The sequence below is a fragment of the Nerophis ophidion genome, linkage group LG17 (genome assembly GCF_033978795.1).
Source record: "Nerophis ophidion isolate RoL-2023_Sa linkage group LG17, RoL_Noph_v1.0, whole genome shotgun sequence".
Classification (NCBI taxonomy): Eukaryota; Metazoa; Chordata; class Actinopteri; order Syngnathiformes; family Syngnathidae; genus Nerophis; species Nerophis ophidion.
In genome coordinates, this window is record NC_084627.1 from 44,247,040 (window position 1) to 44,391,218 (window position 144,179).

Genomic DNA, 144,179 nt, shown 5'->3' on the forward strand with positions numbered 1-144,179 from the left:
ATCGATTAGCATAGCATGTTAGCATCGATTAGCTGGCAGTCACGCCGCGACCAAATATGTCTGATTAGCACATAAGTCAACATCAACAAAACTCACCTTTGTGATTTCGTTGACTTTATGGTTGCAAATGCATCTGCAGGTTATCCATACATCTCTGTGCCATGTCTGTCATCGCCGGTAAAATGTGGAACCACTTTGGTATATTCAATGGGGGTCTGGCGGCAGACACTTTGGCATCTTCGGGCCAGTGGTGCAACTTGAATCCCTCACTGTTAGTGTTGTTACACCCTCCGACAACACACCGACGAGGCATGATGTCTCCAAGGTTCCAAAAAATAGTCGAAAAAACGGAAAATAACAGAACTGAGACCCAATGTTTATAATGTGTTGAAAATGAAAATGGCGGCTGCATTACCTTGGCGACGTCACATTCTGGCGTCATCCCCTCCAGAGCGATAAACAGAAAGGCTTTAATTAGCCAAAATTCACCCATTTAGAGTTTGGAAATCGGTTAAAAAATATCTGGTCTTTTTTCTGCACCATCAAGGTATATATTGACGCTTACATACCTTTAATAATTTGGTTTTGACAAAAAAAACAACAACATTATAAAATGGTATGTATGGGTTTAAATAATCATGTATCATGTCATTATTTAGATAAATACGATTATAAATATGTCACATTTGTCAGGTAGTGTTGGTGACGAACCCCAAGATGCAGAGCTGGCAGGCTTGATACAGGAAAACATGGTTTTAATGTCCGAAAAAAATGCAGGGAAAACACGAACTGGGGAACCAGGTATACCTACAGCAATGTTAATATTTGCTTACATGTCCCTTGGCAAGTTTCACTGCAAATAAGGCGCTTTTGGTAGCCATCCACAAGCTTCTGGTTGTGTTTTTGACCACTCCTCCTGACAAAACTGGTGCAATTCAGCTAAATGTGTTGGTTTTCCGACATGGACTTGTTTCTTCAGCATTGTCCGCACGTTTAAGTCAGGACTTAGGGAAGGCCATTCTAAAACCTTCATTCTGCCCTGATTTAGCCATTCCTTTACCACTTTTGACGTGTGTTTGGGGTCATTGTCCTGTTGGAACACCCAACTGCGCCCAAACCCATGCTAAGCTCCGTTTATTTTCTAGCTCCCATGCTAGCTCTTTTAGTTTGTTATCCGCCCACGTGCACATTTTTTGTTGTACCCCTTTGGTTTGTTCTTGTAGTATTTTTATTGAATCATGTTTTCTCACTCCATGCCTGCCTCCATCTCTGCATCTTGGGATTCGTCTACGACTTACTCTGACACCTTTACCACTTTTGACGTGTGTTTGGGGTCATTGTCCTGTTGGAACACCCAACTGCGCCCAAGACCCAACCTCCGGGCTGATGGTTTTAGCTTGTCCTGAAGAATTTGGAAGTAATCCTCTTTTTCCATTGTTTAGTTTAGTTTAGTTTATTAAGGATCCCCATTAGTCTACACCGCAGTGGGGACTATTCTTCCTGGGGTCCAGGCAAAAAACATCACACAACCACAAAACGAAAGATTAAAATGCAGTACAACATGATCCAATAATAAATTGTCATAATACAAAAATAGCAAAAAACAAAGAACCCAAAAAATACTAATAACTTTTGTTACATAATAATTTTCATACCAAAGATAAATATAGCAATATAAAAATAGATATACTGTAGAAATGTTTGCAAAACCAAAACAAAGAACCAATGGCCTAAAATATACACATTAGTGTACCAAAGACAAACAATAAGTGACGAAAAAAGTATCATCCATCCATTTTCTGCTGTTTATCCCATAATTAACAAAATACTCAATAGTCAATAAAAACAGTCATGACATTAGGTACAATCTAGACAAGGAGTGTCAAACTCAAATACAGAGTGGGCCAAAATTTGAAACTGAACAAAGCCGCGGGCCAAGGTTGAACAAAGTAACCTTTTAATAGGGACCCAAACAAGTTTTGCATTGAATATTGAACAAGCAAGGCTTATATAACTTTATAGTGACATGCAAAATCCAGTTTCAAATAATAACAGAAATAATTGAAAAATATCAATGGCATATCAAAAAAAAAATTATAGTAAAAATGTAATGCCTCTTTTCTATTTGCAGCCTTCTGAGGTAAAGATCAAAATAAACTTTTTCAACAGGCTAATAATACATTTGAAAATTAAATAATAATTAATGGATCAAACATTCAAGCTTTGAAGTAGCAAAAGAAACGTTAATTATTGCTCAGTTTAATACACTGATTTGCTTTAACACAAGCAATGCGTTTATAACTTAATAGTGCAAAATCAACTTTCAAAAAACAAACGAAAAAATATCAAATGGCATATTAAAGAAAATTTAAATTAAAAAATGAATGCCTCTTTTCTATTTGCAGCCTTTTGAGGTAAATATCAACATTACCTTTTTCCACAGGCTAATTCATTTGAAAATAAAATTGTTGTTTTGTTGGTAGCGGGTGGTGTATTTTGTAGTGTCCCGGAAGAGTTAGCGCTGCAAGGGGTTCTGGGTATTTGTTCTGTTGTGTTACGGTGTGGATGTTCTCCCGAAATGTGTTTGTCATTCTTGTTTGGTGTGGGTTCACAGTGTGGCGCATATTTGTAACAATGTTAAAGTTGTTTATACGGCCACCCTCAGTGTGACCTGTATGGCTGTTGACCAAGTATGCCTTGCATTCACTTGTGTGTGTGAAAAGCCGCATATATTACGTAACTCGGCCGGCACGCTGTTTGTAAGGAGGAAAAGCGGAAGTGATGACTGGTTGTAGAGGACGCTAAAGGCAGTGCCTTTAAGGCACGCCCCCAATATTGTTGTCTGGGTGGAAATCAGGAGAAATTCAGGAGAATGCTTGATCGGGAGAATTTCAAGAGGGCCACTGAAAAAACGGGCGTCTCCCGGGAAAATTGGGAGGGTTGGGAAGTATGAGTATTAGCGATGAATGCGCTGTATAATTAATTTGACACTCCCTCAAGGGCCAAATGAAATTACACGGCGGGCCAAATTTGGCCCGGGGACCAGAGTTTGACACCCATGATCTAGACTAATCTCTTTACGCAATACTTCTCCTTTTAGTCTATTCTTAAAGCCCACTATGCTGGTGATTGATAGCAGATATTGTGGAAGTCTATTCCAGTAAGTGATTGCTCGATACACTACAGTCTTTTTCAAAACATCACTTTTGGGTTTAAGACGGGTGAGAGCACCTCTTAGGGCTAGCCTGGTACCGTAGTTGTGACTGTTACTGGCAAGCAACATCTGAGAATACAGATATGAAGGTTTATGGTATGTATAGATATTTTTTAAAAATAGAATCAAACTACACGCTAGTCTTTCACCAACTTTCATCCATGACAATTCATGACGTCCCATTTACTCTCTGTAAAGCACCAGTTCCATTGGCAGCAAAACAGGCCCAGAGCATAATACTACCACCACCATGCTTGGCGGTAGGTGTGGTGTTCCTGCTATTAAAGGGGAACATTATCACAATTTCAAAAGGGTTAAAAACAACAAAAATCAGTTCCCAGTGGCTTGTTGTATTTTTTGAAGTTTTTTTCAAAATTTTACACCTCCCGTAACATCCCTAAATAAAACTTTAAAGTGCCTTATTTTCTCTGTCTTCGAAACCACTATCCATTTCCCTGTGACGTCATACATGGCTGCCAATACAAACAACATGGCGGTTACCACAGCAAGATATAGCGACATTAGCTCGGATTCAGACTCGGATTTCAGCGGCTCAAGCGATTCAACAGCTTACGCATGTATTGAAACAGATGGTCGGAGGTATGAAGGCAGATAGCGAAAAAGAAATTGAAGAACAAATTGAAGCTATTGAGCGAATAGCTATTGACGCTATTCGGCCATAGCGTGGGTGTACCTAATGAAGTGGCCCATAGCATGGCTGCCTTATTAGCATCGCCGGTAAAATGTGCGGACCAAACGATCAGGACTTTCGCATCTTGTGACACTGGAGCAACTTAAATCCGCCGATTGGTAAGTGTTTGTTTCGCATTAAATATGGGTCTCTAGTTTCAAATGTACATACAGCTAGCGTAAATAGCATGTTAGCATCGATTAGCATAGCATGTTAGCATCGATTAGCTGGCAGTCATTCCGTGACCAAATATGTCTGATTAGGACATAAGTCAACAACATCAACAAAACTCACCTTTGTGATTTTGTTGACTTAATCGTTGCAAATGCATCTGCAGATTATCCATACATCTCTGTGCCATGTCTGTCTTAGCATCGCCGGTCAAATGTGGAGACACTTTGGTACATTTAATGGGGGTCTGGCGGCAGACACTTTTTCATCTTCGGGCCGGTGGTGCAACTTGAATCCCTCCCTGTTAGTGTTGTTACACCCTCCGACAACACACCGACGAGGCATGATGTCTCCAAGGATCGAAAAAATAGTCGAAAAAACGGAAAATAACAGAGCTGAGACCCGGTGTTTGTAATGTGAAAATGAAAATGGCGGGTGTGTTACCTTGGTGACGTCACGTTCTGACTTCATCACTAAAAGACCGATAAACAGAAAGGCGTTTAATTTGCCAAAATTCACCCGTTTAGAGTTCGGAAATCGGTTAAAAAAATACATGGTCTTTTTTCTGCAACATTAAGGTATATATTGACGCTTGCATAGGTTTGGTGATAATGTTCCCCTTTAAAGGCCTTACCTTTTCTCCTCCAAACATATTGCTAGATATTGTGGTCAAACAGCTCTATTTTTGCTCACATTTTCAGTAGAGCCATAATAAATTCATAAAAGAAGCAAACTTCATGAATATTTTTAGTGAGCAACAAATATGTGCTCCAATCCCTACATAAAAAAAAAATAAGAGTTGTAGAAATGATTGGAAATTCAAGACAGCCATGACATGATGTTCTGTACAAGTGTATGTAAACCGTTTGCCTGTCTAGAACCGGGCCGGGCCGCAGCACAGCGGTTGGGAATCATTACAATAACACAATTGCAGTAACAAGGGTTGACATCCGAAGCAGAACGGATGAAAAGCAAATGAAGTGCCATTCCTTTCTTAAAATAAGTCAGGCCATACGTGCTCCGAGCAACAGGTGGACACTTCCTGCCCTCGGCCTACGTCCATCACATTATAAATACATCCTTCCATGTTTTGTAACGCAATATTGTCTCTCTCTCCTTCTAGTAGTTGGACGCCCTAAAGCAGGGGTGGCCACACTTTTTCTGCAGGCCGGCTACTTTCCAATGGACCAAGTGGAGGTCACCTACCTCATTCATATATATCATTTATATTCATGTATTTATGAAAGAGAGGTTTTTTTTAACAAGTTAAAGGTGTTTAATGATAACAGATTCCTTTGGGGCGGCATAGTTTGGTTGGTAGAGTGGCCGTGCCAGCAACTTGAGGGTTGCAGGTTCGATTCCCGCTTCTGCCATCCTAGTCACTGCCGTTGTGTCCTTGGGCAAGACACTTTACCCACGGCATGCTAATCGATGCTAACATGCTATTTAGGCTAGCTGTATGTACATATTGCATCGTTATGCCACATTTGTAGCTATATTTGCATCCAGCCTGTCCCTTCACCCACATTTAATGCCAAACAAACACTTACCAATCGACGGATTTAAGTTGCTCCAGTGTCAAGAGATGCGAAAGTCACAGAGATGGCAAGAATGTCTGGATATCCTGCGACACTCAAAGCAGATGCATTCACAACGTGTTGTCGGAGGGTGTAACAACACTAACAGGGAGGGATTCAAGTTGCACCACCGGCCCGAAGATGCGAAAGTGGCGAGAAATTGGACGAAATTTGTTCAAAATACGAGGGTGTGGGGAAAGCCGACGAAATGGTCAGTCGTTTGATCCGCACACTTTATCCACGAAAGCTATGCTACTACAGAGATGGCAAGATTGTGTGGATATCCTGCGACACTCAAAGTAGATGCATTTCCAGCGATAAAGTCAAAGAAATCTGCCGCCAGACCCCCATTGAATGTGCCGGAGTGTCTGCACATTTTACCGGCGATGCTGAGGCAGACATGGCACAGAGATGTATGGCTAACCCGCAGATGCATTTCCAACGATAAAGTCAAAAAAATCACAAAGGTTAGTTTTGTTGATGTTACTGACTTATGTGCTAATCAGACATATTTGGTCACGGCATGACTGCCAGCTAATTGATGCTAACATGCTATTTAGGCTAGCTGTATGCACATTTGTAGCTGTATTTTGCATTCAGCGTTTCCTTCCACACACATTCAATGCCAAACAAACACTTACCAATCGACAGATTTAAGTTGATCCAGTGTCAAGAGATGCGAAAGTCCCTCATTTGGTTTTTACCGGCGATCCTACGACAGAGATGGCACAGAGATGGCAAGAATGTCTGGATAGCCTGCGACACTCAAAGCAGATGCATTCACAACGATAAAGTCAACGAAATCACAAAGGTTAGTTTTGTTGATGTTATTGACTTATGTGCTAATCAGACATATTTGGTCATGGCATGACTGCCACAAAATCGATGCTAACATGCTATTTAGGGTAGCTGTATGCACATTTGTAACTGTATTTTGCATCCAGCGTTTCCTTTCAGCCACATTTAATGCCAAACAAACACTTACCAATCGACGGATTTGAGTTGCTCCAGTGTAAAGAGGGCGAAAGTCCCTTGTTTGGTTTTTACCGGCGATCCTACGACATAGATGGCACAGAGATGGCAAGAATGTCTGGATAGCCTGCGACACCCAAAGCAGATGCATTCACAACGATAAAGTCAACAAAATCACAAAGGTTAGTTTTGTTGATGTTATTGACTTATGTGCTAATCAGACATATTTGGTCATGGCATGACTGCCACAAAATCGATGCTAACATGCTATTTAGGCTAGCTGTATGCACATTTGTAGCTGTATTTTGCATCCAGCGTTTCCTTCCACCCACATTTAATGCCAAACAAACACTTACCAATCGACGGATTTGAGTTGCTCCAGTGTCAAGAGATGCGAAAGTCCCTTGTTTGGTTTTTACCGGCGATCCTACAACAGAGATGGCACAGAGATGGCAAGAATGTCTGGATATCCTGCAACACCCAAAGCAGATGCATTCACAACGATAAAGTCAACCAAATCACAAAGGTTAGTTTTGTTGATGTTATTGACTTATGTGCTAATCAGACATATTTGGTCACGGCATGACTGCCAGCTAATTGATGCTAACATGCTATTTAGGCTAGCTGTATGCACATTTGTAGCTGTATTTTGCATTCAGCGTTTCCTTCCACACACATTCAATGCCAAACAAACACTTACCAATCGACAGATTTAAGTTGATCCAGTGTCAAGAGATGCGAAAGTCCCTCGTTTGGTTTTTACCGGCGATCCTACGACAGAGATGGCACAGAGATGGCAAGAATGTCTGGATAGCCTGCGACACTCAAAGCAGATGCATTCACAACGATAAAGTCAACGAAATCACAAAGGTTAGTTTTGTTGATGTTATTGACTTATGTGCTAATCAGACATATTTGGTCATGGCATGACTGCCACAAAATCGATGCTAACATGCTATTTAGGGTAGCTGTATGCACATTTGTAACTGTATTTTGCATCCAGCGTTTCCTTTCAGCCACATTTAATGCCAAACAAACACTTACCAATCGACGGATTTGAGTTGCTCCAGTGTAAAGAGGGCGAAAGTCCCTTGTTTGGTTTTTACCGGCGATCCTACGACATAGATGGCACAGAGATGGCAAGAATGTCTGGATAGCCTGCGACACCCAAAGCAGATGCATTCACAACGATAAAGTCAACGAAATCACAAAGGTTAGTTTTGTTGATGTTATTGACTTATGTGCTAATCAGACATATTTGGTCATGGCATGACTGCCACAAAATCGATGCTAACATGCTATTTAGGCTAGCTGTATGCACATTTGTAGCTGTATTTTGCATCCAGCGTTTCCTTCCACCCACATTTAATGCCAAACAAACACTTACCAATCGACGGATTTGAGTTGCTCCAGTGTCAAGAGATGCGAAAGTCCCTTGTTTGGTTTTTACCGGCGATCCTACAACAGAGATGGCACAGAGATGGCAAGAATGTCTGGATATCCTACAACACCCAAAGCAGATGCATTCACAACGATAAAGTCAACCAAATCACAAAGGTTAGTTTTGTTGATGTTATTGACTTATGTGCTAATCAGACATATTTGGTCATGGCATGACTGCCAGCTAATTGATGCTAACATGCTATTTAGGCTAGCTGTATGCACATTTGTAGCTGTATTTTGCATTCAGCGTTTCCTTCCACACACATTCAATGTCAAACAAACACTTACCAATCGACAGATTTAAATTGATCCAGTGTCAAGAGATGCGAAAGTCCCTCGTTTGGTTTTTACCGGCGATCCTACGACATAGATGGCACAGAGATGGCAAGAATGTCTGGATAGCCTGCGACACTCAAAGCAGATGCATTCACAACGAAAAAGTCAACGAAATCACAAAGGTTAGTTTTGTTGATGTTATTGACTTATGTGCTAATCAGACATATTATGGTCACGGCATGACTGCCAGCTAATCGATGCTATCATGCTATTTAGGCTAGCTGTATGCACATTTGTAGCTGTATTAATGCCAAACAAACACTTACCAATCGACCGATTAAAGTTGATCCTGTGTCACAAGATGCGAAACTTCCGATCGTTGGTCAGCACATTTTACCGGTGATGCTAAGGCAGACATGGCCGAATAGCGTCATTAGCTATTCGCTCAATAGCTTTAGTTTCTTCTTCAATTTCGTTTTCGCTGTCTGCCTCCATACTCCAACTATTCACTTCAATACATGCGCAATGTGTTGAATCGCTTAAGCCGCTGAAATCCGAGTCTGAATCCGAGCTAATGTCGCTATATCTTGCTGTGCTATCCACCGTTTGTTTGTATTGGAGTCGCTATGTGACGTCACAGGGAAATGGACAGTCGCTTCGCAGATAGCGAAAATCTGGCACTTTAAAGCTTCTTTTAGGGATATTCCGGGACGGGTAAAATTTAGAAAAAAACTTTGAAAAATAAAATAAGCCACTGGGAACTGATTTGTATTGGTTTTAACCCTTCTGAAATTGTGCTAATGTTCTCCTTTAAGATATCATGCCATGATTTTACCCGTCCGGCCCAGGTGGGAATACATGTTCCTCCATGAGTTTCACACCCCTGCTGTACGCCAACGGTACTTATTCAAAAACCAAATAATGAAAACCGAGCCACCGCTGTATTTTCAGATTATTTTCAATATTTGCTTGACAGTATCACAGTTTTATGTCATGATTATTTTCTGACTGCTGCTGATAAACACTGACCGACTCTGCAGCATTGGGGGATTTGGATCTTTGAGCGTGGCCGAGTGACTACATGAGAGCCTGACTAGCAGCTGCTGATGTCACTCACACACACACACACACACACACACACACACACACACACACACACACACACACACACACTGAGCGAGTGGTCAGTGTTGAGCATGGCTCCCTCTGACCAAACAGGCCGAGTGTATTTAATGGAAGCTATGGGAGAATAAATTGCATTTTTTTTTAATTCTAAGGTCTGGAGGGCTCATTTTGGAGCCACCATGAAGACTTTCAGACCCATTTTAGTCTTGAACACCCTCTTTCTTTTAGTCTTGGTCACCTTGAGTAACGGGATACAGAGAGGTAAGTGGAACCTCCGTACGCCGAATGCTTTTAAAATGACTTTTACATGTAACTATTTAGAGACAAAGAAGGGTGCTGACATGTTGCTTTGACCCCTTTTACCTGTAACAAGTACACAACTCTAACAAAGGGAAATTACGTACAACAAACCCCGTTTCAATATGAGTTGGGAAATTGTGTTGGATGTAAATATAAACGGAATACAATGATTTGCAAATCCTTTTCAAGCCATATTCAGTTGCATATGCTACAAAGACAACATATTTGATGTTCAAACTGATAATAATCATTAACTTTACAATTTGACGCCAGCAACACGTGACAAAGAAGTTGGGAAAGGTGGCAATAAATACTGATAAAGTTGAGGAATGCTCATCAAACACTTATTTGGAACATCCCACAGGTGTGCAGGTTAATTGGGAACAGGTGGGTGCCATGATTGGGTATAAAAGCAGCTTGCATGAAATGCTAAGTAATTCACAAACAAGGATGGGGCGAGGGTCAACAATTTGCAAGCAAATTGTCGAACAGTTTTAGAACAACATTTCTCAACGAGCTATTGCAAGGGATTTAGGGATTTTACCATCTACGGTTCAGAGAATCTGGGGAAATCACTGCACGTAAGCGATGATATTACAGACGTTTGATCCCTAAGGCGGCACTGCATCAAAAACCGACATCGGTGTGTAAAGGATATCACCACATGGGCTCAGGAACACTTCATAAAACCACTGTCAGTAACTACAGTTGGTTGCTACATCTGTAAGTACAAGTTAAAACTCTGCTATGCTGGGCCTGAGCTCATCTAAGATGGACTGATGCAACGTGGGAAAGTGTTCTGTGGTCTGACGAGTCCACATTTCAAATTATATTTGGAAACTGCGGACGTGGTGTCCTTCGGAACAAAGAGGAAATTAACCATCCAGGTTGTTATAGGTGCAAAGTTCAAAAGCCAGCATCTGTGATGGTATGGGGGTGTATTAGTGCCCAAGGCATGGGTAACTTACACATCTGTGAAGGCACCATTAATGCTGAATGGTCCATACAGGTTTTGGACCAACATATGTTGTCATCCAAGCAACGTTATTATGGACGCCCCTGCTTATTTCAGCAAAACAATGCCAAGCCACGTGTTACAAAAGCGTGGCTTTGTAGTAAAAGAGTGCGGGTACTTTCCTGGCCGGCCTGCAGTCCAGACATGTCTCCCATCGAAAATGTGTGGCGCATAATGAAGCGTAAAAGACCTCGAACTGTAGAACAACTTAAGCTGTACATCAAGCAAGAATGGTAAAGAATTCCACTTTCAAAGCTTCAAAAATTAGTTTCCTCAGTTCCCAAACGTTTATTGAGTGTTGTTAAAAAAAAAAAGCTGATGTAACACAGTGGTGAACATGCCCTTTCCCAACTACTTTGGCACGTGTTGCAGCCATGAAATTCTAAATTAATTATTATTTGCAAAAATAAATAAAGTTTATGAGTTTGAACATCAAATATCTTGTCTTTGTAGTGCATTCAACTGAATATGGGTTGAAAAGGATTTGCAAATCATTGTTTTCCGTTTATATTTACATCTAACACAATTTCCCAACTCATATGGAAAGGGGGTTTGTAGAAGTACTATGTTTTCCCACCAGTTTTGTGGTATAAAGGCACTACGGCATATAGCGTGTGTAGACCATGTAACCCTGAGATCACCCTTACCTTCACCACAAGGACAAGAGAGGTGTTTATGGACCGACACAGTCTGATGAAGTCATAAAAACATGAGAGGTAGAAGATTGTTCGGGTTCCGTTACATACCACAACTTACCAGTTCTTAAGTCCGGTGCTGCGTTCGAGAGACATCCGTAGGAAAAGGACAATCAGAAGTGTGAGCACTAGAACGGGGTGTAGTACGCACAAAAGGGGCCAATTTTTTTAATGTATTTTTATTTTCTACTCGTCTTAATCTTTTGGTATGTGTTTTTCACTTTTCCCAACTTATCTTTCAACACCTAAGCAGGGACGAGGGTTGCAAATCAGCCTGTGGCTAGAAGTCTTATGGACTGTACTTTGACGTGGGTTACCAACAGGTAGCAATGTTTCATCGTACTGTCCCTGTCAAATAAATACCAACAATAAATTTAAAAAAATAATATTTTGTTTTATTCAGTGTTTTTCTACCTTTTTTGAGCAAAGGCACATTTTTTGCGTTGAAAAAATGCAGAGGCACACCACCAGCAGAAATCATTCAAAACGAAACTCTGTCACAATTGTTGACTATGAATTTAAAGTATAACGAATCATGCATCACTTTAGCTCTTGTCTCAAAGTAGGTGTACTGTCACCACCTATCACATCAATCAATCAATCAATGTTTTTTTATATAGCCCTAAATCACAAATGTCTCAAAGGACTGTACAAATCATTACGACTACGACATCCTCGGAAGAACCCACATAAGGGCAAGGAAAACTCACACCCAGTGGGACGCCAGTGACAATGATGACTATGAAAACCTTGGAGAGGACCTCAAATGTGGGCAACCCCCCGCTCTAGGGGACCGAAAGCAATGGATGTTGAGCGGGTCTAACATGATACTGTGAAAGTTCAATCCATAGTGGCTCCAACACAGCCGCGAGAGTTCAGTTCAAAGCGGATCCAAGACAGCAGCGAGAGTCCCGTCCACAGGAAACCATCCCAAGCGGAGGCGGATCAGCAGCGTAGAGATGTCCCCAAGCGATACACAGGCGAGCGGTCCATCCTGGGTCCCGACGAGCGGTCCATTCTGGGTCTCGACCCTGGACAGCCAGTACTTCATCCATGGCCATCGGACCGGACCCCCTCCACAAGGGAGGTGGGGACAGAGGAGAAAAAGAAAAGAAGCGGCAGATCAACTGGTCTAAAAAGGAGGTCTATTTAAAGGCTAGAGTATACAAATGAGTTTTAAGGTGAGACTTAAATGCTTCTACTGAGGTGGCATCTCGAACTGTTACCGGGAGGGCATTCCAGAGTACTGGAGCCCCAATAGAAAAACACGCTCTATAGCCCGCAGACTTTTTTTGGGCTTTAGGAATCACTAATAAGCCGGAGTCCTTTGAACGCAGATTTCTTGCCGGGACATATGGTACAATATAATCGGCAAGATAGGATGGAGCTAGACCGTGTAGTATTTTATACGTAAGTAGTAAAACCTTAAAGTCACATCTTAAGTGCACAGGAAGCCAGTGCAGGTGAGCCAGTACAGGCGTAATGTGATCAAACTTTCTTGTTCTTGTCAAAAGTCTAGCAGCCGCATTTTGTACCAACTGTAATCTTTTAATGCTAGATATGGGGAGACCCGAAAATAATACGTTACAGTAATCGAGACGAGACGTAACAAACGCATGGATAATGATCTCAGCGTCTTCAGTGGACAAAATGCAGCGAATTTTAGCGATATTACGGAGATGAAAGAAGGCCGTTTTAGTAACGCTTTTAATGTGTGACTCAAAGGAGAGAGTTGGGTCGAAGATAATACCCAGATTCTTTACCGAGTCACCTTGTTTCATTATTTGGTTGTCAAATGTTACAGTTGTATTATTAAATAGAGGTCGGTGTCTAGCAGGACCGATAATCAGCATTTTTGTTTTTTTTTGGCGTTAAGTTGCAAAACATCACACTTTGACTTATTTTCACTATTTTGCTGTTTTCTTGTGTGTAGTCTTTTACGTTTGTACTTCTTGTCTTGCGCTCCTATTTTGGTGGCTTTTTCTCTTTTTTTTGGTATTTTCTTGTATCAGTTTCATATCTTCCTTTTGAGCGATATTTCCCGGATCTATCGTATTTTTCGGAGTATAAATCGCTCCGGAATATAAGTCGCACCTGCCGAAAATGCATAATAAATAAGAAAAAAAACATATATAAGTCGCATTTTTGGGGGAAATTTCTTTGATAAAACCCAACACTAAGAACAGACATTTGAAAGACAATTTAAAATAAATAAAGAATAGTGAACAACAGGCTGAATAATTGTACGTTGTATGACGCATAAATAACCAACTGAGAAGGTGCCTGGTATGTTAGCGTAACATATTATGGTAAGTGTCACGGTTATTTCTTGACGAACCCCAAGATACAGAGAGGCAGGAATGGAGTGAGGAAACATGATTTTAATATAAATACTAAGACAAAACCAAACAAAGGGGTTCAAACCGAAAGCGCGCACGTGGGCGGATAAAAAACAAAAGGCCTTTAGCATAGAAGCTAACAAGAAACAAAAAGGAACTTTAGCATGGAAGCTAGAGGATAACAAACAGAAAAACTGGAAATAGCTATGGCTAACAAAAACAGCTTACCGCTACGACGACCAGGACAAGATGTAGCACGACAGGTAATAGCTGAAATCAAAACAACACGACAAGAACGACATGTGGCAACGACAATACAAATGACAATACAAGGATCCAGCCACTGACACAAGACAAACGAAGTACAAATACTGATTGGCAACGGGTGTGGCCAGATGCCATTCAGTCGCAACTGAAGGAGAACACAGCACTCAGGGAACAAGACAGGAAGCTGACAAAATAAGAGCATTTGGCAGGAACTAAGGACAAGAAATATTAAACACAGGAAACAGACAAATGCAGTGGAAAAAACTAAAACATAGACAAACTGTCAGGGGCAAGCCTGACAGTAAGAGTCATTCAAACAACTATAACATATAGAAAATGCTATACCTTTACCAAACAATATGTCACTCCTAATAGCTAAATCCCATGAAATCTTATACGTCTAGTCCAGGGGTGCCCATTACGTCGATCGCGAGCTACCAGTCGACCGCGGGGGGTGTGTCAGTCGATCTCCAGCCAGGCTTTTAAAAAAAATAGACCTAAAAATTAGTGATCATCAATCTTCACCAAGACGTCACTTAAATGACATTCACGGTACCGGAGGGTCTTGTGAGATGACGCTGGCTGCTGCAAGATCATTATTATGAAAATATGACCGAGAGGAAGGCGAGAAACTCTCGCGCCGTACCTTCCGTCAAAACTCTAAAGGCCGACTGCACATTTCCTATCTTCACAATAAAAGCCCTGCTTCATGCTGCTTGCGCTAACTAAATACAGAGTCTCGGAAAACTGGCGTGCACAAGCGATCCCTCAGAAAGCTGGCGTGCACATCACTTGTGCACGCCAGCTTTCCGAGACTCTTATTTTGTTAGCGCAGGCAGCATGAAGCAGGGCCTTTATTGTGAAGATAGGAAATGTGCAGTCGGCCTTTAGAGTTTTGACGGATGGGACGGCGCGAAAGTCTGTTGAAATAAAAAGTGTTTCTCGCCTTCATTTTTTCATAATAATGAACTGGCAGCAGCCAGCGTCATCTCACAAGACCCTCGGGTGCCGTGAATGTCAATCAAGCAAGCTACGGAATTTGCCGCCAATGTTTTTCTTGTAAAGAGTATGGAAGCTGGATGAATTAGATGCCAAAAACCAACCACTTTCATGTGGTATTGTACAGAAAGGACAACTTTTTTTCTCCTCCATTTGAAAATGTGGGCGTTATCATCATTACTGTCTGATTCCAATCAATGCAAGTCATCAGAATCAGGTAATATACCAACTTATATTCTTGTCTTTGTGAAAGAAAGACATCTATATGTGTTACACATGCTTGTATTATCATTAAACACATTTAACTTATTTACAAAAATGTCTCTTTCATAAATACATAAATATAAATGATATATATAAATGAGGTAGATCCCCTTGAGTTGGTCATTTGAAAAGTAGCTCGCCTGCAGAAAAAGTGTGGGCACCCCTGGTCTAGTCTCTTACGTGAATAATGTTATTTGATATTTTACGGTAATGTGTTAATAATTTCACAACAGAAAATAACATTCAAACAATACAAAAAAATTTGCTTTCTGACTGCATAAATGCCAGTAATTGTTCCAATGCAGACTAAAGCCAGATGTTGTGTTTCTGTCTTTTTGATTCCTATCATATGAGTATAATATTGTGCCCTTTTTCAGCAAGAAACCATGACTTCTGTTTTGCATTTGCACTCAATCTAAAACATGGACACATTACTGAGTTTTTGGTTGAATCGTCCGCAATTACATGGAGTTGTGTACTATCCGGAAAGTTCTGCAAAAGTCATGATGTTTCTTTGCAAGACGCTGGTAATTGTGAGCGCTGGCTCGCTTTGCCGTAGTTTTGCGGCGAGACAAAGAAACCGGCCTTGTTTTTATTTGTTCTTCTCTGAACAGCGTTGGCTTCATTTGCTGTTTCATTTGAAAAGATTGCGTGCAAACATGTGCGCCGAGTTTCTTGCCGCTTTGAATTTGTATTTCCTGACACGATGCTAATCCTTTGCATGTTTGTGAGAAATGAGCAAGCGGTACTCATGGCTGACATCTGTTCTTCCGCCGAAAGAACAACAAATCTACTTTGTGCTGCATGAAAGCATCAAAGAGATGGGAACACAATTACAGCTAATAATGGGAAAAAAGGTATGGAAAAATCCCAGAGGCATAAAGTGCAAATTACCAAAACCAAAAAGAAAACAACAAAGTAGAGAATAATCTATATATATATATATATATGTATTACACAAAAAAATAACATGCCAGATACCGATTGAAAAAATAAGTGTAACATGATGGAAATATTAAAGGAGTCGTATGTAATAATTTCATGTCAAGTCATCATTAATGGCCCTGATATGTCAAAAGGCATTAAAAAATCATCTTCTTTTCCAATACCTCTAAAACTGATAACAATAGTAGGATTTGCTCATTTCAAAATTAGATTTACAGCCCTGAAATATTGTTATATTTAGGGTTAGGGTTGAGGTTAGGGTTAGTGTTAGAAATCGAAAGTTCGGGTTAGGTTGCCAGTATACACCGCCATCTTGGTCTGGCTACTGCCACTGGTAAAGTTACTAAACATGTCAGACCTTAGTCTATCCAAATCAGGGGTCACCAATGTGGTGCCCGCGTAAGGACCAGATGAGTCGCCCGCTGGTCTGTTCTAAAAATAGCTCAAATAGCAGCACTTACCAGTGAGGTGCCTCTATTTTTTAAATGTTATTTATTTACAAGCAAGCTGGTCTCGCGTTGCTTGACATTTTTAATTCTAAGAGAGACAAAACTCAAATAAAATATGAAAATCCAAGAAAACATTTCAAAGACTTGGTCTTCACTTGTTTAAATAAATTAATTAATTTTTTTACTTTTCTTCCTATAAATTTCAGAAAGACAATTTTAGAGAAAAAATACAACCTTAAAAATGATTTTAGGATTTTTAAACACATAAACCTTTTTACCTTTTAAATTCCTTCCTCTTCTTTCCAGACAATTTAAATCAATGTTCAAGTATTTTTTTTTTATTGTAAAGAATAATAAATAATTTTTTATTTAATTCTTCATTTTAGCTTCTGTTTTTTCGACAAAGAATATTTGTGAAATATTGTGAAATTCCTTCAAACTTATTATGATTAAATTAAAAAAAAACTATTCTGGCATATCTGGATAATCTGTAGAATCAAATTTAAATCTTATTTCAAAATCTTTTGAATTTCTTTTGAAATTTGTGTTCTGGAAAATCTGGAAGAAATAATGATTTGTCCTTGTTAGAAATATAGTTTAGTCCAATTTGTTATATATTCTAACAAAGTGCAGATTGGATTTTAACCTATTTAAAACATGTCTTGCAACAAGCAAGATGGTATATATATATATATATATATATATATATATATATATATATATATATATATATATATATATATATATATATTAGGGCTGGGCAACGATTAAAATTTTTAATCGAAGTTAATCGCACTTTTTCTCCGATTAATCGCGATTAACTGCATTGTATACGCAAAGCCCAATAATGAATTCAAAAGTAGTGTGTAGTGCACCTTTATTGGAATATTCTCCCTCATGAACAAAAGCGCCAAAACATTTGTTGTGCAAACACAATTTAAATTAGTCCTTGTTAAACAGTAGCAGTTAAATAGTATATTTTATGAAAATCAACTCAAAACATGTAAATACAAACATTTAAGCTTATTGCCACTGCCAGGGTATTTAAGTTATCCTGTTTGTTATGGAAAATAAATATAATCTACATACAAATCTCTGAGCCACAATCATAACATCTGAACAGGGAATTTCTGAGGTAACAGCAGAAACATTTTTTTTTTATCAGGGATCTTATGTTTAAAAAACCTATATTATAGGTAGTGGGCTGTTTTAGGCAATTTTTGATCAAATTATCCGTAGTAGCAATATTAATAATGTTGTGTTTATTATGCGTAGTGTACTTAAAATAATTATGACCATATCTAGGAATTGATATGATGGGAATTTTCCGATTGTTTGCTTGGTGCTTTGATAAACTGAAGGCATCATATACATGGTACTATATTGTGATGTTATGAGCCAGGGAATAAAAGAACTACCCTACCCAGCATGCAACAGGAGTGACGAGCATGCGCGGTAGCCCGGTATAGGTTGTGTGTCGCCATGACGGCAACTTTTATGTTGTGATATGCACGCTCTGAAAGTAAACGTTAAGCACTCAGCCAACACTCCTCGTCTGCATGATTGATAAATAGACAGACAACACATATACTCCGCTGCTTCACAAGCCGCTGGATGTAGCCGGCAAAGTATTCCCATGCTAGCTAGCCGGTCTAGCAAGCACGCGTCATTCAGTCCAAAACGGCCCGATCTATCCACATTCAGAATTGTCTGGCGGTCGTAAGAGATCCCGGAGTGACCACGCTGTAAGCCAGCCATGAAATTTGCAGGATTGTCCGGTATTTTTGACAAATGTTCCATCTTTACCAAGAGCCCCTCCACGCCGAAGCCCGTCCGGGCGCCGCCATCTTTATAAGAAAAGGCGTTAACAAAATAAAAGCATGTAAACAACATACGCAAATGCGCGATAAAATAATTGTCGGCGTTAATAGATTGATGAGTTAACTCGTAATTAACGCATTAATTTGCCCACCCCTAATATATATATATATATATATATATATAAATATATATAAAATATATATATAAAAAAAATCTCCTGATGATTGAGGGAACCCCTCATGAAACAGATCTGTAGAGATGAAGTAGTCTTGTGATTTTTTCCCACACCTACATATTGCGCTCTACCACGGTATCGAGCAATATTCTCTGGATAATCCAATCAAGACATATATATATATATATATATATATATATATATATATATATATATATATATATATATATATATATATATATATATATATATATATATATATATATATATATATATATATATATATATATATATATATATATATATATATATATATATATATATTGGTGCAAATGTTATTTGGTTTGGTTTGGACTAAGAGAACAATTAAAGGCTCAGGAATTGTGTAGTTGATTTTCCTATTAGAGCATAAACTAATCGTTTACTATAGTAAACATTTTGACAATTGTTCACATATAAAAAAAATATATAACTGCCTTGTTTTTAATTATCCGTAAGCTATGATCATTAAGTATAGTGAAGAGGTTCTTTTGGGCTCCTGATTATAAACAAGGTTTGTTCATTAACTTATCAGATCCAATTTTTTCGTTCAGGCTTTTATACACAAGCCTTGTTTATATAATCATAAAAAAACATGAAGAAATTAAGCAATCTTGAAAAAATAAGTTTTTAAATTGAACTTCTCAAGTAAATGATCTTTCATTGATAGTAGCTGAGATAGATTCCAACACCACCCGCGACCTTGAAAGGGATACGTGGTTGAAAATGGATGGAAGTTATTCAATTTTTTTTAGACGTTCCTGTATGTAAAGATGTGCTATAATTTCTCTCTCACCTAATAATTACTGGAAAATTACAAAATCTTATTTTGGATAAATAACAACATGGAATGGATACATGGTATCGAACAAAAATTGCCTTGTGGAAAACATCCCTCTTGGTGGCAGTGTTGGAGAAGTTAACAACTCACTTTTAACCGATTTTAAATGTTTCCTTTCTAGCGCCTCGTATTATTACATTATTGGAGACAGTGGACGTGCTGCTGGATCACAACGCAACCTTCATCTGTGAGGTAGAATCCCAACCCTCTGCAGACATCACATGGACCAAGAATAACCAACAAATCATGTAAGTCATCCTCCGGTCTAAAGCCTCGACATCAGGGCTGGCCAAAGTGCGGCCTGAGGGCAGTTTTCAGCATCATTGGCATGATTAAGGAATAAAACCCCTTATAAATTAGTTATGTTTTTTAGATATTACACTAGTTTGCTTTGTCATCCATAATACAAAGCAAAGAGGTTTTGTTCAGACCATACTTGCCAATTAATGTATATATATATACACATCAATCAATCAATCAATTATTGATATAGCCCCAAATCACAAATGTCTCAAAGGACTGCACAAATCATTACGACTACGACATCCTCGGAAGAACCCACAAAAGGGCAAGGAAAACTCACACCCAGTGGGCAGGGAGAATTCACATCCAGTGGGACGCCAGTGACAATGCTGACTATGAGAAACCTTGGAGAGGACCTCAAATGTGGGCAACACCCCCCCCTCTAGGGGACCGAAAGCAATGGATGTCGAGCGGGTCTAACATGATACTGTGAAAGTTCAATCCATAGTGGGTCCAACACAGCCGCGAGAGTTCAGTTCAAGCGGATCCAAGACAGCAGCGAGAGTCCCGTCCACAGGAAACCATCTCAAGCGGAGGCGGATCAGCAGCGTAGAGATGTCCCCAACCGATACACAGGCGAGCGGTCCATCCCGGGTCCCGACGAGCGGTCCATCCTGTGTCTCGACTTTGGACAGCCAGTACTTCATCCATGGTAATCGGACCGGACCCCATATATATATATATATATATATATATATATATATATATGTATGAAATACTTCACTTTCAGTGAATTCTAGCCATTTATCTATATAAATAAAATAAATAGTTGAATTTCAGACGGCACCTATCAAATATACAGTAATAAAAACACAGTTGTTCTACTAACTGTACTGTGCTTGCTGGGTACTAAAAAACAACAACAACACTTACCTTTCACTATTTGAGTAGCGTCACTTACGAGTTTCCAGAAGATGGCGCCAGTATGTGCTTTACCCTGCCGTCTCTCGCTGTCAGCTGTGTTCGTTCGTCTCCTCTCCCCCGCCACCTGCGGGCCGTGTGTCGGACCGGACCTGGATTAGCTGCGCCCCAGGTTCGGTCTTGTGAACGCAAGATCTTTGACAAACAAAACCGTTTTTCCTGAAGGATTTCTTCAGGACTTGACTTCCTCTGTGTGACGGAAACATAGCTGAGAGCCGGTGAGTCCGCCCCTCTTAATGAACTTCTGCCTCCGGAGTGTTCCTACTTTAATTCTCCGCGGTCGTCCGGTCGAAAAGGAGGAGGATTAGCAGTCGTTTTTAAAAATGACTTTAAATGCCGTCAGGTCCGCCTGCAATCCTCCTTTTTAAAGCTTCGAACTGTGCATGTTTGAGCTGGAGGGGGCGTGGCTTCCACCTCCAGCTGAATTTCGGGACATTTTCGAGAAAAAATTTCTTCCGGGAGGTTTTCGGGAGAGGCGCTGAATTTTGGGAGTCTCCCGGAAAATCCTGGAGGGTTGGCAAGTATGGTTCAGACAGCTTAGCATATAATGACCTACATCGTATTGATTTTAAAACAAAGTGACCACTGCATCTTTAAAATTTTCTGTAGGCAGCCCTAAGTTAAAAAACAAAAAATGGAGACGCATGATCTGCATAATCTTTACTAGCCTACCTTCCTGATCTGCATAATGTTTACTAGCCTACCTTTACCATATTTTTCGGACCACAGGGCGCACCAGATTATAAGGCGCAGTGCCGATGATTGGGTCTAGTCAGGTCTATTTTCATACAAAAAGCTCACCGGATTTTAAGTAAAAGACTTCCTTGTAGTCAACATCAGTGGTCCCCAACCTTTTTGTATCCGCGGACCGGTCAACGCTTAATATTTTGTCCCGCGGCCCGGGGGTAGGGGGTGTCCTTTTTTTTTCTTTTTTTCTTCTTTGGCATGAAAAAGGGACGTTTTTGTCATGAAAAAGGGAGTTTTTTGTGGTTGGTGCACTATTTGTAAGTGTATATTGTGTTTTTTATGTTTGATTTAATAAAAAAAAAAAAAAAAAAAAAAAAAAATATATATATATATATATATAAAAAATTTCTTCTGCGGCCCGGTACCAATCGGGCCACGGCCCGGTACCAGTCGGGCCACGGCCCGGTGGTTGGGGACCACTGGTCTACATAACATGTAATGGTGTTTTTTTGCTCAAAATGTTGCATAGATCAATCAATCAATCAATCAATCAATCAATCAATCAATCAATCAATCAATGTTTATTTATATAGCCCTAAATCACAAATGTCTCAAAGGACTGCACAAATCATTACGACTACGACATCCTCGGAAGAACCCACAAAAGGGCAAGGAAAACTCACACCCAGTGGGCAAGGAGAATTCACACCCAGTGGGACGCCAGTGACAATGCTGACTATGAGAAACCTTGGAGAGGACCTCAAATGTGGGCAACCCCCCCCCTCTAGGGGACCGAAAGCAATGGATGTCAAGCGGGTCTAACATGATACTGTGAAAGTTCAATCCATAGATGATGTTTTACAGATCACTAGTGCGACAACGCGACTGTGAAAAACCGTCCAATCGGAACTCTCTAATAACTAAAGTTCCGTGGGCGAATTATGTAAACCTAGTACAGTTTTAGCCCTTTGATAGCTAGTCTACTGACTGATATAAGTAAGAACTTCACACGACTTTATATTAGAAATGCCAACAACAAAAGAAGAAGCTTGTTGACTACGGCAGTGGTTCTCAACCTTTTTTCAGTGATGTACCCCCTGTGAACATTTTTTAAATTCAAGTACCCCCTAATCAGAGCAAAGCATTTTCGGTCGGAAAAAAAAGAGATAAAGAAGTAAAATACAGCACTATGTCATCAGTTTCTGATTCATTAAATTGTATAACAGTGCAAAATGTTGCTCATTTGTAGTGGTCTTTCTTGACCTATTTGGAAAAAAAGATATAAAAATAACTAAAAACTTGTTGAAAAATAAACAAGTGATTCCATCCATCATCCATCATCTTCCGCTTATCCGAGGTCGGGTCGCGGGGGCAACAGCCTAAGCAGGGAAACCCAGACTTCCCTCTCCCCAGCCACTTCGTCTAGCTCTTCCCGGGGGATCCCGAGGCGTTCCCAGGCCAGCCGGGAGACATAGTCTTCCCAACGTGTCCTGGGTCTTCCCCGTGGCCTCCTACCGGTTGGACGTGCCCTAAACACCTCCCTAGGGAGGCGTTCGGGTGGCATCCTGACCAGATGCCCGAACCACCTCATCTGGCTCCTCTCGATGTGGAGGAGCAGCGGCTTTACTTTGAGTTCCTCCCGGATGGCAGAGCTTCTCACCCTATCTCTAAGGGAGAGCCCCGCCACCCGGCGGAGGAAACTCATTTCGGCCGCTTGTACCCGTGATCTTATCCTTTCGGTCATGACCCAAAGCTCATGACCATAGGTGAGGATGGGAACGTAGATCGACCGGTAAATTGAGAGCTTTGCCTTCCGGCTCAGCTCCTTCTTCACCACAACGGATCGGTACAACGTCCGCATTACTGAGGACGCCGCACCGATCCGCCTGTCGATCTCACGATCCACTCTTCCCTCACTCGTGAACAAGACTCCTAGGTACTTGAACTCCTCCACTTGGGGCAGGGTCTCCTCCCCAACCCGGAGATGGCACTCCACCCTTTTCCGGGCGAGAACCATGGACTCGGATTTGGAGGTGCTGATTCTCATTCCGGTCGCTTCACACTCGGCTGCGAACCGATCCAGCGAGAGCTGAAGATCCCGGTCAGATGAAGCCATCAGGACCACATCATCTGCAAAAAGCAGAGACCTAATCCTGCGGTTACCAAACCGGAACCCCTCAACGCCTTGACTGCGCCTAGAAATTCTGTCCATAAAAGTTATGAACAGAATCGGTGACAAAGGACAGCCTTGGCGGAGTCCAACCCTCACTGGAAATGTGTTCGACTTACTGCCGGCAATGCGAACCAAGCTCTGGCACTCATCGTACAGGGAACGGACCGCCACAATAAGACAGTCCGATACCCCATACTCTCTGAGCACTCCCCACAGGACTTCCCGAGGGACACGGTCGAATGCCTTCTCCAAGTCCACAAAGCACATGTAGACTGGTTGGGCAAACTCCCATGCACCCTCAAGAACCCTGCCGAGAGTATAGAGCTGGTCCACAGTTCCACGACCAGGACGAAAACCACACTGTTCCTCCTGAATCCGAGGTTCGACTATCCGACGTAGCCTCCTCTCCAGTACACCTGAATAAACCTTACCGGGAAGGCTGAGGAGTGTGATCCCACGATAGTTGGAACACACCCTCCGGTCCCCCTTCTTAAAGAGAGGAACCACCACCCCGGTCTGCCAATCCAGAGGTACCGCCCCCGATGTCCACGCGATGCTGCAAAGTCTTGTCAACCAAGACAGCCCCACAGCATCCAGAGCCTTAAGGAACTCCGGGCGGATCTCGTCCACCCCTGGGGCCTTGCCACCGAGGAGCTTTTTAACTACCTCAGCGACCTCAGCCCCAGAAATAGGAGAGTCCACCACAGATTCCCCAGGCACTGCTTCCTCATAGGAAGACGTGTTGGTGGGATTGAGGAGGTCTTCGAAGTATTCCTTCCACCTATCCACAACATCCGCAGTCGAGGTCAGCAGAACACCATCCGCACCATACACGGTGTTGATAGTGCACTGCTTCCCCTTCCTGAGGCGGCGGACGGTGGTCCAGAATCGCTTCGAAGCCGTCCGGAAGTCGTTTTCCATGGCTTCCCCGAACTCTTCCCATGTCCGAGTTTTTGCCTCCGCGACCGCTGAAGCTGCACACCGCTTGGCCTGTCGGTACCTGTCCACTGCCTCCGGAGTCCTATGAGCCAAAAGGACCCGATAGGACTCCTTCTTCAGCTTGACGGCATCCCTCACCGCTGGTGTCCACCAAGGGGTTTTAGGATTGCCGCCCCGACAGGCACCAACTACCTTGCGGCCACAGCTCCGATCTGCCGCCTCGACAATAGAGGTGCGGAACATGGTCCACTCGGACTCAATGTCCAGCACCTCCCTCGTGACATGTTCAAAGTTCTTCCGGAGGTGGGAATTGAAACTTTGTCTGACAGGAGACTCTGCCAGACGTTCCCAGCAGACCCTCACAATGCGTTTGGGCCTCCCAGGTCTGTCCGGCATCCTCCCCCACCATCGCAGCCAACTCACCACCAGGTGGTGATCGGTAGAAAGCTCCGCCCCTCTCTTCACCCGAGTGTCCAAAACATGAGGCCGCAAATCCGATGACACAACTACAAAGTCGATCATGGAACAAGTGATTCAATTATAAATAAATATTTCTACACATATAAGTAATCATCAACTTAAAGTGCCCTCTTTGGGGATTGTAATAGAGATCCATCTGGATTCATCAACTTCATTCGAAACATTTCTTCACAAAAAAAGAATATTTTAAACATAAACAATATTTATGAGACATGTCCACAAAAAATCTAGCTGTCAACACTAAATTTTGCATTGTTGCATTTCTTTTCACGGTTTATGAACTTACATTCATAGTTTGTTGAAGTTTTGTTCAATAAATATATTTATAAAGGATTTTTGAATTGTTGCTATTTTTAGAATATTTAAAAAAAAATTCACGTACCCCTTGGCATACCTTCAAGTACCCCCAGGGGTACGCGTACCCCCTTTTGAGATACAAAGGACTACGGGGTCGACACGGACTATAAAGGCAGACTTGCGCGCATTTTCACGACTTATGCAGATCCCAAATACACATCAGCGGGTACCAGAAGGTAATTTGTGAAAAAAAAACGCTAGATAATGCCTGCTTATGGGTACCATTTTTCAGTCCTTATACACACACCATAGTAATACCTGTTTCTCTTACTACGGTAGCCGTAATGTTCCGACAATCCATCAAGCGGTGCGGCTTCAAAGTCGTACTAAAACATTTTGACAGATTTTGAGTGCCCTGTGTAATCTTTTGTATCAGAGGTCGGGAACCTTTTTGGCTGAGAGAGCCAAAAAGCCAAATATTTTAAAATGTATTTACGTAAGAGCCATATACTTTTTTTTTTTAACACTGAATACAACTAAAAGTGTGCATTTTTTAGTAAGACCAACATTTCTAGAGTATAAGAGGTCTCTTATTCTTTGTAATAACATTGTTATTCTGAAGCTAACTGTGGAGGGGCCGTGGCCTGCGGGCCTGCAGCGATGCGGCGTGTGCCATGACCGGCCTCTAAATCAACGACAGGTGCTCAGACGGCCCACCTGGGCCTTTTTATCTAATCCCCTGTCACTCTGTTATAAGCAGCAGCCAGGAGGAGAGACGGAGAAAGAACTAAAAAGGGAAAAATACAATTGCTGGAAAGCAACTGAGAGACTTATTGAAAAATAAAACAATATTGTAACCCTGAAACAGTGAAGTGAATTGTGAAGTGAATTATATTTATATAGCGCTTTTCTCTAGTGACTCAAAGCGCTTTACATAGTGAAACCCAATATCTAAGTTACATTTAAACCAGTGTGGGTGGCACTGGGAGCAGGTGGTTAAAGTGTCTTGCCCAAGGACACAACGGCAGTGACTACGATGGCGGAAGCGGGAATCGAACCTGCAACGCTCAAGTTGCTGGCACGGCCACTCTACCAACCGAGCTATACTGCCCTCAGGTGGTCTGATGAACCCCCAGGAGGGCAAGCCCCACACTAACCAATAATAAATAAATAACTTCTTTCCATTAACGCAACTTCTTGAGCATAAAAAAGCATGAGAATGTTTTATATTTTAAACATTATTTTTAACACTGTGATTACAAGTGGAATTATTCATTACTTATCGTGTTAAGCTATGTCAGCTCGGATTTATCCGAGAGCCAGATGCAGTCATCAAAAGAGCCACATCTGGCTCGCGAGCCATAGGTTCCTAACCCCTGTTCTGTATTCTCAATGGAACATTTAAAGTGTTGGTGTTGTTTACTGGTGCCATATTGCAGTCTACACATATCTCTTATGTGTGACTGCCATCTACTGGTCATACTTATCATTACAACATGTGCCAAATAACATGGGTTCGAGGTCGGTAAGCACAACCAGAATTATTCCGTACATTAGGCGCACCGGGTTATAAGGCGCACTGTCGATTTTTGAGAAAATGAAAGGATTTTAAGTGCGCCTTATAGTCCGAAAAATACGGTAGGCAAATCATCAATGAGAGAGAGAATGCTGAAGCTTCTAATTGTCTTTTTCCTATCTCACTAGGTACTACGACCCTCGTTACGTTACCAAGGAGCAGGGACAGATGCTGGTCATCCCCCATGTCAGAGAGACGGACAACGGGGAGTACTGCTGCCTGGCCAGTAACGGCATTGGAGAGCCAGCCCAGAGCTGTGGAGCCCTGCAGCTAAAAATGAGTACGTCTGCTTGGCATCAAACTAATTGTCCAGTTGATACATGCTCAGTAGCACTTAAACAAACACCCAAATCCCGGTCTTAACTCTTGTCCTTCCCTGTACCAGAGCCGCAGATCAAGCGACATCCAACGAATGTAACTCTTCTGGTGGAGTCCAAAGCCGTGTTGCCGTGTGTTACTCTTGGAAACCCTAAACCCGATGTCACTTGGCTCAAAGACGACCAGCTCATTAAGGTAAAGATGAATAACCTCTGTCAGGGTTTTGTCCAGGACGTCGGGATGAAAGGAATTGTAAGAAAGCGTCAAACATGTTGCAGGTCAGCGAGCGAGTCAACATTCTTGACTATGGGGCGTTGAAGATCAACAACATTCAGAAGGAAGATGCAGGCCAGTATCGCTGCGTGGCCAGAAATAGCTTTGGCCTGGCCTTTTCCAAGCCCGTCACCATTGAAGTACAAGGTAAATATGGTTTCTTTGGCGATACGTAGACTAGAAATCCATGCTTGGTAGATGACCACAGTGTCAGTATCAACCAAAACGTTAACATTAGAAGGTTTGTCTAAACTTTTCAGTGTGCATGCATAAGTACTGGAACATTTAACAACAAAACAACCAGGTTCCAATAATAAGGTCAGCAACTGTGTGCCTGAATGTATTAAAAATGTCCTAGCTGACAATATTTTGAATATTTTTTTCATTTTTCGCACATTCCTAAAACTGTTCTCACATTTAGCCCATTTTCTTCACAATTGAGTAAGAAATTACCAGCTACAAGGCGCACTTCGAATCCTTTCATTTTCTCAAAACTTGACCGTTTTGCTTGTGCTATTTTATTTGTTACATGACGAAATGATAAGTGTGACCAGTAGATGGCAGTCATACATAAGATATAAGTGTAGACCGCAATATGACTCAAGTAAACCACACCAAAATTGTACATGTTCCATTGGAAGTATAGAACATTATACACAGTGCTCAAAAAAATCTATCAAAACATTTTAGTAGGACTTTGGTAAGCAATGAAGCCGCACCGCTTGATGGATTGTACTGTGCTTCAACATAAGAGTATTATTATGGTGTGTGAATAAGGTAATTGTGTTTCACACTATTATGCAAAAGCAACATTTCTTACCTACTGGTACCTGCTGATTTGTATTTGGGATCTGCGTAAATCCTGAAAAATTGCGCTCCGAAGCCTTTGTAGTCCTTTGCAGACACCATAGTCCAGTGGTCCCCAACCTTTTTGTATCCGCGGACCGGTCAACGCTTAATAATTTGTCGTTTTTGTCATGAAAAAAGGAGGTTTTTGCGGTTGGTGCACTAATTGTAAGTGTATATTGTGTTTTTTATGTTGATTTAAGTAAAAAAAAAATTAAATAAAAAATAATAATTATTATTATTATTTTTTTTTTTTTAATAAAAATGAATTAAAAATTCTTATTGGTACCGGGCCACAGCCCGGTGGTTGGGGACCACTGCCATAATCGATAAACTTCTTTTTCTCTATATTCTTGTTATGGGACATTCATCCTCCACTGTTACCATTTCTAATATAAAGTAGTGTAAAGTTCTTACTTGCATCTGTCAGTAAACTCGCCATGAAAGCACTAAAACATACCGGTGTAGTGAGTTTACATTATTCACCCATGGAACTTTTTTTTATCGGTCGGACATTTTTTCTTCCACTTCTTCCAATCCCGTCCTTGCATGCTACACGGCTACAACAAAGATGACGGGGTAAAGATGCTGTCGAAGGTAAACCACGTAAATAAGACCACCCACAATACAACGCATCTTGAAGCGACTGTCAGAAATCGGCTTGAAGATGATCTGTAAATCATCATCCATGCATTCGTCAAAAGTGGTAAAGGAATGGCTAAATCAGGCTAAAATGAAGGTTTTAGAAAAGCCTTCCCAAAGTACTGACTTAAACATGTCGACAATGCTGAAGAAACAAGTATATGTTAGAAAACCAACACTTTTAGGGACGGAGTGGCGCAGTGGGAGAGTGGCCGTGCGCTACCCGAGGGTCCCTGGTTCAATCCCCACCTAGTACCAACCTCGTCACGTCCATTGTGTCCTGAGCAAGACACTTCACCCTTGCTCCTGATGGGTGCTGGTTAGCGCCTTGCATGGCAGCTCCCTCCATCGGTGTGTGAACGTGTGTGTGAATGGGTAAATGTGAAGTGAAGTGAATTATATTTGTATAGCGCTTTTCTCTAGTGACTCAAAGCGCTTTACATAGTGAAACCCAATATCTAAGTTATATCTAAACCAGTGTGGGTGGCACTGGGAGCAGGTGGGTAAAGTGTCTTGCCCAAGGACACAACGGCAGTGACTAGGATGGCGGAAGCGGGAATCGAACCTGCAACCCTCAAGTTGCTGGCACGGCCACTTTACCAACCGAGCTACTCCGCCCCAAATGTGGAAGTAGTGTCAGAGCGCTTTGAGTACCTTGAAAGTAGAAAAGCGCTATACAAGTACAACCCATTTATCATTTATTTATTTAGCTGAACTGCACCAATTTTCTCAAGAGGAGTGGTCAAAAACTCAAGCAGAAGCTTGTGGATGGCTACCAAAAGCGCCTTATTGCAGTGAAACTTGCCAAAGGACATGTAAGCAAATACTAACATCACATTTTGGAAGTACATACATTCAAAAGTTGACATACACTTGTAAAGAACATAATGTCATGGCTGTCTTGAGTTTCCAGTAATTAGAAATGATTGAAAACTGACCACAGAACTTTCCTCCAGAAGGTCTTATCTTTGTCCATGTGATGTCAGATGAAACAAAAATGAAGCTTTTTGCCCACAATACCCAGCAATATGTTTGGAGGAGAAAAGGTGAGGCCTTTAATCCCAGGAACACCACACCTACCGACAAGCATGGTTGTGGTAGTATTACACTCTGGGCCTGTTTTGCTGCCAATGGAACTGGTGCTTTACAGAGAATAAATGGGACAATGAAACAGGAGGATTACCTCCAAATTCTTCAGGACAAGCTTGGGTCTTGGGCGCAATCGGGTGTTCCAACAGGACAATGACCCCCAAAACACGTCAACAGTGGTAAAGGAATGGCTAAATCAGGCTAAAGTCTTCAGTAATGCGGACGTTGTACCGATCCGTTGTGGTGAAGAAGGAGCTGAGCCGGAAGGCAAAGCTCTCAATTTACCGGTCGATCTACGTTCCCATCCTCACCTATGGTCATGAGCTTTGGGTCATGACCGAAAGGATAAGATCACGGGTACAAGCGGCCGAAATGAGTTTCCTCCGCCGTGTGGCGGGGCTCTCCCTTAGAGATAGGGTGAGAAGCTCTGCCATCCGGGAGGAACTCAAAGTAAAGCCGCTGCTCCTTCACATGGAGAGGAGCCAGATGAGGTGGTTCGGGCATCTGGTCAGGATGCCACCCGAACGCCTCCCTAGAGAGGTGTTTAGGGCACGTCCAACTGGTAGGAGGCCACGGGGAAGACCCAGGACACGTTGGGAAGACTATGTCTCCCGGCTGGCCTGGGAACGCCTCGGGATCCCCCGGGAAGAGCTAGACGAAGTGGCTGGGGAGAGGGAAGTCTGGGCTTCCCTGCTTAGGCTGCTGCTCCCGCGACCCGACCTCGGATAAGCGGAAGATGATGGATGGATGGATGGGCTAAAATTACGGTTTTCCAATGGCCTTCCCAAAGTCCTGACTTAAACATGTGGACAATGCTGAAGAAACAAGTCCAACACATTTAGCTGAACTGCACCAATTATTGCAGTGAAACTTGCCAAGGGACATGTAAGAAAATATCAACATAGCTGTATGTATACTTTTGACCCAGCAGTTTTCAATAGAGCAGTAATAAATCCATAAAAGAAGCAAACTTCATGACAGTTTTTTGTGACCAACAAATATGTGCTCCAATCACTCTATTAAAAAAAAAAAGAGTTGTAGAAATGATTGGAAAATCAAGACAGCCATGACATGATGTTCTTGACAAATGTATGTAAACTTTCGACCACGACTGTATCTCTGCTTTATGGGAGGCTATAACCCGTACTCTTTATTCAAATAGAATCATGTAGCTTGGTGACTGACATATTTGTTGCAGATGTCGGGGCTGAGCAGCTTATAATTCTGTCACTGGCACATTTGTTTGGTTACCTCATGTAAATCCCATCCCAGCTCCACCCTGAGCGAAGCTTTAATTAGCAGCAAATAACAGAATAACACTTGTGTGGCTGACATGGCCGGGCGAGGTTGTTTACTCTTTCACTAAAGTAGCCAAGTGTGCAGGGTGCCAAAATAAGAGCGTGCGGCCTGTGTCTCTTAATGCTTTCCATATAGTCAAGAAAAAACAGCACTTTACGTGTCTTTAAAGGCCTACTGAAATGAGATTTTCTTATTTAAACGGGGATAGCAGGTCTTTTTTATGTGTCATACTTGATCATTTCGCGATATTGCCATATTTTTGCTGAAAGGATTTAGTAGAGAACATCGACGATAAAGTTCGCAACTTTTGGTTGCTAATAAAAAAAGCCTTGCCTTTACCGGATGTGCACGTGACGTCACAAGTTGTAGGGCTCCTTACATCTGAACATTGTTTACAATCATGGCCACCAGCAGCTAGAGCTATTCGGACCGAGAAAGCGACGATTTCCCCATTAATTTGAGCGAGGATGAAAGATTTGTGGATGAGGAAAGTTAGAGTGAAGCACTAAAAAAAAAGGAGAAAAAAAAAGGCAGCAGTGGGAGCATTTCAGACGTAATTAAACACATTTACTTGGATAATTCTGGAATATCCCTTATCAGCTTATTGTGTTAATAGTATTTTTGTCACGATCCGCTACACGGATCGTTTATTGTTTTGCCTTTTGTGAATTGTGAAGTGAATTATATCTATATAGCGCTTTTTCTCAAGTACATTTATATAGCGCTTTTTCTCAGGGACGGCGTGGCGCAGTGGGAGAGTGGCCGTGCGCAACCCGAGGTTCCCTGGTTCAAATCCCCACCTAGTACCAACCTCGTCACGTCCGTTGTGTCCTGAGCAAGACACTTCACCCTTGCTCCTGATGGGTGATGGTTGGCGCCTTGCATGGCAGCTCCCTCCATCAGTGTGTGAATGTGTGTGTGAATGGGTAAATGTGGAAGTAGTGTCAAAGCGCTTTGAGTACCTTGAAGGTAGAAAAGCGCTATACAAGTACAACCCATTTATTTATTAAGTGACTCAAAGCGCTTTACATTGTGAAACCCAATATCTAAGTTACATTTAAACCAGTGTGGGTGGCACTGGGAGCAGGTGGGTAAAGTGTCTTGCCCAAAGACACAACGGGAGTAACTAGGATGGCACAAGCGGGAATCGAACCTGCAACCCTCAAGTTGCTGGCACAGCCGCTCTACCAACCGAGCTATGCCGCCCCTTTTGATATGTTTTGATCATGTTTGTTTCTGGACTCTGCCGATTCTAGTGTTTGAGCACTTCCTCGTTTGTATTGGTCACCATGGTAACTTGATTTGCTCCTCCTGCACGGGCTCCTGTCACACACCTGTTTGTGATTATGTTTTTGTATTTAAGCCCACCTGCTCCCCTTTGTTCGTTCTTGGTCCGTTGTTTGCTTCACGCAACAAGTCACGTTAGTATTCCGTTTTCCATTTGTACCAGTGTTCTTTTAATAATAATAATAATAATAATAATAATGGATTAGATTTATATCGCGCTTTTCTATTGTTAGATACTCAAAGCGCTCACAGAGAACTGGGAACCCATCATTCATTCACACCTGGTGGTGGTAAGCTACATCTGTAGCCACAGCTGCCCTGGGGTAGACCAACGGAAGCGTGGCCGCCAGTTTGCGCCTACGGCCCCTCCGACCACCACCAATCATTCATTCATCATTCATTCACCAGTGTGAGCAGCACCGGGGGCAAACGGTGAAGTGTCGTACCCAAGGACACAACGGCAGCGACTTTTGATGTCAACAGGTGGGAAGCGAACCTGCAACTCTCAGGTTTCTGGCACGGCCGCTCTACCCACTACGCCATGCCGCCCCTTTTGTTTTTTATATATTAAAATCAGGTCTTACCTGCAATCGTGCATCCAAGGGGTGACAACTTTGCGCATCAAGATGGGTCCGAAACGTGACAACTTTAGTGAGATTGTAAAGTCATACCTGAGAGTCGGATGGCTGCGGTGAACAATCGGTAAATATATTAAAAGTTCTTTAACCGCCACCGGTGCGGCAACAAATATGCGATACAGACATAAAGTGCCCCATTTACACACACATCACAGGAGAGAAAAGGAAGTCGGTAAAATAAGAGCAAATTGCCACAGCTAATTTACTATGGCATAAAAATGTAATTATTACACATAAGTTTTTTTTTTAACAACAAGGATATATTTGACTAAAAATAAAAAAGCAGAGGAGCCAAGATCACAGCTGCCGTTTTGAGCTGCAGGAGGAGGTCGCATAATCCACTCAAGTCTCCGGTAAGAGCCAATCCAATCCAATCCACTTTATTTATATAGCACATTTAAACAACAATAACGTTTCCAAAGTGCTGCACAGCCATGTTAAAAACAATTGTAAAAAAAAATAAAATAAAATAAATATATATATATATATATATATATATATATATATATATATATATATATATATATATATATTATGCTCCACCAATGACTGAATAAAAACAAAAAATAAATAAATATAAAACCAATAAAAACTATATAAAAACAAATATGATTAAAAACTATTTTAAAGGGTAAAATCAATTAAAACAGCAAAATAGAAATCAAATTGTATAAAAAACACAGAGGACAACAGAGGACAGAGGACCACTTAACTCACGCAGTGTGAAAAGCCAAAGAATAAAAGTGGGTCTTAAGACGAGACTTAAAACACTCCACTGTGGAAGGAGTTTGAACATGGAGCGGCAGAGTGTTCCAGAGCTTAGGGCCGACCACAGAGAAGGCCCTGTCTCCCCTGGTCTTAAGTCTGGTCTTGGGCACCACCAGCTGGAACTGGCTCTCGGACCTCAGAGCGTGCGCAGAATGTAAATTTAAATAAGTCCGGGCCGACTTAATATCACAATTTTCCCATCCAAAAACTTGCTGCTTGACGTAGAGAAACATGTTCGCTTGACCGCTCTGTGTTAAAACTTCACAACAAACAATTTGACGTCTCCATTATTAATTGAACAAATTGCAAAATATTCAGCAACACAGATGTCCAGAATACTGTGTAGTTATGCGATGAAAAGAGATGACTTTTAGCCGTGTGTGGTGCTGGGAGAACGTGTCCGCTCCAACCAATAACGTCATCATTCCGCGACGTTTTCAACAGGATACTTCGCGCGAAATTTAAAATTGCAAGTTAGTAAACTAAAGCGGCCGTATTGGCATGTGTTGCAATGTTAATATTTCATCATTGATATATAAACTATCAGATTGCGTAGTAGTGGCTTTCAGTAGGCTTTTAAGTGTCTTTACGCGTCTGTGTGTGGTCTGTGACATGTGCAGCTCCAGCCCGGATCCTCAGAGTCCCCAAGGAGAAGAGAGTGGAGTACGGCAGCCAAATATCTCTGGAGTGTAATGCCACAGGAAATCCCATCCCCACCGTCACCTGGTTGGAGAATGGAAACACCGTGAGTGTCCCGGAGGGGAATTTAGACCCATGTTTGAAAGTGTCTGCTGGTTTGGAGCAGATTTCAAAAATTTTGCACAACGGCTTTTTCCTTTTTTTAAAGGGGAACATTATCACCAGACCTATGTAAGCGTCAATATATACCTTGATGTTACAGAAAAAAGACCAGATATTTTTTTAACCGATTTCCGAACTCTAAATGGGTGAATTTTGGCGAATTAAACGCCTTTCTGTTCAGCCTTCTTGAACCGAAGACGTCAGTACGTGACGTTGCCTAGGTAAGAAAGCCGCCATTTTCATTTTCTCAAACACGTTACAAACACCGGGTCTCAGCTCTGTTAGTTTCCGTTTTTTCGACAATTTTTGGAACCTTGGACACATCATGTCTCGTCGGTGTGTTGTCGGAGGGTGTAACAACACTAACAGGGAGGGATTCAAGTTGCACCACTGGCCCGAAGATGCCGAAGTGGCAAGAAATATGCCGCCAGACCCCCATCGAATGTGCCGGAGTGTCCGCACATTTTCCCGGCGATGCTAAGACAGACATGGCACAGAGATGTATGGATAACCTGCAGATAAATTTGCAACGATGTTGATGTTGTTGATTTATGTGCTAATCAGACATATTTGGTCGCGGCGTGACCGCTAACTAATCTATACTAACAAGCTATTTAGGCTATAGCTGTATGTGCATTTGAAACTATATTACGTTTCCTTCCACCCACATTTAATGCGAAAAAAACACTTACCAATCGACGGATTTAAGTTGCTCCAGTGTCACAAGATGCGAAAGTCCTGATCGTTTGGTCCGCACATTTTACCGGCGATGCTAACGCAGCTATTCGGCCATGCTATGGCTATGAATAGCCTCAATAGCTATTCGCTATATAGCTTCAGTTTCTTCTACAATACTTTCATACTCCAACCATCCGTTTCAATACATGCGTAATCTGTTGAATCGCTTAAGCCGCTGAAATCCGAGTCTGAATCCGAGCTAATGTCGCTATATCTTGCTGTGGTATTCGCCATTGTTTGTTTACATTGGCAGCACTGTGTGACGTCACAGGAAAATGAACAGTGGCTTCGAGAGAGCGGAAATAAGGCACTTTAAAGCTTTTTTTTAGGGATATTCAGGGACTGGTAAAATTTTGAAAAAAATTTCAAAAAATACAACAAGCCACCGGGAACTGATTTTTATTGTTTTTAACCCTTTTTAAATTGTGATATGTTCCCCTTTAAATGTAATCCTAAATTTATGGTTTTGAACGTTAAACTTGTTAATGACGATTTTATTGTAAGTATTGGAACGAAGCTGGTTGTTGAGTGTTTCAGTGCACACGCCCTTTCTGCATGCTTTTAACTTTTCATACAAGTCTATATATCAAGTCATGGAACACCTACGATGAAGCACACGTGTGGTGGAGCACTCCTGACATACAAAACCCAAAAGGGAATACAATTATTTGCAAATCCTTTTCAAGTCGTTCAGAGCATCTGGAGACATAACTGCACGTAAGCGATGATACTACAGACCTTCGATTTCTTAGGCGGTAGTGCATCAAGAAGCGACATGAGTGTGTAAAGGATATCACCACATGGGCTCAGGAACACTTCGGAATCAGAAAACCACGGTCAGTAACTACAGTTGGTCGCTACATCTGTAAGTACAAGTTAAAACTCTGCTATTCTACTATCTACGGTGTCCTTTGAGACACTAGTGATTTAGGGCTATATAAATAAACATTGATTAATTGATTGATTGAACCTATATTCAATTGAATATACTGCAAAGGCAAGATATTTCATGTTCACACTAATTTTTGAAAAAAAAAAACATTAACTTAACTAAAAGTTGTCAGAGGGGCATTTTTTACCACTGTGTTACATGGCCTTTCCTTTTAACAACACTCAGTAAACTTGGGAACTGAGGAGACACATTTTTAAAGTTTTTCAGATGGAATTATTCCCCATTCTTGCTTGATGTACAGCTTAAGTTGTTCAACAGTCCGGGGTCTCCGTTGTGGTATTTTAGGCATCATATTGCACGACACATTTGCAATGGGAGACAGGTCTGGACTACAGGCAGGCCAGTTTAGTACCTGCACTCTTTTACTAAGAAGCCGCGCTGTTGTAACAAGTGGCTTGGCATCGTCTTGCTGAAATAAGCAGGGGCGTCCATGATAACGTTGCTTGGATGGCAAAAAATGTTGCTCTAAAACCTCTATGTACCTTTCAGCATTAATGGTGCCTTCACAGATGTGTAAGTTACCCATGCCTTGGCCACTAATACACCTCCATACCATCACACATGCTGGCTTTTCCACTTTGCGCTGATGGTTATTTACCTCGTTGGTCCAGAGGACACGATGTCCACAGTTTCCAAAAACAATGTGAAATGTGGACTCGTCAGACCACAGAACACTCTTAGACTTTGCATCAGTACATCTTGGATGAGCTCGGGCTCAGCGGAGCGTTTCTGGGTGTTGTTGATGAATGGCTGTGGCTTTGCATGGTAGAGTTTTAACTTGCACTTACAGATGTAGTGACCAACTGTAGTTACTGATAGTGGTTTTTTGAAGTGTTCCACAGCCCATGTGTTGATATCCTTTACACGCTTTTTGATGCAGTACCACCTGAGGGATTAATGATCCGTAATATCATTGCTTACGTGCAGTGATTCCTCTAGATTCTCTGAACCTTTTGATGACATTACTGACCGTTGATGATTAAATCCCTAAATTCCTTGAAATAGCTGGTTGAGAAATGTTGTTTTTAAAACTGTTGGACATTTTACGCACGCATTTGTTGACAAAGTGGTGACCTTCACTCCGTCATTGTTTGTGACTGACTGAGCATTTCATGGAAGCCGTTTTTAAACCCAATCATGGCACCCGCCTGTCCCGAATTAGCCCGTTCACCTGGGCGATGTTCCAAATAAGTCTTTGATGAGCATTCCTCAACTTTCTCACTCTTTTTTGCCACGTGTGCTAGCTTTTTTGAAACATGTTGCAGGCATCAAATTCCAAAATAGCTAATATTTGCAAAAAATAACCAAGTTTCTCAGTTCGAACGTTAAGTATCTTGTCTTTGCAGTCTATTCAGTTGAATATGAGTTGAAAAATATTTGCAAATAATTGTACTTTGTTTTTATTTACCATTTACACGTGACAAATGTACTGGTTTTGGGGTTTTTTTGTTCGATGCGACCCTTCCGGCGTCAGGGAGTGAGGTGCTGTCACACAGCAGCTGGCATCCATTACAGTCCCAGCAGAAGAGAGTGATAACAAAATCTAGCTTGCATTGCAATACAACATGCTGGTGAGCACATAACTGTTGTAGATTTATTCATACAAAATGACTACATCACAATAAATGAGTCAGACAGCTGGATGCTGAGATGATTTATGGACGAATCGGGTCGAGTTGCAGTGTGATTACAGTTTAACGTCACTGGGATGGTCCGTTCATAAATCATACACTGCTTTATGAACACATGCAAGGCAACAAGACATTTTGGATGGTGCTGTCAAACTATTACCCGTTTGAATTTGATTTATGACACGGTAGTTGTAGATTTATTTTGATAGATTTAGTTAAATATAAGTATTTTAATCTACAAAACCCAAAACCAATGAAGTTGGCACCTTGTGTAAATGGTAAATAAAAACATAATTAATGATTCGCAAATCCTTTCCTACCGATATTCAATTGAATAGACTGCAAAGACGAGATAGTTCATGTTCCAACTGAGAAACTATATATTTTTTTGGGCAAATAATCATTAACTTGGAATTTACTGCATGGGTTGTTCTCCTAGGATGCAGACGGGATCCCGGATGAAGCGTGCGAAAAGGATTTGATTTAATGTCCATAAATCATTCATCCATCCGTCCATCCATTTTCTACCGCTTATTCCCTTTCGGGGTCGCGGGGGGCGCTGGCGCCTATCTCAGCTACAATCGGGCAGAAGGCGGGGTACACCCTGGACAAGTCGCCACCTCATCGCAGGGCCAACAAAGATAGACAGACAACATTCACCCTCACATTCACACACTAGGGCCAATTTAGTGTTGCCAATCAACCTATCCCCAGGTGCATGTCTTTGGAAGTGGGAGGAAGCCGGAGTACCCGGAGGGAACCCACGCATTCACGGGGAGAACATGCAAACTCCACACAGAAAGATCCCGAGCCTGGATTTGAACCCAGGACTGCAGGACCTTCGTCTTGTGAGGCAGACGCACTAACCCCTCTGCCACCGTGAAGCCATAAATCATTCAATGAAATACAAACATACAGGAAACAAACAAAAGAGACGAGTGCTCTTAGCTCTTAACTTAGCACATAGAAGACCAGAAATCATCCAACGTAACTGTTACTGACAGCAAACGAGGAAGCCAGACCGTGCGTGGCGAGAAACGGGAATAAGTAGCTCTCTGATTAGTGCCCGGCAGCAGGTGAGCGTCCCGGACAGTAATCAGAGGCAGGTGAAACTAGTCAGCGCCCATGGAAACCAAAACACAAACCCAGGGGTGCTGAAACAGAACTGAGGTAGTCAAACTAACAGAACAAAATATGATCCAGGAAACAGACCATAACAGTACCCCCCCCTTAAGGACAGATTCCAGATGTCCCTTAGTAAAAAAAAACTGTGAGCAAGTTCAAAAGTCATAGGAGGGCGGAGGGAGGACTTCGTGGTGGGTCCCCGGGCCAAGTGTCTCCGGATCCACTGGAGACGAGTCAAGTGGTGGCGGCGAGTGGAACGCCGCTGCAGCAGGCGACCACGGAATGGCCATATCCGTGGCCGCCGGGAAGGTGGACGCGTGTGGCGCCAGAACCTCAGCAGCATGTGAGTTCTGGGCCCAAGTCCTGGGCGTCGCTGCTGTTGGAGCGAAAGGAGTCCATGAACTCGCCACTGAAGGAGTCGCGTGCGGGCGCCTGATGGCTGCTTGTGCTGCAGGCCAGCTGGAGGTCGCGGTGGCGACGACGCTGGAGATGACGTGTGAAGAATGTCTTTCTGTCAATGAAGATTTGCTTCAGCCTGCGACACATAGTCATTTTGATAGTAGGCTAATATAGCTAATATAGACACTTACATCATGTATTGCCTTCATTATAACACTTATTTAAGACGTTTAAAGTAATTTTGATAGTAGGCTGATATAGCTAATATAGACACTTACATCATGTGTTGTCTTCATTGTAATACTTAAATATGACTTTCAAAGTCATTTTGATAGTAGGCTAATATAGCTAATATAGACACTTACATCATGTGATGCCTTCATTATAACACTTATATAAGACTTTTAAAGTCATTTTGATAGTAGGCTAATATTGCTAATATAGACACCTACATTATGAGTTGTCTTCATTATAATACTTAAATATGACTTTTAAAGTCATTTTGATAGTAGGCTAATATAGCTAATATAGACACTTACGTCATGTGATGCCTTCATTATAACACTTATATAAGACTTTTAAAGTCATTTTGATAGTAGGCTAATATAACTAATATAGACACCTACATTATGAGTTGTCTTCATTATAATACTTAAATATGACTTTTAAAGTCATTTTGATAGTAGGCTAATATAGCTAATATAGACACTTAAATTATGTGTTGTCTTCATTATAACACTTATATAAGGCTTTTAAAGTCATTTTGATAGTAGGCTAATATACCTAATATAGACACTTACATCATGTGTTGTCTTCATTATAACACTTATATACGACTTTTAAAGTAATTTTGACAGTAGGCTATTAAAGCTAATGTAGACACTTACGTCATGTGTTGCCTTCATTATAACACTTATAAAAGATTTTTAAAGTCATTTTGAAAGTAGGCTAATATAGACACTTACATTATGAGTTGCCTTCATTATAACACTTATATAAAACTTTTAAAGTAATTTGATAGAAGGCTAATATAGACACTTACATTATGAGTTGCCTTCATCATAACACTTATATAAGACTTTTAAAGTCATTTTAAATGTACTGGGCTAATATAGCTAATGTAGACACTTAAGTTATGTGTTGTCTTCATTATAACACTTATATAAGGCTTTTAAAGTAATTTTGATAGTAGGCGTATATAGCTAATATAGACACTTACATCATGTGTTGTCTTCATTAGAACACTTATATAAGACTTTTAAAGTCATTTTAAATGTACTAGGCTAATATAGCTAATGTAGACACTTAAGTTAAGTGTTGTCTTCATTATAACACTTATATAAGGCTTTTAAAGTCATTTTGGTTTAAAGCAGAACCGGGCCAATTTAGGCCCGGGGGCCACATGCGGCCCGTTAAGCTTTTCAATCCGGTCCGCCGGACATTCTCAAATATTTTTTTTAGATCTTTAAGATGGAAAGTTTAGCTGCCATTATTATGTGTAGTGATGTTTTCTAATGGCCGTGCATCCCTACATTATACACCCCCGACGTATGGGGGGTTGGTGGTAGCGGTGGTGTATAATGCAGCCCGGAAGTTAGGGATGCATGGGATTCTGGGTATTTGTTCTGTTGTGTTTGTGTTGTGTTAGGGTGCGGAAGTTCTCCCGAAATGTTTGTCATTCTTGTTTGGTGTGGGTTCACAGTGTGGCGCATATTAGTAAGAGTGTAAATGGCCTACTGGGACGGCGTGCCGCAGTGGCAGAGTGGCCGTGCGCAACCCGACGGTCCCTGGTTCAATCCCCACCTAGTACCAACCTTGTCACGTCCGTTGTGTCCTGAGCAAGACACTTCACCCTTGCTCCTGATGGGTGCTGGTTAGCGCCTTGCATGGCAGCTCCCTCCATCAGTGTGTGAATGTGTGTGTGAATGGGTAAATGTGGAAGTAGTGTCACAGCGCTTTGAGTACCTTGAAGGTAGAAAAGCGCTATACAAGTACAACCCATTTATCATTCATCATTTATTTATTTTGATAGTAGGCTTATATAGCTAATATAGACACTTACATCATGTGTTGTCTTCATTACAACACTTATATAAGACTTTTAAAGTCATTTTAAATGTACTAGGCTAATATAGCTAATGTAGACACTTAAGTTATGTGTTGTCTTCATTATAACACTTATATAAGGCTTTTAAAGTCATTTTGATAGTAGGCTTATATAGCTAATATAGACACTTACATCATGTGTTGTCTTCATTATAACACGTAGATAAGGCTCTTAAAGTCATTTTGATAGTAGCCTTATATAGCTATTATAGATACTTACATCATGTGTTGTCTTCATTATAACACTTATTTTAGACTTTTCAAGTCATTTTGATAGTAGGTAATATAGAAACTTACGTCATGTGTTGCCTTCATTATAACACTTATATAAGACATTTAAAGTAATTTTGATAGTAGACTATTATAGCTAATATAGACACTTACGTCATGTGTTGCCTTCATCATAACACTTATATAAGGCTTTTAATTTTTTGTGATTCCAGACAGATTAGTTTTTTGTATTTTTGATCCAATATGGCTCCTTCAACGTTTTGTGTTGCCGACCCCTGGCCTCAATCCATCCATCCTAGAATGGATGGATGGATGGATGGCCCTAAATACTTGACAAGTTTTTGATTTAGTGACGGTCATTGGCTCCTATATCACCCACGAAACACATTTCAAGAGGCTTTGAGGAGCTCTAGTGAGTATGTAATTTAATGAAATTAGTCATTCTTTCCTTTTAACTTTTATATAAATCAAGCTTCGTTTCTTTTTAACATGTGACTCAAAAGTGTTCGGACGGGGAAGCCAACAGACGTACGTGTGGTACTGCGGGCAGACGTAGACATCGTAATGTCTGAGTTCTTAACAGGCACGGGTGCTTGTAAAAAAATGATTACATGCCTGTAATGATTGTAAATATGATGTGTGTGTGTGTAAGTGTGTGTGTGTGTGTGTGTGTGTGTGTAGTGATTAAAATGTTTCCTGGCAGTCTGTTGGTTTCATTCAAATCAACCAGGCTGCAAATAATTTAACAGACCGTGTGGAGAGACAATATATGAGATGTTTAGTACATAGGTATGGCACGACTACCACCCATTACCATGCTACCTGTTACACTCATGAACTTTGTCTTTTGTGTCATACTTGTAATGATAGAAAAATATTTTCCATGCCATCTTTACACCCAATTGAATAGAAGAAAAATGTTGATCCATGATCCATGTGCAAGAAAATGCAAGTTCTAACAAATCTTTCAGAGTATATATTCATTATTTTTAAATAATGCTGTCAACTGATGACTTTTTAACTAATAATTTTGAATTTAGATGAGTCATCATTAATCACAGGTTTTATTATAACTTGTTTACATACTTTAAATCAACTTCAAAAATTGACCCCGATATCTGTACAAAAATGCACTTTTATTGTTAAAAATTCATCCAGGAATGATATGACATTTTTAGAGACATTATATCAGAGTACATGTTTAGTACATGTTTATGACTCGACTACCACACATTACCATACTACCTGTTACACACATGCACTTTGTGTTTTGTCAGCATCATACTTGTAATGATAGAAAAATGTTTTCCATGCCCTCTTTACACCCAATTGAATAGTAGAAAAATGTTGATCCATGATCCATGTGCAAGAAAATGCAAGTTCCAAGAAATGTTTCATAGTATAGATACATTATTTAAACTATAACTTTTTTAAGTGCTACTTTTGAATTTAGATAAATCATCATTAATCACAGGTTACTGTTACTTGTTTACATATTTTATATCAACATAAAAAAGGACCCCAATATCCATACAAAAATGCACTTTTATTGTTTAAAATTCATACAGGAATGATATAACATTTTTAGAGACATTGTATTAGAGTACATGTTTAGTACATAGGTATGGCACAACTACCACACATTACCATACTACCTGACGGCGTGGCGCAGTGGGGAAGAGTGGCCGTGTGCAACCCGAGGGTCCCTGGTTCAAATCCCCACCTAGTACCAACCTTGTCACGTCCGTTGTGTCCCGAGCAAGACACTTCACCCTTGCTCCTGATGGGTGCTAGTTAGCGCCTTGCATGGCAGCTCCCTCCATCAGTGTGTGAATGTGTGTGTGAATGGGTAAATGTGGAAGTAGTGTCAAAGCGCTTTGAGTACCTTGAAGGTAGAAAAGCCCTATACAAGTACAGCCCATTTATCATTTATCATTTACCTGTTACACTCATGCACTTTGTGTTTTGTCAGCATCATACTTATAATGATAGAAAAATGTTTTCCATGCCATCTTTACACCCAATTGAAAAGTAGAAAAATGTTGATCCATGATCCACATGGAAGAAAATGCAAGTTCCAAGAAATGTTTCATAGTATATATTCATTATCTTTAAATAATACTGTCAAACTATTACTTTTTAATTACTACTTTTGAATTTAGATGAGTCACTGTTAATCACAGGGTATTATTAATTGTTTACATACTTTTTTAAATCAACTTAAAAAAATGACCCCAATATCCGTACAAAAATGCCCTTTTATTGTTAAAAATTCATCCAGGAATGATACAATATTTTTTAGAGACATTAAATTAGAGTACGTATTTGTACATGTTTAGTACATAGGTATGGCGCGACTACCACACATTAGCATACTACCTGTTACACTCATGTACTTTGTAAGGATAGAAAAATATTTTCCATGCCATTTTTACACCCAATTGATTAGAAGAAAAATGTTGATCCATGATCCATGTGCAAGAAAATGCAAGTTCCAAGAAAGGTTTCATAGTATATAGACATTATTTGAAATAATACTGTCAACTGATTACTTTTTAACTACTACTTTTGAATTTAGATGAGTCATCATTAATCAGAGGTTTTTATTATAACTTGTTTACATACTTTAAATCAACTTAAAAAAGGACCCCGATATCTGTACAAAAATGCACTTTTATTGTTAAAAATTCATCCAGGAATTATATAATATTTTTAGAGACGTTAAATTAGAGTACATGTTTCGTACATAGGTATGGCACGACTACCACACATTAACAAACTACCTGTTACACTCATGCCCTTTGTGTTTTGTCAGCATCATACTTGTAATGATAGAAAAATATTTTCCATGCCATCTTTACACCCAATTGAATAGAAGAAAAATGTTGATCCATGATCCATGTGCAAGAAAATGCAAGTTCCAAGAAAGGTTTCATAGTATATAGACATTATTTTTAAATAGCGCTGTCTACTGACTACTTTTTAACTACTACTTTTGAATTTAGATGAGTCATCAGTAATCACAGGGTATTATTAGTTGTTTACATTTTTAAATCAACTTAAAAAAATGTCCCCAATATCTGTACAAAAATGCACTTTTATTGTTAAAAATTCATCCAGGAATTATATAATATTTTTAGAGACGTTAAATTAGAGTACCTGTTAGTATGTTTAGTACATGTTTATGACTCAACTACCACACATTACCATACTACCTGTTACACACATGCACTTTGTGTTTTGTCAGTGTCATACTTGTAATGATAGAAAAATATTTTCCATGCCATCTTTACACCCGATTGAACAGAAGAAAAATGTTGATCCATGATCCACATGCAAGAAAATGCAAGTTCCAAGAAATGTTTCACAGTATAGATACATTATCTTTTAAATAACACTGACAAACTATAACTTTTTTAACTACTACTTTTGAATTTAGATGACTCGTCATTAATCACAGGTTACTATTACTTCTTTACATACTTTAAATCAACTTAAAAAAGGACCCCAATATCTGTGCTTGAATGAAATGTTATTGTTAAAAATTCATACCGGAAAGATACAATATTTTTAGAGACATTAAATTAGAGTACATGTTTATGGCGTGACTACCACACATTACCATACTACCTGTTACACTCATGCACTTTGTGTTTTGTCAGCATCATACTTGTAATGATAGAAACACATTTTCCATGCCATTTTTACACCCAATTAAATAGTAGAAAAATGTTGATCCATGATCCATGTGCAAGAAAATGCAAGTTCCAAGAAACCTTTCATAGTATATGTACATTAAAATGTAATTTCGCTTCCAAATGGAAGCTCGCTTTTGCTTAATGTGTCGTAGAACTCAATCGTTTATGACGGGATCAATTTTGGAAACTAGAACATTTACAGCAATTAAAAAAATAATTAAGCTACTGTGTTTTTCCCCATTGTAGATTTCAGGTGCATCGGTGGATGAGACTTTGGTGGGAGAAGTGATTGTGTCTGTTCTGAAGGTGACAGTCAGTAAACCGGCCCTTTACACCTGCTTGGCCTCCAACAGACACAGTGCGGGGGCCAACACTGTCAAAGCCACCGCCAGAGTCACCGTGGCAGGTAAGCCTTGGATTCTGTGCCCATACCAATATTTTGGTACCGGTACCAAAATGCATTGATACTTTTCTACATAAGGCAGGGGTGTCCAAACTTTTTCCACCGAGGGCCACACACTGAAAAATCAAAGCAAGCGGGGGCCAGTTTCATGTATTACTTTAAAAACCAATACAATATATGTATTAAAAATATATACATTTAGGTCTCCAATCAGTTAAGATCCCGGGGACCCCTAAGGGTTTTGGGCAAAAAAAAAATAAAAAGTGTCATTATTCGGTATTATTATTTGTATTATTATTCAAGTTTTAAATCTTTAGATCAACATTAGGAAAAAAAATGGAAAAAACACAAAATATGTAATGTTTTCACCCAATAACATTTTTTTACGTGGAATATTTGAGATTATATAATGATTGGAGCCTTATTTTTGGATTTTGATTCATTATTATTTTTTCAGCAGTGACACTTAAAAACAAATCACACTAAAATAATTGGGGATCCAAAAGTGTCCTACTCATTAAAGTGTTGAAAAATAAATAATATATTTTTTTACTCTTTACTTTTAGCACAATAATCTCGAGATCAACTTCAGAAATAACCGTCAATTTTAAGTTTTATTGTCGTTTATGTTTTTTGTTTGTTTGTTTCAGGCCTTTCTTTAAAAAAAAAAAAAACACAAAATATGCATCATTTTCCCCAAAAATATCTCAAAGTGGAATATTTAATGTGATGTAATTGAAGCCTTGAAAAGGTCAGTAATTCAAAAGGACATTGATTTTGATTCATTATTATTTTTTTAAAGACAAAAACAGCCTGCATGGCAGCTTTGTGTTATTAAAGCATTGCAACATTTTCTTGTTACATTTCACCTGTTTGCTGTTTTATACCGCTTTTTATGTTTTTAATTTTTTTCAATTGTATTTTTAAAATGTGCGTTGGGGCTGTTAAAAAATGACCCGCTGGCGGCACTTATGCCACACTTGACATATGGGGACCACAAAACATGTCGTTATTGGCTTTAATTTAACAACCAAATCTTAGGGTGCATGAAACATATGTTTATTATTGCAATATAGTCCTTAAATAAAATGTTGAACATACTAGACAACTTGTGTTTTAGTAGTAAGTAAACAAACAAAGACTCCTAATTAGTCTGCTGACGTATGCAGTAACATATTGTGTCATTTATACACCTATTATTTTGTACACATTATAAAGGACAAGCTGTAAAAATAGACTATTAATCCACTTGTTCATTTACTGTTAATATCTGCTTTTTTTCTGTTTTAATATGTTCTATCTACACTTCTGTTAAAATGTATTGACCACGTATTCTTCTCTTCTTTGATACTTTACATTAGTTTTGGATGATACCACACATTTGGGTATCGATCCGATACCAAGTAATTACAGGATCATACATTGGTCATATTTAAAGTCCTCATGTGCCCAGGGACATATTTCTTGAGTTGAAGAATATAGTATGGATTTTTTTTAAATATGCTAAAAAATATTTATCTAATCATAGTGGCATCGACTAGATACGCTCCTGTACTTGGTATCATTACAGTGGATGTCAGGTGTAGATCCACCCAAGGCGTTTGTTTACATTTTGACGCCGGTGAGCTATTGTATCCTCTTACGGTGCGTAGTGAAGCATGTTTAGCTATTCCTCATCCTCCAGTGATAATGGTACTTGTTAGCAAATTACTTTATTTGTCGCCATGGAGGCGAGGATTAGTGATTTAGAAGTAGCTAAAACATTGCTGACTAGCTGTCTTAAAGCACCTCTTCCTGAGGGTGTTTCAGTGTTATAACTTCACCTTTATTCTTACTTTTTACACCAAAATGCGTCCATTCTCCCTTTTCTGTCTACACACTGTGTCTGCTTATAGGTACTCGTGTGCGTGCACTGCCGAACATGCTCATCTGCTCGTACAACCAGCAATGTCACCACGTGACAACGACGCCCCGTCATGCCTTTTTAGAGGCGGTATAGTACTGAATATGATTCATTAGTATCGCGGTACTATAACAGTACTTAGTACCGGTATAGCGTACAACCCTAGTCCAGACAAATTGTTGGATTTGTCCGACAAGAGCATACAGTAACGACTTGTAACTCGACTCGTGTTAGCTTCCAGTCAAGGTTTGATGTGGTTTCAGCTGTTTTTTTTGTCCGTACCATTTGTTTCTGTCCAACTTCACCACCCTACACCCCACAGCCACCTCAAAGAAAACACACACTGACCACACACACACACACACACACACACACACACACACACACACACACACACACACACACACACACAGCGCCTGCTGCTTCAGTTCTTTCACAGCGAGCTATGAGATGGTTAGATGAGCACCATGTTTGACTTTTCATCCCAATCGAGACATAATAATGTCATTCCTCTGTTCTCCTTCTTCATCCCCCTTATCATGCTGCTGGTCCTCTTTCACCCGACATCTTCTGGACATTGCCACTTCCCCATAGAGTGGAGGTAAGTCAGATCTCTCACAGTCCACAGTGGCTAAATTTACACTGGCAACAGATCATGGGGATTACATTCATTATCGGGGGTTAAATACTTGACACGGAGACACATGTCCACATGGACAACGATATATTCAAATCCAATATGTTATGCTTAACATTTTAGTCGTAATATTGGTGAAGGTTTAGAACAACAAACTTTTTGGTAAAAAAAAAAAAAAAAAAATTAATATATATATATATATATATATATATATATATGCCACCCGAACGCCTCCCTAGGGAGGTGTTTAGGGCACGTCCAACCGGTAGGAGGCCACGGGGAAGACCCAGGACACGTTGGGAAGACTATGTCTCCCGGCTGGCTTGGGAACGCCTCGGGATCCCCCGGGAAGAGCTAGACGAAGTGGCTGGGGAGAGGGAAGTCTGGGTTTCCCTGCTTAGGCTGTTGCCCCCGCGACCCGACCTCGGACAAGCGGAAGATGATGGATGGATATATATATGTATATATATATATATAAATGGTAAAAGGGTTATACCTGTGTAGTGCTTTTCTACCTTCAAGGTACTCAAAACGCTTCGACACCATTTCCACATTGACCCATTCACACACACATTCACACACTGATGGAGGGAGCTGCCATGCAAGGCGCTAACCAGCACCCATCAGGAGCAAGGGTGAGGTATCTTGCTCAGGGACACTTGGATAGTGTCAAGGTTGGTAGAAGGTGGGAATTGAATCAGCAACCCTCAGCTATATATATATATATATATATATATATATATATATATATCCATCCATCCATCCATTTTCTACTGCTTATTCCTTTTTGGGGTTGCGGGGGGCGCTGGCGCCTATCTCAGCGACAATCAAGCGGAAGGCGGGGTACACCCTGGACAAGTCGCCACCTCATCGCAGGGCCAACACAGATAGACAGACAACACACTCACATTCACACACTAGGGCCAATTTAGTGTTGCCAATCAACCTATCCCCAGGTGCATGTCTTTGGAAGTGGGAGGAAGCCGGAGTACCCGGATGGAACCCACGCAGTCACGGGGAGAACATGCAAACTCCACACAGAAAGATCCCGAGCCTGGATTTGAACCCAGGACTGCAGGAACTTCGTATTGTGAGGCAGACGCACTAACCCACCGTGAAGCCGTATACATACATATATACATATATATATATATATATATATATATATATATATATATATATATATATATATATATATATATATATATATATATATATATATATAAATATATATGTATATATATAGATAATTTCAGTACAAAACTTCAATGCATTTTAACAGTACTTAAAGAATATACAGTATAAATGCAAGCAAACTTGCACTAACTCTCAATCAATCAATCAATCAATCAATCAATCAATCAATCAATCAATGTTTACTTATATAGCCCTAAATCACAAGTGTCTCAAAGGTTCTGCACAAGCCACAACGACTTTAACAACAACAACTATACTCTACAACAGGGGTCGGGAACCTTTTTGGCTGAGAGAGCCAAAAAGCCAAATATTTCAAAATATATTTCCGTAAGAGCCATATAATATTTTTTTTTAACACTGAACACAACTAAACGTGCATTCTTAAGTAAGACCAACATTTTTAGAGTATAATAGGTCTCTTATTCTTTGTAATAACATTGTTATTCTGAAGCTAACTGTGGAGGGGACGTGGCCTGCGGGCCTGCACGACAGGTGCGTAGACGGCCCACCTGGGCCTTGTTATCTAATCGCCTGTCGCTCTGTTATAAGCAGCAGCCAGGAGGAGAGATGGGGTTGGGGCTGGGAATATAATTGCTGGAAAGTAACTGAGAGACTTATTGAAGAATAAAACAATATTGTAACCCTGAAACAGGCTCTCATGTCGGTGCTTGGTGGTCTGAAGAACCCCCAGGAGGGCAAGCCCCACACTAGCCAATAATAAATAAATAACTTCTTACCATTAACGCAACTTCTTGAACAGGTGTGGTAGAAAACGGATGGATGGATTAAAAATGCATGAGAATGTTTTATATTTTGAACATTATTTTTAACACTGTGATTACAAGTGGAATTATTCATTACTTACCATGTTAAGCAACGTCAGCTCAGATTTATCCGAGAGCCAGATGCAGTCATCAAAAGAGCCACATCTGGCTCTAGAGCCATAGGTTCCCTACCCCTGCTCTACAATGTCAAATGCGTCCTAATGTTGCTGTTTTTCTTTGATTTTCTCTCATTTTGTCTTTTTCTTCTCTCTCTCATTGTGGTTCTCGTGGTTTAGTGGAGTGGTGCAAATACGAAGGCAGAGCACGTCACGCCCGTGCGACTGTTTTGGACTTTTGTATACTTTTTTTCCCAGTTTGTGGTATTTGCGTTCCTCTTATTATAATTCCTCTTTTGGTGCACAGGCATCCACACCTTGTGTCTGTATTTTAGCACTTGTCTTCTTAGCTCACCTTTTCCAATCCCGTTTAAATGATATTCTTATTATTATTATTATTATTGATGTATTTTTTATTTTGTCCTATGCAGCTACTTAGGCAAATCACATTGTTTATGTATTTGACTGCTAGGTGGCAACTCAACCCTCAGCTACTTGTTTTGTCCTTGTTGGGTCTTTTTAAATGTGAGGCCTAAATCTGGGACTATTGACTTGCTAGCCAAGTGTTTCAATGTAATATATTTCATTATCTTAATGCAATTTTCATATAGAGTCAATGCCATCCATCCATCCATCTTCTTCCGCCTATTTGAGGTCGGGTCACGGGGGCAGCAGCCAAAGCAGAGAAGCCCAGACTTCCCTCTCCCCAGCCACTTTGTCCAGCTCCTCCCGGGGGAGCTTGAAGCGTTCCCATAGTCTTCTCAACGTGTCCTGGGTCTTCTCCTACCGGTTGGACGTGCCCTAAACACCTCCCTAGGGAGGCGTTCGGCTGGCATCCTGACCAGATGCCCGAACCACATCATCTGGGTACTCTCGATGTGGAGGAGCAGCGGCTTTATTTTGAGTTCATCCCGGATGGCAGAGCTTCTCAACCTATCTCTAAGGGAGAGCCCCGCCACCCGGCGGAGGAAACACATTTGGGCCGCTTGTACCCGTGATCTTGACTTTTCGGTCATGACCCAAAGCTCACGACCATAGGTGAGGATGGGAACGTAGATCGACCGGTAAATTGAGAGCTTTGCCTTCCGGCTCAGCTCCTTCTTAACCACAACGGATCGATACAGCGTCCGCATTACTGAAGACGCCGCACCGATCCGCCTGTCGATCTTACGATCCACTTTTCCCCCACTCGTGAACAAGACTCCTAGGTACTTGAAATCCTCCTCCCCATGGACTAGAATCAATGCGTTATTTAAATTTCAACTTTTGTTTTTAATCAATCTAATAGTTAATGTTTACTTACACAGCCCTTAATCATGAGTGTCTCAAAGGGCTGCACAAGCCACAATGACACCCTCAGCTCAAATCCCACATCAGGGCAAGGAAAAACTCAACCCAATGGGATAACAATGAGAAACCTTGGAGGGGAATGCAGATGTGGGGACTCCACACCCTGGGGGAACGCTGCAATGGACGTCGAGTAGATCTAACATAATATTGAGAGAGTCCAGTTCATACTGGATCTAACATAATAGTGTGAGAGTCCAGTCCATAGTGGATCTAACATAATAGTGAGAGTCCAGTCCAAAGTGGATCTAACATAATAGTGTGAGAGTCCAGTCCATTGTGGATCTAACATAGTAGTGAGAGTCCAGTCCATAGTGGATCTAACATAATATTGTGAGAGTCCAATCCATACTGGATCTAAAATGATAGTGAGAGTCCAGTCCATAGTGGATCTAACATAATATTGTGAGAGTCCAATCCATACTGGATCTAAAATGATAGTGAGAGTCCAGTCCATAGTGGATCTAACATAATATTGTGAGAGTCCAATCCATACTGGATCTAAAATGATAGTGAGAGTCCAGTCCATAGTCGATCTAACATAATAGTGTGAGAGTCCAGTCCATAGTGGATCTAACGTAATAGTGTGAGAGTCCAGTCCATAGTGGATCTAACATAATATTGTGAGAGTCCAGTTCATAGTGGATCCAACATAATAGTGAGAGTCCAGTCCATAGTGGATCTAACATAATAGTGAGAGTCCAGTCCATAGTGGATCTAACATAATAGTGTGAGTCCAGTCCATAGTGAATCTAGCATAATAGTGAGAGTCCAGTCCATAGTGGATCTAACATAATATTGTGAGAGTCCAGTTCATAGTGGATCTAACATAATAGTGAGAGTCAGGTCCATTGTGGATCCAACATAATAGTGAGAGTCCAGTCCATGGTGGATCTAACATAATAGTGTGAGAGTCCAGTTCATAGTGGATCCAACATAATAGCGAGAGTCCAGTCCATAGTGAATCTAATATAATAGTGTGAGTCAAGTCCATAGTGAATCTAGCATAATAGTGAGAGTTCAGTCCATAGTGAATCTAGCATAATAGTGAGAGTCCAGTCCATAGTGGATCTAACATAATAGTGAGAGTCCAGTCCATAGTGGATCTAACATAATAGTGAGAGTCGAGTTCATAGTTGATCCAACATAATAGTGAGAGTCCAGTCCATAGTGGATCTAACTTAATAGTGTGAGAGTCCAGTCCATAGTGGATCTAACATAATAGTGTGAGAGTCCAGTCCATAGTGGATCTAACATAATAGTGAGAGTCCAGTCCATAGTGGATCTAATATAATAGTGTGAGAGTCCAGTCCATAGGGGATCTAACATAATAGTGAGAGTCCAGTCCATAGTGGATCTAACATAATAGTGTGAGAGTCCAGTCCATAGTGGATCTGGCATAATATTGTAAAAGTCCAGTCCATAGTGGATCTAACATAAGAGTCAGAGTCCAGTCCATACTGGATCTAACATAATAGTGTGAGAGTCCAGTCCATACTAGATCTAACATAATATTTTGGGAATCCAGTCCATAGTGGATCTAACATAATAGTGTGAGACTCCAGTCCATATTAGATCTAACATAATATTTTGAGAGTCCAGTCCATAGTGGATCTAACATAATAGTGTGAGAGTCCAGTCCATACTAGATCTAACAAAATATTGTGAGAGTCTAGTCCACAGTAGATCTAACATAATAGTGAGAGTCCAGTCCATAGTGGATCTAGTTATTAGCGTGAGAGTGCAGTCCATAGTGGATCTAACATAAGAGTCAGAGTCCAGTCCATACTGGATCTAACATAATAGTGTGAGAGTCCAGTCCATACTAGATCTAACATAATATTTTGGGAATCCAGTCCATAGTGGATCTAACATAATAGTGTGAGACTCCAGTCCATATTAGATCTAACATAATATTTTGAGAGTCCAGTCCATAGTGGATCTAACATAATAGTGTGAGAGTCCAGTCCATACTAGATCTAACAAAATATTGTGAGAGTCTAGTCCACAGTAGATCTAACATAATAGTGAGAGTCCAGTCCATAGTGGATCTAGTTATTAGCGTGAGAGTGCAGTCCATAGTGGATCTAACATAATAGTGTGAGAGTACAGTTCATAGTGGATCCAACATAATTGTGAGAGTCCAGTCCATGGTGGATCTATTTATTAGCGTGAGAGTCCAGTCCATAGTGAATCTAACATAATAGTGAGAGTCCAGTCCATAGTGGGACCAGCAGGAGACCATTCCGAGCGGAGACAGGTCAGCAGTGCAGAGATGCCCCCAACTGTACACCCCTCCTCCAAGAAGCAGAGACAGGCAGATCAGAAAAGAAACGGCAGATCAACTGGTCTAAAAAGGGGGTCCATTTAAAGGCTAGAGAATACAAATGAGTTTTAAGATGGGACTTAAATGCTTCTACTGAGGTAGCATCTCTAACTGTTCCAGAGTACTGGAGCCTCAATAGAAAACGCTCTATAGCCAGCATACTTTTTTGGGGGCTCTGGGAATCACTAATAAGCCAGAGTTCTGATGAGTTTTTACTCATTCTAGAGATTTCAGTTGCGAATCGGACTCCACTGTGAATTTACGTCCGTCACGGTGCCAGTCGATTGTGAACCGTTAAACCTCAACATGGCCACAGTGACCACATGAGGACCGTGCAAGACAAGCTGCGGAAAACGTGGGAGAAAATCCAAGCTTTGTGATTATTTTCTGACAGTCGCATGCATGAATATAAAACTTCACACAAGTCCAGCGTGTCTTCTGGCGAACCTGTTTCACACAGCAGCTCGCCGGCTCTTTTTGAAGTCCAGAAAGAAGAAAGACGGTGGCGTCACGGTGAGAAGCCTCAGGAGGATGTAGGCGAAGTCCAGGTTGGATGGTCTGCTGGCCACATCTGGACTCTGGGTGCAGACACACGGCATCAGCAGAAACACATTAGAGAGACAACGGTCATGGTGGGATTTGGGAGATTTACATGTTTTACTTTTACATGGATGTTTTGATTTAATGCCAGCGCTGCAGTCTCCCCAGGAGGCAACATCTGGACTTTGTAAGAGTCTGTGTAGTTACAAGATGAGAGGAAACTGCCGGGCGGGACATCATCAGATGTGAAATGGGTGGAAATCATAGACGTGGTGACACGGAATCTGCCATGTTTTCCTGTGATTTACTAAATTAAAAACGCGGAGTTTCCCGTTGAAAACGTCGTGGAATGATGCAGGTGTTTGTGACGTTATTGGTTGGAGGGGACATATTAGCCAAGCACCACTTACGGCTAAAAGTCGTCTCTTTTCATCGCATAATTACACAGTAATTTGGACATCTGCGTTGCTGAATCTTTTGCAATTTGTTCAATTAGTAATGGAGACGTCAAAGAAGAATGCTGTTGGTGGAAAGCAGTGGATTGCAATCCAATCCACTTTATTTATATAGCACATTTAAACAACAATAATGTTTCCAAAGTGCTGCACAGCCATGTTAAAAACAATATTATGCTCCACCAATGACTGAATAAAACAAAAAATAAAACCAATAAAAACAATATAAAAACAAATATGATTAAAGAACATTTTAAAGGGTAAAATCAATTAAAACAATTGCAGCCTACTTTAGCACCGAAACACAGCCTGTGTTTCTTTGTTTGTTGTGAAGCTTTAACACAGAGCGGTCAAGCGAACATGTTTCTCTACGTCAAATTTTTGGATGGGGAAAATTGTGATATTAAGTCGGCTCTTACCGGAGACTTCTATGCGACCTCCTCCTGTAGCTGTCAAAAAGGCAGCTGTGGGCTTGGCTCCTCCGTTGGCTTCTCTGAGAGACACTGGCGTTGACCGCAGCCCTCCGACTTTCGGGTATGTCTTTATAATCTCACTAAAACACTATTTACACAATAAGCAGATAAGGGATTTTCCAGAATTATCCTAGTAAATGTGTCTAATAACATCTGAATCGCTCGATCACACTGCCGTCGCCTTTCCTTTTTTTTTAAGTGCTTCACTCTAACTTTCCTCATCCACGAATCTTTCATCCTCGCTCAAATTAATGGGGAACTTGTCGGTTTCTCGGTCCGAATTGAACTTGCTGCTGGTGGCTCACATTATAAACAATGTTCAGATGTGAGGAGCCCTACAACCCGTGACTTTTTTTTTCTCTCCTTTTTTTTTAGTGCTTCACTCTAACTTTCCTCATCCACGAATCTGTCATCCTCGCTCAAATTAATGGGTAAATTGTCGCTTTCTCGGTCCGAATCGCTCTCGCTGCTGGTGGCCATGATTGTAAACAATGTTCAGATGTAAGGAGCCCTACAACCTGTGACGTCACGCGCACATCGTCTGCTCCTTCCGGTACAGGCAAGGCTTTTTTATTAGCGACCAAAAGTTGCGAACTTTATCGTCGATGTTCTTTACTAAATCCTTTCAGCAAAAATATGGCAATATCGCGAAATGATCAAGTATGACACATAGAATGGACCTGCTATCCCCGTTTAAATAAGAAAATCTCATTTCAGTAGGTCTTTAATTTGCCCAATAATTGACTTTTTTTATACATTTATATGTTTCTCCCTCCCGTTCCCTGGCAGGCTCTACAAGGGTGTTGCAGGCTTCTGCAGTGCCTATCGCGGGGATGTGTGCCGCTCGGTTTTACGTGAAGATTCCCTGGTTTTCTTCAATACCTCGGTATCTGACCCTGAAGACATGCAAGAGTACCTGGTTCAGAGCTGGTGGACAGAGTTAGGGGGACTCAGTCTGCTGTGCGGCCCAGCGGTGCGCTCACTCCTGTGCCATACCACCTTCCCTGACTGTAACCCGTCCGGGTTGGGACCTGCGCCTAAACCGGTCTGCAGGTAACCTACATTGCGCACTATAAAAGAAAAAGTACCAAAATCATGAAGCTTTAACTAATGCTCTTTTGTATAAAGTGGAGGATAATTACAATTAAAATACAGAACTACCCCAGGCAAGACTTTTCGTCTACTCAGGGCCTGGTCTACTAAGTTCTATAGTGTGTGCAAAGTCAAACAAACTCACATACAGTCGTGGTAAAAAGTTTACAAACACTTGTAAAGAACATCATGTCATGGCTGTCTTGAGTTTCCAGTCATTTCTACAACTCTTATTTTTTTTGTGATGTAGTGATTGGAGCACATGCTCAAAAAAAAAAACATTCATGAAGTTTGCTTCTTTCATGAATTTATTATGGCTCTTCTGAAAATGTGAGCAAATCTGCTGGGTCAAAAGGTAGGTCGGTCTTTATTGTCATTGCACAAGTACAACAGAACTTTGTACCTGACCACAGAACTTTTCTCCAGAAGGTCTTATCGTTATCCATGTGATGTCAAATGGAACAGAAATGGAGCTGTTTGGCCACAATACCCAGCAATATGTTTGGAGGAGAGGTGAGGTCTTTAATCCCAGGAACACCATGCTTACCGTCAAGCATGGTGGTGGTAGTATTTTGCTCAGGGCCTGTTTTGCTGCCATTGGAACTGGTGCTTTACAGAGAGTAAATGGAACAATGAAAAAGGAGGATTACCTCCAAATTCTTCAGGAGCAGCTAAAATCATCAGCCCGGAGGTTGGGTCTTGGGCGCAGTTGGGTGTTCCAACCGGACAATGACCCCAAACATGTCAAAAGTGGTAAAGGAATGGCTAAATCAGGCTAGAATTACGGTTTTAGAATGGCCTTCCCAAAATCCTGACTTAAACGTGTGGACAATGCTGAAGAAACAAGTCCATGTCAGAAAAGCAACACTTTTAGCTGAACTGCACCGATTTTGTGGTCAAAAATTGAAGCAGAAGCTTGTGGATGGCTACCAAAAGCGCCTTATTGCAGTGAAACTTGCCAATGGACATGTAAGCAAATAGTAACATTGCTGTATGTATACTTTTGACCTAGTCACATTTACAATAGAGCCATAATAAATTCATAAAAGAAGCAAACTTCATGAATGTTTTTTGCGACCAACAAGTATGTGCTCCAATCACTCTATCACAAAAAAATAAGAGGTGTAGAAATTATTGGAAACTCAAGACAGCCATGATATGATGTTCTTTACAAGTGTATGTACACTTTTGACCACGACTGTACCTATTAGAGATGCGCGGATTGGCAATTATATCATCCACAACCACATCACTAAAGTCGTCAATCACATTTTCAGTAGAGCAATGATACATTCATAAAATAAGCAATGCTGAAGAAACAAGTCCATATCAGAAACCAACACATTTGGCTGAACTGCACCAATTTTGTGTGTCAAAAATTCAAGCAGAAGCTTGTGGATGGCTACCAAAAGCGCCTTATTGCAGTGAAACTTGCCAAACAAATTTTAACATTGCTGTATGTATACTTTTGACCTAGTCACATTTAAAATAGACCCATAATAAATTTATAAAAGAAGCAAACTTCATGAATGTTTTTTGCGACCAACAAGTATGTGCTCCAATCACTCTATCACAAAAAAATAAGAGGTGTAAAAATTATTGGAAACTCAAGACAGCCATGATATGATGTTCTTTACAAGTGTATGTACACTTTTGACCACGACTGTACCTATTAGAGATGCGCGGATAGGCAATTATATCATCCACAACCACATCACTAAAGTCGTCAATCACATTTTCAGTAGAGCAATGATACATTCATAAAATAAGCAATGCTGAAGAAACAAGTCCATATCAGAAAACCAACACATTTGGCTGAACTGCACCAATTTTGTGTGTCAAAAATTCAAGCAGAAGCTTGTGGATGGCTACCAAAAGCGCCTTATTGCAGTGAAACTTGCCAAGCAAATATTAACATTGCTGTATGTATACTTTTGACCTAGTCACATTTACAATAGACCCATTAAAAATTTATAAAAGAAGCAAACTTCATGAATGTTTTTTGCGACCAACAACTGTGTGCTCCAATCACTACATCACAAAAAAATAAGAGGTGTAGAAACGATTGGAAACTCAAGACAGCCATGACATGATGTTGTTTACAAGTGTATGTACACTTTTGACCACGACTGGTCATACCAATGCTGATACTTCAAATGTTCTGCATCATTCATTGTTTCCATTTTTTATAACTATCAATCAAAATAACAGGAAGGTGGTAAAAAAATTGAAGTAATTCCTACCAGAGTGGTCCTGATACCAATATTTTGGTTCTGGTACCAAAATGTTTTTTGATACTTTTTCTAAATAAAGGGGACCATGAAAAATGTTGTTATTGGCTTTATTTTAACAATAAAGCTTAGGGTACATGAAACATATTTGTATTATTGTCATTTAGTCCTTAAATAAAATAGTGAACATACTAGACAACTTGTCTTTTAGTAGTAAGTAAACAAACAAAGACTTCTAATTAGTATGCAGTAACATATTGTGTCATTTATACACCTATTATTTTGTACACACTATAAAGGACAAGCTGTAAAAAAATATTATTAATCTACTTGTTCATTTACTGTTAATATCTGCTTATTTTCTGTTTCAACATGTTCTATCTACACGTCTGTTAAAATAAAATAATCACTTATTCTTCTCTTTTTTCATAATTTACATTAATTTTGGATGATACCACAAATATAGGTATCGATCCGATACCAAGTAGTTACAGGATAAATCATAAATTGGTCATATTCAAAGTCCTTATGTGTTCAGGGACGTATTTCCTGAGTTGATAAACATTATGTTTTGAATAAACTAGAATACAAAACATGTTTTCAGTTATTTCACCTTTTTTTGCTAAGTACATAACTCCACATTTGTTCATTCATCGTTTTGATGCGACAATCTACAATGTAAATAGTCATGAAAATAAAGAAATCGCATTGGACGAGAAGCTGTGTCCAAACTTTTGGCCTGTACTGTACATGTAATGATAACTTGAAATACCAAAATAAAGTAGATAAATGGAGGGGAAGAAAGAGCAAACTGTATTAACCTTGTAGATTGTTATAGCAACAATAGGTTAAAATGTGTCAGTGTGCCATATGTTACCCAGTTTTCCCTTAAAGGGGAACATTATCATGATTTCAAAAGGGTTAAAAACAATAAAAATCAGTTCCCAGTGGCTTGATTTATTTTTCAAAGTTTTTTGTCAAAATTTTACACCTACTGGAATATCCCTAAAAAAAGCTTTAAAGTTCTTGATTTTCGCTATTTGCGATGCGACTGTCCACTTCCCTGTGACGTCATACAGTGCTGCCAATACAAACAACACGGCGGTTACCACAGCAAAATATAGCGACATTAGCTCGGATTCAGACTCAGATTTCAGCGGCTTAAGCGATTCAACAGATTACGCATGTATTGAAACGGATGGTCGGAGTATGGCGGCAGATAGCGAAAACGAAATTGAAGAAGAAACTGAAGCTATTGCGCGAATAGCTATTGACGCTATTCAGCCATAGCATGGGTGTACCTAATGAAGTGACCCATAGCATGGCTGCCATATTAGCATCGCCGGTAAAATGTGCGGACCAAACGATCAGGACTTTCGCATCTTGTGACACTGGAGCAACTTAAATCCGTCGATTGGTAAGTGTTTGTTTCGCATTAAATGTGGGTATCTAGTTTCAAATGTACATACACCTAGCGTAAATAGCATGTTAGCATCGATTAGCATAGCATGTTACCATTGATTAGCTGGCAGTCATGCTGCGACCAAATATGTCTGATTAGCACATAAGTCAACAACATCAACAACACTCACCTTTGTGATTTCGTTGACTTAATCGTTGCAAATGCATCTGCAGGTTATCCATACATCTCTGTGCCATGTCTGTCTTAGCATCGCCGGTAAAATGTGAAGACACTCTGGTACATTTATTGGGGGTCTGGCTGCAGATTTCTTGCCAGTGGTGCAACTTGAATCCCTCCCTGTTAGTGTTGTTACACCCTCCGACAACACACCGACGGGGCATGATGTCTCCAAGGTTCCAAAAAATAGTCGAAAAAACGGAAAATAACAGAGCTGAGACCCGGTGTTTGTAATGTGAAAATGAAAATGGCGGGTGTGTTACCTCGGTGACGTCACAATCTGACGTCATCGCTACAAGACCGATAAACAGAAAGGTGTTTAATTCTCCAAAATTCGCCAAAATTCACCCATTTAGAGTTCGGAAATCGGTAAAAAAAAATACATGGTCTTTTTTCTGCAACATCAAGGTATATATTGACGCTTGCATGGGTTTGGTGATAATGTTCCCCTTTAACTTCTACCAGGTATTTATTTCGGTAGGCATAAAATATTGGCCTGCGACCCCGAAAGGGACAAGAGGTAGAAAATGGATAAAATATTGTATTTTTTACAGAAGTAACCTGTTTGTGTTCGTCCTGCAGGGAGCACTGCCTGGCAGTGAAGGAGCTCTATTGCCACAAGGAGTGGTTGATACTGGAGGGCAGCCTGTCCGTCCAACCCGGCCTATTTGGTTCCGTCCCAGACTCCCACAGTCCCACTCTGTTGTTGCCCAAATGTCAAACCCTACCCAGTCTCCATTCCGACCCTGATGCTTGTACTCGTGTCCCGTTTGTGGGTAAGTCCTCACTGAACCACGTCTGCATGTGTTGAAGACTTACAAGTACGTCTTCCAGTTCGTAACAATCTCACTTTTTCTCCATTTCAGATATCAGGACAGATTTGGTGACAAGTAAGTCTTGGCGCTGTCAGTTCCTCCAGGATTTTGCTGGGTTTTTCTCCCGATTATTCTGGACTAAAATGGCTGGGTTTGCGGCAGCTTTTTCAATAAGTTGCTGCAAACGTTGCAAAGATTTGCTAATTTTTACAAAAACATCGTATCAACTTGTGATTTTATGTTGTTTTCTTAATGTGTTCCATGTAATATTAACCTTAAAAAGCACATGATTTCAATAACAATTGGAAAACCACTGCTATTGTGATGTTTTACTCGTTTTTACACGCCACAGACTTAAAAGTAGATATCAGAAATTCCGATTATTCTGGACTAAAATGGCTGGATTTGCATCAGCTTTTTCAATAAGTTGCTGCAAACGTTGCAATGATTTGCACATTTTTACAAGAACATCGTATCAACTTGTGATTTTATGTTGTTTTCTTAATGTGTTCCATGTAATATTAACCATAAAAAGCACATGATTTCAATAACAATTGGAAAACAAATACTCTTGTGATGTTTTACTCATTTTACACACCACAGACTTAAAAGTAGATGTCAGAAATGAACATACTCAGCGCTCATTGTCAAATTACTGTTTTAAATACTGATTTACTTCATTATAGCCTTTCAGTGATATATCTCCACCTTCATATTTAATTTCTAAGCCGAAATGGGTCCATTCTCCCATTTCTGTCTACACACTGTGACTGCTTGTATGTACTCTGTGTGTTCGCGCTGCCGAACATGCTCCTCTGCTGGTAAAACCAACAATGTCATGACGTGATGACGCACCACCATGCCTGTAAAAAAAAATTATATATATATATATATATATATATATATATATATATATATATATATATATATATATATATATATATATATATATATATATGTAGGTGTGGGAAAAATGACAAGACTACTTGATCTCTACAGAACTGTTTCATGAGGGGTTCCCTCAATCATCCGGAGATTTCCTGATGGAGATCTCCGGATGATTGAGGGAACCCCTCATGAAACAGTTCTGTAGAGATGAAGTAGTCTTGTCATTTTTCCCACACCTACATATTGCGCTCTACCACGGTATCGAGCACTATTCTCTGGATAATCCAATCAAGACATATATATATATATATATATATATATATATATATATATATATATATATATATATATATATATATATATATACTAGTACCGGTAGACCGTACAGCTCTAATGGTAACGTTACTGTAGTGTAAACTGAATATTTTCCGGTGGTATATACGTTCTCCACTGCTAGCAATAACATCTGTTTCCTCTTCATCCTTCGTGTTTGATAATCGTAGAAGTAGTGCTTATTTTCCCTTTAATTGTTTATATTCAGACAAGGCAATATTCCGTGAATATTGCCATCTTGATTTCCGACCTCCGAACTGGAATGTTCCTAACGTCATACCCAGCTCCGACTTTTAACTTCCCAAGTAAATGGAACACACCATAGGTACTAGAGATGCGCGGTTTGCGGTCTCATCCGCGAAGCCCGCGGATAAACCACGGGTCGGGCGGGTGACATGACGAAAAAATAGATTTTAAATAGATTCGGGCGGGTGGCGGTTCAACCATTCGGAAATATTTAATATACATAGTTCAGGAATCGGCATTCTTTACTACTCGGAGAGCCATTTTGACCCGTGTCAGAAGATAGGAGCATCTAACATTCTCGCGAACATCTGCCGCTGGTCACCCAGATAACAAGAATAAAGGCGTGCTATGAAGCCATTGCATTTGACGCCTTCTACAACATGTGCAAACTGTTTGCCAGTCCAGCAACATGTTGTGTGTGGCGTCCGCAGATACACGACTGCAAGGCATTCTGGGTGACACAGAGTACACTGATGGTTGTTATATAAACACCTTTAACACTTTTACTAATATGCGCCACACTGTGAAGCTACACCAAACAAGAATGACAAACACATTTCGGTAAAACATCCTCACAGTAACACAACATATGTTACGCTTGTGTGGCATTGTAATGCCGGATTCGGTCCTCCGTGGATGCGTCAGCAAGAACACAGCAAAAAGGTAAGAACTGAGGGATTTATTAAACAAAAGGAGCTTCGAACAAAAACACTGATACAAATAGAAAAGGCAGATAAAAGCGCTAGCATGGAAAGCTAGGACAAACAAACCGAAGCACAAAGGCACACAAAAGGAAACACAAAACAACTAGCGTGAAAGTTAGGGATAAAAATAAAGCTTAGCGTGAGAGCTAGCGAAAACGAGAGTGAGAGACAAGTCGTAAACAGATGTATGTGAACAAACTAAGATCCGACAATCAGTGAACAGAAAACGCTGGCTTATAAACAGGTGGTGATTAGTAAAGACAGGTGTGCTGGAAAAGAGAGTAGCAGCTGAAACTAATGAGTGACCATGGTAACGGACAAAACAGGAACTAAGTATGTCAAACCGCAGAGTGATATAAAAATGAAACAAAAATAACAATATGGTGATGATCCGACCATCGGATCACAACAACATAAACGCAACACGACAAATACCCAGAATCCTTTGTATCCTTAACTCTTCCTGACTATATTTTACACCCCCGGAACCCCCCCGTGTGTCGGTAAGGTGGGCGGGGTTGGGGGCGGGGGGGTGTAAAATATAGTCAGGATGAGTCATGATTGCAAAGGATTCTGGGTAACCATCAGTGTACTATGTATCACCCAGTATGCCTTTCAATCTTGTACGTGTATCAGCGGAAGCTGCGTACAACATGTTGCTGGACTGGCAAGCGGTTTGTACATGTTGTAAAAGGCGCCAAAGGCAATGGTTTCATAGCATGCCCCTATTTTCATTATCTGGATTAGCACCAGTAAATATTCGCGAGAATGGTTGCGGCTCCCATTGTCTTCTTTAGTATGTGAGACGGGTCAAAATAGCTTTCGAGTGTTAAAGGTTGCCGACCCCTGATATTTATCAACGGGCGGGTGGCGGGTGGTTGCGGTTTTGATAAAATGTTGGTTCGGGTGGATGGCGGGTGGTTGACGACTTTAGTGATGCGGTTGCGGATGATATAATTGCCTATCCGCGCATCTCTAATTGGTACAGTCGTGGTCAAAAGTGTACATACACTTGTAAAGAACATCATATCATGGCTGTCTTGAGTTTCCAATCATTTCTACACCTCTTATTTTTTTGTGATGTAGTGATTGGAGCACATACTTGTTGGTGGCAAAAAACATTCATGACGTTTGCTTCTTTTATAAATTTATTATGGGTCTATTGAAAATGTGACTAGGTCAAAAGTATACATACAGCATGTTAATATTTGGTCACATGTCCCTTGGCAAGTTTCACTGCAATAAGGCGATTTTGGTAGCCATCCACAAGCTTTCGGTTCAATTTTTGACCACAAATTTGATGCAGTTCAGCTAAATGTGTTGGTTTTCTGATACGGACTTGTTTCTTCAGCATTTTCCACGCGTTTAAGTCAGGACTTTGGGGAGGCCATTCTAAAATATTCATTCTAGCCTAATTTAGCCATTCCTTTTACCACTTTTGACGTGTGTTTGGGGTCATTGTCCTGTTGGGACGCCCAACTGCGTCCAAGACCCAACCTCCGGGTTGATGATTTTAGCTTGTCCTGAAGAATTTGGAGGTAATTCTCCCTCTTCATTGTCCCATTTACTCTCTGTAAAGCACCAGTTCTATTGGCAGCAAAACTGGCCCAGAGCATAATACTACCACCACTATGCTTAACGGTAGGAATGGAGTACCTGGGATCAAAGGCCTTACCTTTTCTCCTCCAAACATATTGCTGGGTGTTTTGGACAAAAAGTTCCATTTTTGTTTCATCTGACATCACATGGACTAAGATAAGACCTTCAAAGGAAAGTTCTGTGGTCATAATAATATTAAATTCGTAAACATGAATGGTTTTTTTTTTGTGACCAACAAGTTTGTGCTCCAATCACTCTATCACAAAAAAATAAGAGTTGTAGAAATGATTGAAAACACGAGACAGCCATGACATGATGTTCTTTACAAGTGTATGTAAACTTTTGATCAGGACTGTATGCGCTTCGCGTGCTGGATGGAAATAAAGAGTTGATATTTTGTTACACCTCGCTCTTGCTACTTCCTCTACACAAGAAACAAATAGAATTTCTGATTAGAAACTTGACTTGGGCGTTTGAGCGAAGCTCAAATGTAAATTTGATCGCTCAAAGGTGCAAGGAAGTTGCAGGAAAAGATGCAAAGTTGCGGGGATTGGTTAGGTGGCAATTTCCTGGAGGGGCTGCATTATGAAATGATGATTTAACACTATTCCAAAAAAAAAATGAAAGCATTAATCTGACAACCGTTTTGCTTGGTGTCAACAGCAACATGTTACAACGACAGAGGACGTTTTTACCAAGGCAACATGAACGTGACCAGGTCTGGGATACCATGTCAGCCTTGGGACCAACAGGTCGGTACCGCCTCTGTTTTTCATGTATTGACCTATTTGTGGCGGCCCACCACAAATACATTTGGACTGCCAGAAGTAGAGCGCTCGCTCATAAACACAGAAACCTTGGGCTTGTGTTGGATCAGTCCAAGACTTTGGAGGGTCACTGTCGTCAACTGACCAGAACACGTTTTTATCACCTCAGAAATATTACTGAAGTGGGAAATTTGCTGTCAAAATTGGATCTGGAAATGATCATTCACACGATCATTTCGTCTAGTATTGACTATTGCGATTCTCTCTTCACGCCCTTCAACAAGTCATCGCTTAAGAGACTTCAGAGTGTACAAAATGCAGATGCCAGATTTAGACCGGTGCAACCAGACCAGTCCACATCACCCCCGTTTGATCCAGTCTTCATTGGCTTCCAGTCAAATTTCACATTGAGTTTAAGATTTAAGTCCCGACGTTTTGTGAGTTGCATGATGAATCAGAATCAGGGCTAGGGTTATGGTCAGGGTTAGGGTTGGACTCGGGGTTAGGGGGTTGGGTTAGAGGGTTCGGTTCGGGTCACATAATCAAAAATACTTTATTAAACACTGAGGGCTTAGGTTTAGGGTTAGGGGTCGAGGGCTAGAGAGTTAGGGTTTAGGGTTTGGGTTAGGGTTAGGGAATCAGAAATACTTTCTTAAACATCGAGAGGAAATTAATATATTTTCAGCACAATCCCATTTAAGAGCAGTCAAATATTACAGGGAGACAGAACAGGGTTAGCGTTGGGGTTGAGGTTGGGTTGGAGGGTTAGTGGGTTAGGGTTTGGGTTAGGGAATCAGAAAAATATTATCAAACCCTGAGACGAAATTAAGATTATCAACACAATCCCAATTAAGAGCAGACAAGCATTACAGGGAGACAGGACAGGGTTAGGGTTAGGGGATGGGTTAGAGGGTTAGGGTTATGGTTAGGAAATTAGGGGATGGGTTAGAGGGTTAGGGTTATGGTTAGGAAATTAGGGGATGGGTTAGAGGGTTAGGGTTATGGTTAGGAAATTAGAAATACTTTATCAAACACAGAGGGGTTAGGGTTAGGGTTATGAAATCAGAAATACTTTATTAAACACCAAGGGGTTATGGTTAGAGAGCTACAGGGTTAGGGTTAGGGTAACTTTTTAGACCAAAATGCGTCCATTCACCCTTTTCTGTCTACACACTGTGTCTGCTTGTAAGTACTCTGTGTGTGTGCGCTGCCGACCATGCTCCTCTGCTCGTACAACCAGCAATGTCACGACGTGACCACAATGTGCCGTCATGTCTGTAAAAAACAAGTGGGGGCTGGTACTTTTTAGAGGCGGTATGGTACCGAATATGATTCATTAGTGTTGTGGTACTATACTGGTATCGGTATACCGTACAACCGTAGTCCAACGTTGAATCCACGTTGTCGGTCTGGAAATGACCAACATTCAACGGTCAAACCAACATCAGAACCCAATGTTGATTAAATGTCAACAAAAAGTTTTTCCAACATTATGTTTGAGTTGCTCATCGACAGGAACTAATTCAACAAGTCCTCAACACATGTCTTGTGCCTGCTGGATTTACAGGTAAATAAATGCACACGCCTTATGGAGATTTATGCCAACTAAACAATGATATCTGATAGGGGCGTAACGGTACGTGTATTTGTATTGAACCGTTTCGGTACAAGGGTTTCGGTTTGGTTCGGAGGTGTACAGAACAAGTTTCCACACGGAAATATTAGGTAGCGCACCGCAGGTTGTGTAAACAATGCAGAGCGAGGCACAACACACGGCAGGCTAACAGCGACTGGGCTAGGACAACATGAAAAAGCCAGAACAGTAAGACCCTCCTGCCTCGTTGACATCTCCCGTTTGGTAACACTTCGGCTTCTCGGTGCGATACAACAATGAAGGATGGAGGTTTGCCGACATTGTTCAGCAGCAGTAGGGTATCAATCAATGTTTATTTATATAGTCCTAAATCACAAATGCTTCAAAGGACTGTACAGACCACTACGACTACGACATCCTCAAGAACCCACATAAGGGCAAGGAAAACTCACACCCAGTGGGCAAGGAGAATTCACACCCAGTGGGACGCCAGTGACAATGATGACTATGAGAACCTTGGAGAGGACCTCAAATGTGGGCAACCCCCCCCCCTCTAGGGGACCGAAAGCAATGGATGTCGAGCGGGTCTAACATGATAGTGTGAAAGTTCAATCCATAGTGGCTCCAACACAGCCGCGAGAGTTCAGTTCAAAGCGGATCCAAGACAGCAGCGAGAGTCCCGTCCACAGGAAACCATCCCAAGCGGAGTCGGATCAGCAGCGTAGCGATGTCCCCAACCAATACACAGGTGAGCGGTCCATCCTGGGTCCCGACGAACGGTCCATCCTGGGTCCCGACTCTGGACAGCCGGTACTTCATCCATGGTCATCGGACCGGACCCCCTCCACAAGGGAGGGGGGGACAGAGGAGAAAAAGAAAAGAAGCGGCAGATCAACTGGTCTAAAAAGGAGCTCTATTTAATGGCTAGGGTATACAAATGAGTTTTAAGGTGAGACTTAAATGCTTCTACTGAGGTAGCATCTCGAACTGCCAACACGTCAAACATGCTAACCCCTTTGAAGCGGCCCCACCCCTAAGTCAACCTCGCCTTAAGGAAGAGAACGAGGAGCGTGGTGCAAACTCCGCATTCAAGCAGCCTCTCTTCGGTGAGTCAGGCAGGGCTAAAGCAATAACAAATGTTTTTATAGCAGCACATTTAAGACCATCCATCCATCCATCTTCTACAGCTTGTCCCGTTCGGGGTCGCGGTGGGCCGCTGCATTGCATTAAAATTAGATTTTGACCCACTTCTATAGTGGAAGAACAATGAGCCCATATATCCGCTTACTGCCAAGTTAGCCATGGTTGGAGGGGGGGGAATCTGAGGCTGAGTTGCACTTTTTATATGTAGAAGAAAAGTTTTGTCATTTTATTTCATCCGAGCAACAACTGGAGGCAGTTTAATGTTGATTAACGTGGACCCTGACTTAAACAAGTCGAAAAACTTATTCGGGTTTTACCATTTAGTGGTCAATCGTACGGAATAAGTACTGTACTGTGCAATATACTAATAAAAGTCTCAATCAATCAATCAAAAAAAAGCACTTTATATGTAGAATGGTTTTGTTAAGAAACCATACTGAGCCTTATCTTATTTAGTTTTTATTTTATATATGTTGACCACATAAACCCTGGCAATGGACCCTGTATGTATAAGTATGTTATGCCATTGTTTGCAATAACAAATGTTTTTATAGCAGCACATTTATGACCATCCATCCATCCATCTTCTATCGCTTGTCCCGTTCGGGGTTGCGGTGGGTTGCTGCATTGCATTAAAACTAAATTTTGACCCACTTCTATGGTGGAAGAACAATGAGCCCATATATCCGCTTACTGCCAAGTTAGCCTGGCTGGGGAGGGGAAAGAAAAAATAATCTGAGGCTGAGTTGACTTGAAACTGTTTAATGTTGCACTTTTTATATGTAGAAGAAAAGTTTTGTCATTTTATTTCATCTAAGCAACAACTGGAGGCAGTTTAATGTTGATTAACGTGGACCCTGATTTAAACAAGTTGAAAAACTTATTCGGGTTTTACCATTTAGTGGTCAATTGTACGGAATATGTACTGTACTGTGCGATATACTAATAAAAGTCTCAATCAATCAATCAATCAATCAATCAAAAAAAAGCATTTTATATGTAGAAAGGTTTTATTAAGAAACCATTCTGAGCCTTATATTATTTAGTTTTTATTTGATATATGTTGACCACATAAACCCTGGCAATGGACCCTGTGTGTATAAGTATGTCATGCCATTGTTTGCAATAACAAATGTTTTTAAAGCAGCACATTTATGACCATCCATCCATCCATCTTCTATCGCTTGTCCCGGCATAAAGACACAGGAAACAATCCCGGCGTTCTAAAAAGCTCATTTGTGTTTGTATGGATTTGCTCGGTGAAAACGTTCTTTTAGGGTCAACTCTCACTGCTCTCCTGCACAATATCTGTGGATGTGTGTGTTTGGGAGTGTTTTTGTGTACGGGTGTGTTTGTGTGTATGTGTGTTTGTGTGGATGTGTGTGTTTGGGAGTGTTTTTGTGTACGAGTGTGTTTGTGTGTATGTGTGTGTTTGTGTGTATGTGTCTGTTTGTGTAGATGTGTGTGTAAGTGTGTGTATATACACGTGTGTTTGCCAGGTCAGCAAAGAAGGAGGGACTCAATCTGTCACATCCTGGTTCTGGAAGCAATTAGCTTTCACACGCAAGTGCTGCACACACACACACACACACACACACACACACACACACACACACACACACACACACACGCACACGCACTTGTATTTCTGACCTTCTGGAGATCTCAGAAAAAGGCCTACCTCTTTAGGACCACACTTTCTAGATGTGTATTTACAACTTTAATCATATATACAAACTGTGCAGATATAAAAAAAATATTGTTGTGAAAAATGAGAAATTCACAAGAAAAAGGTCACAATGTCTCAAGAAAATTTTGGGAATTTTGCCAGTATTATAATAAAAGTCGTAGTTTTACTCAACGCAAGTCAACATTTTACAGGAAAAACTGGACATTTGTGCAATAATATGATAAAAGCTGGAATTTTACTGAGTAACAGTCGCAATTTTACAAGAAAAGCTGAACACGTGTGCCATCTTTTCTGAAACATGTTGCAGGCTTCAAATTCCAAATGAGCTAAAATTTGCAAAAAATAACAACGTTTTCCAGTTCTAAAATTTTATATATTGTCTTTGAAGTCTATTCAATTGAATATAATTGGAAAAGGATTTGCAAATCATTGTATTGTGTTTTTATTTACCATTTACATAGCTTGACAACTTCAGGCAGGGATTGCAGGTAAAAGCTGGTTTTAATGTACAAAAATTAAAAGAAACACTGGTACAAACAGCAAAGAAAAGGCGTGCCATAGCGCACGAGAAGCTAATGCTAAACTAGCATCGAGTTTAAGAAGTCCAAGAAGCGCGTGCCGAGCCCACGGAACCTAAAGCGTAACTTAACAAAGATACAAGGACATTGAAAAACCAAGGTGATAGTTGCATGTAGCAAACAAAAGATCCAGAATGAAACAAGGTGGAAGGCAGGTTTAAATACTAACGCAATAATCAAGACACCGGTGCGCGTAAAACAAGAGCAGGTGGGACAAATCAGAAACCATGGTAACAAGACAAAACAGGAAGTGCACACACAAACTCAGCAGCGGAAGAGTCCAAACAATCAAAAAACCAAAAAGGACTCAAATAATCAATCAATCAATCAATGTTTATTTATATAGCCCTCAATCACAAATGTCTCAAAGGACTGCACAAATCATTACGACTACGACATCCTCGGAAGAACCCACAAAAGGGCAAGGAAAACTCACACCCAGTGGGCAGGGAGAATTCACATCCAGTGGGACGCCAGTGACAATGCTGACTATGAGAAACCTTGGAGAGGACCTCAGATGTGGGCAACCCCCCCCCCCCCCCCCCCCCCGGGTCGAACATGATACTGTAAAACTTCAATCCATAGTGGCTCCAACACAGCCGCGAGATTTCAGTTCAAAGCGGATCCAAGACTGCAGCGAGAGTCCCGTCCGCAGAAAACCATCCCAAGCGGAGGCGGATCAGCAGCGTAGAGATGCCCCCAACCGATACACAGGCGAGCGGTCCATCCTGGGTCTCGACTCTGGACAGCCAGTACTTCATCCATGGCCATCCGACCGGACCCCCTCCACAAGGGAGGGTGGGACATAGGAGAAAAAAAAAAGAAGCGGCAGATCAACTGGTCTTAAAAGGAGGTCTATTTAAAGGCTAGAGTATACAGATGAGTTTTAAGGTGAGACTTAAATGCTTCAGACTAAGGCTGTGATCCGGGAAGCGGATCACAACACAATACTTTAAATATCTTGTCTTTGCCGTCGGTTCAATTGAGTATAATTTGAAAAGGATTTGCAAATCATTGTATTGTGTTTCTTTTGGGTTTTGTAAATCATACTTTACTGGTACAGGTAACAAAATATTGGTATGGAGAGCTCCCTAATTTCAACAGATATGTGTTCAAACTACGGTAAATCCAACAATTTTGCTTTCCAGTCATTTGTTCCTTGTTGAATATGACACAGTACGAGGTGGGATTGTTTACTTATAATTTCCAGTGCGTATTATTTAATGGTTTTAGTCCTGTTCGGGCAAACATAGTCATGTCATGCATGCAGTGCTATTTCAATGAATTCGGTCTCTAAACAGTTTTAAATAAGTTACGAATACTGGACTGGGAATACATTTATGTCAAGTTAATTTGTTCAATAACGAGGATGTCACCAAGTGGACCAGATAGTGATTTATATACAGCATAAGGCTCTTTGGAAATATTTGGTTTTGCAACTTCATTCAGCTATTGCAGCCAATGCAACTTTTTGCTGGACTTCTTGATGTTCAAATTCTACTCAGGATACAGTACATCAAGGCACCAGATGTTCAGTATTTGCGTTGGCTCTCTGGATTATAGAACCATTCTACAACCTCTGCAGTTATTAAAATGCGACCTTCCCACAGCCCCTCGATGGGTTCTCCGAAAATGTTATTTTTCCAAGGCCCATTTAGTTTTGTCTTTGTAGTGGGAGAATGTTTCAAAAGGACACCCTCACCAGTGTTGGATAGAAAAAGGTGTTTTCATGTTTTTACATCAGACTCGACATTTTTAGGAGCAAACCTAGCAATATTCGTTTCTGGATCAGTTCAAATCCACAATGCAGACCGATTTGGTCTTATCATGTTCCTTGATCCATGACCGATATACATTATATTCCTGGTTGGATTCCGGATTCTGCCATCCCAGTCACACACCTCCTAGTGCAGGGGTAGGGAACCTATGGTTCTAGAGCCAGATGTGGCTCTTTGGATGACTGCATCTGGCTCTCAGATAAATCTTAGCTGACATTGCTTAACGCGATAATTATGAATAATTTCGCTGGTAATCACGGTGCTAAAAATGACGTGCAAAATATCAAACATTCTCGTGCATTTAAATCCATCCATCCGTTTTCTACCGCACCTGTTCAAGAAGGTGCATTAATGGTAAGAAGTATTTTATGTCACAATGGGCGGGTCGCAGCCTGCTGCAGGGTCGTTCTCCCAGGAAGGCAGACGGACTACTCGGGACATGGCATTTAGGTAAAAACATGATTTAATTTAAACTAAAAAAAAGATACCAACAAAAGTCGCGAACAGTGGAGGCACAACTTGGGCAAAGCTAACGCATAAACAGACTATGAACATAAATCAAACAAAACTTACTTGGCATGGCAGGAACCACGAAACTATGGCAAGGCATGAAACAAGTCCGCACAGAGCAAGAAAAGATCACATTGATGCCAGGGAGACTGACTGGCAAAGACGAGCTTAAATACTGCCTCTGATTAGTGCTCGGGAAGCAGGTGAGCGGGCATTTTGTCCACCAGAGACAGGTGGACAAAATGAGTAACCAAGGAAACAAGACAAGGGAGTGGAAAAAACAGGAACTTAAAGGGTCCAAAGGACAAACAGCACATGGCCAAACAAAATCATGATCAACAGACATGACATTTGATTTATTATTGGTTAGCTTCAGAATGACAATGTTATTAAAAAGAGTAAGAGACTTATTATACTCTAAAAATGTTGGTATTACTTAAAAATGCACACATTTAGTTGTATTCAGTGTTAAATAATATGATATGGCTCTCACGGAAATACATTTTGAAATACTTGGCTTTTATGGCTCCCTCAGCCAAAAAGGTTCCCGACCCCTGTCCTAGTACGTGGTGTGTGAATGTGTATGAATCTCTAGTGGTGGTCCGTAGGGCCGTGGGGGCAAATTGGCAGCCAGAATTCCGTCAGTCACCCCGAGGCAGCTGTGGCTACAAATGTAGCTTACCACTATCAACATTTGAGTGTGGACTGGATGAACAATGGGTTCTCTGTGAAGCGCTTTGATTGTCGAGAAAAGTGCTATGCAAATCTGATCTGTTATTGTTATTTTTTTTAGCATGCTTCATAATTCTGAAAGCACAATATTAGCATTGTTGAATTCAAGAGAACTTAAGTTTGTAGCCGTGAGGGAAAACAATTTGGTTCTTAAACAGGATTATTCAATGGAAAAGTTGGTATATCGAAGAAAATGTCTTCATAACAAACAATGTAAACATAAATAGTAAGTTCCAGCCCTGGCAAAATTACATATTTTTGTTAAAGTTTGTGCAATTTTAACACCATATAAAGCTCTATACAGTACTGTATATCAATAACAAGGGGTGATGGATCAACTTTCTATTAATAACAAAGCCAAAATAACAATTAGTTTGACTGTCCTCATTTGCAGCCGCCCGGTCGCCACACACACACACACACACACACACACACACACACACACACACACACACACACACACACACACACACACACACACACACACACACACACACACACATTCTTGTATTTCTTACGTTCTCGAGACCTTCGGAATAGGACCACCATTTCTAGATATATAAAAAAGTGTATTTCCAACATTAATAATATATAAATACGATGCAAATATAAAAATGCTAAGCTATTAGTTCATTTAAAAAAATGTTTAAATTTTTTTGTTTGCAATTGTTATTTAATCTTCACTATTAACTTCAAGTTATTTTGGTATGTCTGTATACGTATCTTTTAAAATACATTTTGGCCAAAGGTGGTGCATTTCAATGTCTTATATACACTTGTTATTACTTATGTTGTCCAGAGGGGGAGCACTTCAAATTTTTACACACACTTGTTATTTCATATGTTGAGCAGAAGGGGAGCACTTTTAAAACCGACACAGAGTCAATTTGAAAAATCCCTCCTTTTTTGGGACCACCCTCATTTTGATAGATTTCACCACCAGGGGTGCAAATGAGATCTCTATTGTTTGTTTTTTGTAATGTGCTTAAGGCCGATGACAAATGAGTCAGGGACCACAGATGGCCCCTGTGCCGCACTTTGGGCAACCCAGCTGTAGAAGCTAACTGTTAATGGCCTCTATTGTCTTGGTAGGGTAGTGTATTTGTTCATCCTATGGTCACATATGGGACGCGGGTTGTATACTGCTGCCTTTGCACCTGTCAATCTTTACTTTTGTATGTACATTAATTCAACAACAAATCCCGACTTTGGAGCAATGTTCACGGACTCTAGTATTTGGCTCTCTATTAGATGCAACGGTTTTCCGTCCTAACTTGTTCACCGGTCCTCGTAGACCGGTGAACAAGATACTTTTACTTTTTTATGTCTCAAGAAGGGTAGCAATATAAGAACACACACACACACACACACACACACACACACACACACACACACACACTCTCACTAGCCCTAGTGTGACGGTCCGTCACATTCAACCTTTTTTGAGCTAAGGCACAATTTTTTTTTTATTGAAAAAGTCCAGAGGCTCACCAACAGCAGAAAACATTAATACATTTAACTCAGCAGTCGATATTGACGATAAAAAGTTGTTCTTGCAGTTGTTTGATATGAATTCAAACCATGACTCTTCTCAAAGTAGGTGTACTGTTATCACCTGTCACATCACACCCTGACTTATTTGGACTTTTTTTTGCTGTTTTCCTGTGTGTAGTGTTTTACTTCTTGTCTTGTGCTCCTATTTTGATGTTTTTTTCCTCTTTTTTTGGAATTTTCCTATAACAGTTTCATGTCTTCCTTTGAGCGATGTATCCCGCATCTACTTTGTTTTAGCAATCAAGAATATTTAAATTGTGCGGACGCTCTCTTTCTTTGTGAGGACATTGTTGATTTTCATGTCATGTGCGGATGTGCTTTGTGGACGCCGTCTGCTGCTCCACACGCTGTAAGTCTTTGCTGTCGTCCAGCATTCTGTTTTTGTTTAATTTGCAGCCAGTTCAGTTTTTAGTTTCCTTTTGCATAGTCATCCCTAAGCTTCAATGCCATTTCTCAACGGCACTCAGCTTTTGTTTTTTTTTCACTTTACCTGCACTCTGCCTCCCGCTGTTGTCTGCATATTGTGATCACGACAAACCATCGTCGTCGTTTCCGACATCGACAAAGCAATTAGCTACCTGCTGCCACCTACTGATATGGAGGAGTATTACACGGTTAATCTGCCGATCTCTAGACAGCACCGACAGTCAACAACGGCACATTATTTGTGGATTATAATTACTGGTTATCAGTTTCAAACACTGACGACATCTATTAAACAGACAAGAAGCAAGGAATCATAGAGACAGAGTTCAATTTGGCTCAATAAGGAGAGACGTATTGGGGTGTAAACTTAGTTACAGATCCAACCTACGCTCTAAGGTCCAGTCCCACATGCTCCTCTATTTATTTTCGGAGGTCCCTAGTTACATCACTGAGGCTGCTTAAGAAGGAAGGAGGTAATTTCAGCACCCCCAGTCAGACACAATATATGATTATTCAGAAATGGAAATGTGCTGATACTCGTGATATCACCCTGTGTCTGCTTTGTCTGCGTCACGGTACTCGATGTTCTGGACACAAACACTGATACGAGACAACTCGCAATCCAAGATTGCAAGTTGTCCCTTTGCACGGATAGAAAAGTACAACTTCAGCACAATTGATAATAACTATAGCAACGGCCTTTAAGCATAAGAGTTGTGTGATCATTTATACATGATTATTCTAACACTGGTTTGCAAAAAGTACTTTTAATCCAAATAGGTGAAATTACATAAACTCCAATGGCACACAAACTGGATCTTACGGCACACAAGTGCATTGTGGACGGCGTGGCGCGGTTGGGAGAGTAGCCGCGCCAGCAACCTGAGGGTTCCTGGTTCGATCCCCACCTTCTACCACCTTTGTCACATCCATTGTGTCCTAAACCAAGACACTTCAACCCTTGCTCCTGATGGGTGGTGGTTAGCGCCTTGCATGGCAGCTCCCTCCATCTATGTGTGAATGAGTGTGTGAATGGGTGAATGTGGAAATAGTGTCAAACCGCATTGAGTTCCTTGAAGGTAGAAATGCGCTTTACAAGTATTTACTATTTATAACCCACAGTGGCCATAGAGGACCCTTTTTTAAATATTACGCTGTGAACGTCAATGGATATGGTGGGTTCTCCTGATGCCGACAGATCTTCGGCAGCCTGGTAGACAGGTTGGATCAAGTCTTTTATTGTCATACAGAAGTATGGATTGCTTTTCAGCAGTATATATTTAGGACTTTCCAGTCCGGCGTGTCTCTGCTTTCCTTTTTTCTTTCTCTGTGCGTGTCTCTCTCTCTGGCTCCAACTCAAATCACCATGTCTCGGGCCGGCTGCTGCTAATAAAGGCGACAGGTGATTAGATAACCAGCCCCAGCTGGGGCAATCTAATCACCTGCCGCTGGCTTCGAGGCCGGACCTTACAAACCCCATTCCTGCAGGAGACGCACCGACCACGCCCTCCTCCACATACGCCGTACTTGCCAACCCTTCCGGATTTTCCGGGAGACTCCCGAAATTCAGCGCCTCTCCCGAAAACCTCCCGGGAGAAATTTTGTCCCAAAAATCTCCCGAAATTCAGCGGAGCTGGAGGACACGCCCCACTACAGCTCCATGCGGACCTGAGTAGGGACAGCCTGTTTTCAAGTCCGCTTTCCCACTATATAACCAACTTGCCAGCCCAATCACGTTACAACATCTACGGATTTTAATCAAAAACTGCACACACAAAGAGACGAAGCAGAAGAACGAGGAAGTTACAGCCATGGCGACGCCGTCTGTAATAGACTGATTCTATGTTGTCTGTCGCCATCTCCTGGTGAATGTTGGCTATAGCGTTATGGGGTTGCTTTTTGATTGGCCAACGATTTACGTGGTGTTGCGCACCTGACGGCAAGTGACTCTCGCCAGTACGCAAATGGCAGAACAAAGGTTACTCAAATAGTGAAAGGTAAGTGTTGTTGTTTTTTTTTGTAACCAGCAAGCACAGTACAGTTGGTAGAACAACTGTGTTTTTATTACTGTGTATTTGATGGGTGCCGCCTGAAATTCAACTATTTATGTTATTGATATATGTCATAAAATACATATATATAGCTAAAATTCACTGCTCCACCCCCGACCACGCCCCCCCCCACCTCTCGAAATCGGAGGTCTCAAGGTTGGCAAGTATGACATAGACATTATGTATTATTTTTCTAACAGGTTCCTCACCAGCACCGCCTGTCTGTGGACGCTATTCCGGAGTTAAAAAGCTCTGAGAATAAATGTCGCAACCCAGGAGGAGTCAGCGACAGGCCGTGGTGCTACACTGCAAATCCCAACATCCGCTGGGAGTACTGTGCTGTGCAGCCGTGTGGGCAGGCAGCTGCAGGGTCAGGTAAAGGTAGCTTCTCTCTTTAAAGCTCGGCGCTAGAGAACTGCTGGTTAGGAGTTGATCAACTCATCTCTGAGCAGGTCACGCATCCGTGCTCAAGCCAGAGTCAGCGGGCCCTCGTGAACCACCTCGTCTCCCCCCAGTGACAGCCTCGTCCCCAGCGTACTCCATGTCCGTGATTGTCATCGTCCTGGCCGGGCTGGCCAGTGCAGCCGTTCTCAGCATCATCATCCTGGCATGTCGGCGCCGGAGGAAACAGTGGCGACAACACAAGCGGTAAAAGCTCGATGGATTCACCGCCACGTTCGGCACTAAGTCTTTCTATCCGCAGGGCGATGGAGACCCCAACCATGACGGCCCTTCCTTCAGAACTGCTGCTGGATCGTCTGCACCCCAACCCCATGTACCAGCGGGTTCCCTTGCTCCTGAATTCCAAGCTGCTGGCCCTTGAATACCCCAGAAACAACATCCAGTATGTTCGAGACATCGGAGAGGGAGCCTTTGGCCGAGTTTTCCAAGCAAGGTAGGATTTGGACTATGAAACTGCGATGAATGAAAACAAAGGCCAGAGTGATAAACGCTCAACGTCAACATAATAAAAGTTAAAGTACCAATGAAGCGATTGGGATGAGAATCAGCACCTCTAAGTCCGAGTCCATGGTTCTCGCCCGGAAAAGGATGGAGTGCCATCTCCGGGTTGGGGATGAGACCCTGCCCCAAGTGGAGGAGTTCAAGTACCTAGGAGTAGTGGATGTTGAGATCGACAGACGGATCGGTGCGGTGTCTTCAGTAATGCAGACTTTGTACCGATCCGTTGTGGTGAAGAAGGAGCTGAGCCGGAAGGCAAAGCTCTCAATTTACAGGTCGATCTACGTCAGGGGTGATATTTTTTTTAATTTTCAACATAATAAAAGTTAAAGTACCAATGAAGCGATTGGGATGAGGATCAGCACCTCTAAGTCCGAGTCCATGGTTCTCGCCCGGAAAAGGGTGGAGTGCCATCTCCGGGTTGGGGATGAGACCCTGCCCCAAGTGGAGGAGTTCAAGTACCTCGGAGTCTGAGGGAGGAGTGGATGTTGAGATCGACAGACGGATCGGTGCGGCGTCTTCAGTAATGCGGAAGCTGTACCGATCCGTTGTGGTGAAGAAGGAGCTGAGCCGGAAGGCAAAGCTCTCAATTTACAGGTCGATCTACGTCAGGGGTGATATTTTTTTTCATTTTCAACATAATAAAAGTTAAAGTACCAATGAAGCGATTGGGATGAGAATCAGCACCTCTAAGTCCGAGTCCATGGTTCTCGCCCGGAAAAGGGTGGAGTGCCATCTCCGGGTTGGGGATGAGACCCTGCCCCAAGTGGAGGAGTTCAAGTACCTCGGAGTCTGAGGGAGGAGTGGATGTTGAGATCGACAGACGGATCGGTGCAGTGTCTTCAGTAATGCGGACGCTGTACCGATCCGTTGTGGTGAAGAAGGAGCTGAGCCGGAAGGCAAAGCTCTCAATTTACAGGTCGATCTACGTCAGGGGTGATATTTTTTTTCATTTTCAACATAATAAAAGTTAAAGTACCAATGAAGCGATTGGGATGAGAATCAGCACCTCTAAGTCCGAGTCCATGGTTCTCGCCCGGAAAAGGGTGGAGTGCCATCTCCGGGTTGGGGATGAGACCCTGCCCCAAGTGGAGGAGTTCAAGTACCTCGGAGTCTGAGGGAGGAGTGGATGTTGAGATCGACAGACGGATCGGTGCAGTGTCTTCAGTAATGCGGACGCTGTACCGATCCGTTGTGGTGAAGAAGGAGCTGAGCCGGAAGGCAAAGCTCTCAATTTACAGGTCGATCTACGTCAGGGGTGATATTTTTTTCATTTTCAAAACCAATACAAAATATTTTTATTTTTTTATTTTTGGGGCTCCCTCAAGTTAGGTCCTGGGGACCCAGAAGGGTTCCAGTCTTAAAAAAAGTTTCAAAATAGGTCATGTATTTTTTTTTTTATCTCTAATTCTACTTAATTATTTTTATTACATTTTACGAGCTTTTTCTCGAAACCCTATTTTTGAGGAAAAATACAAAATATACAATACTTTTCCCAAAAAGATTTTAAAGTGAAATATTTAATGTGAACTAATTGGATCCCTAAATAGGTCAATAATCCATAGCAAAATTGATTTTTATTCATTATTATTATTTCTGTTTTTTTTTTAGCAAAGACAGTTATTAAATTCCACTAAAATCCTTGGGGATCCAAAAGTCCCCCACTCATAAAAAGGTCATGCTTTTTTATTTTTATTTTTCATTCAACACTTAAATCTCTTTATCAGCTTCAGATAATATATATTGTAATTGGTTTAGTATGTTTATAATAACAATCAATAGGATAATTAGTATAATTAGTATTAGTATATAATTAGTATGGATTTTTTTTTTCTAATTTTGACATTTTTCATGTTTTTATGTTTGTTGTATTTATGTCCTTTTTGTCCTTAAATCAATCAATTATTTATAGCAACATTGATTTTTATTCATTATTATTTTTTGAGAAAGTATTTAAAAAATGGTGTTATTAGAGTCAACAATGCAACTTTTTCTCGTTGCATTTCATTAATTTGCTCTTTTATTCCACTTTATATTGTTTAAAAAATATATATATATATATATATTAGTCTTTTTAGAATGATGTGCTGCGGGCCGCAAATGGCCCCTGGGCCACACTATGGAGACCCCTGATCTACGTTCCCATCCTCACCCATGGTTATGAGCTTTGGGTTATGACAGAAAGAACAAGATCACGGGTACAAGCGGCCCAAATGAGTTTCCCCCTAGAGATAGGGTGAGAAGCTCTGCCATCCGGGGGGAACTCAAAATAAAGCCGCTGCTCCTCCACATGGAGAGGAAACAGATGAGGTGGTTTGGGCATCTGGTCAGGATGCCACGGGGAAGACCCAGGACACGTTGGGAAGACTATGTCTCCCGGCTGGCCTGGGAACGCCTCGGGATCCCCCCAGAAGAGCTGGACGAAGTGCCTGTGGAGAGGGAAGTCTGGGCTTCCCTGCTTAGGCTGCTGCCCCCGCGACCCAACCTTGGATAAGCGGAAGAGGTTGGATGGCTGGATAGATGGATGGATAAAGTAGCAATGATTGTCACACACACACTAGGTGTGGCGAAATTGTTCTCTGCTTTTGACCCATCACCCTTGATCACCCCCTGGGAGGTGAGGGGAGCAGTGAGCAGCAGCGGTGGCCGCGCCTGGGAATCATTTTTGGTGATTTAACCCCCAATTCTAACCCTTGATGCTGAGTGCCAAGCAGGGAGGTAATGGCTTCCATTTTTATAGTCTTTGGTATGACTCGGCCTTCCAATTTTGCAAACCCTTCCCATTATGTTTAACCTTCAAACCAATAAGGCTCGGCAACATTTTTAGACCGATCAGTTGATGTAGCAAAAACAAGAACGTGTAGATTTTTAAATGTTCTCTCCTAATCATGATCATCATATCTAATGTACCCTATTTTCTGGACCATAGGGCGCATTATAAGGCGCACTGCCAATGAATGGTCTATTTTCGATCGTTTTTCATATATAAGACGGATTATAAGGCGCATTAAAAGAGTCTATTTTTTTTTTATTTATTTTTTTTTTTTTAATTAATGTAAAACACTTCTTTTTGGTCTACATAACATGCAATGGTGGTTGTTTTGGTCGAAATGTCAAAACCGTCTGACCGAATCGCTCTAATAACTGAAGTTCCTTGGGTGAATAATGTCAACTCACTACACCGATATGTTTTAGCGCTTTCATGACGAGTTTACTGACTGATATAAGTAAGAACTTTACACTACTTTATATTAGAAATGGTAACAGTGGAGGATGAATGTCACATAACAAGAAGATGGAGAAAAAGAAGAAGCTTAGCGACTGCGGTGTCAGCACCAACTACAAAGGCGGACTTGCGCAAATTTTCAGGACTTATGCAGATCCCAAATACACATCAGTAGGTATCAGAATGTAAGAAAAGTTGCTTTTGCATAATATTGCAAATCAAAACAACAGATAATATGTCTTACCTTATACACACACACCATAATAATACTCCTTTGTTGAAGCACAGTACAATCCACAGTACAAGTCCTTCTAAAACATTTTGATAGATTTTAGAGCGCCGTGTGTAATGTTATACATTTTCAATGGAACATATAGAATTTTGGTCTTGTTTACTTGAGTCATATTGCAGTATACATGTATCTCTTATGTGTGACTGCCATCTACTGGTCACACTTATCATTACACCACGTACCAAATAAAATAGCTTTGAGGTCAGTAAGCACAGCCAGATTTATTCTGGACCATAGGGCGCATTATAAGGTGCACTGCAGATGAATGGTCTATTTGCCATCTTTTTTCATATACAAGACGCACTGGATTATAAGGCGCATTAAAGGAGTCATACTACATAGATTTTTTTTTTCTGAATGTACAACACTTCCTTGTGGTCTACGTAACATGTAATGGTGGTTATTTTGGTCAAAATGTTAAGACCATCCAACCGGAACTCTCCAATAACTAAAGTTCCTTGGGTGAATAATGTCAGCTCACTACACCGGTATGTTTTAGCGCTTTCATGACGAGTTTACTGACAGATATAAGTAAGAACTTTACACAACTTTATATTAGAAATGGCAACAGCAGAGGATAAATGTCACATAACAAGAAGATGGACTACAAAGGCAAATTTTCAGGATTTATGCAGATCCCAAATACAGATCAGCAGGTACCAGAATATAAGAAAAGTTGCTTTTGCATAATATTGCGAATCAAAACACCAGATAGTATGTCTTACCTTATACACACACCATAATAATACTCCTTTGTTGAAGCACAGTACAATCCATCAAGCGGTATGGCTTCATAGCTTACCAAAGTCATACCAAAACATTTTGATACAGTTTTGAGCGCCGTGTGTAATGTTATACATTTTCAATGGAACATATAGAATTTTGGTGTTGTTTACTTGAGTCATATTGCAGTATACATGTATCTCTTATGTGTGACTGCCATCTACTGGTCACACTTATCATTACACCACGTACCAAATAAAATAGCTTTGAAGTCAGTAAGCACAGCCAGATTTATTCTGTACATTAGGTTATAAGGTGCACTGTCGATTTTTGAGGAAATGAAAGGATTTTAAGTGCGCCTTATAGTGGATTCAAGTAAAACCTTTAAAAAAAAGTGTTCCTGTATGGCACACTGACAATAAAAATGGATTTCTCTCAAAATACTGGTGTCTTTTTTAAACCTCTTTTGAATTATGTATGCAATTGATTAGTAATGATTAATCATAAATGTGATTAATCTCATTTTAAAAAAAGATTTGTCCGACAGCACTGATAGAAACACAATCGTCACAGTTCTATTAAAGTTGTTGGTGCCGCTCGTCAGTTGTCTTTCATCCCAGCTGGTAATCCCAACAGGAAATGGAAATGATGCAGGGAATAGACACCCCGGGGAACACAACCCATGACCTTGACTCAATCTCTCACATGTCCCCACATTCTCCACTTCACATAAAAGCACACACTTTAATTGTTTTTAACATTATTCATCAAAATAATCTCGGAAACAATTTCTTCTCTATTTCTGTTTGGTTTATACCTTTTTTTTTCCTTCCTCCACATAGGTAGAAAAAAAAAATGGAATAAGCTTGGACACAAATGTTTGTATTTTCCTAAATATAGTGTAGGGGTATACACACAAATCATACACACAGCTTCAAATAGACCAGAGGAGAGAACTTCTTCCCAGATTTGGTTTCAAGAGATTTAAATGCTATGACCACTGACATTGTTTCCATCTGTGCGTTTGTCACATTTTATGTTATACCATTCTTAAAAACGGTTTTCATGCAGATGAATGTGATAGCTTAAAAAGCAATTCATCAAATTAACATGACGTATTTTTCGGTTTAAAAGGAGCACTTTCATTTTCTCAAAAATCGACAGTGCGCCTCACAACCCGGTGCAACTAATGCACGGAATAATTCTGGTTGTGCTTACCGACTTCGAAGTTATTTTATTTGGTACACGGTGTAATGATTAGTGTGACCAGTGGATGGCTGTCATAGATAAGAGATACGCGAAGACTGCGATATGATGGCAGTAAACAACACCAAAACTTTAAATGTTCCATTGAGAATATAGAACAAAGGTCCCCAAACTAAAGCCCGCCAGTGACTGAATAAGTTATTTTATTTGGTACACGGTGTAATGATTAGTATGACCAGTGGATGGCAGTCATACATAAGAGATACACAAAGACTGCGATATGATGGCAGTAAACAACACCAAAACTTTAAATGTTCCATTGAGAATATAGAACAAAGGTCCCCAAACTAAAGCCCGCCAGTGACTGAATAAGTTATTTTATTTGGTACACGGTGTAATGATTAGTGTGACCAGTGGATGGCAGTCACACATAAGAGATATGCAAAGACTGCGATATGATGGCAGTAAACAACACCAAAACTTTAAATGTTCCATTGAGAATATAGAACAGGGGTGCCCAAACTAAACCCCGCCAGTGACTGAATAAGTTATTTTATTTGGTACACGGTGTAATGATTAGTGTGACCAGTGGATGGCAGTCGTACATAAGAGAAACACGAAGACTGCGATATGATGGCAGTAAACAACACCAAAACTTTAAATGTTCCATTGAGAATATAGAACAAGGGTCCCCAAACTAAAACCCACCAGTGACTGAATAAGTTATTTTATTTGGTACATGGTGTAATGATTAGTGTGACCAGTGGATGGCAGTCATACATAAGAGATACACAAAGACTGCGATATGATGGCAGTAAACAACACCAAAATTGTAAATGTTCCATTGAGAATATAGAACAAAGGTCCCCATACTATAGCCCGCCAGTGACTGAGTAAGTTATTTTATTTGGTACATGGTGTAATGATTAGTGTGACCAGTGGATGGCAGTCATACATAAGAGATACGCGAAGGCTGCGATATGATGGCAGTAAACAACACCAAAACTTTAAATGTTCCATTGAGAATATAGAACAAAGGTCCCCAAACTAAAGCCCGCCAGTGACTGAATAAGTTATTTTATTTGGTACATGGTGTAATGATTAGTGTGACCAGTGGATGGCAGTCATACATAAGAGACACACAAAGACTGCGATATGATGGCAGTAAACAACACCAAAACTTTAAATGTTCCATTGAGAATATAGAACAAAGGTCCCCAAACTAAAGCCCGCCAGTGACTGAATAAGTTATTTTATTTGGTACATGGTGTAATGATTAGTGTGACCAGTGGATGGCAGTCATACATAAGAGATACACAAAGACTGCGATATGATGGCAGTAAACAACACCAAAATTTTAAATGTTCCATTGAGAATATAGAACAAAGGTCCCCATAATATAGCCCGCCAGTGACTGAGTAAGTTATTTTATTTGGTACATGGTGTAATGATTAGTGTGACCAGTGGATGGCAGTCATACATAAGATATACGCAAAGACTGCGATATGATGGCAGTAAACAACACCAAAACTTTAAATGTTCCATTGAGAATATAGAACAAAGGTCCCCAAACTAAAGCCCGCCAGTGACTGAATAAGTTATTTTATTTGGTACATGGTGTAATGATTAGTGTGACCAGTGGATGGCAGTCACACATAAGAGATATGCAAAGACTGCGATATGATGGCAGTAAACAACACCAAAACTTTAAATGTTCCATTGAGAATATAGAACAGGGGTGCCCAAACTAAACCACCCCAGTGACTGAATAAGTTATTTTATTTGGTACACGGTGTAATGATTAGTGTAACCAGTGGATGGCAGTCGTACATAAGAGATACACGAAGACTGCGATATGATGGCAGTAAACAACACCAAAACTTTAAATGTTCCATTGAGAATATAGAACAAGGGTCCCCAAACTAAGGCCCACCAGAGACTAAAATCCGGCTCACTGGAAGTCCCAAGTAAAAACATTTATATATATATATATATATATATATATATATATATATATATATATATATATATATATATATATATATATATATATATATATATATATATATATATATATATAGATATATATAGATATATATAGATATATATAGATCTATATATATATGTATGTATGTATGTATGTATGTATATATATATATATATATATATATATATATATATATATATATATATATATATATATATATATATATGTATGTATATACATGTATACCGAGGATGTCGTAGTGGTTTGTGTTGTGGTTTGTGGAGCCCTTTGAGACACTAGTGATTTAGGGCTAAATAAGTAAACATATTTATATATGTATATATATATATGTATATATATATATATATATATAGATATATATATATATATATATATATATATATATATATATATATATATATATGTATATGTATATGTATATATGTAGATGTATATGTGTATGTATATATATTTTTTTGTTTTTATTTTTTTGTATTTTTTATTTTTTAGATAAGTCCTTTCTAATCCATTTCCTACCACTTGTTACTCTCGATGTCTCCTCGCCGCTCAGACAAATCATATTGTCTAAAAATGCATTTTACCATCGATTGATTGATTGATTGATTGAAACTTGTATTAGTAGATTGCACATTACAGTACATATTCCGTACAGTTGACCACTAAATGGTAACACACGAATAAGTTCTTCAATTTGATTAAGTCGGGGTCCGTGTTAATTAATTCATGGTAGATATATATTCTATCAGTGACATCATTGCGCTTAGACTCTATAGCCCCCCCGAGTCAAAAAGTTTGGGGATCCCTGATATAGAACATTACACACAGCGCTCAAAAATCTCTCGAAATGTTTTTCGTATGACTTCGGTAAGCTATGAAGCCGCGCCGCTTGATGGATTGTCTGCGCATTAAACATACGTGTATTATTAGGGTGTGTGTATAAGGACCACAAAATAGCAAAATAGCAGACATATTATCTGCTGTTTTGTTTTGCAATATTATGCAAAAGCAACTTTTCTCACCTTCTGGTACCTGCTGATCTGTATTTGGGATCTGTATAAGTCCTGAAAATTTGCACGTGTCTGTCTTTGTAGTCCGTGTCAACACCGTTGTCAATAAGCTTCTTCTTTTTCTCTATCTTCTTGTTATGTGACATTCATTCTCCACTGTTGCCTTTTCTAATATAAAGTAGTGTAAAGTTCTAGCTTATATCTGTCAGTAAACTGGCCATGAAAGCACTAAAACATACCGGTATAGTGAGTTTACATTATTCACCCAAGTAACTTTAGTTATTAGAGAGTTCCGGTTGGACGCTTTTTCACGGGACACATTTCCGGTGTTGTATTTTCCGGATGAGGAGATGCTGCTCTGAATGTCATTAAAACAGTTAGCGCCATCTTTTGACACTTCTTCCTTTTTTTTTTCTTTTTTTTTTTTTATTGACATCCAACATCAGATATTTCCATCCACTAAATCATATTTATATACATCACACAACCGTTGTCTGCCCTAAATGTCAAAAGTATTTTTGTTTACCACCCACCCCCCCCCCAAAAAAAGAAAAAGAAACAGAGATAACAAAAACAAGCTAGTATCTACACATACATCAATTAAATCAGCAAAAAATAGATAATACATTAATAATAATGAACAGAAATAAAATAAAATAAATATATACAGATACTTATATGTATATATACACATATAGGGAGTAATCTTTTTTTTTTTTTAAACAGTACACTTATTCCAGAGATTTAAGCCAGGCTTATGGGACGTGACATAATTGACCCAGTTTTCCCAGTATGAGGCAAATTTTGCCAAATTATAATTAATAAAGGCAGTTATCTTCTCCATTTTGTATACGTCCATTGTGGTTTCCATCCATTGCTTCAAATTTTGGCTCTCCTGGGATATCCATTTCCTAGTGATGGTCTTTTTACAAGCCACCAGTTAAGTATTTATCTTTCTTCAGCCAATCTTGAGGAGCAAGTCCAAAAAACAAAGTTTTAATTTCAAGGGGTATTTTCTCGTTTAAAAATATCCTGTAAAGCTTGGTGTATCTCTTTCCAATAGTCCTTTATGGTAGAGCAGTCCCAGAAAACACGGTAGTGGTTTGCGTCCTTGCACGCTACACCGCTACAACAAAGCTGACGGCCGAGAAGACGCTGACGAAGTGGAGGCACGTAAATAAGACCGCCCACAAAAGCGACTGTCAGATGGCGACTTGAAGATGATGTGTAAAACATAATCCATGCAACATTTTGACCCCCAAAAAAAACACTATTATTTGTTATGTAGACCAAAAGGTTTTAATGCACCTTATAATCTGGTGAACCCCTTTGCATCGACAGTGCGCCTTATAATCCGGTGCGCCCTATGCTCCAAAAAATACGGTACATGTTTGGCTATTTTTTTGCTTAAATATTTGGGTGACCAGGATGTTTCCTGCAGGGCCCCAGGATTGCTCCCCGAGGATCCTTTCACCATGGTGGCAGTGAAGATGCTGAAGGAGGAGGCATCAGCGGACATGCAGAATGACTTCCAGCGAGAGGCAGCCCTCATGGCCGAATTTGACCATACCAACATTGTGCGACTCCTGGGTAAAAGAATGTGTGTGTTTTTTTTTGTTTTTTCTAAAAGGCAGCAGTCACAGATGGTATTTTCTCAAAAGAAGGAAAGGGGAAATACAAACATGGCTCTTGAATAACTAGGAGGAAGAATTCAAAGAATCACTCATATTTCCTGATTTTCTTCTGTGTCCATTTCAACGTCGTTGTTTCGATCGACTGCACGCCTGCAATGTGCACATCCCAAATGTGACTCCATTAGACGACCACATGGGAAACAATCCATCAATTATTCAATCGGCTTTCATTTCAAAAAGCGAGAGATAAAAAAAAACACATTGCGGCTATCATATCAGCGTTTTCTAATTGTTCTGTTGGTCTGTTTAATTTTTCTCGAGGAAGAAGATTACCCTTAATGTTTAGACCAGGGGTGTCCAAAGTTTTTCCACTAAGGACCGCACACTGAAAAATCAAAACAAGCGGGAGACATTTTGATATGTTTTTATTTAAAAAACCAATACAATATATGTGTAAAAATATACATTTAGGCCTCCACTCAGGCTTGATCCCAGGGACCCCAAAGGATTTTGGTCAAAAAAATATTTAAAATGTGCCATTATTTTGGGCCCCATGAAAATAATCTTTACAGGGCCCCCAACATATAATTTCATCATCATTAGGGGCCTCTCTGGGCCCCCCTCCATCATGGGCCCCTAGAATCCGTCTCCTTTACCCCCCCTTTTCGGCGCCCCTGGCTGTAACACCGCAATTTCTCACACTTGCCAATCCTCCCGAAGTTCAGTGCCCCTCCTGAAAATCAAGCAAGCATTCTCTCGATTTTCACCCGGACAACAATATTGAGGGCCTTTAGCATTCTCTACAACCTGTCGTCACTCGCATAATATATGCGGCTATTACACACACATAAATGAATGAAAGCAAACTTGGAAAACAGCCATACAGGTCACACTGAGGGTGGCCGTATAAACAACTTTAAGAATGTTACAAATATGCGCCACACTATGAACTCCCACCAAACAAGAATGACAAACACATTCCGAGAGAAAATCTGCACTGTGAGATAACATTAACACAACAGAACAAATACCCAGAACCCGTTGCAGCACTAACTCTTTTGGGACGCTACAATGTATTTTGATATTTGCCTCAGAAGGCTGCAAATAGAAAAGAGCCATTAAATTTCTATTTAAATTTTATTTGATATGCCATTGATATTTCTTAATTATTATTATTATTATTTGAAACTCATGTCACTATAAAGTTATATAAGCCTTGCTTGTTCAATATTCATTGCAAAACTAGTTTGGGTCCCTATTAAAAGGTTAATTTGTTCAACCTTCAGTTTTAAAGTTTGGCCCACTCTGTATTTGAGTTCGACACCCCTGGTTTAGATGTTTGATCATATATTTTTGCCTGATTAGACGATATTTAAGTTAACATCATTTTCGATTACATGGAGTACATATATTATTTATTTTCCTAAAATAGAAAGAAAGAACACATTTAGCATGAAAAGTTACAGTACTTTATTGATATATATTATTTCCAGGCTTTTGAGGACCAAATAAAATGTAGTGGCGGGCAACATCTGGCCCCCAGGCCTTGACTTTGACACCTGTTATTAAGACACCCGGTATAATACTGTAGTAGAATGATGTGGGATGAAGACCGGAATGGGATAATGTTGCACATTGGGCTCTAAAACCCAATGCCTACGCAGAATAGTCGATTGGAATGTTTCCAGCAGTGCAATTCCACCTCAGAGTGTAGAGCCTTTGTTTCCCAGAGGAAGACAAATGTGCTCCTATTCAAGTCGATCCACTCTAATTGGCAGTTTAATCTAATAAACCCTCTCACATTCAAATATACTTACTGGAAGATCTTTGCAGACAAGATCATCTTCTGTCATCAGTCGTGACGTCTAATGTAGCATCCTTAAAACAGACTTATTGGAACATTATCAACAGAATGCCTGGAAATCCTTCAGCTTCAGGTTATTATCCATCCATCCGGTTTCTTCCGCTTATCCGAGGTCAGGTCGCGGGGGCAGCAGCCTAAGCAGGGAAGCCCAGACTTCCTTCTCCCCAACAATTTCATCCAGCTCTTCCCGGGAGATCCCGAGGCGTTCCCAGGCCAGCCGGGAGACATAGTCTTCCCAAACATGTCCTGGGTCTTCCCTGTGGCTTCCTATCGGTCGGACGTGTCCGAAACTCCTCCCTAGGGAGGCGTTTGGGTGGCATCCTGACCAGATGCCCGAACCATCTCATCTGGCTCCTCTCCATGAGGAGGAGCAGCGGTTTTACTTTGATTTCCTCCCGGATGACAGAGCTTCTCACCCTATCTCAGTGGTTCTTAACCTTGTTGGAGGTACCGAACCCAACCGGTTTCATATGCGCCTTCACCGAACCCTTCTTTAGTGAAAAATAAAATGTTTCTTTTTTTCCAAATTCAAGACATTTGTTTGTTTTTTTGACTGGTGCACAAAATGAACGGTGCATGAACATCACCTGGTTCAAAGAACAACACAAACACAGAGCATGAAGTCACAACCAATTACACACCTGTGAATCACATGGAAAATTGTTTGGGGGAATCCGTAATATGCCGATAGGGAGAAGTTTTTATTTACACAATGAGTTGGGTGTGTCTTGACTTCAGCGAACCCCTGAGGCCGACTCACCGAACCCCTAGGGTTCGATCGAACCCAGGTTAAGAACCACTGCCCTATCTCTAAGAGAAACTCATTTCGGCCGCCTGTACCCGTGATCTTGTCCTTTCAGTCATAACCCAAAGCTCATGACCATAGGTGAGGATGGGAACGTAGATCGACCGGCAAATTGAGAGCTTTGCCTTCCGGCTCAGCTCCTTCTTCCGATTGGTACAGCGTCCCCATTACTGAAGACGCCGCACCCATCTGTCGATCTCACCCTCCACTCTTCCCTCACTCGTGAACAAGACTCCGAGGTACTTGAACTCCTCCACTTGGGTGAGGGTCTCCTCCCCAACCCGGAGATAGCACTCCACCCATTTCCGGGCGAGAACCATGGACTCGGACTTGGAGGTGTTGATTCCCAGCCTAGTCGCTTCACACTCGGCTGCGGACCGATCTAGTGAGAGCTGAAGATCCTGGCCAGATGACACACTAAAAATAAACTATTTGCTTGCCTAACAGAATTGTTATTGCGACATCCAGTGGACACATATAGAACAGCAGTTTCTTTCATTTAAAAATAAGGCACAATTTTACACAAGCTCAACTCCCTGGTCTATTCCCTCTAAGTCAGGAGTGTCAAACTCAAATACAGAGTGGGCCAAATTAACCTTTTAATAGGGAACCAAACAAGTTTTGCATTAAATATTGAACAAGCAAGGCTTATATAACTTTAGTGACATGCAAAATCCAGTTTCAAATAATAATAATAATAATTAAAAAAATATCAATAGCATATCCAATACAATTTGAATAAAAATGTTATGCCTTTTTTTCTATTTGCAATCTTCTGAGTTGAATATCAATTTTTTTTCCCACAGGCTAATAATACATTTGAAAATAAAATAACAATAATGAATGAACCAAACATTCAAGCTTTGAAGTAGCAAGAGAAAATGCATGAATAAAACGTTAATTATTGGTCAGTTTGCTGGAAGTTTCCCAGAAGAGTTAGTGCTGCAAGGGGTTCTGGGTATTTGTTCTGTTGTGTTACGGTGCGGATGTTCACCCGACATGTGTTTGTCATTCTTGTTTGGTGTGGGTTCACAGTGTGGCGCATGATTGTAACAGTGCTAAAGTTGTTTATACAGCCACCCTCAGTGTGACCTGTATGACTGTTGACCAAGTATGCATTGTGTGTGTGTGTGTGTGTGTGTGTGTGTGTGTGTGTGTGTGTGTGTGTGTGTGTGTGTGTGTGTGTGTGTGTGTGTGTGTGTGTGTGTGTGTGTGTGTGTAAAAACAACAAATATTATGTGACACGCTGTTAGTATGGAGGAAAAGCGGACGTGACGACAGGTTGTAGAGAACGCTAAAGGCAGTGCGTTAAATGCACTCCCCCAATATAATTGTCCAGGTGGAAATCGGTAGAAATTCGGGAGAATGGTTGCCCCGGGAGATTTTCGGGAGGGGCACTGAACTTCGGGAGTCTACCGGGAAAATTAGGAGGGTTGGCAAGTATGAGTATTAGCGGTGAATGCGGTGTTACAGCGGCACCGACGCTGTATAACACCGGCGGGCCAGCTCTAATGCTAAATTGATATTACCTCAAGGGCCAAATTAAACTACACGGCGGGCCAAATTTGGCCCGCGGACCAGAGTTTGACACCCATGCTCTAAGTGGTGCACTTCCATAATCAACCGAGCCATCAGTTGTTTCTTTGCAGGGTTCCACACAGAAATGATGAAGTGAAAACAAGAAGTAATGACGTTCTTATTACGCTACATTCATACTGTAGTTCAACCATTTGTACGGCACACTCTACCATCCATCCATCCATCTTTTTCCGCTTATCCGAGGTTGGGTCGCGGGGGCAACAGCGTAAGCAGGGAAACCCAGACTTCCCTCTCCCCAGCCACTTCGTCTAGCTCTTCCCGGGGGATCCCGAGGCGTTCCCAGGCCAGCCGGGAGACATAGTCTTCCCAACGTGTCCTGGGTCTTCCCCGTGGCCTCCTACCGGTTGGACGTGCCCTAAACACCTCCCAAGGGAGGCGTTCGGTGGCATCCTGACCAGATGCCCGAACCACCTCATCTGGCTCCTCTCGATGTGAAGGAGCAGCGGCTTTACTTTGAGTTCCTCCCGGATGGCAGAGCTTCTCACCCTATCTCTAAGGGAGAGCCCCGCCACCCGGCGGAGGAAACTCATTTCGGTCGCTTGTACCCGTGATCTTATCCTTTCGGTCATGACCCAAAGCTCATGACCATAGGTGAGGATGGGAACGTAGATCGACCTGTAAATTGAGAGCTTTGCCATCCGGCTCAGCTCCTTCTTCACCACAACGGATCGGTACAACGTCCGCATTACTGAAGACGCCGCACCGATCCGCCTGTCGATCTCACGATCCACTCTTCTCCCACTCCTAGGTTCTTGAACTCCTCCACTTGAACTCCTCCACTTTCTGTAGGCCTTTAACTTAAATTTTGACCCAGCAGATTTGGTCACATTTTCAGTAGAAATAATTGCCAACTCCAGACAGCCATGACATCATGTTCTTTACACGAGTATGTAAACTTTTGACCAGGACTGTACATCCCAAACGCCGACTAAACCGAGCCATGTGCTTCCGTCCTGCAGGTGTCTGTGCGGTGGGTAAGCCCATGTGCTTGATGTTCGAGTACATGGCCCACGGCGACCTGAACGAGTTCCTGCGCCGTCGCTCGCCGACCCGATCGGCACGGACCCTCAGCCGGGCCAGCCTGTCGGCTCGCAGCTGGTCCTCGCAGGCGGAGGCGGGGTCCCTGGCTTGCGCCGATCAGTTGTCAGTGTCCAAGCAGGTCTCGGCCGGCATGGCCTACCTCTCCGAGCGCAAGTTCGTCCATCGAGACCTCGCCACGAGAAACTGCCTGGTCGGGGAGGACATGGTGGTGAAGATCGCCGACTTCGGCCTCTCCAGAAATATATACTCGGCGGACTACTACAAGGCCAACGAGAACGACGCCATACCAATCCGCTGGATGCCGCCGGAGTCTATTTTCTACAACCGCTACACCACCGAGTCGGACGTTTGGGCTTACGGCGTGGTGTTGTGGGAGATCTTCTCCCACGGCATGCAGCCGTACTACGGCATGGGTCACGAGGAGGTCATCTACTACGTGAGGGATGGTCACGTTCTTTCCTGCCCGGGGAACTGCCCGCTGGAGCTCTACAATCTGATGAGGCTCTGCTGGAGCACACATCCGTCGGACCGGCCCAGCTTCTGCAGCATACATCGGATCTTGGAACGGATGCATCAGAATACTCTGAACACCAACGCTGATGTCGAGGCCGACTGAAGTGGGAGATGTTTCTTTGTCCTCCAGTGAACCACTCGTTGTTTTTTTGTAAGATTTTCAAGTAAGATACCGTATTTTCTGGACCATAGGGCGCACCGGGTTACAAGGCGCACTGACGAAGAGCGGGTCGAGTCAGGTCTTTTTTTCTTACAAAAAGGCACACCTGATTATAAGGCGCATTAAAGTGGTCGTGTTATTATTAACTAAAGGGAAAAGCGGTAGGAAAATGGATGGATGGATGTACAAACCCTGTTTCCATATGAGTTATGAAATTGTGTTAGATGTAAATATAAACGGAATACAACGATTTGCAAATCATTTTCAACCCATATTCAGTTGAATATGCTACAAAGACAACACATTTGATGTGAAGTGAAGTGAATTATATTTATATAGCGCTTTTTCTCTAGTGACTCAAAGCGCTTTACATAGTGAAACCCAATATCTAAGTTACATTCAAACCAGTGTGGGTGGCACTGGGAGCAGGTGGGTAAAGGGTCTTGCCCAAGGACACAACGGCAGTGACTAGGATGGCGGATGCGGGAATCGAACCTGCAACCCTCAAGTTGCTGGCACGGCCGCTCTACCAACCGAGCTAAACCGCCCAAACGGATAAAAAAAAATAAAAAAATGTCAGATAATCATTAACTTTAGAATTTCATGCTGGCGACACGTGACAAAGAAGTTGGGAAAGGTGGGAATATATACTGATAAAGTTGAGGAATGCTCATCAAACACTTATTGGGAACATCCCACAGGTGTGGAGGCTAATTGGGTGCCATGATTGGGTACAAATCGGGGCGGCATAGCTCGGTTGGTAGAGCGGCCGTGCCAGCAACTTGAGGATTGCAGGTTCGATTCCCGCTTCCGCCATCCTATAGTCACTGCCGTTGTGTCCTTGGGCAAGACACTTTACCCACCTGCTCCCAGTGCCACCCACACTGGTTTAAATGTAACTTAGATATTGGGTTTCACTTTGTAAAGCGCTTTGAGTCACTAGAGAAAAGCGCTATATAAATATAATTCACTTCACTTCACAAAAACAGCTTCCTAAAAAATGTTCAGTCTTTCACAAGAAAGGATGGGGTGTCAGCAAATAGTCAAACAGTTTAAGAACAACATTTCCCAAAGTGCAATTGCAAGAAATTTAGGGATTTCAACATCTACGCTCCATAATATCATCAAAAGGTTCGGAGAATCTGGAGAAATCACTCCACTTAAGCGGCATGGCCAGAAACCAACATTGAATGACCGTGACCTTCGATCCCTCAGACGGCACTGTATCAAAAACCGACATCAATCTCTAAAGGATATCACCACATGGGCTCAGGAACACTTCAGAAAACCACTGTCACTAAATACAGTTTGTCGCTACATCTGTAAGTGCAAGTTAAAGCTCTACTATGCAAAGCGAAAGCCATTTATCAACAACATCCAGAAACGCCGCCGGCTTCTCTGGGCCCAAAATCATCTAAGGTGGACTGATGGAAAGTGGAGACGTGTTCTGTGGTCTGACTAGTCCACATTTCAATTTGTTTTTGGAAATATTCGGCATCGTGTCATCCGGACCAAAGGGGAAGCAAACCATCCAGACTGTTATCGACGCAAAGTTCAAAAGCCATGCTAGTATAGGGGTTTGTAAAAGACTTCCTTGTGCTCAAAATGTTGCATAGATGACGTTTTACACGTCATTCTGACAGTCTCTTCAGGATGCTACGTTTTGTGGGCGGGTCTTATTTACGTGCCTCCACTTTGACAGCGTCACCTCCCCGTCATCTTTGTTGTAGCGGTGTAGCGTGGAAGGACGGGAGAGGAAGAAGTGTCAAAAGATGGCGCTAACTGTTTTAATGACATTCAGACTTTGCGTCAATCTATAACGGAGCAAGCATTTCCTCATCCGGAAATTTCTGTAAATTCCCACTTAACATAAAACTCAATGTACATCGCTATCGTAGGAAGGGAACTGGACGGTAAAGCAAAGACCAGCCGCAGTTACAGTTATAGAAACTGGGATTTTTGTGTGACATTTTCTGGTTTTGTTGCTGCGTTCCATGTGCGTGCGACGACAACGACCATAAATAATACTATAACCTTTGCACTGTTCATGTTTCTTCTGTCATTGGCAATGGTTTGCATTTTATTCATCATCGTTGAAAGCAGTTTTGTGTTATGTTTTCATGTGGGGAAATTATGTTTTTGTTTTTTTTAAATGATTTTGACATTTGTGTTTCTAAGTGTAAAGTCACATTATCATTGCTAAAACATTTTTTTTTTTTACATATCGTTCAATCTACAGCCCATGTACAGTTATAAATAAAGATTATTTATACTTGAATTTGCAAGAAGATAAATATAGTTCATAGTACGATATACCGGTACTAGTGTAGTATTGCGGTACTAATGAATCAAAAACGGTACTATACACTGTTTGAAAAATATCGCTTCACATTTTATTTATTTATTTATTTTTTAACAGGCATGACTGCATAGCGTCACATCGTGACATAGCAGGTTTTACAAGCAGACGAGCATATTCGGCAGCGCACACACACAGAGTACTTACAAGCAGACACAGTGTGGAGACAGAAAAGGGAGAACGGACAAACGTTGGCTTAAAAAGTGTTTTAGATACTTCTAAATCACTAATCCTGGCATCCAGGGCGACAAATAAAGTAGGTTTCTTACTTTATTTATTTGGGGCGGTTTAGCTCGGTTGGTAGAGTGGCCGTGCCAGCAACTTGAGGGTTGCAGGTTCGATTCCCGCGTTCTGCCAACCTAGTCACTGCCGTTGTGTCCTTAGGCAAGATACTTTACCCACCTGCTTCCAGTGCCACCCACACTGGTTTGAATGTAAGTTAGATATTGGGTATCACTATGTAAAGCGCTTTGAGTCACTAGAGAAAAAGCGCTATATTAATATAATTGCTAAACATGCTTCACTACACACCGTAGGAGGCTACAATAGCTCACCGATGTCACAATGTAAACAAATGCCATGGGTCGATCTACCCCTGACATCCACTATAATGATACCAAGTACAAGAGTGTATCTAGTCGATACTACTATGATTACATTGATATTTTTTAATGTTTTTTTTTTTAATTTATGTTGTATTCATAAACTCAGGAAATATGTCTCTGGACACATAAGGACTTTGAATATGACCAATGTATGATACTGTAATCTCCTGGTATCGGATCGTTACCCAAATATGTGGTATCATCCAAAACTAATATAAAGTATCAAAGAAGAGAAAAATAAGTGATTAATAGATTTTAACAGAAGTGTAGATGAACATGTTAAAACAGAAAATAAGCAGATTTTAACAGTAAATGAACGAGTTGATTAATAATATTTTTTACAGCTTGTCCTTTATGATGTGTACAAAATAATAGGTGTATAAATGACACAATATGTTATTGCATATGTCAGCAGACTAATTAGGAGTCTTTGTTTGTTTACTTACTACTAAAAGACAACTTGTCTAGTATGTTCAACATTTTATTTAAGGACTAAAGTGCAATAATAAAAATATGTGTCATGTACCCTAAGATTTTATCATATTTTATATTTGGAAAAGTATCAAAAAGTATGGAAATACATACAATATTGGTATCGGGACAACCCTAGTTCATTATTTTGTTTCTATTTGTTTCCATTTGTGTGCTTTGGGGAAAAAAAAAAAAAAAAAACCTTTTACCTTCATTTCACTTTGCTGCACCTCCTGGACATTGAAGTGAAAGCTGGAGCCCCACCCAAGCGTCTGGTGTGGGTTCCGTGGGAAGTGTGTGGTGAGCAGCAGAAAGAGCCAAATCCACAGACACGGCCGCAGCAAATGACACGTGTGCAAAAACCTCTTTAAGTCAAAAAAAAAAACAGAGTCAGCATAGTTTTTGGAACTGAAGTTAGTGCTGAGTGGAGTTCAAACACAAAAGATCACAGTCAAAATGTCTAAACTTTCATTCGGCAGATTTAACAAAAAAAGTGTACTTGTAGTTATGAGCTGGGTTGATGGGTATTGTAAATAATAGTGTTTTATTTTTTAACTAAACTAAACAAAACTAAAATGTTAATAGTTAGGCTAACCAGATAGCGTCAGGTAACAAAAAAGTACGCCTCTTAGGTGCACACCTGTGCCTGAAAAATTTTGTGTTAGCATGCCAGCGGTTAACATGCTAACAGTTAGCATCTTCCAAGTGTCAAAATACTTGCAAAATTAACTCAGATAGCATACTAACGTCAGCATGTTAACAATTAGCATGTATCAGGTGCCAACATAAAGGACTTTGAAGTATATATTACGGAACAAAGCAAAAAAGCTAACATGCTATTTTTTAACGTGCTCACATGCTAATATTAAGTAAAATGTTAACTGTTAGCATGCATCAAGTGCCAAAATATCTGACTCTGTCGGTGTATATCTGCCAAAATAGCTAAAACCTTAACATGCATCAAGTACTAAAATGTGACTGCTAAAGTAGCTTAAAAAGATAGCATGCTTACATTAATATATGTCAGGTACTAAAATTTGACTTTGAGGTGTATACCTACTGAAGTAGCTGAAAAAAGAACGCATGCTAACATGAACATGTGTCAAGTACTACAATTTGACTCTGATGTGTATACCTCCTGAAGTAGCTTAAAAAGATAGCATGCTAATGTTAGCATGCGTCAAGTACTAAAATGTGACTTTGAGGTGTATGTGTACTGAAGTAGGTAAAAAAAGAACGAATGCTAATATTAACATACGTCAAGTACTAAAATGTGACTCTGCTGTGTATACCTGCTAAAGTAGCTTAAAAGATAGCATGCTAACATTAGCATGCGTCAAGTACTAAAATGTTACTTTAAGGTATATACCTACTAAAGTAGCTAACATAAGATCACATGCTAACATGAACATGCGTCAAGTACTAAATTTTGACTCTGATGTGTATACCTGTTAAAGTAGCTTAAAAAAGATAGCGTGCTAATGTTTGGATGCGTCAACTACTAAAATGTGACTTTGAGGTGTATACCTACTGAAGTAGCTAACATAAGATCGCATGCTAACATGAACATGTGTCAAGTTCATGACTCTGAGTTGTATGCCTGCTAAAGTAGCTTAAAAAGATAGCATGCTAACGTTAGCATGCGTCAACTACTAAAATGTGACTTTGAGGTGTATATCTACTGAAGTAGCTAAAAAAGGATTGCATGCTAACATGAACATGCATCAAGTACTAAAATGTGACTCTAAAGTGTATACCTGCTAAAGTAGCTTAAAAAGATAGCATGCTAACATTAGCATGCGCCAAGTACTAAAATGTGACTTTGAGGTGTATACCTACTGAAATAGCTAACATAAGATCGCATGCTAACATGAACATGTGTCAAGTACTAAAATTTTACTCTGATGTGCATACCTGCTGAAGTAGCTTAAAAAGATATTATGCTAACATTAGCATGCGTCAAGTACTAAAATGTGACTTAGAGGTGTATACCTCATTCTTGCCAACCCTCCCGGATTTTCCAGGAGACTCCCGAAATTCAGCGCCTCTCCCAAAAACCTCCCAGGACAAATTTTCTCTCAAAAATCTCCCGAAATTCAGGCGGAGCTGGAGGCCACGCCCCCTCCGGCTCCATGTGGACCTGAGTGAGGACAGCCTGTTTTCACGTCCGCTTTCCCACAATATAAACAGCGTGCCTGCCCAATGATGTTATAACTGTAGAATAATTGAGGGCGAGTTCTTGGTTTCTTGTGTGGGTTTATTGTTAGGCAGTTTCATTAACATCTTCCCAGCGTGGTAACAACACACAACAACAGCAGTCATGTTTTCATCTACCGTAAAGCAGTTCGTCTGCCGTAAACAGCAATGTTGTGACACTCTTAAACAGGACAATACTGCCATCTACTGTACATGCATATGTGACAATAACATCTACGGCTTTTAGAGAGTGCAGTGCAACAACTGCGCACACAACAAGGAGACGAAGATGGAAGATTCCAGACTCTAGTGCATTTGATGAAAGCACTTTTGGGCGTGCCACTCAGCAATGCATCATCAGAGAGGGTGTTCAGCATGGTTAGAAAAATAGTGACAAAGAATAGAACAAGGATGGACAATTCAACCCTTAACTCAACAATGAGTAGATGAGTGTTATGTGTGTGTATATGTGTAAATAAATGAACACTGAAATTCAAGTATTTATTTTATTTATATATATATATGAAATACTTGACTTGGTGAATTATAGCTGTAAATATACTGAGGTGTATAACTTTAGCAGGTTGAGGTTGTATTCCCACTGCAGATCAATCAAAGTTGGAAATCAGAGTTGATTTATATAGCCCTAAATCACGAGTGTCTCAAAGGGCTGCACAAGTCACTTTGGAGAAGAATGTTGTGGTATGACCATCATCTTGGACACACATGCGTCCCACTTGCTGCTGTGAGAGTCTGAGCGAGGCTTCAGGAATGAGGATGTCAAGAGTAAATTGTTTATAGAGTTGGCAGAGTTGGAGTTTGGCCTCATGTCTTGTCTCTCTTCTCCCTGATCTCAACTTGTGTCCTCCCCCTCATACATCTTGTCTGCACCTTTACTTCTGCAACCTTCACCCTCCTGATGGCTTTACCTTCCTTTCACCACTTGGCCTGTCTTCCACCATTCGGTGTATGCTATTTGTTCAGAGTGGAAAGAAACACTGCCGGGTACAGTCACTCGCTTTTGTTCCACCCACTCGTCTTTTTCCACATTATAGTTTTGGAATGTTCTTAGAATCCTGAGAAAATGTGTTTGAAGCTATAAAAAAGTTTCAATTATAATTACAAACCATGCAATATGTCTAATAATTCCTGTATTAATGTATCTTTGTCAGTTTTACAAGAAACATGTGCTTTTGTAAGGTTTGCAAACACAGAAAATAGTCGTTTTACTCAATATGACAGGAATTTTGTTAGAATCATAAATGTATGTGTTTGAAGCAAGAACAATTGTTTCAAATATAACTCCAAACCAAACATAAAATATGTCTAATAATGCCTGTATTAATGTATCTTTGTGAGTTTTACTAGAAACATGTGCTTTTGTAAGGTTTGCAAACACAATTAGAGTTTTACTCAATATGACAGGAATGTTTTTAGAATCCTGAGATAATGTGAAACAGAGCAATAACAAATTTATTCAAGCATAACTCTTAAACCAAACATACAATATGTCTAATAATGCCTGTAGTAATCTATCTTTGTCAGTTTTACAAGAAACATGTGCTTTTGTAAGGTTTGCAAACACAGAAAATAATATTTTTACTCAATATGACAGGAATTTTGTCAGAATCTTACATTGTGTTTGAAGCAAGAACAATTGTTTCAATTATAACTCCAAACCAAACATGCAATATGTCCAATAATGCCTGTATTAATGTTTATTTGTCAGTTTTACTAGAAACATGTGCTTTTGTAAGGTTTACAAACACAAAAAATTTGTTTTTTACTCAATATGAGAGTAACGTTCTTAGAATCCTGAGAAAATGTGTTTGGGGCTATTAAAAAATGTTTCAATCATAACTCCAAACCATGCATGCAATATGTCTAACAATATCTGTATTAATGTATCATTTTCAGTTTTACTAGAAACATGTGCTTTTGTAAGGTTTGCAAACACAGAAAATAGTATTTTTACTCAATATGACAGGAATTTTGTCAGAATCTTACATTGTGTTTGAAGCAAGAACAATAGTTTCAATTATAACTCCAAACCAAACATGCAATATGTCCAATAATGCCTGTATTAATGTATATTCGTCAGTTTTTCTAGAAACATGTGCTTTTGTAAGGTTTGCAAACACAAAAATTAGTTTTTTACTCAATATGAGAGTAATGTTCTTAGAATCCTGAGAAAATGTGATTGAAGCTATTAAAAAATGTTTCAATCATAACTCCAAACCATGCATGCAATATGTCTAACAATATCTGTATTAATGTATCATTTTCAGTTTTACTAGAAACATGTGCTTTTGTGAGGTTTGCAAACACAGAAAATAGTCTTTTTACTCAATATGACAGGAATTTTGTTAGAATCATAAATTCATCATCAATGTTTAATCAATGTTTATTTATTTAGCCCCAAATCACAAATGTCTCAAAGGACTGCACAAATCATTACGACTACGACATCCTCGGAAGAACCCACAAAAGGGCAAGGAAAACTCACACCCAGTGGGCAGGGAGAATTCACATTCAGTGGGACACCAGTGACAATGCTGACCATGAGAAACCTTGGAGAGGACCTCAGATGTGGGCAACCCCCCCCCTCTAGGGGACCGAAAGCAATGGTTGTCGAGCGGGTCTAACATGATACTGTGACATTTCAATCCATAGTGGCTCCAACACAGCCGCGAGAGTTCAGTTCAAAGCGGATCCAAGACAACAGCGAGAGTCCCGTCCACAGGAAACCATCCCGAGCGGAGTCGGATCAGCAGCGTAGAGATGTCCCCAACCGATACACAGGCGAGCGGTCCATCCTGGGTCTCGACTCTGGACAGCCAGTACTTCATCCATAGTCATCGGACCGGACCCTCTCCACAAGGGAGGGGGGGGGGACAGAGGAGAAAAAAGAAAAGAAGCGGCAGATCAACTGGTCTAAAAAGGAGGTCTATTTAAAGGCTAGAGTATACAGATGAGTTTTAAGGTGAGACTTAAATTAATGTGTTTGACGCAAGAACAATTGTTTCAAATATAACTCCAAACCAAACATACAATATGTCTAATAATGCCCGTATTAATGTATCTTTATGAGTTTTACTAGAAACATGTGCTTTTGTAAGGTTTGCAAACACAAAAAATTGTTTTTTTTTACTCAATATGACAGTAATGTCCTTAGAAAATGCATTTGAAGCAATAAAAAAAAAAAAGTTTCAAGCATAACTCCTAAACCATACATCTATCTTTATGAGTTTTACTAAACACATGTGCCTTTTGAGGTTTGCAAAAACAACAACTAGTTTTTTTACTCAATATGAGAGTAATGTTCTTAGAATCCTGAGAAAATGTGTTTGGAGCTATTAAAAAATGTTTCAATCATAACTCCAAACCATGCATACAATGTGTCTAACAATATCTGTATTAATGTATCATTGTCAGTTTTAATAGAAACATGTGCTTTTGTGAGGTTTGCAAACACAAAAAAATATATTTTTTACTCAATATGACAGGAATGTTCTTAGAATCCTGAGAAAATCAAGCAATAATGGGAAATAATTTCCACTTCAAAAATGTATCTCCTCAGTTCCCAAACCTTTACTAAGTGTTGTTAAAAGAAAAGGCCATGCAACACACTGGTAAAAATGCCCCATGTCACATTGTGTTGAGTATTCTTTTCCAAATTCTAATGAAGTCTATTTAGGTTCACATTTCTGTCAGTGTGCATGAGTTACTCTACCAGCCTTTTGTTTTTGCCATTTTGGGCTCTCTGCATCCTGGGATCACACCATTGGCTCGTTACCTCTTAGCTCCATCAACACCTCCTTTTTATCGGTTCTTTTGTCTCTGTTAGAATTCATGACAAAGTCCTCACATGATTCTTGGAAATATCCGTAAATAATCTGCTTGTGACCCTCCAAAAAAATGCTTGATCTAAATCAGGAGTGTCCAAAGTGCGGCCCGAGGGCCATTTAAGGCCCGCAGCTAATCGTTTACCGGCCCGCAACACATTCCGTAAAAATGGCAAAATTGATAGTATTGCAAAATAAAAATAAAAACATTTAAATAAAGTGGAATGAGGTGAAATCTAATGAGAAAAATTGGCAATGTTGACACAAAGCTGCCAAAAAAAAAAGGACAGAAAAATCTATGTCATAATGAATTGTTACTTAAAAAATTATCACTTTAAAATCTTTTATGTGGAAAAAATATTGCATACGTTGTGTGGTTGCCAAATAAGAACATCAAAGTTTTGACAAAAAAGCATAAAACAAACAAAATAATAGTTCAAACTTAAAATCGACAGATATATCCGAAGTTGATCTTGAAATTAAAGTATTAAAAGTAAAAAAAACAAAAAAAAACCCTAATAAAAATGTATCACTTTATGAGTGGGGAACCTTACGGATATAAAATATATTTAGTAGAATTTTATTTAACTTTTCACTGTGATTACTCAAAAATATTAAATAATTAAAATCAATGGTGTCCTGCATTATTGATCTTTGAGGGCTTTAATTGCTAAATAAAGGAACTCTCCTGAAGGAATCAATAAAGTACTATGTATCTATCCATCTATCTATCTATCTATCTATCTATCTATCTATCCATCTATCTATCTATCTATCTATCTATCTATCTATCTATCTATCTATCTATCTATCCATCTATCTATCTATCTATCCATCCATCATCCATCCATCCATCCATCCACCTATCTGTCTGTCTGTCCGTCCGTCCATCTATCTATCTATCTATCTATCTATCTATCTATCTATCTATCTATCTATCTATCTATCTATCTATCTATCTATCTATCTATCTATCTATCTATCTATCTATCTATCTATCTATCTATCTATCTATCTATCCATCTATCCATCCATCCATCCGTCTATCTATCCATCCATCTATCCATCCATCCATCCATCCATCCATCCATCCATCCATCCATCCATCTATCCATCTATCTATCTATCTATCTATCTATCTATCTATCTATCTATCTATCTATCTATCTATCTATCTATCTATCTATCTATCTATCTATCTATCTATCTATCTATCCATCCATCCATCCATCCATCCATTTATCTATCTATCTATCCATCTAAATAATCCATATTTCAGTTTTACTATAAAAAACAAAGTTGTCTTTGACAGAAAAGGCATAAAACCTTATTTGTTTTACTTTATATCAGGGGTGTCAAACTCAAATACAGATGGGGCCAAAATTCTAAACTGAACAAAGCCGCGGGCCAAAGTTGAACAACTTAACCTTTTAATAGGGACCCAAACAAGTTTTGCATTGAATATTGAACAAGCAAAGCTTATATAACTTTATAAAGACACGCACAATCGAGTTTTGTTGGAAGCGGGGGTGTATATTGTAGTGTCCTAAAAGAGTTAGTGCTGCAATGGAAATTTGGGATTCTCCTGGAAAAATCCGGAGGGTTGGCAAGTATGAGAATTAGCGTTGAATGCGGTGATACAGCGGCCCCGCCACTGTATAACACCGGCCTCAAGGGCCAAATGTATTTGGCCCGCGGGCCACAGTTTGACACCCATGCTTTATATCAACCTCAAGTGTATATAGAGATTTACTGTAAGCATTAAATAAGAAATAATAATAATAATTTGACTTATTTTAACATTTTAGTGACTGAGACCCTCTATGCTCCCTAGGAGCCCTAAAGATTAAAAAGAAAAAAAAATCCATATATTTTGTTATGGTTTGAAAATGAAAAATATCAAAATGTCCCCTTTATGCTTAAACTTTTCCGTGTGCGGCCCTCTGTGGAAAAGTTTGGACACCCCTGATCTAAATGGACCCCCTCACCTTCCTACATCGCCGCTACTGCCGGAGGAAAATGTCTTCCTGTTTTGCCATTCTAATATCCGTCCTGTGCCTCTTCACACCCGCACCAAAGCGACAATGTTCCAGAGGAAGTCGGACCTGCTGAAAATGCTAAAACTGTTCTGGCGCACGTTAACAGCTGAGCTGGCCCTGTCTTGTTTTCACCACCTTGAATAGGTTCTGTCAGCAACGGGGCTTCTGAGTCAGCCAATTCAAATGTCGGACAGCAGCCATCGAGAGCGGAAAGTGTCTGTATTGACGCTGCGAGGAAGGAATGACATCCCGGTCACTCAGCGAGTGCACAGAGGAAGATGTTGGATTGGCTCAGTGGGGACCAAAGGAAGCAACGAGGCACATATCAGTCAGCTGGGGGCCAGAGTTCCACTTCCGTGGAATAATAAACACAGTGGTGGGGGTTTAAAGGGGAACATTATCACCAGACCTATGTAAGCGTCAATATATAACTTGATGGTGCAGAAAAAAGACCATATATTTGTTTAACCGATTTCTGAACTCTAAATGGGTGAATTTTGGCTAATTAAACGCCTTTCTGTTTATCGCGCTGGAGGGGATGACGTCAGAACGTGACCTCTCCGAGGTAATACAGCCGCCATTTTCATTTTCAACACATTGTAAACATTGGGTCTCAGCTCTGTCATTTTGCGTTTTTTCGACTATTTTTGGGAACCTTGGAGACATCATGCCTCGTCTGTGTGTTGTCGGAGGGTGTAACAACACTAACAGGGAGGGATTCAAGTTGCACCACTGGCCCGAAGATGCGAAAGTGTCTGCCGCCAGACCCCCATTGAATGTACGAAAGTATCTCCACATTTTACCGGCGATGACAGACATGGCACAGAGATGTATGGATAACCTGCAGATGCATTTGCAACCATAAAGTCAACAAAATCACAAAGGTGAGTTTTGTTGATGTTGACTTAAGTGCTAATCAGACATTTGGTTGCGGCGTGACTGCCAGCTAATCGATGCTAACATGCTACGCTAATCGACGCTAACATGCTATTTACCGGCGGTGCTAAAGCAGACATGGCACAGAGATGTATGGATAACCTGCAGATGCATTTGCAACTATATTAAGTTTCCTTCCACCCACATTTAATGTGAAAAAAACACTTACCAATCGACGGATTTAAGTTGCTCCAGTGTCAAGAGATGCAAAAGTCCTGATCGTTTGGTCCGCACATTTTACCGGCGATGCTAACGCAGCTATTCGGCCATGCTATGGCTATGAATAGCGTCAATAGCTATTCGCTTAATAGCTTCAGTTTCTTCTTCAATACTTTCATACTCCAACCATCTGTTTCAATACATGTGTAATCTGTTGAATCGCTTAAGTCGCTGAAATCCGACGCTGAATCCGAGCTAATGTCGCTGTATCTTGCTGTGGTATTCGCCATTGTTTGTTTACATTGGCAGCACTGTATGACGTCACAGGGAAATGGATAGTCGCATCACAAATAGCGTAAATCAAGCACTTTAAAGCTTTTTTTAGGGATATTCCGGGACCGGTAAAATTTTGAAAAAAAATTAAAAAAAATACAACAAGCCACCGGGAACTTATTTTTATTGTTTTTAACCCTTTTGAAATTGTGATAATGTTCCCCTTTAAAGGGGAAAACTATCAGCAGACCTATGTAAGCATCAATATATACCTTCATGTTGCAGAAAAAAGACCATATATATATTTTTAAACGAATTCCGAACCCTAAATGGGCGAATTTTGGCGAATTAAACGTCTTTCTATTTATCGCTCTCGGAGCGATGACGTCAGAACGTGACGTCACCTAGGTAATAAAGCCGACATTTTCTCAAACACATTACATATTATGTGTATATATATATACACATAATAAGATACATAAAAAATATATATATTTAAAAAAATGAAAAAACAATAATATATATATATATATATATATATACATTATTTTTTAAATATATATATTTTTTATGTATCTTATTATGTGTGTATATATATACATATATATATATATATATATATATACATTATTTTTAATTTTTTAAATATATATATTTTTTATGTATCTTATTATGTGTGTGTATATATATACATATATATATACATTATTTTTTCATTTTTTAAATATATATATTTTTTATGTATTTTATTATGTGTATTTATATATATATACATACATACATATATATATGTATACATATATATACATATATGTATATATATATATATATATATATGTATATATATATATATATATATATATATGTATATATATATATATATATATATATATATATATATATATATATATATATATATATATATATATATATATATATATATATATATATATATACCAAATTACGGATTCAACAGCATTCACACTATATTAGTCCGCAAAAACAAACAAACAAAAAAACATGAGGGGACCTGTTAATAAACAAGAAAAAAAGGAGAGATGTAAAAAAAAAATGCTATAATTAATGTATTTAGGACTATTTACTCTACATAATGCACCTATGTGACTCCAGAGATATGTGGTATTTTTGGGTATGCAGCAATACCTCGTATTATTTGTCATATTATTTGTTTTTCCAAAACATTGGCCCAATTTTTGTTTTGCATCACAGTAAATGTATGGCCAATCATTGCGTGCAACAAACTACATTTGAATCCCAAATCAAATAATTCCATTTTGCTGGTGACTGAGGCCGTGTTTTAAAAAAAAATATTTATTGAATATGCCCGCCGAATACACACCACGGGGCCAAAGAAAGTTGCGAGTGCCAGCAAGTTGCTAAATAATGTGATGAAATAAATTCAAAAGAAGATCTTGTCGCAAAGCTCTCACTTTCACTCCTGCTTTTCCACTCATAGCAGTCATCACCAATAATAGTCTTTAATGAAGAAAAAAGTGATTATAAATGTTCATTTATCCATTACATTCAATATTTATCTACAATATATTACCACAAGTATTTGGCCACCTGCCTTGATTCACATGTGAACTTAAAGTGCCATCCCCTTCCTAACCCACAGGGTTCGATATGATGTGGGTCCACATTTTGCAGCTATTACAGCTAAAACTCTTCTGGGAAGGCTGTCCACAAGGTTGCCGTATGTGTTTATAGGAATTTTCCACCATTCTTCCAAAAGCGCATTGGTGAGGTCACACACCGATGTTGGTGGAGAAGGCCTGGCTCTCAGTCTTCAGTCTAATTCATCTAAAAGGTATTCTATGGGGTTCAGGCCAGGACTCTGTGCAGGCCAGTCAAATGTTTGTAGAAACAGTCTCCATGCCTAAGAGTTTGATTTTATCAAGTGAGTAGAACACCTGATTCTGATCATTTAGATGGGTGGCCAAATACTTCTGGCAATATAGTGATTATTTTTTTGCTGTGGATTTTTTTTGGAAATGCTTAGTTTCTCTAACAAAAAACCCCCCAAAAAACGGGTTTATTGGCAAAAACCGATGTACCGAAGTATACACATATTATGCAACTTTAGAAATATGCACTATAAGTGCACTATAATGACATAATGTTGTTTTATTTGAGCAGCTTTAATCCCAAGAGGCCGGGGTTCTTTGTTAGCGGAGCGGGTTCAAGACTTTAAGCCTCAGCCAGCCCCTGTGCATTGAAGTGCTAACACACACACACACAACACAGTACATCATGTGGCGTCTGTTTTAATCCGCCGTCTGCAACATGTAACAAGATTAGATATTATGCACTTATTTGTTCCGGATGCCATTCAGCTGTTCCGCAGCATACAGTCAACATCCATGTCTGACGTTGCATTTAATGAGACGTAAATACCTTACATCAGTAAGCCAAAGACCTTGCCAGGGGTGTCCAAACTTTATCCACTGAGGGCTGCACACTGAAAAATCAAAGCAATTGGGGGCCATTTTGATATTTTTTATTTTTTAAAACATTTCTATATATATATATATATATATATTAGGGCTGGGCAACAATTAAACATTTTAATCAAAGTTAATCGCACAATTTGTCCGATTAATCGCGATTAACTGCATTGTATACGCAAAGCCCAATAATGAATTCAAAAGTAGTGTGTAGTGCACCTATATTGGAATATTCTCCCACATGAACAAAAGCGCCAAAACATTTGTTGTGCAAACACGATTTAAATCAGTCCTTGTTAAACAGTAGCAGTTAAATAGCATATTTTATGAAAATCAACTCAAAAAATGTAAATAAGAACATTTAAGCTTATTACTACCACTGCCAGGGTATTTAAGTTATCCTGTTTGTTATGGAAAATAAATATAATCTACATACAAATCTCTGAGCCACAATCATAACATCTGAACAGGCAATTTCTGAGGTAACAGCAGAAACATTTTTTTTTATCAAGGATCTTATGTTTAAAAAACCTATATTATAGGTAGTGGGCTGTTTTAGGGAATTTTTGATCAAATTATCCGTAGTAGCAATATTAATAATGTGTTTATTCTGCATAGTGCACTTAAAATAATTATGACCATATCTAGGAATTGATATGATGGGAATTTTCCGATTGTTTGCTTGGTGCTTTGATAAACTGAACAATACATGGTACTATATTGTGATGTTATGAGCCAGGGGAAAAAAGAACTACCCTACCCAGCATGCAACGGGAGTGACGAGCATGTGCGGTAGCCCGGTATAGGTTGTGTCGCCATGACGGCATCTTGTATGTTGTGATATGCACGCTCTGAAAGCAAACGTTAAGAACTCAGCCAACACTCCTCGTCTGCATTATTGATAAATAGACAGACAACTTATATACTCCGCTGCTTCACAGGCCGCTGGATGTAGCCGGCAAAGTATTCCCATGCTAGCTAGCCGGTCTAGCAAGCACACGTCATTCAGTCCAAAACGGCCCGATCTATCCACATTCAGAATTGTCTGGCGGTCGTAAGTGATCCCGGAGTGACCACGCTGTAAGCCAGCCATGAAATTTGCAGGATTGTCCGGTATTTTTGCCAAATGTTTCATCTTTACGAAGACCCGCTCAAAGCCGAAGCTTATCCGGGCAACGCCATCTTGTTAAGAAAAGGCGTTAACAAAATAAAAGCATGTAAATAACATACGTAAATGTGCGATAAAATAATTGTCGGCGTTAATAGATTGATGAGTTAACTCATAATTAACGCATTAATTTGCCCACCCCTAATATATATAAAAAAATATACATTTCGGCCTCCACTCAGGCTTGATATCAGAAACCCCAAAGGGTTTTGATTAAAAAATATATAAAAAATGTGTCATTATTCAGTATTTTTTTTTTTATTATTCAAGTTTTAAGTCTCCAGATCAACATTAGGCCCATCTGTCAATATAATGATTTTAAAGATTTAAGTTGTATGCTCTTTTTGTTACAAAAAAAACCTGTTTTTTATGGAAAAATCACAAAATATGTAATATTTTTACCCAATAATTTTTTCAAGTGGAATATTTCAGATTTTACAATAATTGGAGCATTAAAAAGGTCAATAGCTCATGGGTGTCAAACTCTAAAATTGGCCCGCCATGTAATTTAATTTGGCCCTTGAGGCAATATTAAATTAATATTACAGCTTTAACGCCTCAATTTCTCACACTTGCCAATCCTCCCAAAGTTCAATGCCCCTCCCGAAAATCTCCCGGGGCAAGCATTCTCCCGATTTTTACCCGGCCAACAATATTGAGGGCCTTTAGCATTCTCTACAACCTGTCGTCACGTCCGCATTTCCTCCATACAAACAGCGTGCAGGCCCAATCGCATTATATGTGCGGCCATTACACACATAAGTGAATGCAAGGCATACTTGGTCAACAGCCATACAGGTCACACTGAGGGTGGCCGTAAAAACAACTTTAACACTGTTACAAATATGCGCCACACTGTGAACTCACACCAAACAAGAATGACAAACACATTTCAAGAGAACATCTGCACTGTAACATAACATAAACACAACAGAACAATTACCCAGAACCCGTTGCAGCACTAACTGTTTCGGGACTCTACAATATATTTTGATATTTAACCTCAGAAGGCTGCAAATAGAAAAGAGGCATTAAATTTGTATTCAAATTTTATTTGATATACCATTGATATTTTTTAATTATTATTATTATTATTTGAAACTCATGTCACTATAAAGTTATATAAGCCTTGCTTGTTCAATATTCAATGCAAAACTTGTTTGGGTCCCTATTAAAAGGTTAATTTGTTCAACCTTGGTCAGCGGCTTTGTTCAGTTTTAAGTTTGTATTTGAGTTTGACACCCCTGCAATAACTCATAACACCATTGATTTTGATTAATTATTATTTTTTGAGCATTGACATTAAAAAAACAAATCACACTAAAATTATTGGGGATCCAAAAGTGTCCTACTTATTAAAGTGTTAAAAAATAAATTATACATTTTTTTTTTACTGTTTACTTTTAACACAATAATCTCGAGATAAATTTCAGATCCATCCGTCAATTATAAGTTCTATTGTTGTTTATGTTTTTTGTTTGTTCATTTTAGGCCCTTCTTTAAAAAAAATAAAAAAAACAGCTTAGTTTTTTATATGGCAAACAAAATATATAAGTGAAGTGAAGTGAATTATATTTATATAGCGCTTTTCTCTAGTGACTCAAAGCTCTTTACATAGTGAAACCCAATATCTAAGTTACATTTAAACCAGTGTGGGTGGCACTGGAAGCAGGTGGGTAAAGTGTCTTGCCCAAGGACACAACGACAGTGACTAGGTTGGCAGAAGCGGGAATCGAACCTGCAACCCTCAAGTTGCTGGCACGGCCACTCTACCAACCGAGCTATACCCTAAAAAACATGTCAAAGTGGAAAATGTAACGTGACGTAATTGGAGCCTTGAATAGGTCAATAATTCAAAATGACATTGATTTTGATTTATTATTATTTTTTTAAAGAAAGAAACAGCCTGCATGGCAGCTTTGTGTCCATCCATCCATCCATTTTCTACCACTTATTCCCTTTTGGGGTCGCGGGGGGCACTGCCGCCTATCTCATCTACAATCGGGCGGAAGGCGGTGTACACCCTGGACAAGTCGCCACCTCATCGCAGGGCAGCTTTGTGTTATTGGAGTAAACATTGCAACATTTTCTTGTTACATTTCACCTGTTTGCTCCTTTATATCACTTTTACGTTAAAAAAATGTTTTCAATCGTATTTTTTAAATGTGCCGTTAAAAAATTACCTGCAGGCCGCAAACGGCCCCTGGGCCGCACTTTGGACACCCCTGTTGTACACTCACTAGGGACTCGGGGGCCACATTGAGAGAAGAAATGTGCCGGGGGGGCCAAAGTATGTGTGTGTATAAATGATATATACACATTTAGCTGTAAAAATGTGCTGTAAAATATGTGTTTGGCTCCCTTTTTTTCCAGGAACACTAATACCAAAAGTCACAATGTTCCAGAGAGTTCCAAAAACCTTATGACAGATCACCTAAAAAAAAACGGAATGGAATTTTACAGTTTTTTTTACTGAATAGGACACCCAAATGTACATGAAAATAAAGAAAGTGGGTTTTACGATATTAACAATATTAATATGAACAATAAAACACTAAATATTAACAACATATGAACATCTTTTACTTCTCAGACCAGCTCCTCCATAGTTGTGTATCTTTTACAATCAAACCCTGTTTACCTGTATCGCACCTATTTTTTGTAAGGGGCGCCGCCTATTGGCAGAGCCGTCAGCGATCCTGTTCTGTCTCCCTGTAATGTTTGATCCTGTTGTGTCTCCCTGTAATGTTTGATACTGTTCTGTCGCCCTGTAATGTTTGATCCTGTTCTGTCTCCCTGTAATGTTTGATCCTGTTCTGTCTCCCTGTAATGTTTGATGCCATTCTGTTTCCCTGTAACGATTGATCCTGTTCTGTCTCCCTGTAATGTTTGATCCTGTTCTGTCTCCCTGTAATGTTTGATCCTGTTCTGTCTCCCTGTAATGTTTGATGCCATTCTGTTTCCCTGTAACAATTGATCCTGTTCTGTCTCCCTGTAATGTTTTCCCCAGTTCTGTCTCCCTGTAATGTTTGATCCTGTTCTGTCTCCCTGTAATGTTTGATCCTGTTTTGTCTCCCTGTAATGTTTGACCCCATTCTGTTTCCCTGTAACGATTGATCCTGTTCTGTCTCCCTGTAATGTTTTCCCCAGTTCTGTCTCCTTGTAATGTTTGATCCTATTCTGTCGTCCTGTAATGTTTGATCCTGTTCTGTCTCCCTATAATGTTTGATCCTGTTCGGTCTCCCTGTAATGTTTGATCCTGTTCGTTCTGTCTCCCTGTTGTTTGATCCTGTTCTTTCTCCCTGTAATGTTTGATCCTGTTCAGTCTCCCTGTAATGTTCAATCCTGTTCTGTCTCCCTGTAATGTTTGACCCTGTTCTGTCTCACTGTAATGTTTGATCCTGTTCTGTCTCCCTGTAATATTTGATCCTGTTCTGTCTCCCTGTAATGTCTGTCTGCTCTTGAATGGGATTGTGCTGAAAATCTTAATTATTAAAGTGTTTCTGATTGCGATACATGTAGGTAATGTTCGTTTTTTGCTTACATGCTTTATTTTGCTGGACTAATAAAATAACTCTTCCACGCCTTTGTCTCCTCCAGGCTCGACTACTGCAACGCACTTCTTGTCGGGATCCCCAGCATGAAGATCCAGAACCTGCACTACATACAAAATAGTGCTGCGAGGATCCTGATGAGAGTGCGGAAACATGACCACATCACACCAACTCTCAAATCCCTTCACTGGCTTCCTGTTCCACTCAGGGTTGAAATCAAAATCTCCCCACTAACTCACCAGTGCCTCCATGGAAATGCCCCCGTCTACCTCAAAGAACTGCTCACCCCCCCAATCCTCCACACGACACCTCCGCTCCAAACAGGCTAACCTCCTCCAACTTCTAAGGACAAAGCTACGAACTATGGGAGACCGGGCTTTCTGCTCCGCTGCTCCCAGTCTGTGGAATGCTCTCCCTGACCACCTGAGGGAACCTCAGACTGTGGATGATTTTTAAAAAAGACTTAAAAACCCATATTTTTAAGAAATACTTTTTATAGATATGCATGCTGGTTCTGCCTATCGGCCTGTTTCTAGTTTTATATTTTATTTATTTTTATTATCTTTTTATTATTATTATTACTATTTTTTTTAACTGTGGCACTTTGAGGTTGTTTGCTCTACGTACAGTCCTTTTTTTTTTTACAAATAAAATATATTATTATTATTAATATAACTTTCAACCTGCATGTCGCCATACCTTTTTCAGCATCAACCAACAGCCTCACATATTAATATAATAACAATGATGATGAATTCAATGGTGTGATCAGTGATCCTGTTCTTTGACAAAAAAAAAGGTAGGAAACCAGAGACTTTTGTCGTGCTTTATTTGTGCTGGGATAACACCACTTGACATTCATTTCTTGTAGAACTTACAGTCATGTCTCCTCGTGTCCATCACATTATTGTTCATGGTTTTACAACGTCTACTTGAAGGCATTTTACAAATTGAGCCTGGAGGAATGATTTGATGTATATCGGTGCACCACAAACTTGATGTAAGACAACCGGTGCTTTTCTAATAAACATCTGAAGGTGCGTGCCAGGTAGAAAGTCATATCCCAGAATAATGTGTAACTCTTAGAGCAGGGGTGGCCACACCTTTTCTGCAGACCTGCTACTTTTCAATGTACAAAGTGGAGGGGATCTACCTCATTCATACATACCATTTATATTAATTTATTCATGAAAGAGAGGTTTTTAAGGTATTTAATGATAATATATTCATTTATTTCATGAAGACAAGACTATAAATTGGTGTATTACCTGATTGTGATGACTTGCATTGATTGGAATCAGACAGTAGTGATGATAACGTCCTAATTTCTGTCCAATACCACATGAAAATGCTTGCTTTTTGCGATCTTATTTGTCCAGCTTCCATTCTCCTTTTTATACACTTTACAAGAAAAACATTGGCGGCAAACGCCGTAGCTTGCTGGCTTCCTGAGACTCTTATTTTGTCAGAGCAGGCAGTGCTTTTATTGTGAATATCTAGAAACTGTGCATTCTGTCTTCAGTTTGATGGCAGATACGGCGCAAGAGTCGGTTGGAATAAAAAGTGTTTCCCGCCTTTTTGTCGGTCGTTTTTTCTTAATAATGATCTGGCAGCAGCACAAGATCATTTTTAGGTCTATTTTTTTTTTTTGATGCCTGGCTGGCGATGGACTGACACACCCTCCGCCATCCACCGCTAGCTCGCCATCCACGTAATGGCCACCCCTGTCTTAGAGGATCGCTATGATTATTAATATTAGGACGTGACCCCATGTTTGTACTAATACCAATACACGCTTAAAGGGAAGCTGCAGAAGGCACTGCACACATGAAGTAATCCAGTTTATGTTTGACTGTGATTAGAAAAGAGCTGAAGGCACCAAGACTCCAACAGTACTTTTTGTATCGTAGCTGCAGAACAATTGAAAATGTACAATCTCCATTTAGTGATTCAAATAGCATGATATATATATTTTTTACACCAATACTTTACAGAAATACAGTACTTACACTTCTAAATAAACAAACACTGAAATACTGTTTGGTTAACAGGCACATGTTGTTGTAATCAATACTCTTTTTGTTAGAAACCTGCAAGCACTGTCAGTTATTGAAGTTTACCGTACTTTTCAGACCATAGGGCGCACCGGATAATAAGGCGCAGGGCCGATGTGCGGGTCTATTCAGGTCTATTTTCAAACAAAAGGGGCATTAAAGGGGTCATATAATGATTTTTTTTCTAAATGTAAAAGACTTCCTTGTGGTCTACATCAGTGTTTTTCAACCACTGTGCCGAGATACAGTCTGGTGTGCTGCGGGAGATGATCTAATTTCACATATTTGGGTTAAAAATATTTTTTGCAAACCAGTAATTATAGTCTGTAAATTATGTGTTGCTGTTGTGCTGTCTTGAGTAACCGTGTAATACTCTTCCATGTCAGTAGGTGGCAGCAGGTAGCTAATTGTTTTATAGATGTCGGGAACAGAGGGAGGCAGCTTGCAGGTGAAAAGGCGTCTAATATTTTAACCAAAAATAAACCAAAGGTGAGTGCCCCTAAGAAAAGGCATTGAAGCTTAGGGAAGGCTATGCAGAATGAAACTAAAACTGGCTACAAAGTAAACAAAAACAGAATGCTGGACGACAGCAAAGACTTACTGTGGAGTAAAGACGGCGTTCATGTGACATGACAATCAAAAATGTCCCCACAAAGAAGGATAAAAACAACCGAAATATTCTTGATTGCGAAAACAAAGTAGATGCGGGAAATATCGCTCAAAAGGAAGACATGAAACTGCAACAAGAAAATACCAAAAATAGAGAAAAAGCCAGCAAAATAGGAGTGCGAGACAAGAAGTAAAACACTACACACAGGAAAAGAGCAAACAAGTGAAATAAGTCAGGGTGTGATGTGACAGGTGGTGACAGTACACCTACTTTGAGACAAGAGCTATAGTCATGCATGCTTGGTTATGTTTTAAAGTCATACCCAACAATTGCGACAACCACTTTTTACAGTTAACTGAGTTTAGTTTTTTAATGATTTCTGCTGGTGGTGTGCTTCTGGGTTTTTTCAACGCAAAAAATGTGCCTCGGCTCAAAAAAGGTTGAAAAACTCTGGTCTACAAAACATGTAATGGTAGTTCTTTGGTCAAAATTTTGCATACACATCATCTTCCACTCGCTGTTTTACGTGCCTCCACTTTGATAGCGTTTTCTCCCCCCGTCATCTTTGTTGTAGCGGTGTAGCGTGCAAGGACAGGGAGTGGAAGAAGTTTTCAAAAGATGGCACTAACTGTTTGAATGACATTCAGACTTTACTTTACGGATGAGCAACATCTCCTCATCCGTGGCTCACTAGTGCAACAACATCACCCGAAATGTGTCCCCTGAATAAAATGTACAACCGGAACTCTTTAATAACTAAAGTTCCTTGGGTGAATAATGTCAACTCACTACACCGGTATGTTTTAGTGCTTCCAGGCCGAGTTTACTGACAGATATAAGTAAGAACTTTACACTACTTTATATTACAAATGGCGAAAGCGAAGGATGAATGTCACATAACAAGAAGATTATCGACTATGGTGTCATCACCAACCACAAAGGCGGAAGCGCGCAAATTTTCAGGACTTATGCAGATCCTAAATATACATCAGCAGGTACCAGAAGGTAAGAAAAGTTGGTTTTGCATAATATTGTGAAACAAAATGCCAGGTTTGTCTGCTAATAAGTGCCATTTGTAGTCCTTATATACACAACATAGTAATACTGCTATGTTTAACGCGTCTTCATAGCTCACCGAAGTCATACTAAAAAACATTTTTGACTAGGGATGCACCGATTAATCGGTAACCGAATATATTCAGCCGAATATGGCGAAAAAAGCCACATTCGGCCTTCGGTGGAATGAGTTAAAAACAAGGCCGAATAGTGGCGTGTGACGCAATTTTTTGACGCGGTGACGCAATCAACCAACGTGCAGTGACGCGGTGACGTTGGGATATGTTGTGTACCTGTATAAGTGTATGAGGTTACAAGCACACACTTAATTGAGATTTAGTGGGGCCTCTGTTTACATTATTAGCCTGTTGTGTAGGCTACCTGTATAAGTGTATGAGGTTACAAGCACACACTTAATTGAGATTTACTTGAGCCTTCTGTTTACATTATTAGCATATCTACTGTGGCTAAGCAGACTTTTGCCAAAAGGACAATAATTCATTTGTTGTGGGTTCATCCACTTCAATGCACTTTATTTTTTTTTGGAATGCATGTTTTGTTTGAAGGCCTAATAGAAATGAAAAACTTTGTGCTTTTTTTGAAAAACAAAGGCTACTGGAATATTAAAAAAAATTCAATATTCAATAACAAAATACTTTATTTGGAAAAACATGTCTAAATATTTATTCTAGGCTATTTATGCAATATTTAAAAAATTGTTAAAAACTGCATTCACTATTCGGTATTCGGCCAAGCGTTTAAATTTTATTCGGCTTTGGCTTCGGCCACAAATTTTCATTTCGGTGCATCCCTATTTTTGACATATTTTTAAGCGCTGTGTGTAATGTTCTATATTCTCTATGGAACATTTAAAGTTTTGGTGTTGTTTACTTGAGTCATATTGCAGTCTACACGTATCTCTTATGTGTGACTGCCATCTACTGGTCACACTTATTATTTTACCATGCACCACATAAATGTGCTTTGAGGTCGGTAAGCACATCCAGAATTATTCCATACATTAGGCACGCCGGGTAAAAAGGCGCATTGTCGATTTTGAGAAAATTAATAGATTTTAAGTGCGCCTTATAGTCCGAAAAATACGGTGCAATCTTCTGATCTACGTGTTGGACTCGAAATGGACCTTTATTCCGAATATTTGTGGCTGCTGATCAATGAACTAAAGAAGTCAACTGTTACCACAAAGCAGGTTTTGAATTTTTGAGCAAGAGTTGGCGAGAATACGCCTGATAGCGTGGACTTGGAAACAATAAGTCGAGAAAGTAGCGTCAGGACACGTGTGTCGCGGTACGATAAGCCTGGCGAGAAGTCTGACTACACCGGTGCTTTAAAAGAACACTAGAACAACTTTGGTTATCTTCTAGACAGGGCAAGTAGAAACTCACTGGTGTTGTTTTAGGAGTGCGGCAAGAAAAGTTCTGAAATCATCAGGTTTTCACAATAAAGCGTGGTCCGACTTGCAGCTTGGCGTATTAAGTTGGATCCGGCTCAACTCCCACTGAGTCAGTCTGCCTCGCGAGGATTTTATACCAAACGTTTACGAGGAGAGCGACTTTTAATTCTTGCTCACATGGAAAAAGTTTTAGACACTCATCTCAAAGCCCTTTGGTGGGATTACAGCAAAACTCTGTGCTCATGCACAACGTGAGCTCGGATTTCATTGTTGCAAGTAGCCAAGTTGGGACAAAATAGGGTCAATCACTTTTCTACGTTTTGAAATAAATTGATTCATTTTATACGAAAGAGTTCAGTTCGGTTAAAAGTACTGTTGGCAAATAGCTGAAAATAAATAAAATGTCCGTAATTGTCACAATTACAAATTGAATACATTGTCTTTTAGTCTGATACTTTACGATACTTTCGATCTTTTTGACTTGAGGACTGTTTGCATCGCGCAGATAAACGCTTTGAGGTTTTAGTTAGTTGACGTCCGGCTTACCCTTCCGTTCGAGTTGTTCTGCAGCAAATCTTTAATTGTGATGAGACCGGAAAAAAAAAAAAAGTTGCTACATGTGACCTTTATTACAGAGAAGGAGAAGGCACTACCGGGACACGAGCCAATGAAGGATCGCCTCACTACTGCTTAGTTTGCGCTAACGGCAGCCTCGTTTATCGCTCCAAAATGCTCAGATTGTTCAACATTGCCACAAATATTCACAGACAAGGTTGAATGACTTCACTTTATTGTTTTTTTTTGTAGTAGCAACATGGTGGTAAACGTTTTGGATCGCACCAAAGAGACATTTGTGTGTGTACGTGTGCGTTGACATTTTAAGCTTGCTCTCATGTTGTTGCGTTGTTTGGAAAAAATAAAAGACTGTTGACCCATTACCACTTATGTCGGTTTGATATATATATATATATATATATATATATATATATATATATATATATACATACATATATGTATATACATATATATGTGTATATATACACGTGTATAATTAATACCAAAAAAGCGCTACTTTTTCCTACGCTTTGAACACTGTGGCTTATAAAACGGTGTGGCTAATTTATGGCTTTTCTTCGCTAACAGTAATGATGCAAAAACACTAAAAACCTGTGTTAATTTTTGTGAAATGGCGCCACCTTTTGGACAAGTTTGTTATCGTTACAGGATCTCCTGCTTTCAACCGTCTCCTATTCATCCATATCGTTTCTCCTCATATAGACTCCTCATTTATCACTCCAAGTAATCTTTGTAGGTTTTACCATTTTTCCTACGCTTTGAACCCTGTGGCTGATAAAACGGTGTGGTTAATTTATGGCTTTTCTTCGCTAACAGTCATAATGCAAAAACACTGAAAACCTGTGTTAATTTTTGTGAAATGGCGCCACCTTTTGGACAAGTTTGCTAACGTTACAGGATCTCCTTCTGCTTTCAACCGTCTCCTATTCATCCATAGCGTTTCTCCTCATTTATCACTCCAAGCAATCTTTGTAAGTTTTACAATTTAACTAAAACTATCAATACTTACTAAACCGTCTGTAGGAATGCTTTCATGCATATTTGTACGTGCTATCGTAGTGTAATCAAGCTTGCGTCGCTAGCATTAGCTAATATGCTAACAAGTGTCTGTGTTAAGTATTATTACTTACAATGGCATTCTTTTTGTATACCACAAATTCTTCAGTAAATTCACCAAAACCGCAGTTAGTGGGTCCATGACGATGACTTCCATTTTGTTTGAACAGCCGTTTTACTGCTGTGTTACAGGCACCGTATAGAAACAATTAAGGTGTGTAAATGAACATTTACAACATATTTCTGTGTATATCTCCTTTCACAATGTATATATCTGCAGCATATAGTCCGGCTAATGTATTGAAACATGTTTCTAATCACCGTTATGTTGGAATTTTTATGACTATTGATACTGTTTGTTGATATTATTCATTTTTGTTTGACGACTTTTGGATTGTTTTGTGTCATGTTTTGTGTCATGTTTTGTGTGTCTTCTCAATTGCTCTGTTGATTGCTATTCTGAATGTTGCTGGGCCGGGTTCGGTTTTGGAATTGGAATTGCATTATCATGGTATTATTGTGTCTTATTTTGTTGGACTGATTAAAAAAATTCAATAAAATAAAATACAAAACCTTTACTGGGTGCGGCTTATATACAGATGCATTTTATAGTCTGGTTAAATATGATAAACCCTGATGTCTGTGTGTGGCATGCCAACATTGCCATAATTAATCCGATTACATAAATACATTAATTAATGTTGGTTAATTAATTATTTGATTAATTAATTAATGTCGCCCTCGGTCTCCTTGGATGCATCCTCGCTCATCCATGCGGACTGGACACTGGCCGGGAGTTAGTGGGCGGCCGTGGTTGGAGTCGGCTCTCTCGGTTGCTTTGTTGGGTCTGCTCCCGTCTCTGGCCATGCTCGCCCCCACCCCAGCAGACAATGGCGTGGAACACCGCAGAGGCCACCACATTTTTATTTTTACTTTTGTAGCTGTATATAGAAATGGCTGGTTGCATAAGTTCTGCTCTTTTAAATGTCTTTAATGTCCTTTATTGTTCTTTGACGTTTCCCTTTTACACACATGCTTATGTGTGCTATGGCTATTATTTTTTTTTTCTTGGTTTAGGCTTGAACTGAATTTTTTTCACCCATCCCCCGGTGGAAAAAAAGGGCCGCCAGAATTTGGCAGACTCATCAGTGATCCTGTTCTGTCTCCCTATAATGTTTGATCCTGTTCTGTAATGGTTGATCCTGTTCTGTATCCCTGTAATGTTTGATCCTCGTCTGTCTCCCTGTAATGTTTGAGCCTATCCTGCAACGTTTGATCCTGTTCTGTCTCCCAGTATTGTTTGATCCTGTCCTGTAATCTTTGATCCTGTTCTGTCTCCCTGTAATGTTTGATCATATTCTATCTCCCTGTAATGTTTGATCATGTTCTGTCTCCTTGTAATGTTTGATCCTGTCCGCCAATGTTTGATCCTGTTCTGCCTCCCTGTAATGTTTGATCCTGTCCTGTTTTATCCTGTTCTGTCTCCCTGTAATGTTTGAGCCTGTCCTGCAATGTTTGATCGTGTTCTGTCTCCCTATAATGTTTGATCCTGTTCTGTCAACCTGTATTTTTTGATCCTGTCCTGCAATTTTTGATCCTGTTCTGTCTCCCTGTAATGTTTGATCCTGTTCTGTCTCCCTGTAATGTTTGATCCTGTCCTCCAATGTTTGATCCTGTTCTGTTAACCTGTAATGTTTGATCCAGTTCTGTCTCCCTGTAATGTTTGATCCGGTTCTGTCTACCTGTAATGTTTGTCTGCTCTTGAATGGGATTGTGCTGAAAATCTTAATTTCCCCTCAGAGATGATTAAAGCACTTCAGATAGCCGGTAGCCAATTGCAAGGTAAAAAAAAAGTGCATCTATTATACATACAACTTGACAACTGAACATATATCTAATTAAAAAAAAAACCTCATGAATCTATTTGAACGGGTGTGTAACATTCAGTCCCTGGTCATGACCTTCCCCCCAAATGGAGGATTGCATGAAATGTTTTAATGAACCATCTGAGACCAGAGAGTGTGTCAACTCCAAACTGAAGTACTTCCCAGCATCCCTTTGTGTTTGTCATTTTTAAGATTGGCCGATTGACTAGAAGTGGTTTACTTGGTGTGCCCGCTGGTGTGTGGTGTGACCTCCAGCTGTTTGTAGCGCTCCGACACAAAGGCAAGAAAAAGGCAGAAAGCAGATTAAGTGTTCACATTTCATGTCACAGTCTGCAGTCTGTCAACACTCGGCAGGACGGCCTTCACCTTTTCTCTGCATAACGCGGCGCCTCCGCGGGCCGGCCTGCATGCATGCCGTAAAACTGCAAACATCCTCCTCCCCTTCTTTGGGCAGAACCTGGGGAACAAGTTGTCTTTAAGGCCTTAGAAGGGAAATAAACAAGTTGGGATTGCTTGCAGCTTTTTTTTTAACCCATTTCCTACAGTCGTGGTCAAAAGTTTACATACATAAAGATCATCATGTCATGGCCGTCTTGAGTTTACAATCATTTCTACAACTCTTATTTTTTTTGTGATTGAGTGATTGGAGCACATACTTGTTGTTCAAGAAAACAAATTTATGAAGTTTAGTTCTTTTATGAATTTATTATGGGTATACATACAGCAATTTTAATATTTGCTGACATGTCCCTTGGCAAGTTTCGCTGCAATAAGGCGCTTTTGGTAGCCATCCACAAGCTTCTGCTTCATTTTTTGACCACTCCTATTGTGGCCAAACAGTTAAATTTTTGTTTCATCTGACATCACATGGACAAAGATAAATTGTCCATGTGGTCGGATGAAACAAAAATGGAGCTGTTTGGCCACAATACCCAACAATATGTTTGGAGGAGAAAAGGTGAGGCCTTTAATCCCAGGAACACCATACCTACTGCCAAAGCATGGTGGTGGTAGTATTATAATCTGGGTCTGTTTTGCTGCCAATGGAACTGGTGCTTTACAGAGAGTAAATGGGACAAAGAAAAAGAAGAATTACCTCCAAATTCTTCAGGACAAGCTAAAATCATCAGTCCGGAGATTGGGTCTTGGGCGCAGTTGGGTGTTCCAACAGAACAATGAAGCCCCAAACACACACTAAAAGTGGCAAAGGAATGGCTAAATTAGGCTAGAATGAAGGTTTTAGAATGGCCTTGCCAAAGTCCTGATTTAAACGTGTGGACAATGCTGAAGAAGCAAGTCCTTGTCAGAAAAGCAACACTTTTAGCTGAACTGCACCAATTTTGTCAAGAGGAGTGGTCAAAAAATTCAAGCAGAAGCTTGTGGATGGCTACCAAAAGCGCCTTATTGCAGTGAAACTTCAATCAATCAATGTTTATTTATACAGCCTTAAATCACTAGTGTCTCAAAGGGCTGCACAAGCCACAATGACATTCGCGGTACAGAGCCCAAATAAGGGCAAGGAAAAACTCACCCAAGGGACATGTAAGCAAATATTAAAATTGCTGTATGTATACTTTTGACCTAGTCACATTTTCAGTAGACCCATGATAAATTCATAATAGAACCAAACCACCACTATGCTTGACGGTAGGGATAGTGTTCCTGGGATTAAAGGCCTCGCCTTTTCTCCTCCAAACATATTGCTGGGTATTGTGGCCAAACAGCTCAAATTTGGTTTCATCTGACATCACATGGACAAAGATAAAACCTTCTGGAGGAGAGTTATGTGGTCATAATAGTGGTGTAACGGTACGTGTATTTGTATTGAACCGTTTCGGCACGGGGGTTTCGGTTCGGTGCGGAGGAATACCGAACGAGTTCCACACGAACATATGAAGTAGCCGCCTATGCTAAGGTCTTAATAAGCTGCTCCGCTCCGTTCTGCCTCTGTCTCCTACACAGCACCCAGCATTGTCCCACCCACAAAACCATCTGATTGGTTACAACCGTAGCGGTAACAGCCAATCAGCAGTGCGTATTCAGAGCGTATTTAGTCAGCGCTTCAGCGTCGAGCAGATAGCAGGTGAGCGGCGGACTCTCCCCAAATTATACTAAAAACTTCCAAATCTATTACTACTAACATCACTATGAGCCCGTTGATCTTCTAGAAACAAACTGCAGCTCAGCTCACTCGCATTCCTGGCTTGAGGTGAAGGCTAATTAGCCTTTTAGCGTAACTTTAGCTCATTTTGCGGTGTGTGCGTGTGTGTGTTACGGACAGTGTTGATTGAGGTGTGTTGAAACAAAAAAAGGACAAAATGTAAATGAAGAGTTTCTGTCTTTGATAGTGGATATAATAATGTAAGTGCATCATAAAGCCTACATGAACTCCATGGTGTTCAGGGATGAATAGTCTCTCCTATTGCTATTGTGCTATTTTTTCAGCTATAGTTACATGAATCATTAGTAATGTAGCAGCCTAGTTTTGAATGGCAGGGTCCCTGCTATCACATGTTGATACAAATATAAAATTTACATAATAAAAATCAGCTACAGGCTTCCCAAATGCTGTAATAAATTATGCATAATGAGTTGACTTGAAACTGTTAAATGTTGCAGAAGAAAAGTTTGGTCTTTTATTTAATCTGAGCAACAATTTGAGGCAGTTTAATTAACATGGGCCATATGTGAACTCCATGGTGTTCAGGGATGAATAGTCTCTCCTATTGCTATTGTGCTATTTTTTCAGCTATAGTTACATGAATCATTAGTAATGCAGCACCCTAGTTTTGAATGGCAGGGTCCCTGCTATCACATGTTGATACAAATATAACATTTACATAATAAAAATCAACTACAGGCTTCCCAAATGCTGTAATAAATTAAGCATGATGAGTTGACTTGAAACTGTTAAATGTTGCAGAAAAAGTTTGGTCTTTTATTTAATCTGAGCAACAATTTGAGGCAGTTTAATTAACATGGGCCTACATGAACTCCATGGTGTTCAGGGATGACTAGTCTCTCCTATTGCTATTGTGCTATTTTTTCAGCTATAGTTTCATGAATCAGTAGTAATGTAGCAGCCTAGTTTTGAATGGCAGGGTCCCTGCTATCACATGTTGATACAAATATAACATTTACATAATAAAAATCAACTACAGGCTTCCCAAATGCTGTAATAAATTACGCATGATGACTTGACTTGAAACTGTTAAATGTTGCAGAAGAAAAGTTTGGTCTTTTATTTAATCTGAACAACAATTTGAGGCAGTTTAATTAACATGGGCCTACATGAACTCCATGGTGTTCAGGGATGAATATCTCCTATTGCTATTGTGCTATTTTTTCAGCTAAAGTTTCATGAATCATTGGTAATGTAGCAGCCTAGTTATGAATGGCAGGGTCCCTGCTATCACATGTTGATACAAATATAACATTTACATAATAAAAATCAACTACAGGCTTCCCAAATGCTGTAATAAATTAAGCATGATGAGTTGACTTGAAACTGTTAAATGTTGCAGAAGAAAAGTTTGGTCTTTTATTTAATCTGAGCAACAATTTGAGGCAGTTTAATTAACATGGGCAGAATTATTATAGTGTTCCCAATGTTGAAAGGATAAAGCCATTGTTTACAAATTTGGTAAATAAATACCCAAGAAATTATTATCTTGTGGTTTTCTTACTGTACCGAAAATGAACCAAACCGTGACCTCTAAACCGAGGTACGTACGGAACCAAATTTTGTGTGTACCGTTACACTCCTAGGTCAGGGGTAGGGAATCTATGGCTCTAGAGCCAGATGTGGCTCTTTTGATGAATGCATCTAGCTCTCTGATAAATCTGACCTGACGTTGCTTAACACGATAAGTAATGAATAATTCCACTTGTAATCACAGTGTTAAAAATAATGTTAAAATTATAAAACATTCTCATGCATTTTTAATCCATCCATCCGTTTCCTACCGCACCTGTTCAAGAAGTTGCGTTAATGGTAAGAAGTTATTTATTTATTATTGGTTAGTGTGGGTTTTGCCCTCCTGGGGGTTCTTCAGACCCACAAGCACCGACACGAGAGCCTGTTTCAGGGTTACAATATTGTTTTATTTTTCAATTAGTCCCTCAGTTGCTTTCCAGCAATTGTATTTCCAGCCCCAACCCTGTCTCTCCTCCTGGCTGCTGCTTATAACAGAGCAACAGGTAACAAGGCCCAGCTGGGCCTTCTACACGCCTGTCGCTGCAGGCCCGCAGGCCACGCCCCCTCCACAGTTAGCTTCAGAATAACAATAAGAGACCTATTATACTCTAGAAATGTTGGTCTTACTTAAAAATGCACGTGTTTAGTTGTGTTCTGTGTTAAAAAAATATTTTATATGGCTCTTACGGAAATATATTTTAAAATATTCGGCTTTTTGGCTCTCTCAGCCAAAAAGGTTCCCGACCCCTGCCCTAGGTCATAATAATAAAGCAAATAAAAGAAGCAAACTTCATGAATGTTTTTTTTTTGTGAGCAACAAGTATGTGCTCCAATCACTACATCACACGAAAAAAAAAAAAAAAACAAGACTGGTAGAAATGTATGTAAACTTTTGACCAGGACTGTATATTTAAGTCTGACGGCAGCCCCCCGAAGCTGTTTGGTTGCATTCATCTGGTTTATTTTGGGATATTTGCAGAGCTGAGATGCTTGTGAGTTTGTTTTCATTTGGTTTTAGGTTTTCTCATTGATGAACATCAAAAGCAGACCAAAAAAAAATTAAAAAAAATAAAAATACATCTGGTTCGAGTTGAATAAGCTGAGTCATCAAGTCGAAGTCAACGTGTTCAAAAGCTTAGTTTAGTTTGAATTGAAGATTATAATGATGTCATGGGACCCCCCCCCTCTGTAGAAAGTGGGTCACATTCCGCCGAGCGCCATGACTGGGGTTTGTTTGTTCCTGCTTCATGTAAGAAAAGTTACAAATGGCTGTTTTTTTTTTGTGCGTGGATTGTTCCACTCACAGCTCAGTGACTCAAGACGCTGGCTGATGCTAAACAGCGAGCTCTCTGTGCACTGTCAGGAGTGGACGGGCATAGTGGAATGCACCATTTTGGGTCTTGAGGGGGGGGGGGTAGTGCACGAGAGTGACTCCTGTTAGTCGTTGTTCCGTAATCCTGTTAACGCCACTCATCGAAAAACACTCGATGGACGTAAACAGGAGATTATTGTACTGTCATTTCACATTTAACTCAAACAGAAGAAAAAAAAAAAAAAATACTAACATCCTTTCAAAGTCTTTGTGATAATGCCTCCTCGTCCTTCCCCCGAGTCCATCGCCAATCTACGATCCTCGCCGTCCTCTACACCACCGAGTGTTCGTTGTGGTGATGGTGGTGCAGGCCGCCGCTCAGCACCGTGTGGTTGACGGACGAGGCGGAGCGGTCCGAGCCCTCCGCCGCCGTCCCGTTGACGTTCTCCTGCCGCTGGCAGCACAGGATCTGCCGGAAGGTGGCGCTCATCTCCTTGTCGCGGTAGGAGTAGATGATGGGGTTCATGGCGGAGTTGAACTCGGCCAGGAGCAGGAAGAACTTCTCGTAGGTGAGCACGTTGCAGCTGGCGCAGAAGACGTCCAGGAGGAGGATGACCAGGCCGGGGGTCCAGCAGATGATGAAAGCGCCTTTTGGAGACACAGGACGGAATAAAAGAGACTTTAAAAACGTGTCGTGTAAGGAAACCAAATTCAACATTTGTTTTCATGTCACACCACACAGCATTGAGAGCAGGCTTGGGCATGTTTTTTCACCCAGGGGGACAAATTTAGTGAAAAAATGCGTCTGGGAGGCTAGTATATCCATATTTAGGACATTGATACAAAACCTGAGACTACCGAAATTCAGCTCCTCTCCCGAAAACCTCCCGGGACAAATTTTCTCCCGAAATTCAGGCGGAGCTGGAGGCCACGCCCCCTCCAGCTCCATGCGGACCTGAGTGAGGACAGCCTGTTTTCACGTCCGCTTTCCCACAATATAAACAGCGAGCCTGCCTGCTGTGGAATGATCGAGGGCGAGTTATTGTTAGGCAGTTTCATTGACGTCCTCCCAGCGCGGTAACAACACACAACAACAGCAGTCACGTTTTCGTCTACCGTCAAGCAGTTCGTCTGCCGTAAACAGCAATGGTGTGACACTCTTAAACGGGACAATACTGCCAGCTACTGTACATGCATATGGTTAGAAAAATAGTGACAGAGAATAGAACAAAGACGGACAATTCAACCCTTAACTCAACAATGAGTAGATGAGTGTTATGTGTGTGTATATGTGTGAATAAATGAACACTGAAATTCAAGTATTTCTTTTATATATATATATATATATATATATATGTATATATATACAAAATAAATATATATTTAAAGCTAGAATTCACTGAAAGTCAAGTATTTCTTTATATATATATATATATATATATATATATATATATATATATATATATATATATTTTTATATATATATATGAAATACTTGACTCTTATCCACGCCCCGCCCCCAACAACGCCTGCCGCCCCACCCCGACTACGCCCCCCCACACCCTCACCTCCCGAAATCAAAGGTCTCAAGGTTGGCAAGTAGGACAAAACCTCACACCATGAATTGATTAACGTGGACCCCGACTTAAACAAGTTGAAAAACTTATTCGGGTGTTACCCTTTAGTGGTCAATTGTACGGAATATGTACTGAACTGTGCAATCAACTAATACAAGTTTCAATTAATCAATCAATCAATTAATCAATCAATCAATTAATCAATCAACATCTGATTGAATGCTAAAGACGTTATGACGGACCGCCTTAAAAAAACAGAATCGAATTTAATTATTTTTTACATGATGAGACACCCAGAATCTACATGACAATAAAGAATGTGGGATTTACAAAACTAACTATGAAAGATAAAACACTGAATATTGACAACATATAAAAATCACACCCCCTCCTCCATCCACATATTTCACCACCAAGCAAAACGCAACAAAAATGCCACAAACACAGTGAAATTTGAACAGAAGGGTAAAAAAAACAAAAAAACACCAACAATCTGATGTCTCTGATGTATCACTAAGATTTAGAACAGGGGTGTCAAACTAATTTTTGATGTGGGACCACATGGAGAAAAACCACGGCGCGATAACTTCTAAATAAAGACAACCTCAGATTGTTTTCCTTGTTTAAAATAGAACAAGCACATTCTGAATATGTACAAATCATCCATCCATATATCCATTTCCTTCCGCTTGTCCCTTTTGTGGTTGCGGGGGGATGCTGGAGCCTATCTCAGCTGCATTTGGGCGGAAGGCGGTGTACACCCTGGACAAGTATAAAATACTACACGGTCTAGCTCCATCCTATCTTGCAGATTGTATTGTACCATATGTCCCGGCAAGAAATCTGCCTTCAAAAAACTCTGGCTTATTAGGGATTCCCAGAGCCCCAAAAAGGTCTGCGGGCTATAGAGCGTTTTCTATTGGCGCTCCAGTACTCTGGAATGTTCTACCAGTAACAGTTAGAGATGCTACCTCAGTAGAACCATTTAAGTCCAATCTTAAAACTAATTTGTATACTCTAGCCTTTAAATAGAACCCCCTTTTAGACCAGTTGATCTGCCGTTTCTTTTCTTTTCTACTCTGCCCCCCTCAACCTTGTGGAGGGGGGTGCACAGGTCCGGTGGCCATGGATGAAGTGCTGGATGTCCAGAGTCGGGACCTGGGGATGGTCCGCTCGCCTGTGCATCAGTTGGGGACATCTCTGCACTGCTGACCTGTCTCCGCTCGGGATGTTCTCCTGCTAGCCCCACTATGGACTGGACTCTCACTATTATGTTAGATCCACTATGGACTGCACTCACACTATAATGTTGGATCCACTATGGACTGGACTCTCACTATTATGTTAGATCCACTACGGACTGGACTCTCACTATTATTTTATATCCACTACGGACTGGACTCTCACTATTATGTTATATCCACTATGGACTGGACTCTCACACTATTGTTGGATCCACTACGGACTGGACTCTCACACTACTATTGTAGATCCACTATGGACTGGACTCTCACACTATTATGTTAGATCCACTATGGACTGGACTCTCACACTATTGTTGGATCCCCTGTGGACTGGTCTCTCACTATTATGTTAGATCCACTATGGACTGGACTCTCACTATTATGTTAGATCCACTATGGACTGGACTCTCCCACTATTGTTAGATTCACTATAGACTGGACTTTCACTAATATGTTGGATCCACTATGGACTGGACTCTCACTATTATGTTAGATCGACTATGGACTGGACTCTCACTATTATGTTAGATCCACAATGGACTGGACTCGCACACTATTATGTTAGATCCACTATGGACTGGACTCTCACTATTATGTTAGAGCCACTATGGACTGGACTCTCACTATTATGTTAGATCGACTATGGACTGGACTCTCACTATTATGTTAGATCCACAATGGACTGGACTCGCACACTATTATGTTAGATCCACTATGGACTGGACTCTCACTATTATGTTAGATCCACTATGGACTGGACTCTCACTATTATGTTAGATCCACTAAGGACTGGACTCTCACTATTATGTTAGATCCACTATGGACTGGACTCTAACTCTCACTTTTCCGTGGTCTCATTTATTTAGAAAAGTACCGTTGGTTGATAGAAAATACAGAATTAAACATATTTCCTGAAAATCATCCCTTCTTCCCTAATGAGAATGTGGACAAGTAATGGCAACAGTCAGCTACACTATGTGAACTATCCATCCATCTATTTTCTACTGCTTGTCCCTTCCGGGGTAAGTGAACTACTACACCTCCAGCGGCACTAAGCAAATAGTGAGCCTCTGTAAGAGAAGTTTCCCCCAGGAGCATCTTTCATTTCCGCTCACCATCCAAAGGAACGTTGCTGCTGGTCTCATAGTCCATGGTACATTCCCTGGAGCGGTTTTTACAGGACGGTGGAAAGGAGTGCATTTTTTTGGGCGAACCCGGAGAGAACCCCCTCGCCTTGTCACTGCTTGAAAATGTCAAATGTCGGGGAAAGAAACCGGAGAAGCCGGCGGAGGAACGTAAATAAACACGACCCGGCAGGAGTGGCTGGAAAATGTAGAAATGCCTGGAAAAGTATTGTGACATTTTCCAGGTCTTGTCGGGCAAAACTAATTAAGATGGGGGGGGGGGCAACACGCTTGGTGTTACTTAACTGAATCTGATCACTATTCATCCTGAGACGACACTCAGGTAGCAAGATGTCAAGATCACATTTTATTTCATTTTACATTTACAATCGTGGTCAAAAGTTTACACACACTTGTAAACTCACGGCTCTCTTGAGTTTCCAATCATTTCTACAACTCTTATTTTTTTGTGATGGAGTGATTGGAGCACATACATCACTTGGGAAAAGATAAGACCTTCTGGAGGAAAGTTCTGTGGTCAGATGAAACAAAAATTCAGCTGTTTGGTCACAATACCCAGCAATGGTGAGGCCTTTAATCCCAGACACACCATTCCTACCGTCAAGCATGGTGGTGGTAGTATTATGCTCTGGGCCTGTTTTTCTGGAACTGGTGGTTTACAGAGAGTAAATGGGACAATGAAAAAGGAGGATTAGCTCCAAATTCTTCAGGAAAACCTCAAATCATCAGCTCGAAGGATGGGCCTTGCCAGTCTCCAGATCTCAACCCAATAGAAAATCTTTGGAGGGAGTTGAAAGTCCAAATGTCCCAAAACATCACCCCTCTAGAGGTGATCTGCAAATTGAAATGTGCCAAAATAGCAGCAACAGTGTATGAAAGCCTTGTGAAGACTTACAGAAAACCTTTGATCTCTGTCATTGCCAACAAAGGGTACTGAAAGGAACTTTTGCTATTGACCTAATACTTATTTTAAACCATTTGCAAATACATTCTTTAAAAATCAGACACTGTTTTTAGTGGATTTTTGATGAAATAATGAGGACTATTTCATCTTTTTAAGTGGGAGAACTTGCACAATTGGTGACTAAGTCCTTTTTTGCTTTGTCTGACAACAGAACTTTCCATCAAAAGGTCTTATCTATGTCCATTTGATGTCAAATAAAACAAAAATGGAGCTGTTGGGACCCAATACCCAGCATATGTTTGGAAGGAGACAAGGTGAGGCCTTTAATCCCAGGAACACCATTTCTACTGCCAAACATGGTGGTGGTAGTATTATGCTCTGGGCCTGTTTTGCTGGAACTGGTGCTTTACAGAGAGTAAATGGGACAATGAAAAAGGAGGATTAGCTCCAAATTCTTCAGGAAAACCTCAAATCATCAGCTCGAAGGATGGGCCTTGCCAGTCTCCAGATCTCAACCCAATAGAAAATCTTTGGAGGGAGTTGAAAGTCCAAATGTCCCAAAACATCACCCCTCTAGAGGTGATCTGCAAGTTGAAATGTGCCAAAATAGCAGCAACAGTGTGTGAAAACCTTGTGAAGACTTACAGAAAACCTTTGATCTCTGTCATTGCCAACAAAGGGTACTGAAAGGAACTTTTGCTATTGACCTAATATTTATTTTAAACCATTTGCAAATACATTCTTTAAAAATCAGACAGTGTTTTTAGTGGATTTTTGATGAAATAATGAGGACTATTTCATATTTTTAAGTGGGAGAACTTGCACAATTGGCGACTAAGTCCTTTCCATCAAAAGGGCTTATCTATGTCCATTTGATGTCAAATGAAACAAAAATGGAGCTGTTGGGATATACCCAGCATATGTTTGGAGGAGACAAGGTGAGGCCTTTAATCCCAGGAACACCATCCCTACTGCCAAACATGGTGGTGGTAGTATTATGGTCTGGGCCTGTTTTTCTGGAACTGGTGCTTTACAGAGAGTAAATGGGACAATGAAAAAGGAGGATTAGCTCCAAATTCTTCAGGAAAACCTCAAATCATCAGCTCGAAGGATGGGCCTTGCCAGTCTCCAGATCTCAACCCAATAGAAAATCTTTGGAGGGAGTTGAAAATCCAAATGTCCCAAAACATCACCGCTCTAGAGGTGATCTGCAAGTTGGAATGTGCCAAAATAGCAGCAACAGTGTATGAAAGCCTTTTGAAGACTTACAGAAAACCTTTGATCTCTGTCATTGCCAACAAAGGGTACTGAAAGGAACTTTTGCTATTGACCTAATACTTATTTTAAACCATTTGCAAATACATTCTTTAAAAATCAGACAGTGTTTTTATTGGATTTTTGATGAAATAATGAGGACTATTTCATCTTTTTAAGTGGGAGAACTTGCACAATTGGTGACTAAGTCCTTTTTTGCCTTTTCTGACCACAGAACTTTCCATCAAAAGGTCTTATCTATGTCCATTTGATGTCAAATGAAACAAAAATGGAGCTGTTGGGACCCAATACCCAGCAATATGTTTGGAAGCGACAAGGTGAGGCCTTTAATCCCAGGAACACCATCCCTACTGCCAAACATGGTGGTGGTAGTAATATGCTCTGGGCTTGTTTTGCTGCCAATGGAACTGGTGCTTTACAGAGAGTAAATGGGACAATGAAAAAAGAGGATTACCTCCAAATTCTTCAGGACAAGCTAAAATCATCAGCCCGGAGGTTAGGTCTTGGAAAAATAAACAACATGTGAAGATCCAAGTCACGGATCGCAACAAAAACCCTTTAAACAAGAAAAATACTCGAACATAAAATCTGCTTAGTGAGAATAATTGTCTTATCAGACATAAAATAAGCAAGTATCACCCTTATTTGAGATATTTAATCTTACTTAGATTTCAGTTTTTGCAGTGCATCCTCTGCATAGCGTTATCAATACCCAGAGGAGCCTGTTCAGTGCTAGACTGCTTCATCCCAAGTGCAGGACTAATAGACTCAAAAACTCCTTTGTCCCACACGCCTTTAGACTGTACAACTCCTCTCTGGGGTGGGGGGTGGGGGGTACAAGGATGACAGGGGATGCAAAACAATAACAGTGCAATACGTTTTCATAACATGGTCACTACTGCCTACTTTGTCTTGTTATATTCTTATTTTACTGTTATATTGTTATTCCCATTGTTTTTATTCTTTTTGTAATATTTTTCTATTTTGTTTCCATTTAAACCCCCATTATTTACTTTTTTTTTAATTGATCTGAACTCTGTACACTGCTGCTGGAATTTTAATTTTCCTGAAGGAACTCTCCTGAAGGAATCAATAAAGTACTATCTATCTATCTATCTATCTATCTATCTATCTATCTATCTATCTATCTATCTATCTATCTATCTATCTATCTATCTATCTATCTATCTATCTATCTATCATCAGCGCTTTATTGCAGTGAAACTTGCCAAGTAAATATTAACACTGCTGTATGTATACTTTTGACCTAGTCCCATTTACAGTAGAGACATAATAAATTCATAATAGAAGCAAACTTCATGAATGTTTTTTTTGTGACCAACAAGTATGTGCTCCAATCATCCAGCCATTCATTTTCTACCGCTTATTACCTTTTGGGGCCGCGGGGGGTGCTGGCGCCTATCTCAGCTACAATCGGGCGGATGGCGGGGTACACCCTGGACAAGTTTCCGCCTCATCGCAGGGCCAGCACAGCTAGACAGACAACATTCACACTCACATTCACACACTAGGGTCAATTTAGTGTTGCCAATCAACCTATCAATAATAATTAAAAAAATATATCAATGGCATATCAAATAAAATTTAAATAAAAAGTGGGGGGGGGCCGGGTTTGGTGGTATATTGTGGCGTCCCGGAAGAGTTAGTGCTGCAAGGGGTTCTGGGTATTATGTGTGTTACGGTGCAGATGTTCTCCCGAAATGTGTTAGACATTCTTGTTTGGTGTGGCTTCACAGTGTGGCGCATATATGTAACAACCCCAATCACTTTATCACAAAAAATAAGAGTTGTAGAAATGATCGGAAACTCCAGACAGCCATGACATGATGTCCTTGACAAGTGTATGTAAACTTTTGACCAGGACTGTAGTTCCAGCATAGTAAGAAGAGGGAATGGCGGTCATAAAGCCAGGAACACACACTTGCACAGGATAAAGACGTGTAAAAACAAACACACACCAGCACTGCATGACATCATGTGGAACGGCACCAACACGGAACGTCTTCCACTTCAAGTGGAAACATTTGGACGGTCCCAGAGTGCACGCTAAGTCTCACAGTCAACTTTATATTTTATTTTTTATTACCAGCTCATAGTCATCCTTCGTCAAGGACATTGTTAGATCGTTAGTCATTCCGCCCCACCTCAGTCTCTGGAACCAAACTGTTTTTGCAAATCCTTTTCAACTTATATTCAATTGAATAGACTGCAAAGACAATATATTTCATGTTCACACTGAGAAACTACTTTTTTGTTTTGCAAATAATCATTAACTTAGAATTTAAAGGCAGCAACACATTGCAAAAAAGTTGTCACAGGGGCATTTTTACCACTGTGTTACACATTTCCTTTTAACAAGACTCAGTAAACATTTGGGAACTGAGGAGACACATTTTTACTACAAAGCCCCGCTGTTGTAACACGTGCAGAATGTGACTTGGCATTGTCTTGCTGAAATAAGCAGGGGCGACAATGATGACCTTGCTTGGATGGCAACATATGTTGCTCCAAAACCTGTGTGTACATTTCAGCATTAATGGTGCCTTCACAGATGTGTAAGTTACCCATGCCTTGGCCACTAATACACCCCCCATACCATCACAGATGCTGGCTTTTACACTTTGTGCCTAGAACAGACTGGATGGTTCTTTTTTCTTTGGTACAGAGGACACATCTTCCACAGTTTCGGAAAAAAAAAAAACAGAAATGTGGACTCATCAGACCACAGAACACTTTTCCGCTTTGCATCAGTCCATCTTAGATGAGCTCGGGCCCCGCGAAGCCGGCGGGTGTTGTTGATAAATGGCTTTCGCCCCACCTCAGTCTCTGGAACCAAACTGTTTTTGCAAATCCTATTCAACTAATATTCAATTGAATAGACTGCAAAGACAAGATATTTCATGTTCACACTGAGAAACTACAAAAATAATCATTAACTTAGAATTCAAAGGCAGCAACACACTGCAAAAAAGTTGTCACAGGGGCATTTTTACCACTGTGTTACATGGCCTTTCCTTTTAACAACACTCAGTAAACATTTGGGAACTGAGGAGACACATTTTTACTACAAAGCCCCGCTGTTGTAACACGTGCAGAATGTGACTTGGCATTGTCTTGCTGAAATAAGCAGGGGCGTACATGATAACCTTGCTTGGATGGCAACATATGTTGCTCCAAAACCTGTATGCACCTTTCAGCATTAATGGTGCTTTCACAGATGTGTAAGTTACCCATGCCTTGGCCACTAATACACCCCCAAACCATCACAGATGCTGGCTTTTACACTTTGTGCCTAGAACAGACTGGATGGTTCTTTTTTTTTCTTTGGTACAGAGGACAAATCGTCCACAGTTTCGAAAAAAAAAAAAAGAAATGTGGACTCATCAGACCACAGAACACTTTTCCACTTTGCATCAGCCCATCTTAGATGAGCTCGGGCCCAGCGAAGCCGGCGGGTGTTGTTGATAAATGGCTTTTGCTTTGCACCGTAGAGTTTTAACTCTAATTTACAGATGTAAATAAATAAATGATAAATGGGCTGTACTTGTATAGCGCTTTTCTACCTTCAAGGTACTCAAAGCGCTTTGACACTACTTCCACATTTACCCATTCACACACACATTCACACACTGATAGAGGGAGCGGCCATGCAAGGCGCTAACCAGCACCCATCAGGAGCAAGGGTGAAGTGTCTTGCTCAGGACACAACGGACGTGACGAGGTTGGTACTAGGTGGGGATTGAACCAAGGACCCTCGGGTTGCGCACGGCCACTCTCCCACTGCGCCACGCCGTCCCTGTAGCGGCAAACTGTAGTTACTGAGCCAATGTGGTGATATCCTTTACACATTGATGTCGCTTTTTGATGCAGTACCGCCTGAGGGATCCAAGGTCACAGGCAATCTATGTTATGTGCAGTGATTTCTCCAGAATCTTTAGATGATATTACAGAGCGTAGATGGTGAAATCCCTGAATTCCTTGCAATAGCTGGCTGAGAAATGTTGTTCTTAAACTTTTGGACAAATTGCTTAGGCCTTTGTTGACAAAGTGGTGACCCTCACCCCGTCCTTTTTTGTGAATGAGTGAGCATTTCATGAAAGCTGCTTTCATACCCAATCATGGCTCCCACCTGTTCCCAATGAGCCTGCACACCCGTGGGATGTTCCAAATAAGTGTTTGATGAGCATTCCTCAACTTTCTCAGTCTTTTTTGCCACATGTGCCAGCTTTTTCTAAACATGTCGCAGGCATCAAATTCCAAATGAGCTATTCATTTGTTTGAAGTTAAGTATCTTGTCTTTGCAGTCTGTTAAGTTGAAGTTAAGGTATCATTAATTGTCACACACACACTAGATGTGGTGAAATTTGTCCTCTGCATTTGACCCATCACCCTTGTTCGCCCCCTGGGAGGTGAGGGGAGCAGTGAGCAGCAGCAGTGGCCGCGCCCGGGAATCATTTTTGGTGATTTAACCCCCAATTCCAACCTTTGATGCTGAGTGCCAAGCAGACAAGTAATGGCTCCCATTTGTTTTAGTCTTTGGTATGACTCGGCCGGGATTTCAACTCACGACCTACCCATCTCAGGGCGGAGACTCTCTAACCACAAGGCCACTGAGCAGGATATTCAATTGAATTTACCGTATTTCCTTGAATTGCCGCCGGGGTATTAATTAATTTAAAACCTCTTCTCACTCCGGCGTTTACCAAAGGCATGCGGTAAATTAAGGCCTGCGCTTATAAATTTGAGTGTAATGTAAGGATACCATCATGAAAAGCACATTTAATAAAAAGAAAACGTTATTATGGTCTTACCTTTACTTATAAATAAAGTCCATGTGCAGCTCCTTCTGATCAAAAGCATCGATAACTTGTTTATAGAAGTCTTCCTTATCTTTCTTCAGTTTTAAAAGTCTCTCTGTCTCGATGGAGATCTTCCTTTATTACCTCCTGCTTCGATTGAAAGTCCAGTTTAGAAAACTGCTTTATTTTAGATATGTAATCCTCCATGTTAAAAGTGCAGGCGAGAGGAAAAAATAAACACACAGTTCTCAGTCTTGCTGCTTGTTGTCACTTCTTCTGCAGCCGAGTAGTCGCAAGAAGGATCACTAGCGCCCTCTACTACCAGGAGGCGGGAGTAATTCAATGACTCATATTTGACACACGCAGCTACGGTATATTAATAAAACATAGCTACTTACTGTTCTGTTTAGCATATTCAATAGCTTGGACCTTAAATCGTACTGAATAGCTCTTGATCTTCTTCCCTTTATGCGATTTCAAATGATTGAAATCAGCCTCCTCCATTTTGAAAATGATGACAGGTCAAGTGTCACTCGTGACGTGACGAGTTTGACCCGGAGGAAATTCTAGGCATGCGCTAATAAAAATATTTTCTTGCGAAACGAGTTTGACCCGGCGTTAATCCTGAGTCGGCGGTAATGCTAAGCATGCGCTAATTATTTTGCGAAACAAGTTTGACCCGGCAGTAATTCTAAGCAGGTGCATACTTTATACCCGGCGGCTATTCAAGGAAATACGGTAAGTTGAAAATGATTTGCAAATATTCTGTTTTTATTTAAAGGGGAACATTATCACCAGACCTATGTAAGCGTCAATATATACCTTGATGGTGCAGAAAAAAGACCATGTATTTTTTTAACCGATTTCCGAACTCTAAATGGGTGAATTTTGGCGAATTAAATGTCTTTCGGTTTATCGCTCTTTTTGCGATGACGTCAGAACGTGACGTCACCGAGGCAACACACCCACCATTTTCATTTTCAACACATTGCAAACATTGGGTCTCAGCTCTGTTATTTTCGACTATTTTTTGGAACCTTGGAGACATCATGCCTCGACGGTGTGTTGTCGGAGGGTGTAACAACACAAACAGGGAGGGATTCAAGTTGCACCACTGGCCCGAAGATGCGAAAGTGTCTGCCGCCAGACCCCCATTGAATGCGCCAAAGTGTCTCCACATTTTACCGGCGATGACAGACATGGCACAGAGATGTATGGATAACCTGCAGATGCATTTCCAATGATAAAGTCAACTAAATCACAAAGGTGAGTTTTGTTGTTGTTGTTGACTTATGTGCTAATCAGACATATTTGGTCGCGGCGTGACTGCCAGCTAATCGATGCTAACATGCTACGCTATTCAATGCTAACATGCTATTTACCGGCGGTGCTAAAGCAGACATGGCACAGAGATGTATGGATAACCTGCAGATGCATTTGCAACTATAAAGTCAAGTAAATCACAAAGGTGAGTTTTGTTGATGTTGTTGACTTATGTGCTAATCAGACATATTTGGTCGCGGCGTAACTGCCAGCTAATCGATGCTAACATGCTATGCTAATTGACGCTAACATGCTACGCTAATCGACGCTAACATGCTACGCTAATCGATGCTAACATGGTATTTACCGGCGGTGCTGAAGCAGACATGGCACAGACATGTATGGATAGCCTGCAGATGCATTTGCGACTATAAAGTCAACGAAATCACAAAGGTGAGTTTTGTTGATGTTGTTGACTTATGTGCTAATCAGACATATTTGGTCGCGGCGTGACTGCCAGCTAATTGATGCTAACATGCTATTTACCGGCGCTGCTAAAGCAGACATGGCACAGAGATGTATGGATAACCTGCAGATGCATTTGCAACTATATTACGTTTCCTTCCACCCACATTTAATGCGAAAAAAAACACTTACCAATCGACGGATTTACGTTGCTCCAGTGTCACATGATGCCAAAGTCCTGATCGTTTGGTCCGCACATTTTACCGGCGATGCTAACGCAGCTATTCGGCCATGCTATGGCTATGAATAGCGTCAATAGCTATTCACTCAATAGTTTAAGTTTCTTCTTCAATACTTTCATACTCCAACCATCCGTTTCAATACATGCGTAATCTGTTGAATCGCTTAAACCGCTGAAATCCGAGTCTGAATCCGAGCTAATGTCGCTATATCTTGCTGTGGTATTCCCATTGTTTGTTTACATTGGCAGCACTGTGTGACGTCACAGGGAAATGGATAGTGGTTTCGAAGATAGCGAAAATAAGGCACTTTAAAGCTTTATTTAGGGATATTCCGGGACCGGTAAAATTTTGAAAAAAATTTCAAAAAATACAACAAGTCACCGGGAACTGATTTTTATTGTTTTTAACCCTTTTGAAATTGTGATAATGTTCCCCTTTAACATTTCCACAACATGTCTTCCACATCAGCTTTTGTACTCAGTGCTTATTCAATGGTTTGGGTCCCCCCCCACCATTAAACAGAAACCAATTTCCAATATTACTTTTTCGCCCCGTGTCTATTTATTGTCCATTGGTCATGCTTCACTTCCAGCAATCGCTCCTTTTTCCAGTGAAATGCTTCAACCCTCCCCCAGTATATCTCTCTCTCCTGTCTTTATCTCCTTCTGTGATTTCCTGACCGGGTCATTATCTGAGGTCGTGACCGTGACACCAGTCAGAAGGACCCATGATGTACATTCTGAAATGACTCTGCGGCTTCTCCTCGGTCCACAGAAAGTTTTCTTGTTCCTTTCCCTTTCTTGCACACACACAGAGTACGGTGTATTAGAACAAAAAGTCCAGCTCAGTGGTGAGGACTGATGGAGATGTTAACTGGGTGACCTCATGCTCGGAGAAACAAGCCTCTGACTGGAAGCACAGTAAGTTCTGAGCAATGTCAATAAACAATGTTTCTGCTTTGCCGTAATCAAAATACAGAAAACGAGTCCAAAAATAGATTCAGCCTGCGACGGCTTGTGTCTTTGTTGCAGTTTATATTGTTTTCTATTTCATTTTTCTAGTGATACGTCCTTTGAAAACAGTGACTACTACACAGACTGTTGAACTTTCATTCGGATATTCTTCAACGCCACACATACATCCTCAGAAGTTTAAAAAGAATAGAAAACTGTGAAATGAATTATATTTATATAGCCCTTTTCTCCAGTGACACAAAGCGTGTTTACATAGCGAAACCCAATATCTATGTTACATTTAAAGGGGAACATTATCACAATTTCAAAAGGGTTAAAAACAATAACAATCAGTTCCCAGTGGCTTGTTGTATTTTTTGAAGTTTTTTTCAAAATTTTGCCGGTCTCGGAATATCCCTAAATAAAGCTTTAAAGTGCCTTATTTTCGGCTCTCTGCGAAGACACTGGCCATTTCCCTGTGACGTCATACAGTGCTGCCAATACAAACAAACAATGGGAATACCACAGCAAGATATAGCGACATTAGCTCGGATTCAAACTCGGATTTCAGCGACTTAAGCGATTCAACAGATTATGCATGTATTGAAACAGATGGTTGGAGTATGAAAATATTGAAGAAGAAACTGAAGCTATTGAGCGAATAGCTATTGACGCTATTCATAGCCATAGCATGGCCGAAATAGCTGCGTTAGCATCGCCGGTAAAATGTGCGGACCAAACGATCAGGACTTTCGCATCTTTTGACAGTGGAGCAACTTAAATCCGTCGATTGGTAAGTGTTTTTTTCGCATTAAATGCGGGTGGAAGGAAACGTAATATAGTTGCAAATGCATCTGCAGGTTATCCATACATCTCTGTGCCATGTCTGCTTTAGCACCGCCGGTAAATAGCATGTTAGCATCGATTAGCGTAGCATGTTAGCATTGATTAGCTGGCAGTCAACGTCAACAAAACTCACCTTTGTGATTTCGTTGACTATCGTTGCAAATGCATCTGCAGGTTATCCATACATCTCTGTGCCATGTCTGCCTTAGCATCGCCGGTAAAATGTGGAGACACTCCGGCACATTCAACGGGGGTCTGGCGGCAGACACTTTGGCATCTTCGGGCCAGTGGTGCAACTTGAATCCCT

At 40.4% G+C, this 144,179-nt stretch overlaps 2 protein-coding genes across 3 annotated transcripts in view; one reads left to right on the forward strand and one right to left on the reverse strand.

The window, feature by feature from the left end:
* Window positions 1-9,500: 9,500 nt before the first annotated feature.
* Window positions 9,501-95,782, forward strand: musk (muscle, skeletal, receptor tyrosine kinase). Its single transcript, XM_061877014.1, has 17 exons — window positions 9,501-9,730; window positions 19,740-19,866; window positions 27,123-27,274; window positions 27,380-27,507; window positions 27,591-27,732; window positions 34,775-34,899; window positions 46,082-46,241; window positions 48,736-48,742; window positions 56,786-57,049; window positions 61,541-61,734; window positions 61,825-61,848; window positions 66,207-66,295; window positions 78,567-78,741; window positions 78,819-79,014; window positions 79,070-79,261; window positions 89,230-89,378; window positions 94,650-95,782. The coding sequence occupies exons 1-17, from the start codon at window positions 9,649-9,651 to the stop codon at window positions 95,345-95,347; spliced, it is 2,904 nt and encodes a 967-aa protein (XP_061732998.1). The 5' UTR covers window positions 9,501-9,648; the 3' UTR covers window positions 95,348-95,782.
* A 20,507-nt stretch (window positions 95,783-116,289) lies between these two features.
* lpar1 (lysophosphatidic acid receptor 1) overlaps window positions 116,290-144,179 on the reverse strand; it is a 193,509-nt gene continuing 165,619 nt past the window's right edge. For both annotated transcript variants that reach the window (XM_061877016.1, XM_061877015.1), the window contains exon 3: window positions 116,290-129,786. In XM_061877016.1, coding sequence (XP_061733000.1) covers window positions 129,470-129,786 — 317 coding nt within the window. In that variant the 3' untranslated portion in view covers window positions 116,290-129,469. The remainder of the gene's footprint in view (window positions 129,787-144,179) is intronic.

Coding starts and splice junctions, on each gene's coding strand:
- musk (XM_061877014.1), top strand. CDS start 9,649: ATGAAGACTTTCAGACCCATTTTAGTCTTGAACACCCTCTTTCTTTTA. Junction 27,275..27,379: donor AGCCCTGCAGCTAAAAATGA/GTACGTCTGCTT, acceptor TCCCTGTACCAG/AGCCGCAGATCAAGCGACAT. Junction 27,508..27,590: donor AAGACGACCAGCTCATTAAG/GTAAAGATGAAT, acceptor AACATGTTGCAG/GTCAGCGAGCGAGTCAACAT.